This window comes from Eulemur rufifrons, chromosome 8 (assembly GCF_041146395.1).
Source record: "Eulemur rufifrons isolate Redbay chromosome 8, OSU_ERuf_1, whole genome shotgun sequence".
NCBI classification, from domain to species: Eukaryota; Metazoa; Chordata; class Mammalia; order Primates; family Lemuridae; genus Eulemur; species Eulemur rufifrons.
In genome coordinates, this window is record NC_090990.1 from 51,244,855 (window position 1) to 51,389,033 (window position 144,179).

General features: G+C 39.7%; 2 protein-coding genes, 3 non-coding genes and 1 pseudogene across 7 annotated transcripts in view; all 6 read left to right on the forward strand.

The window, feature by feature from the left end:
- The first annotated feature begins 11,629 nt into the window (after positions 1–11,629).
- IL23R (interleukin 23 receptor) lies at positions 11,630–72,575 on the forward strand. The gene is made up of 10 exons (XM_069478045.1): positions 11,630–11,699; positions 14,839–15,135; positions 22,234–22,357; positions 37,826–37,986; positions 43,000–43,145; positions 51,230–51,386; positions 63,417–63,512; positions 66,785–66,887; positions 69,490–69,580; positions 71,925–72,575. The coding sequence occupies exons 1-10, from the start codon at positions 11,630–11,632 to the stop codon at positions 72,573–72,575; spliced, it is 1,896 nt and encodes a 631-aa protein (XP_069334146.1).
- Positions 14,629–14,733, forward strand: LOC138391068 (U6 spliceosomal RNA). Its single transcript, XR_011234709.1, has one exon. It is a non-coding gene; the product is annotated as a U6 spliceosomal RNA (small nuclear RNA).
- On the forward strand, positions 20,365–20,468 carry LOC138391214 (small nucleolar RNA U13). Its single transcript, XR_011234823.1, has one exon. It is a non-coding gene; the product is annotated as a small nucleolar RNA U13 (small nucleolar RNA).
- Positions 34,091–34,195, forward strand: LOC138391115 (U6 spliceosomal RNA). The gene has a single exon (XR_011234736.1). It is a non-coding gene; the product is annotated as a U6 spliceosomal RNA (small nuclear RNA).
- On the forward strand, positions 36,978–37,098 carry LOC138391194 (small nucleolar RNA SNORA40; annotated as a pseudogene).
- Positions 72,576–105,693: 33,118 nt separating the features above from the next.
- Positions 105,694–144,179, forward strand: part of IL12RB2 (interleukin 12 receptor subunit beta 2) — a 79,794-nt gene continuing 41,308 nt past the window's right edge. For 2 of the 3 annotated variants that reach the window (XM_069478049.1, XM_069478050.1), the window contains exons 1-7: positions 117,072–117,147; positions 118,640–118,927; positions 125,185–125,299; positions 126,248–126,432; positions 127,678–127,820; positions 130,791–130,941; positions 138,582–138,661. In XM_069478049.1, coding sequence (XP_069334150.1) covers positions 117,072–117,147; positions 118,640–118,927; positions 125,185–125,299; positions 126,248–126,432; positions 127,678–127,820; positions 130,791–130,941; positions 138,582–138,661 — 1,038 coding nt within the window. Of the gene's footprint in view, positions 105,781–117,035; positions 117,148–118,639; positions 118,928–125,184; positions 125,300–126,247; positions 126,433–127,677; positions 127,821–130,790; positions 130,942–138,581; positions 138,662–144,179 lie in introns of those variants that run through there. The other variant, XM_069478048.1, reaches the window with a different exon arrangement.

Sequence of the window (144,179 nt, forward strand, 5' to 3'; positions counted from 1 at the left end):
CCAGAGTGACCTTCTCTGAGCATACCAAACTCAATGTCTGCTGTTCCCACTTAATTTTTCTCCAAACACTTATCATCATCTGATATTTTATATCATATGATTATTATCACATTACATTTTACTTATGTATTTTTCTTACTGTCTCTCTCCTCAAACTAGAGTGAAAGTTCCATGAGGACTAAACTTTTGTCTATTTTGTTTACCCCTTTATCCTCAGGGCTAGAATAATTACTGGAACATAGTACATGCTCAACAAATATTTCTTGAATGAATGAATGTTCTAAAAGTAGGTAAGTATATAAGGTCGGAACAAATATGGACATACCAAAATGATGAAGAATAATTCTCTTGCGGGGTATGGTGGCATGTACCTCTAGTCCCAGCTACTCAGGAGACTGAGGCAGGAGGACCTCTTGAAGCCAGGATGTTGAGACTGCGATGCACTATGATCGTGCCTATGAATAGCCCACTGTACTCCAGCCTGGACAACATAGCAAGACCCTGTCTCTAAAAATAAATAAATAAATAAACAATAAAATTAAAAAGAATAATTATCCTTTTACATGAATTATACCTCTAAGTACATGTTTATAAAAAAGGTAAAATATAGTTTACATAACTAAAAAAATACTCTTATTTAGTTATTAAATATATACATGAATAAGATGGCAGAGAAAATATGCCAAAGTAAAGCAAAAAAATATTTTTGGTGTCCACTGATGAACAGCATCATCCAAGTTACACATTCTTAGGAATGGTTACAAATGAAGACTCAGTCTCTGGAAGTTTATGACAATCATGCGGAGGCCTGAGTCCTCCGCCTGTGATTTAGAAAGCAGAACTAAAAGCTTAGTTTGCTACAAGGGATACTCTAAACCAGTTTCCTTAGTGCAGTGTGTGTAATTCTGGTGGTAAATGAGTAATTTTAGATGTATGTAGATAAACATTTTCAGTTAGTAGCCATGTGCTTATTTCAATGTGTATTAGGAAAAATAAAACTAGTATATCACAACTGTAATTTTTTGCATGTGATTTTTTAGGCTGAGGCTACAGCAGGCAGAGCTGCAAGAATCTTTTTTTTCCTTTTTCTTTTTTTCTTTTCCCCTGGAAAGCAGATTGAGAGCTACAAGGATCTGTCCACCACATGGATCCCAGGAGCAGGACTCAGGCCTGCCCACGATTGCTGTCAACCTCCAGGGACTGAACCTTCTCCCGTGACTGTTCCTAACAGTGTATTACTTGGATGATGCTGTTCACTAGTATGTTCTTACACACAGAATTTGCAAGCTTATTTCTGCATTCTTTGCAGCATTAAATTGAAATTTGACTTTGAGAAGCTGATGATTGTTAAGTACTGAAGTATTAAAATGGTTGCCCTGAAAGCATAATCTAGTCACTGTTGCATGCACCAGCCAAAAAAACCCCCCAAAACAAACACCCCCCGCAAAAACAAAAACATGTACTTGAAGGTTGAAGTGTTTAAGGAATGCCTTTTAAATTGTCAATTGCATCAACTGAAGCCCTTTAAATTCTCACTCAGATTTTTACTTAGCTTTGTGAGATGAGCAGAGGTGGTAAAAGCCACTGAAAATCATTGGCTTCCACGGAGATGGGTCCTCCCTCTTCTATCTGAGTAGATGAAACTGTAAATCTTTCTGGAGGAAATTTGTAATCTTCTGAATTGTTTGCATGAATGGATTTGCAAATCAGACTATCTTATTGTTATCTTTGTTAACTTGAACAACCTAAAATCTCTCTTACAAATGCAAGTTTGCATTATATGTGGGTGCCAAGTAAATGAGGGTTGTGCAAAACAAAGTGATGGATGTGTGCCTTGATCATGCTAAGTTCTATCCTTTATCTGAAAAATTCTCTAAAAATATTTTGAACACTATGAAAGACTCATAAGTATTTTCCCCCACTGATTGGCAGCAGTGGGTGAATGAATAAAACCTATTTCTTCCATTTACCTTCTATTGTTGATAACAATTGATACAAATTTTTCATCAAAGCCAATAATGATATAAACGATAATAATAAGTGTCATTATTAATAGCTATCATTATTGCATTTCTGATATGGCCTTCTTTTCTTTGAGTAACTGAAGGCTCTAGGTCTACTTTGAAGGGAATAGAGGAAGAGGGAAGGAGAGGTGAATGGGATAAAAACTTTCTCTCCTCTTCCACTTAGAGTTGAATCTGCATAAATGAAATGTGTACATCAGTATGCCTATCCATAGTTTCCTTCAGTTGTCTCATATTCTAGAATTGACTAGGAAGGAGCCTCCCATTTATTCCCTTTCCTTCAAGTTTTCCGTGTCTTTAATGTATTCAGTATTTTTAAAATATTTTAAAATTATCACATATAATATACTCATCCTAAAAATAGTTATAGAGAAGCAAAAGGAAGAAAAAAATAATAATTCCATAACCCAAAGAAAACCATTGTTGATATTTTGGTGTATTTTTTTCTACATAGTTTTTGTCTAGTTTGCATAGTTGAGCTTTAGTGCGGTGGTTTTCTGTCTGTCTGTCTTGAGTATTCTTTTTTTTTTTTGAGACAGAGTCTCACTCTGTTGCCCGGGCTAGAATGCCGTGGCGTCAGCCTCACTCACAGCAACCTCAAACTCCTGGGCTCAAGTGATCCTCCTGCCTCAGCCTCCCGAGTAGCTGGGACTACAGGCATGTGCCACCATGCTCAGCTAATTTTTTCTATATGTATTTTTTTAGCTGTTCATATAATTTCTTTCTATTTTTAGTAGAGATGGGGTCTCACTCTTGCTCAGCTGGTCTTGAACTCCTGAGCTCAAACAATCCGCCTGCCTCGGCCTCCCAGAGTGCTAGGATTACAGGCATGAACCACCATGCCTGGCCTTGAGTATTCTTAAAAAGAGCTTTTAAAACGACTTACTCCCTTGAATATTTTTAGCTTAACATCTAATATATTAAACATAACTCTAAATAAATTTACTGTCTTTCAAATACAATAGAGATGATTGAACATTTCAAAGATGAAAAATAAATGAGCCTAAGCTGTAAGAGGAACATATATGCCATAATATGATTTGATAAAATAGCCTTTTACACCTTATTTAATAAAGCAAAACTGAAAGAAATCATGTAAAATTTTACACGTGAATTTTATCCAGTGTGTCTAGAAAAAATGTGATAGCCCATCAAAAATCCCACCTACATTTAAAGGAGAGCCATAAGTCTCCCATATTGGTTCTGATGTCCTAGATTCAGACTATTCCAAAATGGGCCCAAATATCCCTGAATTGGCTAAAATTCAGAATATCCCAACATGGGCTGAAATACAATTATTTTGGTATTCTAAATATATATATATTCTAAATATATATGTTCTAAATATATATATTCTAAATATATACATATATACACTAAATATTTATACATATATACACACAGAGAGAGAGAGAGCTGGGAAAGACTTGAAGCCTTGTGTGTTTAAAGTGTTTTGATAAATTATCCAAGGAGGCCTCCCTGAAACCAGCATTTCCATTTATCCATTTATTTGGTACTCTGAGCTATTTATACCCAGGGTAACGCACTACATGAGATTTGAGATGGAAGGATACTTACTACTCTTTACAAATCTAGAGAATGACGACTGTGAACCCAGGTTCATTCTCAGAGAAATCAAATTTAGAAAATTTAGAAAAGAGCACTTATGGAAGTTGAGAATCTGGAAACTGACCTCTTTAAAGGTATGCACAATCTCTAAGGGCTAGAGCTGTACATTGAAGGTTTTGAATTGACCTTTACTTCTTAGCATTCTTAAGTCTCTAAGAAGCTCTTAGAAATAAAGTAAAGTTGACCTTTAGTGCACACCTCACAGGAAGTGGTGATGAGTCAGTCTGTAGCACCCTTTCCTCCAGCGGAGCTGAACGAGACATAAGGTGCTTGATGTGAGAAGAATTGAGCAGCTCCATGTAGGAGCCATCCTCTGGATGGGGGGAAAGATTTAGGGTATTTTACTTCTCTTCCAAGAGTCTACATAACTCTTTATGAATAACAAGGTTCTCAATGCAGTGGTTGAGATAACTGATAAAATGCAGTGACACTTCATGTATTTGGCATATTTGAAGAAGGAGTAAAAGTATCTTCAAGATAATTAAAGCTTGATAGCTTCAAGGCCATGAAGTTAGAAAAATAAATTCAATATTTTTGATAAAAAGTTTTCTGAAATGATTAATACTTTCTGTTACCTTCTTAAATAAAGACTACGGAACTTACATTGTATTATACTTTTCTTAATTACTCACGTTGTGAGTGTTGAAAGGCAAGGCAGCCCCAGTGAGCTGGGCACCATTGGTGAAGCAAAGTGGGTTTGGTGGGGGTGCCCGCACCTGGCAGAGGATGATGAAGTAGCAGGAGAGGCGGTTGAAAGAGGGAGGCCGGTACCATGAAATCTAGTTCAGAGTCATAAGTGTCAGATCAGACCAGAGGAACGGGCAAGAAACTGTGCCTTCATCATTGACCCAAATAGATGAGCTCTGCCCTACAGGAGTTGCCATTCAGGGATGAAGATTGCAAAAGTATGAACTTGAGGCTGCTGTATATTACTTTCTGCACCCTTAACTTTTCACATCTTTCCATGAGCATTTTATTCTTTTACCTTATAATTTGAAAATAGAATCTTCTTTGCCACTGCAGGATCCTTGGGAGCTGTTAACCCTCTAGTCACTGTCTGGAGCACAATGTGTGCTGGCCCTCAATGAATGTGCCGCCCCTTTTTTAGGCTGTAACAATGAAATGGCAGGAGGGTCCAGTCAATTATTAAAATAAGTCTTTGTTTCTATTGCACAAACAGTCTACAGTCTGTTGGAGAGAACAAAAAAAATTATGTACTTCAGGATCAAGCCCTTATCGCAGTATACATAGAAACTACCTTGAAAAGGCCGAGAAGAGTGGCTCATTGCCACATGCACCCACAGTCACAGAGCACTTTTCTTCTCTCACCCTCAGCTTGTGGGGCCCCAGCCATGTTGTTGCCTCTCTCTGTTCTTTAAAGAAGAAATTGAGAGGAGTCAATTTCCTGGTCAAACATCTTTCAAACAATTAGACTTTTATTCTGCCAAGAATTGGGAATTGTTCCAAAGCATAGCTCTTGTTATTTGGTTTAGGAAAATCAGAAAAGCAAAACAAAACAAAGCTTCCTGTCTTCTCTTAGAACTATCATTCTAGTGACAATTCTGTCATCTTGATTCAATTTGTGACTGCCCAAGAAGGAAAGTCCGTATGTGTTTTGCCCTAGGCAGGGATTTTAGCCAAAACTTTACCCATTGTAGTACAGTAAACCCTCTCACATGGGGGCACCTGTTTTCTACTCAGCTGGAGAGAGAGACTGGGCTGTATCATGGCATCCTACCTATTAAAATTGTGCAGATATATGGAAAATGTCTTTCCTGAGCATACCCATGTATTAGGAGACTTCCCTTTGACCTTTATAGATAGCTGTTGCTATCTTCTCTGCTTCAAAAGCCAACTCATCCTATCAGCCATCATCCTCTCCACCCTTTCATAATATTGATTTCCCCATTCCATACAGAATTGCTGGATCCCTAAGGCACAGAATTGTAAGTCTCCCAAGTCAGGTCTTCCTAATGGGATTTGCATATTCAGTGGCACCTTCAAGGGGATGGCTTAGGAGCTTTAGACACTATAATATTCGGACCCTCTTCTCCACTAATGTCACTTCAAGGAATCACAGTAATCTAAGTAAAAATAGTGTTCCTGCTATGCAAGTACAAATTCAAGACAAGTTCCCTAGTCCCTTTCTCTAACCAGATTACCAGCCCTAAAGCAGGCCTATTAAGAAATGCCAGAGTTGCCATATCACTTCCCCACATACAGGTGTAGGTTTCCCACCTCTATGCAGAGTCAGGGATTCACTAAGCTCTTATTTCAGGAATTCAGCAGTCTACTCTCTGTTCTGCTCATTTTCCATTCCTTACCCACTTATGCATCTGGATTCTGAGGCTAGACAAATGGTTCCAGGCCTGCTCCCTAGCGGTAGACTAATGTTGCTAGAAAACAGTTTAACATCCAAGGTCTTGGTCTCCAGTTGTTCTTAGACAATCCTAACCAATCCACTTCAAGGAGCCCTGTGATGGTCTGAATGTGTCCCTCCAAAATTCATGTTGAAGTCTAATCCCTAATGTGTTGATGTTAAGAGGTGGGACCTTGAGGAAGTGACCAGGTCATGAGGGCTGAGCCCTCCTGAATGGAACAGGCTGCAAGCCCCTCCAGATCAACCTGCCTAAAGACACATTCGTCCTCCTCCTTTTGTGTGCTCGGTTAATGTCGTTATCTGCCCTATCCAATCAGCAATAATAGTCACCAGAGTCATTCTTTGTGCTCCTAGATCCTGACCCTCTCACACAGGTTGTTCACAGCATGAATCCTGGAGTCACCTTTCCTGTATTGATCACAATGACCTGTCCCATCTGCTTCCACACAGCTCTCCATTCTGTTTCCTCTTCTCAGTTCTTAATGTATTTACTTTCTGCTTAGGCTCCAATCAGCTCTTGATTTTCAATAGCCTCCTAACTGAGCTCTTCGTCTTCAATCAATTCTCCACACAGTGCAGTCATGCCTTGCTTAGTAACGACTGGGATATATTCTGAGAAATGCACTGTTAGATTTCATTGCCATGTGAACTTCATAGAGTGCACTTACACAAACCTAGATGGTACACACCTAGGCTACATGGTATGGCCTATTGCTCCTAGACTCCAAACCTGTACTGCATGTTACTGTACTGAATACTGTAGGCAACTGTAACACAATGGTAAGCATTTATGTATCTAAACATATTTAAACATAGAAAAGGTACAGTAAAAATATAGCATAAAAAATAAAAAATGGCACATCTGTATAGGGTAGCTCTATTATACTCTTATGTGACAACAGTTGTATATAAAGTCCAACGTTGACTGAAACATTATTATGCAGTGCATGACTGTAATTATAATTGTCTTTCAAAAACTTATCTGATCATTATTTCTCTGTTTAACAACCTTCGTTATATTCTCATTGCCTTCATAAGAAAGGTTAAGCCACTTAGCGGGAATACAATGCTAATATGCCAACTCAAATTCTATTCCTCTCAACCTGGGGAAACAACTTTCCCACCCCAAATATCTACATTACTTATACATTCTGTTCTTGGTATATGAAATGTTTTCCCACACCCTCTCCTCCACAGCTTGAAAAATTATTGCTAGTCATTAAAACCCAATTGACAGTCATTTCTTCTATGTGCTCCTCAAAGACCTTTATTCATATATTCCAATGGTTCTCAAACCATAGCTGACCATTATAATCACCTAGGGTGCTTTTAAAAAATATCAATGCCTAGCCCCCACCTACAGAAATTATGATTTCATTGTTTTTAGAATGAATCTGAACATAAGACTGTTTTACATTTTCCCCCAGAATATTCTAATATGCTGATACTGAAGATGTAAAAATTGAAAAGACAGTATGTAGTTTCTAACTTCAAGAAGTTTGTTGTAAAGAAAACAAGTAAATGAATTGTTATTAACAACAGAAGGGAGTATATAGAGTGAAAAGATACACATGTAGAACAAATAGAGGAGGCAAGAAGAAAAGGTACGCCTGGAAAGCCTTTGGAGATACCTACTGTATTAGCCTGTTTTGTGCTGCTGTAAAGGAATACCTGAGGCTGGGCAATTTATAAAGAAAAGAGGATTATTTGGCTCATAGTTCTACAGACTGTACAAGAAGCATCACACCTGCTTCTGCTTTTGGTGAGCACCTGCTTCCCCTTTACCTTCCACCTTGATTGGAAGATCCCCGAAGCCCTCACCAAAAGCAGAAGCAGGTGTGATGTACTCCCTTCCGGCACCACCTCCTCCCTCTTTTGTTCCTTCCCTCATCATGATGAGGGAGGAGGTGGTGCCAGGCTCTTTTAAACAACCAACTCTCTCATGATCTAATAAAGTGAGAACTCTCGTTATTTTGGGGAAGGCACCCAGCCATTCATGAGGGATCTGCCCCCATGACCCACACACCTCCCACTTGGCCCCACATCCAACACTGGGGATCAAATTTCAACATGAGATTTGGAGGAGCCAAACATCCAAACCATATCACCTACCAAACCAGTATCTGATAATTCTTTAATTTGCTAGTGGTACCCTGCTAAGTGATGAACCATAGTTCAAAAGAGCTGATCTGTAGTTTAATCAGTATAAACAATACAAAGCACTATAAAGAGCTACTTTATAATTAATCACCATTGTGTCTTTAATGCCAGAACAATGCCAGGCACATATAAGGTACACAAAAATGCTTGTTGAAAAAAATTAATGGTCAACTGTAGCATTTAAACCTTTTTTCTTAAGAAACAGATTTATACTCCACTCACAAAGATAAACTCAAAAGAAAAAAAAACCAAAAACAAAAATAAACTCAAAATGGATCAGACTCAAATGTAAGACCAGGAACCATAAAACTCTTAAAAGAAAACATAGAGAAAAACTTCCTTGACATTGGTCTGGTCAAAGATTTTTTGGATATGACACCAAAGGCACAGGTAACAAAAGCAAAAATAAATAAGTGGGACTACATCAAACTAAAAAGCTCAGCATGCCACAAACATATGGATCATAAAAAATAAAAATAAAAAAATAAAAATCTCAGCAAAGGAAACAGTCAACAAAAATGAAAAGGCAATCTATGGAAAGGGAGAAAATATTTGCAGACCATTTATGTGATAAGGGGTTATTATCCAAAATATATAAGGAACTCAGATATTTCAATAGCAAAAACAAACAAACAAAACCCTAAATAACCTGATTAAAAAACAAAGGACCCGAATAGATATTTTCACAGAGAAGACACGCAAATGGCCAACAAGTATATGAAAAGGTGCTCAACATTACTAATCATCAGAGAAATACAAATCAAAACTATAATGGGATATCACCTCCCACCTTTTAGGATAACTATTATCAAAAAGACAAGATGTAATCGTTCACAAGGGTGCAGAGAAAGGGAACCTTTGTATGCTATTGGTGCGAATATAAATTAATACTGTTGTTATGGAAAACAGTATGGAGGTTATTTAAAATATTTAAGGTAGAACTACCATACGACCCAGCATTCCCTCTTCTGGATATATACCCCGCCAAAATAAGATCCACACCATGCAGATATATCTGTGCCCGCATGTTCTTTGCAGCATTAGTCACAATAGCCAAAACATGGAAACAACGAAAGTATCTGTCAGTAGGCAGACATTTATTATTAAGCCATTAAAAAAAAGGAAATTCTGCCATTTGTGACAACACAGATAAAACTTGGGGGCATTACGCTAAGTGAAATAAATCAGAAGAAGAAAGCCAAATACTGCATAATCTCACTTATATGTGAAATCCAAAATGGTTGTACCCATAGAAACGGAAAATAGAACAGTGGTTACCAGGTGTAGGAGAGAGAGGAAAAAAGGGAGATGTTGGTCAAAGGGTACAAACTTGCAGTTATAATACACTTGAAATTTGCTTAAATGTTCTTACCACAAAACAAAACAAAGAGTAACTAAGTGAGGTGAGAGATGTGTTAATTAACTTGATTGTGGTAATTATTTCACAAAATATACGAGTATCAAATCTCAGCACATTGTACACCATCAAATCATATAACTTTATTTGTCAATTATGCCTCAATAAAACTGGAAAAAAAATTAAAGATATATGCTGAATATCAATGTTGGTTGTAAATTAAACTAAGCATCATATTTTTGGTGTCAGAAATTTTGATGAAAAAAATGTATAGGTGTTCTACTTCTTGGATGAGACAAATAATTTTAAATTAAGCTGAGAAAACAAAGTACTGACAAAGCAGTTCACTTTCAGTAATCTGGGTTTTCCCAAATAGCGACATAAGAGCCAGTCATTTCGAATTGGACAGTCTGAGTTTCTCTTCAAGAATCTGAAATGTAGGTCAGGGCTCTGCTGACGTTTCCACTTGCCTCAGAGCTGAAAATGTGAAGTGATCCCTGCCATGCAGGCAGTGGGGAAAGAAGACATGACAAGGCCCACACGCGTGCCAGCCCGGCTCTAGGTGGAATTATGTGCTTCAACCAGGGAGAAAGGTAAAGAGACAAAGATAGTCCACGTACGTAAAGACGGCTACATTTCCTTTTGGAAATACATGGGCCAAGTTGTTTTCTCTTGCAAGTTCTCATGATGTTTCCTACAGTGGCTACTGATGCACTTTGAATCTATATTACTGTCTGGCATCACATTACTTTAAATAATTATTGCATATATTCTATTAGGCAAGTAATTAACTTCAAACTAGGAACATTTTAGGGCTTGTGTTGCCTCTGATAAAGAGAAGACCTACTATTGCTAACAAATTATGAAAGGGATCCCTATATTCCAGAGCCACGGGGACCCCAGTTTTTTAAAATGTTATCAGATATTTTATGCTATTTGATAAGCCATGAGTTGTGTTTTGTTGTTGTTGTTTTTTATGAAAAGCTCAGGTTTTATTAAACAGATAAAAATAACTGATTAATGTTGATTATTGAGTAACTGAATTACTTGATAATGTAATTAATTGATTCATTGAATGATGTAACGCTAGTTGTAAACTAATGACAGTATTGTTTGGAATTTCTATAACGTGTTTCTTTTGCGTTCTCTACAGATGAAAGAGCTTTCTGTAAGTTTAACTGGTAATAGCACACATGTGTTGGTCTCACTTCACTTTTCTTCATTTTGAATCTGTTTTCTCTGGGAGTTCTGAAATTTTTGGGTTTTCCCAAGTCTTGCTCATCAAAGACTGGTATTCCTAGAGAGTGATAGGTATATAACTCTGGTCAGGAGAAGAATTCGTCATCAGAAGTTAGTTCAGAAAGAGGAGGTTTCTGTTGAAAGTGCCTAGGAGGAATTGTGTTTTAATAGGGTCAAATGTCCTAATAATTTGTAGTGATTTTTGAAGCGTATAACATTCTATTCATTTGCTGTATTCCTCTTACTGTACCTTATTCCCCTTAGTACCTTATTCCTCTTATTGTACCACCTCTTATTGTACCTTCTCTTTTTTTTTTTTTTTTTTTTGAGACAGAGTCTCACTCTGTTGCCCGGGCTACAGTGCCATGGCATCAGCCTCACTCACAGCAACCTCAGACTCCTGGGCTCAAGCGATCCTCCTGCCTCAGCCTCCAGAGTAGCTGGGACTACACGCATGTGCCACCATGCCCGGCTAATTTTTCTATATATATTTTTAGCTGTCCATATAATTTCTTTCTATTTTCAGTAGAGACGGGGTCTCGCTCTTGCTCAGGCTGATCTTAAACTCCTGAGCTCAAACAATCCACCCGCCTTGGCCTCCCTGAGTGCTAGGATTACAGGCGTGAGCCACCGCACCTGGCCTTATTGTACCTTCTCGATACAACAGTGACATTTCTTTGCCCTGTTTCCTTTCTTCCTAATCAAAGGTTCCCATCAAAGATAGTAACTGTTAAGGAAAAAAAGGTAATGCTTTTTATTATTTTATCAAAAATACTGCAATTTAAATATTCTTCATATTTTTTTCCAGAGGAAAGCAAAGGCATTTTCCTGCTTCCAAGCATGAATCAGGTCATTATTCAATGGGATGCGGTAATAGCTCTTTACATACTCTTCAATTGGTGTCATGGAGGTATGGTATTTTGCAAATCTATCTCTATCTTTTATTCAACTAATAGAATATTGAGTGATTATTATTTTCAAGGCATTATGCTAGGACCTTTGAAGAATACAAGAATTATTATATTGGGAAAAATTATATATGCATAATAATTATATGGAATGAAATAAAAATGGTCCCACCTCTCTCCAAATACAGGTTTCCTTTCTTAAATATCCCCGATGGACAACTCTTTAACTAATATATAACTGTTTCCACAAAGGAGCTTATTACTTTGAGTTGCTGTGTTCTATCTTTAAACCATTATAACTGTTATATGAAAATCCATCTAACATTTGAATTTAATTTAATTTCACCAACCATTTATTGATGGTTGCTATGTGCCAGGCTCTGGGCTAGCCTTTTGTTCCTCACAACAACTTTGTGCAGTACTGTCATGTGCCTGTGATCATTTAGCTGATCAGTAACCTAAGAAAAAAGGAAAAGAAAAAAAATATCATGTGCCATTATTATTCCTATCTTATAATTCACACAAACATCTGGCCCTATGCAGTACAACAGAGTCCTGGAAGACAGGCATAGGCAGCTTGGAGGAATCCAGGAAGGGGATCATCAGAAGTTCAGGCAGGGTAGCAATTGGAATTTGGGAGTTTCTGGTGGAGACAATGGTGTCCTGGGCAGGTGGCAGGGCTTCCGTTACTGGGAGGCAAACAGCACCAAGGCAGGGTCTGGAATGAAGTGTTGCAGACCAGGTAACTCAGAATACTGAGAAAAGCAAAATCATCATCTATAGGTTGGGACACAATTATACTGGAGATACAGATGTGGTCCCATTGTTAGAACCAGGACTCCTTCAGCTAGATGATATTAGACACTTCCTGACTCAGGTCAACAGCTATCCAAGAAGGGTTAGGGGAAATACGACACCAGCTGTCTTTCCTAGCTTCTTGAAATATGCAAAATGACAAGCAGGACTTCTGTTTATACATTCAGGCGATAAGTATATGGAAATAAGACAAGCCCTTGTGACACGGTATTAGAGACCTTCCAGCTATCTATTAGAAATTATTTTACATATTATTGTTCAATCTGCAATAAATATTTTTAGTATCACCTAGACTACATTTTTCTAAGTTTTCTACTAGAATGTTTTTACTGCTTTTCAATAGCTTTGCAAAAATAAAAAATAGGCTATGTTTAGCATTGTACTAACCAACCTGTAGCCCTATTAAAAAGGGAAATTAACATTTTTGTATGACCTATTCTTATATAATCCATGTTGACTCCTATTGATCACTGATTTTTTTGTCCTATGTACTGAAAAACCATTGACCTACCAATTCACTCCTGAATGTTGTGAAGCTCAATAGTCCAGAATTTCTGTGGTTCTTCCTTCCATTTTTGAAAACCAGGAGAACATTTATCCAAACCTGAAGTCTCCTGGCATCGTTGACATTTATCTTTGTCAGTTTGTTTGTTTTTTGAGATAGAGTCTTGCTCTGTTGCCCGGGCTAGAGTGCAGTGGCATCATCATAGCTCACAGCAACCTCAAACTCCGGGGCTCAGGAGATCCTCCTGCCTCAGTCTCTCATGTAGCTGGGACCACAGGTGCAGCCACCATGTTCAACTCATTTTTTTTCTATTTTTAGTAGAGACAGGGTCTCACTCTTCTCAGGCTGGTCTCAAACTCCTGACCTCAAGCGATCCTCCTGCCTCAACCTCCCAGAGTGCTAGGATTACAGGCGTGAGCCACCTCACCCAGATGACATTTTCTATGTATTCTCAAAGACTAATCACAATGGTTTCATGATACTGCAGTATTCACATATTTCTTTAAGATGCTGGAGATGCAGTTTGTCTACACTTGAATTGTCGAATTTATTTAAAGTAGCCAGATACTTTCTTAAAACTTCCTTTTCCTATCTTTGACTTCAGTCTCCTATTGATGATGATGGAATTATTTTTATTGTTACTTCAACGTTTAATATTTATAATTTGTATGTAAATGTTCATTACATGAATGGTAATATTTGATTACATTTACATTATACAGCCAATTAGTTCTTTAAACTTTGTGTTCCAGAGATAAGGGCTTTTTAAAATCAAATACTGATCTTTAATTATCACTGTTTTGATAAGCTTTAAAGACATTTTAAGACAAGGTGTTCTCAGAAAAAACCTATAATAAATTTGACAGAACCTTTATTATGTTTTCCTTGATGTGAATTTCATTTCATTAGTATTACAGGGTATTGTCCTTTGAGTTTATAAAAATGATTTTAAATTATTGTTTTTTGATTGTAAAATACATTCATTATATAATTTTTAAAACACAGAAATATACAATTGAAAAATGAAAAATTACTTTAATGCAGAGATTATCATTGTTAATATCTTAGTGTATTTCTCTTTATTCATTCATCTATTTACTTCTTTCTAACACTGAGCCTGCATTAAATGTTTTGCAACTTGCTTTTTTTAAACAATATCTTCTAAAGATTTCCCATATTATTACATTAATGATGAATTTTATGTGGTTATCAAGCACTAGATTTTTGTCATTGACAAGAGTATGGTTTTATTCATTATATTCATAATTTGCTGATAAAAGTAGCCTTTATCTAAAAAAGAATAAACAATTGGTTGAGTAGCTAGAGAAGGGGGTTCAGATTTTGCAGTGCCCAGTGTTATTTTTAATCTTACCTTTGAAAAATGCTGTAGCTTCGTAATTCCTCAGTTCTCCACTTTGAAGTAGGATAGCTAATTATATTTGTTCTTTAGACAATTAGAGAAGCTTCAAAGCTGACTCTAGTCTTGTGTCATGCTGTTGAACATCACTAGAAGCATGATATAAACACTATAATAAACTAATCAATGGAAACATATACTTAGTCCTTAAACTTTTTTACAATGGACATCATTTGATTAATAGAAAAGAATAGTGCTCGCTTCAGCAGCACATACACTAAAATTGGAATGATATGGAGAAATTAGCATGGCCCCTGCGCAAGGATGGCATGCAATTTGTGAAGCATTCCATATTTTTAAAAATCAAAAAAAAAGAACATTTAAAATGCAATAGAATATTTTTCTGAATCTCTCATTTTAATGTTTTACATAGAATTTATTATTTTTATCTACTTATTTCCAGGAATTACAAATATAAACTGCTCTGGCCACATCTGGGTAGAACCAGCAACAATTTTTAAGATGGGTATGAATATCTCTATATATTGCCAAGCAACAATTAAGAACTGCCAACCAAGGAAAATTTATTTTTATAAAAATGGCATCAAGGAAACATTTCAAATCATCAAGATTAATAAAACAACAGCTCAACTTTGTTATAAAAACTTTCTGGAACCACAGGCCTCTATATACTGTACCGCTGACTGTCCTGGACGTTTTCAGGAGACACTGATATGTGGAAAAGACATTTCTTCTGGATGTAAGTGTTGGGGCACATTCAAAATGCAAACAAAAGCTAGTCTAGCAAGTAACTGGTAATTACCAGTCTTGTCTAAAAATAGAGGCAAATCGATATCGTTCACTTTTTAGTTTTGTTTGATAAGGGGGATGCAAACTCAAGCACCTCCAGGGCCAGGTTGGTAAACTTTATGAATTAAGGAGGCTGGTGGTGCGTGTGCAGAGAAGAAAGCTCAGAGATGATCTTCTAGTCCCAAATCCAACATCCCTGGGAGCCCAGTATTCCTAGATCTTTTGCCTCTTCAAAGGAAGACAGAAAAATGAATTGTTAATGTGAACTCTCCAAATTTTAAAATGTTGCCAATGCATTCAAAAAACAAATTTTCTCTACTGACTTGGCCAAACACTGAGTATGTGAGGGCCAGCATCCTCAGACTTTAAATCTTGCTCTTTTCATCATTTTTTCATTTACACCTTTTATTTGTTTGTTTTCCAAACTAGTATCATCAACCTTGATGATGATCCCATTGAGAAATTTTGAGGCCAAGATTTAGGGAGAGTTGCAAAACTAGCTTTGTGTTCCCTCTGTGCTTCTAGCTTTATGACCTTTGGGCAAGTTGTCTGACCAATCTAAGCCTCAATGCCTTGCCTGTGAGACGAGGCTAATTATACAGGCTGCATTAAGCCCTGAATTTCAATAACTTATTTGAAAGCATATGACAAAGTTTAAAGTACAACATCAATGCCTAAATCCTTAAAAATGGATGCTTTTGATAAAACATGGGGAGATTCTGATACATTCCCCTGTTCTTAATTCCACAATTCCAATTGTGAGTCACTATGTTTGTTACTATCATTAATAAGGAAAATAGTTACATTAATCTTAAAAATATATGCTAAATTCCATTTCTATTCAAAGTATTCTGAAGGTGTTTAACTTACTACAGTAATATGGGCTGACTTGTATAATGATATACTTAATTCTTGGTTCTACTGTTATGCAGAGGCGACCAATAAGTTCAGCACTGTTTTAACCTACAGACTCATTGCCTATGGCACCTACGCCCATTTTCAGTGAAAATTAAAGGGATTTGGGTCTTTGCCATGCTCCCCTTCCTCCATACTTTTGAGAATCAAATCTGAGTTCTGGCCTCTTCCTCACCTCCAGACCTTAGCTGGAGCCAGGCCAATGTCAGCACTACCACCTGACCCTATAGTGGCTGCCTGAAAAGCTAGAAGTTTCCTTGCTCTAACAATGAGGCCATTGCCCTACTTAACTCTGGGCAGCTGATCTTGAATATTTTGTAAAAGAGAGAAGAACTATAGGAAATGGTAGAGGTGAGCTGAGCAAGGAAATTAGGTAAGTTTTGGTGTCAAAGTATAAAGTTGCCTTAAACTAATGCCTTAAACATGCTAAACTTGCCCTAAATTGTGAAAGTTAAACCCCAGGCAGACATCTTATCTGATGTACTTAATCTCCATAGCTTGTCCACATCCTCAGGAAACATAACCAACACTGATGCTTAAGTACTTTACTATTTATCCTTTGGGGCTGGGAGTGGCGGTAGAGACAATACACAGTTCCTTCACAGGGCAAATAAGCAATTTCCACGGTTATGGGAAAATGTCAGTTGCTAACGTAAGCCAGAGGAGAAAAGGGAGTAAAATAAGTATTGCCTCTGTTGAATGATAAAATTTCAACAAAGTTAGTTTTTAGATCTAATTAGCTTTTATTTGTGATTCATGAATTGGATAGCATCTCTTTCTGTAATATAGACAGGTGCTCCACTGGACACGTCAGAAGAGTTGATTTTTGTAAGGTGGGAACAAAGAACTAAGATTGGTTAACCTCAGGTTTCTTCAGATTATTTTTCACGTAGGAATTAAAGCAGGGGAGATTTCCTTATCATGTCAGCTCAGGTTAACTGGGCCCTTTCTGATTAGTTGCTGTGAATCTTCTTGTTAGGGTGGAAAGCCTAGTAGATGCTCACAGTGCAGGTGGAGAAAGATACCTCATGCAGAAATTAAGATATATCAAAGTAAAAAAGTTTATTTTATCTTCTTAGAAGAATAGAGAGAATGAGAGGGTGAAGGTGGGGTGGGAAGAGCAGGGAGACGGCATCCCAAAGAAAGAGAAGGGGGTGCCGGCATTGAGGCCAAGCAGCTTGCTGATTTTAAGGGAAATGAAGAGAAAGAGAAAAATAGTGATTGTTGTCAGTTGATAACAAAAGCGGCAGCAGGATGTCAAAGTCCAAGACTTGGTTTCCTGCCTTTCCTTGGAGAAGGGATCATCACAGGAGATGCAACTCTGTCCTCAGGATATGGCTGAGGCTCAGGACTCTTCAGGCTGTAAAAATCAGAGTCTCAAAAAACAACTTTGACCGAGAGAGAGATTTACATCTCTTTTCCATTCATTCAGCTCTTTTCAGAAGTTGTGCAAAACGCAGCTCCTGCAGGGTGACTGTTAGTGAGAGAACGCATAGGATGGATCTTTAACTGTTACCGAGGAACCTGTAGGGTTAAGTATTTTCACGTTATTTTTGCAAGGCCGCCCCTTTCACTTCTCTTTTCAGAAAACACTTGTCTGTTTGGGGTTTTACCTGCTTCCTTAACATTTCAGTTCAATTATATCACTTAGCAGGAGTGACTTCATTTTGGCTTGGTCTGTTGGGGCCTATTACAGGAGCTCTGTCCAAAACTACAGCCTCCTACAAATTTAATTTAATACCTCCTTCCCTGTGTTGCAGTATGTGTAACTGATTACTGCCAAGCGTCCTCCCAGTGTTGGCTGAGGGGCCTCTGCCCCCAAACCCAACACCAGGCAAAGTTTAAGGTAAGAGAGTGGACTTGGCTCCCCTTCTAGGACAACCTAATAGAAACACTTACATTCTCTGCTCATGGCTGCTTAGCAAGAACATCAGTCTTTCCATTTATTTAACTTGTGACTTATAACTGCTTACATAGCCCTCTGGTTATGAGTATGAAAATGTAACTGCCAGGTAAGAGTTTACTCAAACCCCTGAATTCAAGCTGAATATCTTCTTGGCTCTGCATTCTTAGCAAACAAAACTTCCTACTTAAGTAGGTCAAAAAAAGGCTTTTGAGGTTATTGTGGCATTCTAGAAATCACATTGCTTTCACTGGACCACTTTGATCACAGGATATGTGTATGGTGAGCTTTACTATGTCAACTTATCATCACTGTTTCGAACAAAATGATTATATGTATTTTTTTAGATTGGAGACAAATCATAAAAGACAGAAGATAAATGAATCATTGCTTTCCCTGAAAAGATATCCAAATATACTTAAAAGGTTCTGTGCTTTAATGTGTAATTTCTGAAATATAAAGTGTATTATCACAATTTCCATTTTAGCCACAATCCTAGACATTTCTGAGATTCTAATCTGTGATTAAATGCACACATATGAAAAATTTGTTCTAACAGGGCCACAGCAATCATGGGATAAAACACTACAAGATATCTTTATTAAGATATTAAAATAAACTGTACACAATCATGTTTCAACTTAATCATTTGTTTAAAATTTTAAGCATCTTGGACTTAAACTTTAACCTGCTTTGACTTCTACTTATAGTGGTGAAAGCAGATTTGTTATTCAATAAAAGACCCTGAATATTGTCTTTAACATTGCTATTAAGTGTCATTACCACACTATTATGTTGGCCTGTGCCCTGCTTGGGTAAGAAATTGCAGAGATCTTTGCCGGAAGCTTTGTGCCTCTCTTCATTTTGCTCCTTCTCATAATCATCTTATCAATCAAGCCAATCAATTCCAATGCAATGGAATAACCTTCACTGGGTAGTTACTATGCACCAAAAACGTGTTAAATGCTAGAAATGCAAAGAAGAGGGAATCACAGACTCCCTGAGTAAGCTCTCACTAGAAAATGACCCCTGGCTAGACTCTGAATTAACAAGACTCCTGGCCTGTGATTAATGAGTGTCCCAATAATGGGGGTGGAAAGTGGGAATGGTAGGAAAGAACAAAAATTTAAGCCTCCTCCTTGTATATTTCAGGGTATTCTCTAGTATTTAGTTCTACTGCAGGATTTTGTTCCTAGATATTGAATAACCTGGCAATGAATTCTAACTCATTGAGATCTATCTCATTGTAACCAATGAGAACCCCCAACTCAATCTCCAAAGTGATTTAAATTTATGTTTCCACACCTACCTTCTTTAAGGGTCAATTAAAACAAAGATTTCTTTTACACTATTTGGAGCCAAGTTTCTCCCCATAGTAGCTTAATGTTGCAAGTACCAAAATGTTTTAAAGTACTTTAGTGTGTTCTCACTGTTCGAAAATAATTTTTTAATTATGAAATCAAATTGCATTCAATATAGAAAATTTTCAAAATTTAGACCAGCTAAAAAAGAAATACCCATCATCCCCATAATCCCATAATTTTACCACTAACATAATTCCTCTTTAATAATTTGGAATATGTTTTTCAAGTTTCATTCTCTGTCAGTCTCTCTCTCATGAAACCACTACACCAAACTATTTTGCTTTTTTCACTTTATTATATGATCATTACCTAATTAATTAAATTAATTAAATAGACCTTTAATACCTTCCAAAAGTCAGGTGCTTCAATTATCTTCTATAACATTGCTTTTGGGTGTATTTTAGAAGTGAATTATAGTTTATTTAATCTTATTTTGGGGTATTGAGGTTGCTTACAATTTTTTTCATTATTAGGAACAATATTTTAAGAGCATGTCCTTTTAGCCAAATATTTTTATATTTATCTATGAACATTTCATTAAGGGTACATTCATAGATGTGAAATTGCTGGGTTGCAAGATATTACTTCTTTTAAAGACTGTGCTATATAAAGTGCTCTCCATAAAAGTTGTACCAATTTGTACTTCCACCGGAAGTATGTTAGAAGATTTTCAGGAGTCCATTCCCAAATTGCATATTACCATTTTTCCAAATCCTTGCTAATTTGATAGGCTTAAATATCTTTTATCATTTTGATTTGCAATGATAAAATGATAAAAATTTTAAATTGTTATTTGTTTAATATATTGTTTATTATTTTACAAGCAATATTCTTGGTAGATGTTTTTGCAGGTCAAGTTAGAGAACATATTTGTATTTAAGATAAATCTTTGGGTGTAGCTTCAGGTGCATAATAAATGTCTGTATTTTTATTCTCTATAAGCCCATATTTTTCCGTTTGCCTTTTCATTCTCTGAGCAGTCCAGTATCCCAGACAGACCCTTTTGTAGTTCACAAGAGTGATGACTGTGTGTTCACACACATGTGTGATATGTTCCTCCCTCAAACCTTTCTATGACATCAGCACATTACCTGTCTGACATGCAAAAAATAAAAATTAAAAAAAAAATCTCAGGTGGTACTTCACATATAGGTATAAGCTGAGAGAGCAACATCTGAAAAGTGAATATATGATGAACACTCAATATTTCCGTACTTCTTTTCTAAAATCTTGATCTTGGTTATTCATTACTGGATGATACAAGTGAAAATTTCAAATGCCATGCTCTGGTTGATGGAGTTTCACAGGCTTCAGAGGCCCCAAGGACTCAGTGTCATCAGAACTCTTTCATCTTTTCCCGTCTCTTGGGTTTTGTTTTCCCCTGTGCTGGCTTCATTCTTAAAAAATAGTTTCATTATGACAGCAAGATGGTCACCAACAATTCACAGTTCACATGCTACTCAGAGATAGCAGTTTCAGGGGGAAGAATGCACCTCCTTTGCAATGGCTCCAGAAAGGGTCCCTTGGAGAATTCTGATTGGTTCGTCTTGAGTCATGTGCTCGTTGCCAAAGGGAAATTCTCTGATTAGTCAGCCTAGGTCAAGGGCACACTTCTGTGGAGAGCCCGGTAGCTCACAGCCCTTGTGGCAGGGGTAGGGTGCAGATCAGGTTGGGGTGAGGGACTGGGAGGATGTCAGTTCTCAAAGTGGAAAGATGCTGGCAGAAGAAAAGTAAGAATGTTCTCCATAATATGGCCACTCAGAGAAAGAGCTGGGGTGGGGTGGGGTGGGGCAGTGGGAGAGAGCCTTGAAATAGAATTCTGCGAATACCAAACTCCTAAAAAAGTCTTGTTGTTGTTGTTTTGGTAAAATATACATAACATAAAATGTACCGTTTTTACCAGGCTTAAGTGTGCAGTTCAGTGGCATTAAGTACTTTCACATCACCACCATGCAGCTCCAGAATCCTCCCATTGCCAACTGAAACTCTGTACCCGTTAAACAATAACGCCCCATCCGCCCTCCTCCCAGCCCCTGGAAACTCCCATTCTACTTTCTGTTTCTGAGTTCGACTATTCTAGATACACTGTTCAAGTGGAATCATACAGTATTTGTTCTTTTGTGTACGGCTTACTTCACTTAGTATGATGTCTTTAAGTTTCATGCATGTTGTAGTGTATGTCAAAATTTCCTTCCTTTTTAAGGCTGAAGAATATTCCATTGATGTACAAACACCAAACTTTTAAAATGAGCAGTGGAATCCATGCCAGAGGAGAAGATAGTCTGCCAGCGTAGTAGAAGAAGACTGTGAAGAACCCTTTCACATGAGCCAAAACCAGAGAGGTTTCAAGGAGGGAGTGAGCACAATATCAAATCCTGCAACAGTCAAGCTCAATGACAACTGACAAGAGATCACGGGCTTTGTTGAATGCAAAGGCCTTAATGACCTTAGCAACATGGTTTTGGTGGCGTTATGGAGGCCAAATCCTGATTGGGGTTCAAGAGGAAATAGAAGACAAAGAACAATGGCCTCTTTTAAAATGTTAGCTACTAAGAAAAAGGGAAAGATACAGTGGTAGCCGAGGAGAGACAGAATTTGTGTTGAGTTTTTTGTTTTTTTTTGGAATGGGAGGAACTTGACTATGTCAATATACCCAAAGAAGTGGAGAATACAGTGAAGTATATGAAGGAGCAGAGCAGAGATTGATAGCAAAGTGGCTTGCAGGGTGAGGTAATAAAGAGAGAATGAGGTGCTGAATGCTGATTGGCCCGATTTCCCAAATAAAATTGACAGCTTATCAAGTAACTACTTTATGAAAAACTTCATGTTTCTCATGGCAGCTCCTAAGTGATGTGTTTTGTTGCAGATCCACCAGACGTTCCTGATGAAGTGACCTGTGTCATCTATGAACATTCAGGCAACATGACTTGCACCTGGAATAGTGGGAAGCTCACCTACATAGACACAAAGTATGTGGTGCATGTGAAGAGGTAGGTTCCTTCCTCAGTGGTTTCACATAAGTGGTTCCACTCCAGTTCGGCCAGAGTTCTTCCTCCAGCACAGATCCAAGAAATCAGCCTTGAACATTAAACATCGACCCTGACCATCCCCAGCTTCCTAATTTTGATCAGTGAAATACCAATGGCCTTTTTGGGCCATTAATATTTTCACTCTATAGGACAATGTGTTCTATGATCTTTCTGTCCTTTTTATTCATTGGTGGGTAACTGGTAGCAGGAGGCTAATGTGGTATATAGCACAGCACAGTTTTAAACCATTGCTTAAATCCCAGCTCTATTCCAGGGTTTAGATAACTTCCTCAATCTCTCCACATTGCTGTTTCTGTAACTTTAAGATGGAAATAGACCCTAATGCACAGGCTTGTTCTAATTCATCAACTGGAATTTGACTTTTAAAGTGTATATCACTGCGTCAGGTCCATAGTTAGCACTAAATTCATGGAAGCTATTAATTGTTAATAATGACACTCAAATCTTAACTTTAGTGTCTATGTAGGGTAATCAATTTTCCTGGTTTGCCTAATACTAAGGGATTCCTGGGATATAGGACTTTTCAGTTTTAAAACCTGGAAAGTTATGGGCAAACTGGGACTAGTTGGTCACCCTATTCATGTTTCTTGTTGTGTTTAGTTTTTTAGAAAGTAATTACTTCTGTAGTGTATTTGAAATGCACTTTTATTCTGTTAGAAATTCTTAAAAATTTCACGAACTACTTTAGTTTTTTTAAAGCACTTACTGAACCCTTACTGTTTCCCAAGCACTGAGCTAAGAGCCTTAGAACTGCTACCTCCTTGAATCCTCTGTATGACCTCGTGAGAGCTGCCATCGTCTGAATGCTTGGGTCCCCCTGAAATTCGTATGTTGAAACCTAACCCCTGATGCAATAGTATTAAGAAGTGGGGCTTTGGGGTGATTAGGTCATGAGGAAGGGGTTCTCATGAGTTGAATTAGTGCCCTTATAAAAGAGGTTTGAGGGAGCTTGTTTGCCTGTCTGCCATGTGAGTACACAGGAAGATGCCATCTGTGAAGAAGAGCCTGAGCCCTCACCAGACACCAAATCCCCTAGTGCCTTGATCTTGGACTTCCCAGCCTCCAGAACTGTGACCAATAAATTTCTGTTGTTTGTAAATCACCCAGCCAAGGTATTTTGTTATAGCAGTTCGAACAAAGACAGATACGTATGATTATTTTTCCCATTTTTTTTTTTTTTTTTTGGAGACAGGGTCTGGTCTCACTCTGTTGCCCGGGCTGGAGTTCAGTGGCATGATCATAGCTCACTGCAACCTCAAACTCCTGGGCTCAAGCAATCTTCCTAGCTCAGCCTCCCAAGCAGCTAGGACCATAGGCGTGTGTCACCACACCCAGCTAATATTCTTATATTTTGTAGTTACAGGGTCTCACTGTGTTGCCCAGGCTGGTCTTACACTCTTGGCCTCAAGTGATCCTCCTGCCTCAGCCTTCCAAAGTGCTGGGATTACAGGCATGAGCCGCCCTGCCCAGCCCAGAAAATATATTTCTTAGACAAAATTTTAAACTTGCCAACTACCACTTAATTCCCTATTTAGTATCATAAAAACATTTTTCAAATATTTTATGACTATTACATATTTCTTTTAAAATCCTTTAATGCATTCAAAATTATATATGTTTAAATTATTTATATATGAGGCTTTTGAGGGACATAGCTTTTTATCAAGTAAGGAATACCTATAGTAGTTATAAGTTCTGAGATTGTTTTTACTACACAAAAAGTCACTCCTAACATATTAGGAATAGATTTACTAAAAAGAGTGCTTTCAGAAATATCCACTGGGAAGAGCATGGGCTTTAGAGGTTTACATTTAATTTCCAGTTCTGAAACGTATCAGTCAGGTATCTTTTATGATGCAAATATCAGAGCACCCAAGTTCGATGACTTAATGGACAGGGCCTTATTTATATCAGATCCCAGTGGTGTGTAGTACAGGGCTGGCATGATTCAGCAATACAGCATGAACCTAAGCTGTTTCCATTTTTCTACTCTGCAATCTGTAGTGTGTCGGCCTTAATATTCAGATGCAGTATCTCCAGGCTTCTCATCCAAAATTCCAGGCAGGAAAAGTGGTAAAGGGCAAGGGACATCCTCCCGTGGACTTCCATCTACATTGCATTGGCCAGAACATTGTCACAGGTCTACTCTCTCTGGATGGGAACCTAGAAGAAGGGCATTGTAAATGGAATTTAGTATCAGCATCCAACATCTGCCATAGCTGCTAGATGTGTGATCCTAGAAAAGTTATTGAGCCTTGCTGAGCCATAGCCTCCTGTGAAATGAGAATGATTAACACCATAAAACTGATAAAAAAAAAAAAAAGCACATTATAGGAAATGACTTGGGTATAGGAAATGCTTAGAAATAAGAACAGGCTGGGCACAGTGGCTCACACCTGTAATCCCAGCACTTTGAGAGGCCAAGGTGGGAGGATTGCTTGAGGTGAGGAGTTTGAGACCAGACTGGGCAACATAGTGAGACCCTGCCACTACAAAAAAAAATTTTTTTTTAATTATCTTTTATTGCCCACAGAGAAAGCAAAGAACAACAAAAAGGTATGTCTTACTTAGAGTTGCTATAACAAAATACCTTAGACTGGGTAATTTATAAAAAACGGAATTTAGGCTGGGCATAGTGGCTCACGCCTGTAATCCTAGCATTCTGGGAGGCCAAGGCGGGAGGATAGCTTGAAGTCAGGAGTTTGAGACCAGCCTGAGCAAGAGCAAGACCCCCGTCTCTACTAAAAATAGAAAAAAATTAGCCAGGTGTGGTGTTGCACATCTGTATTCCCAGCTACTCGGGAGGCTGAGGCAGGAGGATCACTTGAGCCCAGGAGTTTGAGGTCTCAATGAGCTATGCTGATGCCACTGCACTCTAGCCCGGGCGACAGAGTGAGACTCTATCTCAAAACAAAACAAACAAACAAAAAATCCCAGAATTTATTGCTGATAGTTCTGGAGACTGGGTAGTCCATGATCAAGGTGCCAGCAGTTTTGGTGTCTGCTGAGGTCCCGTTCCTCACAGATGGTGACTTGTATGTATCCTCACGTGGCAGAAGGGGCAAGACAGCTCCCTTCAACCTCTTTTATACAGGCATTAAACTTATTCATGAGGGTGGCGTCCTCATGACTGAATCACCTTCTAAGGTCTCCACCTCTTAGTACTATTGCATTGGGGTTTAGGTTTCAACATGTGAGTTTTGTGGGGGACATCAGCATTCAGACTATAGCAAAGGGTATTAGAATATCATGGCTCAAGGCTAACCCTCTAGGCTAGTTTGATTTGTTCTTACATCAAACCTGAGTGAGAAGAGGGAAAGATTAATGTAAAGCCATAAAAATGATCATTTATAGTATATTATAAATAATTTTATTTACATTATTTTTAAGTAATACGGTAATTTTGGACAAAGCTAGAAAGAGATATTGAATGTAGTGTGATAAGAAAGACAAATTTTCTAGCTGTTGTGTATATGCCAATAATAAAGTCACTCATTCATTCAAACTAGAAAGTAAGCTCAGTGTGGGCAAGATTTTTTGTTTTGTTCATTGTTGAATCAATTGTGCCTAGAATGGGGCCTGACACACAGTAAGTGCTCAATAAATATTTATTGAGTAATTATTTTAGTTGATATAGAAATAGACATTTCCTGTGCTCCCCTTTCACAATCTAGTTAAATAATAATACAAGGTAATATATATTTTAAAAATTATTTTCCCATTGCCTTTCCTAAAATCCAACAGTAAACTGTAGCCAAACTGTGACAAACCTAACCAAGTTCCAAATTGAAGGAGGCCAGATTAATGAGATTTCATCATATTTTAAAAAGGACATAAAGGATGCAAAAGATTAGCATAAAAATGAATGTTCTCCTCCAGCAAATTCAAAGCACTATCTCCTATAAGCACAGACAAACCAGAAAAGGAAACAAATGTCTATTCATCTTATAATTAATTAAAAACAAACTAATAAGTAGAAAAAATAGAGAAAAGAGAAAGTCAATTTCTCTAACTACCAAAAAGATTTTTTTCCCTTAAGGAAAAAGTTGACTTATACTGAATGTTGTGGTTGAAGTAGTATCAAGTTTAAAGAAGCTCTTCTAAGTCTTGGATTGTTAAGTATTTTTCACTTTGGCAGATAGGTCGAGATCAGCATTTGCAAAGTTTCACTTCCAACTCTGTTTTTCAGTAAAATCACACACAGAGAGAAGCCTTTTGCTCAGCCCACCTACTCATTTCCCCAGTGGCAGAAGGCGCTGTTCCCTCTAATGGTATAGTAGGGCCATTAGGGGCCTCCTGAAGTTGTAAAGTGAAGGAATTATATCTATGTTGCTTCAAGAGCTTTCCTCCTCCCTAGTTCCTTTGTGGTGGCCCCACCAGACAGAGCTGCATTATTCACATACTCTCTTCAAACTCCTGTATTTTGCGATGTATCAATAGGTGGTGATAGAAAAAAAAAGATTAATCTCTGCTAATAAGCATCTGCCTATTGTTGTCTTATTATGCTTAGCAGCTTCATGTAAATACCACTTTTTCTTTATCTTGAAAACTCAGGTACTAATAATTTCTGGCACAGTGCCTTCTAGTCCATAAATACTTGTTGAATAAAAATGATTGCATGATGGCCCTGCATTCTGTTCCATTCAAGTCAACTTAGCAAATATTTATTTAGCATTTCACATCTTCCTGGCACCATGTTAAACTTTGGAGATTTTTAAAATAGATTGGAGATTTTAAAAATAGACACCATCTCTGTGCGTGACAAACTCAAAAACTTTTTAGAATAACACCAATGTTGGAATTTTCCGGCATTATGGAAGACCAATAGGGCAAGTGTTTCTCGTTTAGATTTGATTTTAGACCCCTTAAAGTCAGTGGTCTACTCTGCCAATTTATAAGGCCTGCTTATTTTTGCCACATCTTCTTCTCCATGCATATTTCTAATGACCAGGAAGAGTTCTTGGATATGATTCCAAATGCTATTTTTAAGGCTGTGATGTTAGGTTTCAGTAATTCCTTTAGGACTCAATAAGCAGTTTATATTTTAAAATCCATTTCCTCACCAATCATGAGCTCAAGAGAGCTCACTGTGGCTGGGAACAAACATAACCTTGCTGAATGTTATTACGTTACATTCATGACCACTAACCTCAACGGGGTGCAGAGAGCCACCCAGTAGTCTTACACATTTCACTAGCCAAGTCACTTTCCCACTAAGCCGGGAAATTATTTCATTACTTTTTCTTTCATTTCTGGTCTCCAATATCTTCCCCTCGCCACTCTCAATTGATGAGCTACTTCCTACTCTACTGAGAAAACAGAAGCTCTGAGAAAGACCACAACCTCCCCCAGCTACTAACCCACTGACATCTGGACCCACACACTTGATCTTCCCTTCTATTGCTACAGATGAACTACCATTGCTCTAAGGTCAACTCTCCACGTGGGTACTAGATCTTATCCTCCTGCCTGCTGCAGAACATTGCTCCAACAATTTTTCCTCTCTTTCTTCTGCATCATCACCTCATCACCTTCTTTCTTTCTTATTTATTTATTTATTTTTAGAGGCAGGGTCTTGCTCTATTGCCCAGGCTTGCCAGGCTAGAGTGCAATGGTATGATCATAGCTCACTAAAACCTTGAACTCCTGGGCTCAAGCCATCCTCCTACCTCAGCCTCCCGAGTAGCTGGGACTATAGGCATGCACCACCACACACCATGCCTGGCTAATTTTTTCTATTTTTTATATAGAGAGGGTCTCACCATATTGTCCAGGCAGGTCTCAAACTCCTGGCCTCAAGCGATCCTGCTGCCTCGGCCTCCCAAAGTACTGGGACTACAGGCATGAGCCACTGCACCCAGGGCGCTCTCTATCTTTCCTGGATCATCTCCATCAGCTTTCAAACAAGCTGTAGCACCTGCCCTTTTGAAAAATACAACCCTCCCTGGTGCTTGTCCTGTATCACCTTTTTCCTCTGCTCCTATTCATGGAAAAAACTCCTCGAAAAAGTCATGTGTACTGTTCGTCTCTACTTTCCCTCTTCTCCTCTCTTTAATCTAGTTCAGTTACCCTCACTGCTCTACTGAAACAGCTTGTATCAAAGTCACTAATGGTTTCCCCATTGTCAAATTAAATGGTCTATTCTCAGTCCTTATCTTATCAGGAGCATTTAATTTAGCTGCTCACTTCCTTCTTTTGGCTTCCAGGACACACTCCCTTTTGCCTCTCCTCCCACTTTCCTGGATGCCTTTTCTCAGTCTCCACTAGCAAAAAGAGATTTACATGATAAGCTGCTTGGAAACAGGATTCATTGGTTCCAGAGGCTCAAAGCCAGCGTTGTCAGTTCATTAGTAAAGATGCCTTTACTGGGCAAGTGTTCATCTGAGAACATCTTACCTGTGTTACTGCTCCTAAAGAATGTCTAGTGGGTTCTCTTTTTACTTTTTTGATTGTTTCCTATGCTGTGCAGAAGCTTTTTAGCTGACTGTAATCCCAATTGCCTATTTTTGCTTTGGCTGCCTGTGCTTTTGAGGTCTTACACAAAAAATCTTTGCCCAGACCTATGTCCTGGACCATTTCCCCAATTTTTTTTTCTAGTAGTTTCAGGTCTTTAATCCATTTTGATTTGATCTTTGCTTATGTTGAGAGATAGGGGTCATTCTTTTGCGTGTAGTTATCCAGTTTTCTTTCTATTTATTAAAAAGATTGTCCTTTCCTCATTGTATGGTTTTGGTGCCTTTGCTGAAGATGAGTTTATTGTAAATATGGGAATTTATATCTGGGTTCTCTATTCTGTTCCATTGGTCTATGTGTCTATTTTTATGCCTGTACCATGCTGTTTTGGTTATTATAGCTTTGTAGTCAATTTTAATGTCAGGTAGTATGATGCCTCCAGCTTTGTTCTTTTTGCTCAGGATTGCTTTGGCTATTTGGGGTCTTTTGTGGCTCCATATAAATTTGAAGATTTTTTTTCTATTTCTGCAATGAATGCCATTGGTGTTTTGATAGGGATTACACTGAATCTGCAAATTACTTTGAATAGACATTTTAACAATATTAATTCTCCCAATCCATGAGCATGGAGTATCTTCCCATTTTTTTGTGTGTCCTCTTTTATTTCTTTCATCAGAGTTTTATAGCTCTCCTTGTATAGATCTTTCCCTTCTTTGGTTAGATTAATTCCTAGGTAGTTTATACTTTTTGTAGCTAGCATAAATGGGATTGCTTTCTTGATTTCTTTTTCAGATTGTTCTCTGTTGGCATTTATAAATGCTACTGATTTTTCTATGTTGATTTTGTATCCTGCAACTTTACTGAATTCATTTATCAGTTCTAACAGGTTTTTGGTGAGTCTTTAGGTTTTTCTAGGTATAAGATCACGTCTGTGGACAAGGCTAATTTGACTTATTGAGAACACTTATCAAAGCAAGAGATGTGAAAGTTTTTTACAAAGGCCTCAGAAACAGTTCTTATCTCAGACATGTAAACATGAGCCTCCTCTCCTTTGGGCCTTCTCTGCCCTATTTTATTCTGGGTCCATCCTGGTATCTGCAACTTGCACATCTAGGACAGCTTATTATATCTATCTATACCATTACCTAAAGGATCTCATCCAAATTTATGGCGTAAAACTCCCCAATTTATATGAATCCACAGTCCAAACATCTCCCCTGAGCTGTGGCTGCCATATGTCTAACACCTCATTCCACATTTCCTAACGCTATCTCAAAGTTAACATTTGCAAAACCAAACATTCAGTTTCTTCTCCCAGACTTACAATTGCCATTTCAGTAAATGGCAGCTCCATCCTTCACATTATTCAGGTCTGGAGTCCTATCATGCCCTTTATCCAATTGATAGCAAAACCTTTTAGATCTATCTTTAAAAATTTGACCTTACCTACACCTGTAATTCTGGTCTAAGTCACATCATCTCTCACCTGGGTTGGTACAAGAACTTCCTAACTGGTCCCCTAGCCTCCACCTTTGCCCCCCAGAGGCCCTATTCACATGCACCTCAGGTCATATCACCCCTCTGTCAGAACCTCCCACTTCACTCAGAGATCAAAGCCAGAGTTTTTCAATGACTCCACATGACCCAACAAGTCTTCTAAATCTCCTCCTCCTCCAACACTCTCTGATTTCATCTTGAATCCCTTTCTGTCTCCCTCCTACTGAAACCCCCCTGACCTCCTTGCTGTTCTTTCTTCCAGACAAGCAAGGTCCTGCCTCAGGGCCTTTGTCTATTACCTAGAACGAGCTTCCTCCAGAGAGCCACAGGGCTTGTTCCTTTACTGCTCTAATGTCACCTTCGCAGATAGGCCTTCCTCCATCTCCTTAAAGAAAAAAAAAAATCCCCTACCCCTATTCTCAGAACTTCCTAACTTGTTTGCTATGCTTTATTTTTCTTCTGAACATTTATTACCACAGGAATATGTCCTGTGGTATTTATATAGAGAGAAAATTTGTTTCTACCAGAATGTGGCTCCACAAGAGTTGGGACTTTATCTGTTTTGTTCATTGTAGCCGCAATGTCTAAAAATACGCTTGGAACATAGTTAATGTTAAATAAATATTTGTTGAATGAATGATTAAATAAATGAAAGACACTATTTACCATTATCATCATAAATCAGCGGTGTTTATTGAAAATCTATTAGTTACAACTAGGACTATGTGCTCAGGGAACATCAGAAAAGTATAAATTATGCTGACTCCCTTCAACAAATAATCTGTTATGTACTAGCCCATGAAAAAAAGAAATAGAAATAAGAAATTCAAAGACTTTGCACTGTGCAGTTCCGTAAGGGATAGAGGAAAAACTAAAGAGTTTTTCCTAACTCTCTACTCTAAATACAACACTTCTGATGTCGGATGTGGAGAGTTTCTCCCCTACCTCAACCAATTCTCCAGCAGACACCAGCTGGGCGTCCCCTAATTTCATTCATCTCTGACACTATCTCCCTGGAGTTAGCATCAGATCCCACAGGTTGAGAGCTCATTCCCGCAAGACTTCCCCCTACTTCAGATGCCAGTCACAAGCCCCAGGTCATGACCTGCACTCCTGACCAATTGGTTAAAAATCGGGGTTCCCACAATGGGTTCCTCAGTTTCAATTAATTTGCTAGAGGGGCTCACAGAACTCAAGGAGACACTTTACTTATGTTTACCCATTTATTATAAAAGATATTATGATATATTACAAAGGATACAGATGAACAGCCAGATGGAAGAGATGCTGGGGGAAGGCATGTGGTGTGCCACCCCACAGGCACCTCCATGTCTTCAGCTATCTGGGAGCTCCTGGTACCCAGTCCTTTTGGGTTCTTATGGAGGCTTCATTAATAAGCATGGTTGATTACATCATTGGCCATTGGTGATCTAGTCAACCTTCATCCCCTCTTCCTTCCTTGGAGAAGGCGGGGTAGGTGGGAGTCGAGGGGAGTTGTGGTAACCGAAAGTTCCAACCCTTCTCTTCACGTGGTTGGTTCCCCTGGCAATCAGTCCCCATTCTGAGGCTATCCAGGAGCCCCCAGCCATCAGTCATCTCATTAGCACTTTGGAAATTCCAAAAGTATTAGGAGCTGTGTGCCAGGAGTCAGGCAGATACCAAATATGTTTTTCTTATTATATTAAAATATCATAAGTTTTATGTAAAATAGTCCTAAAGTGTATCTGTCATTATTATTGGATTCTTCAACTTCAGTGCTTTATGGTCTAGGTGCTAATATGGGGTAGAATTCAAAATCAGAATTAAATTACCTGGTTAATGTCAGTTTGAGAAGACATTTTCATTTTTGACTTGTGGTCTCAACATGTGTGATAAAAGAATTAGCCACAAACCAATTACGAACATGTAATGTGGTTTTCTGTAACTGGAAAATATTCAAAGATGTCCTACTTACCATTTACACATGGTTGCCATTTTCTTGTTTTCACATTTGAATTTTTTTTTCTTTCTTTTTGAGACAGAGTCTCGCTCTGTTGCCCAGGCTAGAGTGCCATGGCGTCAGCCTAGCTCACAGCAACCTCAAACTCCTGGGCTCAAGCAATCCTACTGCCTCAGCCTCCCAAGTAGCTGGGACTACAGGCATGCGCCATCATGCCCGGCTAATTTTTTCCATATATATTTTTAGCTGTCCATATAATTTCTTTCTTTTTTTTTTTTTTTTTTTTTTTTTGAGACAGAGTCTCACTCTGTTGCCCAGGCTAGAGTGAGTGCCGTGGCGTCAGCCTAGCTCACAGCAACCTCAAACTCCTGAGCTCAAGCGATCCTCCTGTCTCAGCCTCCCGAGTAGCTGGGACTACAGGCATGCGCCACCATGCCCGGCTAATTTTTTTCTATATATATTTTTAGCTGTCCATATAATTTCTTTCTATTTTTAGTAGAGGTGGGGTCTCGCTCTTGCTCAGGCTGGTCTCGAACTCCTGAGCTCAAACGATCCGCCCACCTCGGCCTCCCAGAGTGCTAGGATTACAGGCGTGAGCCACCGCGCCCGGCCTATATAATTTCTTTCTATTTTTAGTAGAGATGGGGTTTCGCTCTTGCTCAGGCTGGTCTCCAACTCCTGAGCTCAAACAATCCGCCTGCCTTCACCTCCCAGAGTGCTAGGATTACAGGCATGAGCCACCGCGCCCGGCCCACATTTGAATTCTTAGTTAGCATGAGGTTAACATACCGTATAACAAGTTTTCTGTTAAGGTATTTATGTTCCATCTTATTTCAGAAAGAATATAAGGTACCTACATAAGCATCTAAATTTAATGACATAATTTGACTTTAGATATAAGCAATATAAAAGAAATTTCATTGGTTGAAATATAGCAATTTTAAAAGTTTCATTTGTATTCTTCAGAATATGTCAAAGGTACATATCATAAATACCTTTTAATTTATGACTATTGTTTGTCTAATGAGTCCTTTATTATATGTGAAGCCATCTGATCCTTGCTTTCTGATCTCATTTACTCATAATCACAAAACAATGTTATTACTATTTTACAGAGCAGTAAACTGAAATATATAGAGATTAAGTAACTTGCTCCAAGTCCTACAACTTATGAAGGGGTGGAGCTGGGATTTGAACGTGGGTGTGTCTCTAAAACCCACACTCTGTGCCTTTAGTTACCATGACATGTCCTTCTTGTCCTCTCATGGTGTTCGTAGTGATCTCACTGCTGGTGTGAGGGAAGAGGCAACACAGGAAAGTGCATTGGAACTTAAAAACCTGAACTGAATGAGAATAGTTGCTGCACCTACATGCTTTGTAGTCTGCCTCCCCACAGACCCCACCAGGGACTGTCAGCCCTAGGGAGATCCCTTGATCACTTCCTGAAGTTGCCTTGCTCTGCTAATAGCAATAAGTTATGTATATATAGTTTCTGTAGTATTTTGATTCACAAATGTGTTTATTGCTTGGTAGCATAAGGCTGATTCCTCTTTTCTGTGTCTCAGCCAGCATGCTACTTGGATTCCAAAAGATGTAATTGGTTGGTGAGTAATAATCCTGGTGGGATATTGTGAGGCTGGAGAAATTTGGAAGTTGCTAGAAGACATATGGCAGTAACAGGACCTGGTGGAGCCCCATACGCTCTATCTTCCCTATAAATCCTATCGAGGCAGTCCCCTGGACAGAAAACAGTTAATGATATTAGACAAAGAAATCAGGCTGGAGTTTGCCTCAGCAGCACAAATACTATAATTGGAACAGTACAATGAAGATGGATATGACCCCTGATTAAGGATAACATGTAAATTTGTGGACTATTTCCATTCATTAAAAATAAGAATGTAGGCTACTTGGCTTTCCACCATTGTTCCAATTTCAAGGTTATTTCTTTTTAAACTAGTATATCTATATATCAAGGTAGGTTTCAGAATGCAATGCAATGCAATTAACTTAGGAGTCTATAAATAGTACATCAAATAGATAATATAAGGCCTACACCATTGCCACAGCTATCAAAACAAGGAGGAAAGATAAAATAAGAACATGATATTTTAAAACATGTTTAACCTTCTTTGGTAATTGTTTGGCTCTTAAGGATAAGAAAGAGAAAGTTGTTAAAAATGACAAATTTAGAAAGAAGGATAGCAGGCCATTGACCACAATGGAGAAACCGACAAGAAGTGCTGATTCGTGTGAAAGGTAATTTAGTTGTTTACTTGCTATAGTTCTGGTCCCCATCAGACATCCAAATGAAGCTTCCAGGGAGAGCGCAGATATGCAGGCGATATACGTGTGGGATTGTGGTTGAAGGAAGGTGAGTGAGCCCAGGAAAAGAGCTTAGGGAAAAGGCAGGTGCCAGGACTGACCCTCGATGTGAGTGGAGTCAGAGGGCCAGGAGAGAAACCCAGCCGGGGGCTTGGAGGGGGACAGATGTCACTAGCCAGAGTGAGAAAGAGAGATAGGACCTCGGCCCAGAAGACAGCATCCAGGTAGCCAAGGGAAGTGAGAATTTTGAGTAATCAAGGACAAATGCTTAATTGAGGATTCAGAGGACTTGGCCTTGCAAAGGACACCATTTTAAAAGAGCAGCTTTATGGGAAGAGCAAAAGGCAAAAATCACAATAAAAGGAATGAAGACCAACTGGAAATGGTAACCCGGATGTAGTTACCAAGGAGGTAGAGGATCTGATTGAAGGGTTCAGAATAGGAAACACAGAGTTGGTAGCTGGAAGGGTTCAAGAAAGGTAAACCTAGGAGAGTCTAGTGGAAACCATCCCATGCTACAGATGGATAGATGACAGATAATAGGTACAGTGGTTTTTGGACTCTGAGGTCGGGCTGTATGTTCATCTCTGGAGACTTCTCTCACGAGTTCTAAACCAACTGAGAGAAACCAAAGAGTCAGCAGGTGAAATTCAAAATATCAAGATATTTATAATATTTTAATTATTTAAACCTTCAATTTAATATTTAAACATTAATTTTAAATACTCAAATAATTTTAAATATTGAACATATTTTAAATGATGAAGCTGATAATGGCGAGCATGGCTTCGATAGGTGGCAACCGTGAACTTGGCAATACCGACCCTCCCAGAACAGACAGATGTGCCCTCCTCCCCCACCACAGCCGTCATGGGACAGCTGCGGGCCCCCAAGTAGGGGACTTACTCCTCTGAAGCTTATAGCGTGTTGGAGGGGCAGACTAGCATAGGTCATCTCTGTGGTCTCCTGGAAGGGAGAGAAGAGGAGACGGGGCTGCATGTGCCCAGTTCTTCAGCCCTAATTCACGGAGGAGTGGAATTACCCTCAGCCTTAAGAGGGAAGAGTGAGCAAGCGTGTGGCGGGACCAGACACTGGGAGGTTTAAAGACAATCCTTCTTCACAGAAACCAGAGGAGAGAACAAGCAGTCTCTAGTGCTCCCCTCACCACTACCCCCCACCTTCACCCTCTAAAAATACTGTGTGGTTGTTTGGGGGTAGTGGTGTCATAAAGAAGGCTCAAACTTTCTGTCCAAAGCCAAGGTCAATTGATAAAATTTGAAATTTTGGCATTAACAGATAACATTTGGAATTTTACTGAGTTTAATGGGCTTGTTAGAGGTCTTTACTCATTCCATTATAAAAACTTAGAGAAATATAATTTGAAATAGTATTTAATAGCTCTCTCCATTCCCCCATCCCAAACTATGCCGTTCTCCCCTCTCTCCTCCACCCTTCTCAGCAGTAAGTGATGCCCCTTCCCTCATGAAATCAGTTATCAGGTCCAGTCAGTTCTACTTTCAAAATCCTTCATGTCCATCCTCACTGACCTCCACTTGCTTCAGAGTAATAACTCAACTCTGGATTATTTCGTAGCCTTTTAATTTTTCTCCTACCACTACTTTCATTTCCCATGAATCCACCCTCCATAAAGGTGCCAGACAGCCCCAGGGACCCTTAAAATAGTGTGAATCTGATTATATACACTCTCTTTCTGTCATTCACATGGTAAAATCCCAGTCCCGTGTGACCTGGCCTGCTGCACTGCAAGTTACTTCTCAAATTTTCATGCTCTGAAAGTATTGCACTTTCTTGAACTTTCTCAGAAATGTCATGTCATTTCATTTATTTGTTTTAGAACATGCTAGTAGTTTCTGCTCAGAAGGTTGGCCTTCCCCTACCCCTTGTCGATCTCTCATGCCATCCTGACTCCTCCCCGATCCTCACCCGTCACCCCACATCCTGATAGAAATGTCTGGTTTCGCAGCCCTTGTGCTGAACCCACACCACTGCTCCTTCCCAGAGGCAGCTCACTGATTTCAAGCTACGTCCTGGGCTGACTTAACCAATATGCACAATAGGCAGAGAGCTAAGACCCACAATACTTATAGGAGCCCATGAAAATGCTTAATTTCATTTAAAATCAGAAGAGAAAAATAAATTGTTAGGTTAAAGAAAATGTTTTAATATAAAATATTAATATATTTGTGTTTATATCAACATAGTTGTAAAACAATATACATAAACATACATGCATATAAATGTATACATATATAGGTATACATATATGTATATTTTATATGTAATACATATAAATACAAATATATATTTATATTATAAATATACACACACAATTTTTTTTTTAATGGAGAATCCATGGACTTACAGACGGGTGCAAAAAATAAATCCTCTTTTGCAACTCAGAACTCATTGTTCAGTATGAGTTTTGATACATATAAGAAAGAACATTATGAGATAGTTTAAAATGATGGGGGTTGGCTGGGCACGGTGGCTCATGCCTATACTCCCAGCACTCTTGAGAGGCCTAGGTGGGAGAATCACTTGAGGCCAGGAGTTAGAGACCAACCTGGGCAACATAGCCGTACACTCTGTCTCCACAAAAAATAAAAAAAACTAGTCAGGTGTGCCTGTCCTAGCTGCTCAGGAGACTGAGGCAGGAGAATTGTCTTGAGCCCAAGAATTTGAGGTTACAGTGAGCTATGATTGAGCCACTGCACTCCAGCCTGGGTGACAGAGCAAGACCCTGGCTCCAAATTTAAACAAAAAAAAAAAAAAATCTCAGGACATGAGAAATCTCAGCTGTATTCACTTAGTATTCTAATTTCATGTTGGTGTACTTCTAGAACTCTGGGAGGCCGAGGCAGGAGGATTGCTTGAGGTCAGGAGTTCAAGACCAGCCCGAGCAAGAGCGAGACCCCCCATCTCTACTGGAAAAAAAAAAAAAAAGGTGGAGAATCCAAAAAGGCAAAAGTGCTCAGGGCTCTCCAGAGTCATACTGTGGTCCTTGCAAGATTTGAATTTGTGTTTAAAAATTCTGAAAATAAAATCAAATTTGATTTATTTTTCAGTAAGAGGTTCCGTGTCGGAAAGCAGGCTAAAAGAGGTAGCATCAAAAAAAATCTGGAATAATTCATTCAAACTAAACATAACTAGAGATTATCTTTTTTTTTTTTAAGTTTAGAAACAGAAGAAGAGCGACAATATCTCACCTCAAGCTATGTTAACATCTCCACTGATTCATTACAAGGTGGCAAGAAGTATTTGGTTTGGGTCCAAGCTGCAAATGCACTAGGTATGGAGGAATCAAAACAACTGCAGATTCACCTGGATGATATAGGTAAAGAAAAGGAAATTCTATAATGTCTTTAATGATAAACAACTAATGTGTACTGACCTAGTCAAATGAAGTCTAGATATGAAAGAAGTTCCCCTAAAGTTCCTGCAGATCATGAGAAAGAAAACAGAAGTTATTCATAATTCTACCTGCCTGAGACAACTCAGAGAAGAGTAGTGCTGCCGCCATTTTGCCGTGTATCCTTCCAGTCTCATTTCTACATAGGTGCATGTGTCCTTACACATATTTATCGGGAACTTCTTATGTTTCAAGCATTGTTCTAAGGGCCAGGCAGAATAAGTTAGACAAGGTGTCTGCCTTAAAATAACTTGCAATCTACTAGGGAAGGCAGAAAGAAACAAGTATTATAATAAAGTGTGAAAACTCTTATGTTGTGAGAAGTACAGCATACTAAAGAATTATACTCTATACACTATTTGAGGACTTATGTAGGGTTTATTTTTGTTTTTATGTTGAAAAGTTTTATAAAATACATAGAAAATTGCGGAGAATTATGTAGACATCTCTGTATTAACCAGCCAGCTTTAACAAACGTTAACAGTTTTTGCTTCAGTGTTTTTAGACCCTGCCTTTTTAAACTTACAATATATAATGAACATTTCTATTTATTTAACCTATAGTATTATTTTAAATTTTGTCTGAATGTGTAGTAGTTTAGTCCTTAGTGTTGGAAATTTACACTCTTTTCAATTTTTTGCCATTATAAACTACATTCCCATGAACAACCTTGTAGCTAAATTTTTTCTTAGTTGTTGGTTATTTCCTTAAGATAAATTCCAAAATGTAAGCACCCTTGATCCTTTTACAACTACATCCAAGTCGTAAAATAAGACTTCAGGCAAAGAGCGCCAAGCGTAAATCATCCTCTCTCTGGAGATCCGGGTACCAGTGACTCCTGTTGTCACCGTTAAGGATGAGTGCCATAAGCTAACATGCGTTCAGCACTTTCTCATGTGCTAACTGCTGTTGCGTACACTATTTTATTTACCCCTCACAACAATTCTATTTTGTAGAAGAGATTATAATTTATATATGACAAAACTGAGGCACAATGGCACTAAAATATTTGAGATTGCAGAGGCAGGGAGCACATAATTCCAACATCCTTGACTCCTATCTTCAGGCTTTACGAGAAAAATAAAAGCACACTGCAATGTGTCTGACAACCTCTCTTCCGATTAATGATCTAGGGGATGTGAAGGCTTCTCATCTAGGAATATAATATGGGGAAACTTTTGGGATCCCTGAGGTCTTGTATCACAGCTAATATCTCAACTTCTCAACTAAATTCAACTATCACAACTAATGGGATTGGTCCAAAAGTCTGTCCTTATGCTCTGAATATTGGGTTTGGAAACACATTGTTGACTATGGTGATGAACAATAACTCCATTTTATTGCATATTCTTGGAGTTATAGTTCTCTTGACCATGGTATATACATTTTTTTAAATTTACGTTTTGAGATAGAACACGGTATTCTACACTTTTCTTAAAACAGGTTCCCTTTGATGGATTAATGATGTTTAAAGGCTATCATGTCCAGTATCATTTTGGCAGTGCCATTTTTGGGAACTAAATATAATTAGTATAATATTACAATATTATCATTTCTATTGCTATTATTACTGTCATTATGATCTTAATATCATTGATTCCATTTATTGAACACCTCCTGTGTTCCAGACACTGAACATTCACATTACATTTAATTCCGGAAACAACCATGTGTGGTACTATTGTCCCCATTTTACAGATGAGGAAAGTGATAAAATAATTTTCTCAAGGTTACTTAGCAAGGAGGAAAATCAGATTTTATCCTAGACTTGCTGACTTGCCATAGTTTGCTATCACCCCACTGCCCACAAAGGGAAAATCTCATCTGGTCTCTATCTCCAAATTTGATTTCTCATACTGAACTGGGAGTTTGGAGTTGTTTCTCCTTCCCCTTCTCCTCTTCTCCTCCTCCTCCTCTTCCTTCCCCCCTTCCTCTCCTCACCTTCTCATTATTCCAAAATGTACTCAGAAACTCAGGTTGAGGCCGGGGCACGGTGGCTCATGCCTGTAATCCTAGCACTCTGGGAGGCCAAGGCAGGAGGATTGCTTGAGCTCAGGAGTTCAAGACCAGCCTAAGCAAGAGTGAGATGCCATCTCTATTAAAAAAAAAAATAGAAATCTTAGCTGGTGTGGTGTACACCTGTAGTCCCAGCTACATGGGAGGCTGTGACAGGAGTATCACTTGGACCCAGAAGTTTGAGGTTGCAGTGAGCTAAGATGACACTACTGCACTCTAGCCCCAGGGACAGAGCAAGATTCTGTCTCAAAAAGAAAATGAATAAAAATAAAACTCAGCTTGAAAAATCAGTTTAACTATGTAGGAGGCCCCAGTAAACAACGCCACCAGATTATTAACAGATGAACTGTTTTCATGGATGACACTTTAAGAATGAGACATTGCAAATTAGATAAATGAACTGTTCTATGCAACTGAGAACAGAAGACTCTCCTGGGAGCAATTTCCACACAACAGCTACGAGGTTGGACTGTAATTGCTTTAAGGAGGCTATGCTGAAAGGCAGGGCAGAGTTAGTAGCACAGTAACACTGTGCCAACATGGCATGTGACAGGAATGCTTTTTAACTTCTCTTGTAAAGAAATAAATTTTAATACAGAAAGTGCAGTGACTTCTGCCTACCATTTTGAACATTAATTCTACCTGTTGTATAAATATGGATAAATATGTGCTATTAGGAAGATACCAAACAACTACAATCTGTTTTGTTTATTTCATGTAGAATTTTAAAATATGACATTTGTAATGAATTTGACAGTTTTTCTAAATGAAAGATATAATGGAAATGTTTGAAACCTAAGCAATGAAAGCAAAACTTCAACATTTAAATCTTGGCTAACAAAATACGTATTCAATTCACATGTATTATATGTGTTTATTTACAAAAATATGAACTTATTCAAACCTAGAGGCTTAGATCTTGCTTGCGTGGCCCTGCACTGTGCTAAGATCTCACTATGCTATCTCAGTTCTCATAGGACTAAACAGACTTTGCTTCGTCCTCAGAATATTTATTTCTTCAAAAGGGTCTCAGAATGCTTGTGCAGTGGCCAAGCCAAACTCAGGGGTGGAGACAGGAGGAGGTAGGTAATTTAAGCTTTGAGAGTGCGTGAATGGAGGGCGCATAAGTTAGTTGTCTCAGAGCCCTGGGGACCCACTTTCTTGACTCTAGAATTTCTGAATACTGATTCTTATTACAAGAAGCTTACACTATCAAGAGGAAATCAGCTATGGTATTCAGATGATAAAAGTACAATACAGTAAGCTCTTTGATTAATTCTACAACTACTACTTCTATTCTATGATAGGTTTAGCCCAAGAATTTTATGATAGTATTGTGCTATTAGAGAGCAAATCCTTAATTTTTATATTTCTCTATAAATTACCTACCTATGCACATAATTTTAGAAAATAGTCATTGGTTATAAAACAATAATTTTTTCGAAGAATGTCTTATATCCTTAGAATAAGTGAAAATAAACTAATTCATAGGGAATATTAAGCCGGAACAATGGTCTCTAAAAACATACATACAGGCCTTTGAGTTCCTTGTTAAATAACACATCTAGCGAAGTCATATGTTTTCTTTTCTTTTTTTTTTTTTTTTTTTGAGACAGGGTCTTACTCTGTTGCCCAGGCTAGTGTGCATGGCATCATCATAGTTCATTGCAACCTCAAACTCCTGGACTCAAGTGATCCTCCTGTCTCAGCCTCCCAAGTAGCTGGGACTGCACGCTCACACCACCATGCCAGGCTAATTTTTTAAAATTTTTCGTAGAGACAAAATCTCACTATGTCATAGGTTTTCATTCTTCCATCTTGCATATGGGAAAAATAGAAAGTGCCAATGATTGCATTCTGTTCAGACAAAACAAACTTACAAGTATTTATACAGTTCAGAAATATAGAGATTCCAGTTACGCCATTCTAGTACAACAAAACTAGTAAGATAACCAATCAGAATTTCAGTTTCCTTTTAAAAGTAGGTTATCATAGAATATGACAACAATTTATAAAGTTTTGGAGTCTTATGAGACCCTCTTTGTTCAAATCCTGATTTTAAGAACAGATTTATTTTTATTTTTTTATTTTTTTTGGAGATAGAGTCCAACTCTGTTGCCCAGGCTAGAGTGCCGTGGCATTAGCCTAGCTCACAGCAACCTCAAACTCCTGGGCTTAAGCAATCCTCCGGCCTCAGCCTCCAAGTAGCTAGGACTACAGGCATGTGCCACCATGCCCAGCTAATTTTTTCTCTTTTTAGTTGTTTGGCTAATTTCTTTATATTTTTAGTAGAGACAGGGTCTCACTCTTGCTCAGGCTGGTCTCGAACTCCTGACCTCAAGTGATCCTCCCGCCTTGGCCTTCCGGAGTGCTAAGATTACAGGTGTGAGCCACCGCACCTGGCCTGGACAGATTTAATGCAGAACAAAACAAGTTAACAAGAGATATAAATATTCATACAAGTTTCCCTGTTACACAAGAGAAGAATATTATTGTGAAAGATCTCAATTTAACATCTTATCAAATCAGATTCTCTGAACTAATTTGGATGCAAAACATCATCTCTCCCTAAACAGATGCAGGGAAGAGATATTTCCTTTATCTCTGTTTTTACACTCTTTTTTGCACTCTGAATTTCAATAGTTAGAATTATAAGGAAGTGGGAGGTGGAGGAAAGACAGAACCATGAGGGTTCAGTTTAAAAGAGATGGAGAATAGGCTGAATAGAATTTTCCTTAATAACAGCAGTTCTCTCCTGTATATAAATTAACAAATAAGAAACAACTCATTAATTGTTAATTAGATCATGAAATTGGTTTTTTTAGGTACTTGAGTTTTAACGTATCTATATATTGATGAAAAGACACCAATTTCTCCCTAAGCAAGTTTCCAACTGCTTGGTTTTTGTTTTTGTTTTTATAGTGATACCTTCCGCATCCATCATTTCCAGGGCTGAGAATGTAAATACTACAGTGCCTAAGACTATAATTCATTGGAACAGTCAAACAACAATTGCAAAGGTTTCCTGTGAAATGAGATACAAGGCTACAACCAATCAAACTTGGAATGTAAGCTACACCTTCATTATTCCTTAGTATGTGAGTGAATGATTTAAAAGAAAAGCCAACCATCAGTGACCACAGTGGACTTGTAATGATCCATTTTACATATTTTTATCTGACTATTTGTGTGATATTCAAGCTACCTTAGTTTTAATAATGATTACCATATGCTTCCAGAGAGTTCATTCATAAAAATATCCTCTTGCCTTTTGTAAATTGCTAAATAGACAAATCTCCAATTAAGAGGGATTTATCTATTTAGCTCTTTGTAATTTGGTGTCTCCAAGGGTGAAATTTATATCAGTGATTATAGATATAAAATTTAAGTATTCTATGCTGAAATTTGACAGGCATCCAAGGAAATAAAAATTCTTCAAAAATAAGAACTTAGATTTATAGATGTCTCTTTTTAAATGAAAATGTGCAATTTGAAGTGTAAGATTTACTACTAGCATAAGCCTGAGTCTTAAATGAATTTCAAGTAAAAAGTGAATGTCTAGACAAACAAACTGACCATCCTTAAATACCAAGGGTAAATTATCAAATGTCTTAGGAGAGGCATAGGTACAAGGTTCATTAATAAAATCTCATCACATAACAGCACTGGTGAACAATGTAATAAAAACTCTCTAATTTCAACTATGGAAGAACACTAGTCTGACTTAGGAAAAAGTTCCAATTTTGGTGTATTTGAAAAGAAGTGCCATTTTATTATTGTCAAATATAATAAACTGCCATGTAGTCAAATAATTAAAGAATATAGTTTCTGGCTTTTCTTACTCAAGATTTTATATATCAGGTATGGATTACCAGTTTTCAGTGAATTAAATAAAATCATATGTATTTACTACTAGGACATACATTAAACATAATTTAATATTTCCTTGGTGATTAGCATGACTCCAAAGCCTTCCGCTGCTTCAGCTTTATCATTCTGAATATGTAAGATATGTGCTAAAAATATTAATAGGTACTAAAATAGTAATATGTTTTAAAAGCATCAAGAAGATGGGGCTAAAACTGTATGGATTTCATGACACACCCTAAAGACTGCTCATCCAATCATAAATGTGAACTTTCTGGTTGTTCAGATTATCCTTTGATGGGAACCCATGTTCTGCATCATTTGATCACTAACCAAGTGAAGATCCTGCTGAATTCCTTTGGCATGTGTGGAATTTAGGTAAATTTCAAAACAACCCAAATGAAATTCTCAAGTCTGAGATTTTGACTTAACGGAGTTTTACTCTAGTAGGACACCTAGGGCCCTTGGGCAGTGGCACGGTCATAGGATTATGCTAAGAATACTAGCCCTCCTTGTTTGGTGTAAGTAGGAGGATGCAATAGACTATAAGAATGTTAGAAAATAGAAAGGAATTATACTATCCTGGAATTGTCTCTGAATAGGTTTTCAGAAAGCAGCTGTGTTCTGGTTGAAACTCCTGTTCTCTGCTCCCCCTGGTGGTGCTACACGTGCCACTGTGAGACTTGGTAACTGAGAGGTATATTTGAACTCACTTTCCAAAACTTTCTCTTTATCAGAAGTGGCAAATGAAGAAGCTGAAAGATTGTTATATAACCTTCATGACAATTCTTTGTGATAGGCAGTATTAGCTCCACCATCTAAATGAGGAAATAGAGCTCAAAAGAGGTCAAGCCAGGCTTTTCTGAATTTACAGTCAGTACCTATGTACCTCTCATAGACCCTACATCACTTTAGACACTCAATAAATATTTAGAAAATGAAAAAATAGGTTTTGATCCAAAACCCATATTCCGTCCCATCTAGCACACTTCTTCTAAATACAACCACTAACATAACGTTTCTATGCGGATTACCCAAGTCAGTAATAGCTACAATGAAGCTTTGTTTTATTTTTATGACTTTATTTTATTTCATTTCATTTTATTTTATTACTTTTTAGAGACAGGGTCTCATCCTATTGCCCAAGCTGGAGTGCAGTGGTGCAATCATAGCTCACTGCAGCCTGGAACTCCTGGGCTCAAGCAATGCTCCCACCTCAGCCTCCCAAGTAGCTGGTACTACAAGCTCACACCACCACACCAGGCTAATTTTTAAAATTTTTTTTGTAGAGACAAGGCTCATACTGTGTTGCCCAGGCTGGTCTCAAACTCCTGACCTCAAGCGATCCTCCTGCCTCAGCCTCCCAAAGTGCTGGGATTACAGGCATGAGCACCTGGCCTGTTTTACATTTGCTGCTATCAATTTCATCTGGGTCACACATGAAGTGTTGTCTTTGCCTCCTTGTAGGGAAATGGGAAAGTCAGAGTCAAGAGCAGGGGGAGGATACCAAGGACTACAGAGCCGTTCTTCTGCCTCCGCTCTGTGGTGGCATTGCCTCTGTCCTGGTCTTTACCTCAGGTCAGGTCTTTACCTCAAAGTGGCAGGACAGCCTTGTGGCTAAGAGCACAGGCTCTAGAGTTCAAAACCCAGCTCTGCTACTTTCTAGTTGTACAATCTTGAGCAAGGTTCTTACCTTCTCTGTGCCTCATTATTCCCATAGGTAATGTAGGGACAAGATATGCACCTACCTCATATAACTGGGGGGAGAGGTTTGGGGGCAAAATCAGATGATGTGAGGTGTTAGCCCAGAGCCTGGAACAGGGCTAATGTTCAGTGAGTGAGAGCTAGTATTGTCACTCTCTGACCTCCGGGGGAGCCACGCAGCAGGGGTGGTAATGCAAAGTAATCCGCCTGAAAATCAGGGTATTGAGGGTGCTTTTCAGCCCCTGTGGCTAAGGTGCATACATAGTTTGAGGTAACTAATGGAAACAGCCAGTCCTTCCGATGATTCTACAAGGCTGACATTGCGGGCAGAATACAGTCATGTGCTGCCTAATGGTGTTTCAGGAAATGACGGACCACATATAGGACAATGATCTCATAAGATTATAATGGAACTGAAAAATTCCTATCACCTAGTGATTTGTGTTAAAATCACCTACAGTATTCAATAGAGTAACATGCTGAACAGGTGTGTAGCCTAGAAGCTATGCCGTATAGCCTAGGTGTGTAGCAGGCTATACCACCTGGGTTTCAGTGAGTGCACTCTGTGATGTTTGCACAACAATGAAGTCACCTAACACTGCATTTCTCAGAACATATCCCTGTGGTTAAGCAACACGTGACTGTATTTATCTGTTGAGAAATGGTTCCAAGTCAAAGCTTCAGATTTTGTCCCTGGAGATGGAACTGCATTTGGAAGAACATTTACAAACCTCTGGTCCCCATCTCATTTGCCTCAGCCCCTTCTTGAACTCCCCAGTAGTGCCGCTGAGACTAGGTTGGAACCTGCAAAGATTTTATTCATAGTAAAGGCTCAGAGATAGCAAGAAGAAAATAAACATCTCAGAGAAAAAACAGCTACTACATAATCTGGATTACAAAATATAGCTGGCTTCCCAAAGTTGATAGGCTCTGTCGTGTGGTTTAAGCTTTCTTCCATGCAGTAGACATCATCTTAGCAATAACAACAAGGAAATCCCTCTCTATATAGTATCCTCCCTCCTAGACTCTAGGACCAAGAAAGCAGTTTCCATAGAGAGATAGGGCTCCTCTTTATTTAAATTCTATGTTCTGTCAGGTGTGCTCCTGTAGTCCCAGTCACTCTAGAGGCTGAGATGGGAGGACCCCTTGCGCCTAGGAGTTTGAAGTTACAGTTAGCTATAATCGTGCCACTGTACTCCAGCCTGGGCAACGGTGAGAGCCTGTCTCTAAAATTAAAAATATATACATATATATATTTAAATCTTGTCTTCTAAATTCTAATTATGTCTAATAACATAATTATCCGACATAGATGACTGACACCAGGAGTGTCCACCCTCTTTGAAGTGTCAACCTAAATAACAAAACAAAGAGAGGCTCTTTAAAAGAAACTGATGTTTATTCAGGAATAGCGCATTGTAATGGGAATTTGCATGTCAAAATAAACTATTTACATAATCATGAAAGTAAAGAAACACAAAGGTTTTTAAAGGAAAAATGAGGAGGATTATAATTGTTTTGAAATAATTATCCTTGGCTGCAAAGATCAATACTGATGGTGATACCAGCCTGAGGCTGTACAAGCAGTCGCTGGGCAAATGTCTTTGCAGAAGTTATTTCTTGTGTAAGATTGTGATGGCCTTTGTGCAAGGTTGTGGTTTTTGCAGTCTTTTGTGATAGTTTTGTTATCAAGCACACAAGCGTGAGAACCCTCTCTTCGTACCCTTCCCTGGCTCTACTTGTCAGGGTTTTTCTTTGTTTGTTTGTTTGCTTGGTTTTTAACACAAGTGACTCCATTTTGACAACTTTCACAAAGGGAAATCATACACGTGTGCACACACACACACACACACACTGGTAGTGGGTTTTACTTTGGGGCCTCAAAGGACTATCATATCAGGAAACAACAGAGTGAGCCTCCCTTATATTATAAGAAATACATTTACAGTAGCAGTGAGGTCACCCTATTGCATCCCCAAAAGGTGTTTTATAAATAATATAGCTAAACAAAGCCACCTCCAAATCCAATATTTAATCTAAGCAGCAAAATTTTAGAAGATCTGCTTTCTACTAATTAAATACAGAAGTTTTAGTACTTAAAATCCGCTGCTGGGTTTTCAGCATATCCTTGAAGTATGTATCAGCTATCTATTGCTACAATAATGTGTACCAAACTGTCACTAAAACTGGAGTGACATACGACAATAAACACTGATTTCTCACTGTCAGTGGAGTCGAGCGGGTCTACGTAGAGCGTAGCTGGGATTGGGCGTGGGGCTCTTTCCCAGGCCTGAGGACCGGCTTTCCTCTTCATGTCTCTTAGTCTTCTTCTTGGGACCCATGGGCTAGCCTGGGTGTGTCCTTCTTATGGCTATGGCAGAGGGCAAGAGCACCTAAGCCCAATCTCTCCCGTGCCTTTCAATCCTTTGCTTGCATCATTCTCACCAATAGTCCATTTGCCCAGAGCAGGCCACAGGGCCCAAGCCAGAGTTACAGTGGGAGGACACTCAGAGCTACATGGTAAAGGGCAAGGATACTGACCTGGCCGATATTGCAATCTACTGCAAAATGAAATCGAGGCTCTCTCCGCTCTGCTAGAACCAGTTCCTGCGAGGACACCACTATCTCTCCAAACAGCAAAGGCCAAGAACCTTGGCAGTTCTCATTCTACTCTAGCATTTGGCACTGTTGACCACCTCGTCCTCCAAAATATCTCTCCTCTTGGTTTTCACATTTTAGGAATGTTTTAGTTCTCTAACAGTATCTCTGGATCCCCTTTCTTTTGTAAACCTTCTTTTCTGCCAACTTCCTAAATGTGGGCATTCCCTTCATACTACAGTCTCTCGCTCCTCACTCTGTTGCTCCTCTCACTTGCTCTCCGGGCCTCTGCTGTAACTGTAGGCTAGAACTCGGAGCCCTCCTCGCTCCCGTGGAAGCCAGGCCTGCATTGCCAGCTCCTCAGTATCTTCACCGATGGTCTCGCTGGCACCTCAAGTTCGTGTCAAAAATTGAGTTCACAATCGCCAGCAGGAATCCATGCTCACTTCTGTGTACCCTATTTCAGGGGCATTTGCCACACTGTATACACTTACCTGTTTACTCTGCTGTGTCTCCATCCTTTAACTACCAGCTCCTGGAAGGCAGGTCTGTACGAAAATCATTTTTTGTATCTCCATTGAGTTTTATTTTTATAATGTGTAGATACATGTGTATCATGTAGATATTTTGAAACCTTAGCAGCTATTATTATTATTATTATTGTTATTTGACTTTACTGGTGTCCAATGTCAGTGACTGTAAGGCAGGGAAATCTTAGCTGTAAGTTCAAGTAAATGGATTAATGGTGACTCATTTCTCTAATTAAGCTAGACCAGAGTCTAGGCAAACGTTTAACTCAAGGGTTAAATGGTAAACATTTAGGTTTTACAGGATATAAGGTTTCTGTCTCGGCTACTCAGCTCTGTGTTTGCAGTGTGAAAGCAATCATGGACAATATGTAAATGAATGGTCATAGCTGTGCTCCAGTAAGATTTTATTTTTGGACACTGAAATTTGAATGTTACATAGTTTCCATGCATCGTGAAATAGTTTTCTTTTTATTTTCTTTCACCGTTAAAAATATAAAAACCATTCTTAGCTTAGGTAGCAAAAACCAAGTATTCATTCTTTTTCTGGAAGGGCTGATAGAACAGTACACAACAGCAAAGAATCAAATCCTTGGCTTTTGCATTTCAAAAGTCTAAATGCTGGTGTAACAGAAAACTTGGAGGATCGTGTGACTAGTCACAACTAAGTTTCCCAATCATGACCCCACTTCCCTTCTCCATCAAAACACTAGATAAAAATTACTTGGACAGACAGAGGGGGAAATTGAGGGGAGGGGTAAAGAGAGAAACCTAAAGAGTTTGGACACTGCTGGGTTACTGAGGAGGACCCTGTCACCCTGGGCCATGCCCCAGGTTGGTAGTCAGGGGAGATGGGGATTATGAACTCTCTGGAGAGGTTGGAGATTCTTCCCTCCACCCAAGGATGCTCCCAGAAATTTAGCTATAACCCCAAGAAAAGAGGTACCTCAAACTGGTGGAAATTAAGTTTCAGTGCCCTCCAATCTTCAGAATTGAGGCTCTAAACAGAAATTAATTGTTACAAAAAATAAACTTATATTTCTTGTACTCTTAAAATTATGGACTTTACGTAGGCACTCAGTTAGTTCTAGCACTCTCAAAACTCATTTTAGCCTCTGAAGATACCACCATGAGGTATCATCTTGTATCTGCAAGGCCCTAAGCAGTTACCTGGTTTGCCTCACGGTAGAAATAACTTTTAATAGTTTTATAAAATTCTTCTTTCCATTTTGAAATTCTGGCTGTTCTTTAGGGTATTTCTTTCCTTCAAAGGCTTATCTATAAACTTAATGGTAAGGCACACATTGGAGAATAACAACTTTCTTATAAGAGAAGCTAATATGAAGCATAGTGCATTTGAAAGTCTAATCTTTGGCACAGTAAGTAAAATCTCTCCTGGATCCCAGGGGGCCCTAGATGCCCACAAGTCAAATTTACATACCAGAAAATTCCAAGGGCCATGAGCATAGACATGGCTTATGGAAACCCTGAAAGCTATCTTTCAGGGAGTATGACTCCTCCCAAACAGATATTTCCATGAATTTTACATTTTCAATGCATTTCAAGTTTTCAAGATTGATGTTATGATTGGGTTTAAAAGAAGAATATCTGAATAAGGGTGATATCTTGTTCTTTTTTTCTTTTCTTAAGCTCGATTGTTCTAACTTTCTCTTTCGTGAGTATCTGGTAACCATTTTTTCCCAGTTGTTGCATAAATGTATTTCTAGACATATATTACATCTGCCTTTCAAGTAAATTACTTACTAGAACATACTGAAGATGCTGTACAAATACCTGGGTTTCTTTCTGCCCACTGAACCAGCTTGTTTGAAGGTCATTTTTCATTATGTTTTATAGCAGGTTGTAGTGCCCCAGAAAAAAGATTTGTAGGTTTTATTCCTCAGCTATTTTCTTTCTTATCTTCCATTGGATTTCCCAGTTCAGCATTCTTAAATGCTGTTTCTCTCACACATACAAACGTATATATTACTGGGCCTTATAGAATCTGCATAAACCTGCAATATGGACAGCTTGGCTTATGAGTAGTTTTTTCTGAAAGTCATCATTAGCAAGTGAAATTGTTCCATCATTCAGGAAGAATTATCAATCTATATATCCAACTGCAAAGAAAGGGGGGATTCAAACAATTGCTAACACATCCCCCATTTTCCCACTTCATTAAAATCATCTAATTTAAAATTAAGAATATATTACATTTTTTACTTTTTTGAGATTTGAGAAAGTTGTCAACATAAAGCAATGTGTATTTCACTTTTAATGTTAGAAACAAGTTTTGATTACGTATGGCCACATTTTATATAAAGTACTCTAGTCCTCTTTGTTTTCCCAGGATCTAGAAGAGTGCCTGGAGCATAACAGGTGTTCCATACATTTCTGCTAAATGGAATAATTGTTTTAAAGCACATTGTTTTATTGTTGTTATTTGACCATTTTAGGTTAAAAAATTTGACACCAATTTTACATATGTGCAACAGTCAGAATTCTACTTGGAGCCAAACATTAAGTATGTATTTCAAGTGAGATGTCAAGAAACAGGTAAAAGGTACTGGCAGCCCTGGAGTTCACCTTTTTTTCATAAAACACCTGAAACAGGTGAGTGCATTTATATAGTTTATTCTCTTATGCTTTTTTTTTGACCTGTGTCTCTTTACTAAGTATATATATAATTTTTCTCCTTGACTTCTACCAAAATTGGCAAAACTACCCTATGGGGCAGATGGTAACATTTAAATTGTCATTTAACTTTTATTTTATTAAGGCTGACTACAATTTATATAATTTTTCTCAAACATTCCTGAGCATAAAAACTACCTGGGGTGCCTGTTTAAGATGCATGTTCACCATCACTGCTCCCAGAGGGTCTGATTCCATGGGTAGTGGGGAATTCTTACAAATATCCTGGGCATATACTTTTTAAAAAGGTAACCATGAATAGACAGTCATTCATAAAATACTCATTTAGCGTCTACTACATGCCCGGCACTTGCTAGGTGCTTACAGACCTCAGTGAGCAAAGGAGACAAAGGTCTGCCTTTGAGAACTTTCATTCTAGACCAGACAGACAATAAAAATCAACCACGATAATTACATAAAGATATAGGTAACAGCAGTAAGAACCAAACGTGACAGCTGAGGTTTGAATTGCCTCACAATTGAAAAAGTAAAATGATAATAGTTTCTGTAACACTTTCGTTAATCGACTTGTTTGATGATGGGGTTTGTTGGCCAAACTTTCCCAATAATTAAAGGTTTATTTATGAAGAAACATAGGCCAGGTAATAATGCCTCCTCCATACAGGACTTTGCTGTGTTATTCTCTGAATTTCTTGTGTGTATATTTCTGAATTGATTCATCTCAATACAACGTGTTTTCAAAATTCTGCCCGGCAAGGAAGACGGCAAGACAAATCCTGAAGCAGTTGTGGCTTGTCCTGCAGCCTCAGCGTTCTTCCCTAATGCTTTCCAGCCCTGGAGCGTGCCTTTCTTTGGCCTATATAAACCTCGTCTCACAAAGGAACCAAACCAGCTCCTCTATAGTAAGATTTCAATGACTTAGACTTCTTCTCTTTTCCTTCCTTAGAGTATTTAGACTTTAAAAAAAAAAAAAAAAAGTGTTCCTCGGTGAGCAAGTCTTCGCAGATCTACCCCTAAAGTCCGAGGAAAGTGGCTGACATACCCAGTTTCTCAGAAGGAACGTTTGATAGGAACTTACACACAGAAGCTGTGTCCTGAGCTGCTGTGAGACAGGACGGCGGGTGGCACCAATTAGCCCTCAAACCCAGGGCTTCTCTGCCTAGGGAAGAAATGCGTGGGACAGTTAAAGTGGGCCCCTCGGAGAAGGGTAAGAATGCTAAGTGAAGGGCAGGATTTACTGTAATGGTAGATAAAGTAGAAATCTAGAGGCATTCCTGAAACAGGGGTTAATCAGCACATTAGCGTCCAAGATGGAGTTGTTTTAATTTCCACATAAAGCTCTATACTAAAAAAAAGAAAAAGAAAATCAATTCCCTGACTATCAGGCGTTAGCAAACACACAGGGCAAGTTTCTCCAGGTTATAGACCCATATTATTCTGTCCTGGTATAACAGCAAGAAGCCAATTAAGTGACTGAATCCCAGCAAGACTTCAGGCTAATAAATAATAATAGCTGACATTTATCGGATGCTTACTAGGTGTTCGGCACTGTGATAGCATTTTACTTATGAATTGTCCTTAATTTATCACTACAGCTCTCTCAAGGGAGTGTAATTGTTGTTCCAACTGTGCAGACGAAGGCAGTGAGGCCCAAGCAGTCTTGCCAAGCATGACAGGCTGGTGAACGGTTGAACCAGGGCCTAACTATGGGAGTCCACCACCCATGTTATTTATAGCTCTGCTAGTCTGAGAATGAAACCAGGAAACTCTAGGAGTCTTGGGATAGGCTACAGAAGGAAGGTGCGATCTGAGATGAGGATCTAGGTGGGAAGGTGGCCTTGCCCAAAGCAGGACCACCACAGGCAATTCATAATGTGTTTTCCCATCTGATCCTGGTGCTGGGCACTCACTCACAGTGCAGATTGCTGAGCCTCTTGTCAAGTGATAATTCTTCAGTGAAATACAAGAACCACTGCTCTAGTGACCAGACACACCCTTTAAGAGGTTATCAAGGATAACACAGGGTGTGGGCAGGAAATGTGAACAGAAAGGGTGTATCTGTTTGCCCAAGCCACTGCCTTAGTAGCAGTGGTTTAGGGGGCAGAAAAAGGGGGACATGTGAGAATCACAGGCCATTGTCTCTAGTACAGTCTGGTCACTTCTCTGCTTCCTTTTCCTCTTTCTCCTGAGTCACTGACCACACCAGCCCACCTGGGCAGCACGGGATCCCCAGAAGCACAGGGTGGGGCTGTTGCCCCAGTTAACTCTCGCATCGCACATGACCCTCTTCTGCCTGGACCCTGCCCTGGCTCTCGATGGGAAGTTTCAGCTGAGATTCTGAGAACCACTGAGAGCCGCTGAAGTTGGAGCCTCTAACCCAGCAACCTTGACAGCCACTGCAATACTGGGGTCTCTCAGCAGTGCAGAAAAAGCCCCAAAGGGGAAAAGATAATTTGTCAGTGTAGAAAACCAACAGTGAAACTGTATAAGTCAGTTCTCTAAATTTGCTGCTACTGACATAAAAAAACAACAACTAGGCAGGAGTGTTTTCCCATTCTGCACTGTAATCCAAGTCCCGTTGTAGTGAAGAAAAGCTACCACAGGTTCTATAATACCTTTAATGCCGAGTTAAAGGCCTGAGGGAAGGGCAGTAACATTAATTGATGACTAATTAACTTGCTTGAATTGCTACTTGCCCTAGAAAAGTTTCCCAGAGAAATCATATTAATTCTTTTTTTGACAATTTCCCAGAGGAAGGCAAGTATGAGCAAGATATTAAACAACATTTGACTTTGTTCTCACAAAACTGTACAATTACTGCATTACCAATGATTTCTGAAGGTTCTCATTAATTTTTCAGGACTTTTAATGACTAAAAGAGAAAAAAACAAGTATTATGTTGATGGAACTAAATGTAGGTGATATTAAATATAATGCAAATTAGATGGTGACACACAGAATGTATTTTCCAAAAATTCTGTTATTTGTAATTACATAATGTCACAAACTTGGTAGCTTAAAACAACAGAAATCCAAAATCAGTATCGCTGGGGTAAAATCAAGGTGTCAGTGGGGCTGTGTTCCTTCTGGAGGCTCCGGGACAGAATCAGTTTTGTTGCCTTTTGCAGGCTCTCAAAGCTGTCCGTGTGTCTTGGCTCAGGGCTCCATCCTCCATCTTCAGTCAGAAGCGTAGCAACTTCCAATGTCTCTGATTCTCACCCTCCTGCCTCTTTCTTACAAAGACCCTTGTGATTTTATTGGATCCACCCATAAAATCTAGGATAATCAACCCATCTTAAGTCCCTTTCGCCATGTAAGGTAACTGAGTAGGAAAAACAAACACAGTTTCTCCTACCACACAGTATTTTTACAACACAGATCCCTTCTGTGACCTTGGGTCACCAAAATGTGTGTGGGGATTTCTCTCCACCAAATTCTGTGGCGGATTTGTCAGTGGACACCAGCTGGGTGTCCTCTAATTCAATTCAATTCTGACACTATCTGCGTGGAAATAGTGTCACATCCCACAGGTTGAGGGCTCGGCCTCACAAGTCTGCTCCCCACTTCAGACGTTAATCTCAAGTAAGAGGTTGTCACTTACACATTGACCAATTGGCTATAAATTGTGGTTTCCACAACCTTTTCCTCAGGTTCAATTAATTTGCTCAGACAGCTCACAAAGCTTTACTTGTTAATTATACAGGATATCGCAAAGGACACAGATGAAGAGATGTACAGGGCAAGATGTGGGGAAAGAGGTATGGAAGTTCCATGCTGTGTCCAAGCATGCCACCCTCCAAAATCCTCCACATGTTCAGCTATCTGAACCCAGTCTTTTTGGGTTTTTAGGGAGACTTCATTATGTAGGCATGATTGATTACATCATTGGCCATTGGTGATTAACTTAACCTTCAGCCCCTCTTCTGAATGTTGGGGGGTGGGCAGGCTGAAAAGTCCTAACCCTCTAATCTCGCCCTGGTCTTTCCTGGGAACGCCCCCATCCTAAAGCCATCCAGGGATTGCCAGCCACCAGCCAACTCATTAGCATACCAAAAGACACTTGTCACTTTGGAGATTCCAAGGATTTTAGGAGTTAGTTGCCAGGAAACAGGATGAAGACCAAATATATATTTCACAATATCACGGTAACCTATTCACAGGGATTAGGACATCTTCTGGAGGCCATTATTTGTCCTACCACATCTCCCCACCTCCCAACCACCACCAACAATTGCAATTTTTACTAGTCAGGGTGATCAGGTGTAAGCAAAAGGCATCAAATCTGGTGATCTCAAGCAGAAAGGGAATTACTGGAGAGGTAGCTGAAGATCAGCAGAAAGGCTGGTGAAATGGGCGTGATGGGCATTAGCAGTGACAGCAGGAGCCAGAGCCACAGCCCAAATCATAGCCCAGGGAGAATCTGGTGAGGACCCTGCAGCCGGCACTGTGATCACTGCTGCTAACTGCCTGTGCCCAGACAGCCCACTGGTGCTGCTGTCACTAGATCCTAGATACAGCCACTACGCTCTCACTGGATTCTAAATGGTGTCCTAGAGCTGTGTGTCACCCCATCCACGTTCAAAGTCTAGGAGTCGGGGAGTGGGGGCGGTGGCATCTGCTTGGCTAGGCTTAGGCCATTTGCTTGTAGCCCGACCTGCCTCTTATTTTTTTAGTGTTAAAGGAAAAAAACCCAAACTCTATAAAATAATTTAAAGAGGTTTATTCTGAGCCAAATATATGTGACCACTGACTGGCCAAGGAATCCACAGATCCAAGAAGCCTTGAGTAAGTGGTTCCAAGGTGGCTTGGTTACAGTTTGGTTTTATGCATTTTAGGGAAATAGGGCAAATCATAAATCAATACATGGAAGTTATATTTTGTTTTGGCCTGAAAAGGCACGACATCTCAAAGGGGTGGGGCTTATAGGTGGATTCAGAGATTCTTTGATTTGTAATGAATGGGTTAAAGAAATAAGGCTTTGTCTAAAGACTTGGAGTCAGTAGAAAGGGATACTTGAGTTAAGATAGGGCGTCTGTTGATCAGAGACCAGGCCACAATATACTCAAAGTGATCTGCTAAGCAAATTGATGACTTGCAGGCATGATTTAGCCTTTTCCTTCAATGGCCTTAGGTCTTGTTTGCAATTAGTCTAAACTCCAAAAAGGAGGAAGTATAATGAAGCATGTCCAACCTCTCTTCTCTTCATGACCAGGAGCTCAGTTTTAAGTTTTTTCTGGGGTCGCCTTAGCCAAAGGGGGATCCATTCAGTTCGAAGGGGTAGAAAGAGGCTTAAGATTTTATTTTCAGTATACATTAGGATGCCCACAAAGAAGTATGTCCTAGTGCTGGACTACTAAAAAATGACAAATGTCCTCTAGATTATTCAGACTCAGGAACATGGGCATGCTATGTTTGAGAGCAGGGTTGTACCTTTGAAGAATCTTTGACCACTGGGTAAATTTGGAAGCTGCCGCCCATTCTTGCATTTGGAGTTTTGCTACATTTTGACATCAGACCCTCATCTCTATGTGGTCTGTGTCACTTAAGAAAATTTCCTGGATGGCTGCTGCTCTTTGCCTTTTCCTCCTCTTATTCTTTTTTTTTTTTTTTTTTTTGAGACTGAGTCTCACTCTGTTGCCTGGGCTACAGTGCTGTGGCATCAGCCTAGCTCACAACAACCTCAAACTCCTGGGCTCAAGCAATCGTCCTACCTTAGCCTCCCAAGTAGCTGGGACTACAGGCATGCGCCACCATGCCTGGCTAATTTTTCTATATATATGTAAAATTTTTTTTTAGCTGTCCATATAATTTCTTTCTATTTTTAGTAGAGATGGGGTCTTGCTCTTTCTCAGGCTGGTCTTGAACTCCTGAGTTCAAACAATCTGCCCGCCTCAGCCTCGCAGAGTACTAGGATTACAAGCATGAGCCACCGCACCAGGCCTTATTCTTTTCTTTTTTTTTTTTACCATATAATTGCCATTTGTACATTTCTTACTTTCTTCTCCCTGCATACCAAGTATCTACATCCTGGGAATATAAGAATGAAGATTGTTAAATGAAGACAATGACAGATTCATAAATTTGGAAAGGAGAGCTTGATTTCTTATAAAGGATTACAGCCTGTAGGTGGCCTTTCCAACAGGCCAGGAAACAGAGCGCCCAGCTAGAAGCCAGAAACTCGTGCTTTGAGGGAGGGACAATGGGAACAGGAATTTATGCTGAGCAGAGTAGCCAAATATATATATTTAACAAGCAAATATATATATTTAACAAGGAGGAGTCAACATTTATGAAAGGAGAAATATGCACATGGTCAATTAAGCTTTATGTCCCTTTATGGGCTCCGTGTTCAGAAAATGACAGTCCTCTGATGTCAAAAGGTAAAGCAGAGGGTATAAAAATCTTCTGTGCAGGTGCTTGTACACTAGTTAAAACCACTTCAGGCTTGGTGGTCTCTTATCAGGAAAGAACGCTAGTCTGGATCATGGAAACTGGCCTCTGTCTAGCCTGTAGGGAAAAAAGCCTGATGGCCATTAGTCATGGAGGAGTATAACAAGGCTTGTCTGACCCCCCATCCACTCACGGCTGAGAACTCGGTTTTAAGGTTTCTCTGGGGTCCCCTTGGCTGGAGAGGGGGGACATCAGTTTAGCTGGGGGACAGGGGGACTTAGGATTTTATTTTAGTTCACAGGATAATCCCTTGACTATGTCTGTGTACAACCTCCTTAACATGCACCAATGACACTGTAATCCACTAACTGGTTCATTGTTGAACTTGTTTTTCAAGGTGTGGTGATGAGTTTGTTCTGACACATCATCAACCCTGCCCTGGGCTTCTGGTGCCTATTTGATATGTGTGGCCCTTGTCTTTGCTTTGCTGATTGACATGGGTCAGGGTCAGATCCTTGCCCTTGGCCTGATAATGTTGAATTCCAACCACAGAGCTAAACTGACCTGGCCTGGGGAGACAGCACTTAAATGTGGTCAAACAGCTGAATTATTAAAAGAAGGAGATTAGAAAGAGAGAAAACAAAAGGGGATGTTTATGTTTTAAGAAAATAGAATGGGGGTGGGGAAGGAATTCTAATAATTTAAAAAACTCACCCTTTGTTTCCTTTAATACTGACTCCTCTTTCTTAAATATCTAGAACCTTCTGAAAGAAAGGTCCAGAAAAGTCCATGTGTCACCTCTGATCAAGCCTTTATGATTTAGGCCTTGGTTAGGATGGCCTTGACACCAAGACTGGCAAGGGCAAAAGTAGATAAAGAAAACTTAGAGATGTAATATCCTTTGCCCAGTAATTCACTTGTAGAAATCTAGCCTTAGGAAATAATCAGAGATATGGAAAGGAAATTTGTGTACAATGATATTTACCCAAAAGGTATTTATAATAGTAACAATTTGGAATCATCTAAAAGTCCAACAATAGCAAAAACTAACGCTTATTAAGGTTTTTTGTGTGTGTAAAACATGGTACTGAGTGCTTGATATGAACTACCTCATCAAACCCCATGAGCAAAGCACTGCTATTATCTAATTTATCTAAGCAACTTGTGTAGGGCTGAGCAACTACAACTGTGGAGCTAGGACTTAGACTGAGTTTCGTTTGAGTCCACAGCTGGTGTTTCAAACAACCAAGCTATACAGTTTCTCCAATGATTGAGTAGATACAGTAAAACATGATGAAATATTAAACAGTTATAGTATGATATTTTGAACAATTTTTCATAAAATAAGGAAATGTTCATTATATACTATTGAATGAAAAAGATAAGACACAATATTTATTAAAGAGTATGATCTCCACTAAGGTACAGATATACACAAAAGACTGTCAGCCCAGGGGAGGTGGCTCACACCTGTCATCTCAACACTTTGGGAGGCTTAGGCAGGAGGAGCGCTTGAGCCCAGGAGTTCGAGACCAGCCTGGACAACAAAGTAAGACCCGTCTCTACAAAAAATAAGAAAAATTAGCTGGCATGGTGGCATGTACCTGTAGTGCCAACTACTTGGGAGGGGAGGCTGAGGCAGGAGGATCCCTTGAGCCCAGGAGTTTGAGGCTGCAGTAAGCTAAGATGGTGCTACTGCACTCCAGCCTGTGTGACAAAGCAAGACCTTGTCTCAACAACAACAACAAAAGGACTATTAACATATATAAAAAATTATTGTTTCTAGTTTGTGAACAAATATAAAATTGTATTTTCATCTCCATGCTCTTCTATACTTTCCAAGCATCCTGTAATTAGTATGTATTGCTTGTATAATCAAGGAAAATAGTTGGTTTTAAGAAAAAAATAACTCTAGGCTGGAAAATTCAAAGAATCAGTGCTAAATGGGTTAGCCCAGTCATAGCCCATCATGGTGGAGTCTGGAGCCCTGCAAGGCCAGGCAGCTCTAACACCATGGCCAGCCCGGGGAGGAGCAATGTGAACTCTCATCGTGGGAGAGGCTGCTTGCAGGGCTGATTGTGCTACCCCTCCCTGAGCCATCCTGCTGTAGAAGTGAGGTTATTGATTAATAAGACCAGTTACCAGCACAAACTACATGTCAGAACTGGATGGGAATTTCCACTCTTCAGCCTCTATGTAGGCAACTTTGAGCAAGTTATTTACCCTTTCTATGCCTTTGTTTCCACATCCATATAATGAGGACAATAGTATTATCTACATGATTGTTTCATTGTGAGAATTCAATGAGAGAAAACATGTAAAGTCTAGTATGTTACCTGCAACATAATTAATGCTCATTAAATTATCACTTAAAAAGGATAACAAAATACACTTTGTCCCATGGGAGATGTATAGAGCAGAGCTGAGGTGATTTCGCATCATGCTTAGGAAACAGATGGAATACATTATAACTAAAACCATGCCTTTTAGAGCAGATTTGGTTAAATTAGCTTGGTATTCTGTGGGTCAAAGAATGTGGTTATGTTATGCTTTAAGTTTTGTCCAAGTATACAAAACCAGATTTCTTGTTTGAAATCATTCTAAATTCCCTACAAATACATTGTCTTCTGTAAGGCTAACTCTAAAGTACAATGTCAGTGTGTATAAGTTATATAAAAATGCTTCCCAAATTAGAGATGATTTGGGTTTTTTGAAAATATTCAACTATGTCCTGAGAGAGTAATAGGCATAATTTAACATTCTGTTGCAGAGACAGAATTGTCCCGTTATGGACATAACACCACAGATATTAAATAAATAATGAAAATATTATGCAGTTTTTCTAGCACATTAGGCAATGTATTGGTGATTAGAGCTCATATAAACAATATTTTTCAGTCAAAAAGGCTCTGGGTGTGTGTATCATTCTGTGTTTATGAATGCTTTTCTGTTAAATTACTTGAAAGTACTATAAAATACTAATAGCAGGTGGATTAAGGGGATAGGATTAGAGATGGTTTTTTTTTTCTTCTACTTCTTAAAATTTTTTCTGTATTATAATTACTGCTTGTATAATGACAAATGTTAAGTATGAATTTGGAAGAAATGACCTAGCCTCTTGGTGGCAGTATGCCACGAAGGATATAATCTCCATGGCTTCATTTCAGTCCTTTGCTTACAAATTTTGTGATTGGCTTGATTTCTTCTCTGACAATTTTGTTTATAAATTGTCTTCAGATATCTGATCCTTTGGAAAATTACCCTGTGATAATTAAGCACCTCTTTTAAATAACTTTAATTTAATTTAATTTAATGCGCCTGGTTGATTTGAAACTATGATAACAAATAGACTCTAAAGGAAGATTGTATTTATTCCCTATTAGGGCTAATAGTCAGATAGGAAATTATTTTTATATGATGTAAATTAATAACTGAACAAAGTTTCAGTGCCAAATAATCACCTGTCATTTATACAACAGAATTACATTAACCTGTACTAAAAGCCAAGAGCACCATATATTACTTTTAAATTAAAAATGCAAATTTTAAAATAAAAATAATAAAAGTAAAATAAAAACAACAGAAGTAAAACAAAAATAATATAGCAACAATTGCTATTACATAAACCCATGGTTTTGCCAAATTGAAAGTTGTGTTATATTTTAATGTAATATTTTTATTCTTAAAATTTTTAAATAATGTAGATGCAATCTCCTGCTTGAGCTCCCTGAGAATGAACATTGGCCTATAAAATACTAATTCAGGTGAACAAACCTGACGGTTGGCCATTAGGAGGCGTAACCTCGCTGTCTCAGAGTTTGATGGCACCACATACTCAGGGAGCAAAATGCTAGGTGCTCACAGCGGGCTGGAGAAAGAATTCTCACACCAGGAGTAGAATAATTTTAGGAAAGAAAGTTTGTTTTACTTTCTCGAGAAAGAGAGAAAAAGAGAGGGAGGCCGTGGCACTGAAGAAGAGGTAGAGGGTACTGCTGGGCAGCTGAGGACAGTTGCTTCGTGATTTTTCCCCCCCTCTCTTCAGCAGACTGATAACAGAAGCGGCAGCAAAGAAGTTGCAGGAGCTGTTTACTTATTTATTTTTTTCCTCTATGGGGCCGAGTTTATCTGAGTCCTTGGAATCCGGGGCTGACCAGAGCTGAAGTGGGGAGTTTGTCCCCCCACTGTCTGCTTAGGGCTCTTCAAGGCTGAGAAAGAACTCTGCGTGATAACAAGTTAGGCCACATATGTGTTAATTAAAACAAAACAAAGGGGGTAGTTGTGTTGTGAGTTTCCTTTTCAAGGGGGCAATTATGTGCTGTGAGTTTATTTCTCTTATTTTCTGTTAGACAGTTTATTTTTCTCTGTTAGATAGGTTGTTAGTAAGACCACCTTTCACAAAAGAAACTTAGTGAAGCACTGAGAAGCCAAAAGGAATTTTTGATTTGTCACAATTCCCAGTGAAACATTTTCTTCTGCTGTAGAGAAGCCAGAATAAAAATATAGGAAAGAACTTTTGGCTTTTCTGATGTTTTCATCTTCTAAAATCCCCTACCTATTGTTCTTAGAAAACTGTCCTTCAATCAAACCTGTGCCTGCACCCAATCAGCCTTTTTAAAAAATTTCCAAAGACCCATAGGAACCTTCTCATTGGAAATATATGGTATGTTTCTCAAAGAGAGTTGCATGGGCCACATTGCTCATTATACAAGCCTTTGATATCTTGGTGACAGTTAAGGATGCTTCAAGTTGTGATTTCTTTCTGGCCCCAAAAGCAATTTTAAAAAAAAGAATTTGAGCACTGAAATCAGAATGACTGAATAAATAGGGCTTGAGGCACTCTCAGGGATGCAGAGCTTAGAACCATCTTCAGAAATGTCCTCCATCAGCTGGGAGAATTGTGCTTTTAATGTCACCTCTGGCATCTTCTAATTATCAGGAGGGAGGAGATGGGCGAGGCTGCACCAGGACTCTTTTGAATTCAGACTAAAAGAAATTAGATGCCAAGGCTGCTCGCTCCACCCTGGGCAGAAGCTGTCATTAGCGGTGTCCTGACAGCCTTTATCACGAGACAGTGCTGGCCAGAACCCTTGAGAATATGAAAGGAGCAGAGAGAAGTCATTCACGACATTCACCCCTGTGTTATAACCTCAAAGCGTCTGCTAATCAAAGTCCCAAACATTGTGCAAAGGCAACAGTGACACATCTTGGAGACTCTTAAAGAAACCTAAACATTATTGAATCATCTATTGGAAGGAATCAAGTAGAGACCAGTTATTGTGTATTTTTCTGGCTCGGTGAAATAAAGCTCCTTGGTATTTGTTGCCTAGAAGCCTCATGAAATTAGTGGACACACCTTGAAGTTTTACAAACCCTAGGTAGTTTTTAATTGTCCTTGCAGTGTTTCCTCCTTTGAGATTTACCCAACTGAATAAAAAGAAGAAGACACACAATCGAAGGCCATTGTTTTTATTCCGTCTTTCAAGCCTATTAAAGTTACTGGTTTACTTTAATCATCTCTAAACAAGGGAAGAAACTCTCTTAGAAAATTGGGCAACCTGAGTTCAAAATGTGAGAAACTGACACTCTTTTCTTTTTAAGTTTCCCAGGTGGCACCAAAATCATTCCAACATGATAGTCAGAGTCAGAATTCTGGGCTTCTAATTGCTTCCATCTTTAAAGAACGCCTTACTCCTGGTAAGAAAATATCACTCAGGCTTTTGGAGTAGTCTTTAGTAATTGCCCATTTTAATGCTCCAGACTGAAAAATCACATCAGGCAAAAGTTTCTGGCTAATAAGATATGCCAGACTAGGCGAGGTGGCTCATGCCTTTAATCCTAGCACTCTCGGAGGCCGAAGTGGGAGGATCACTTGAGCTCAGGAGTTTGAGACCAGCCTGAGCAAGAGCGAGGCCCCATCTCTACTAAAAACAGAAAAATTCACCAGGCATGGTGGCACCTGCCTGTAGTCCCAATTACTTGGGAGGCTGAGGTAGGAGGATCACTTGAGCCCAGGAGTCTGAGGTTGCAGTGAGCTATGATGGCACCACTGCACTCTAGCTGAGGCGACAGAGCAAGACTTTGACTCAAAAAAAAAAAAATTAAAAAAAAAAAAAATAAAGATATGCCATATGCTTTCCCTAGGAAAATAATTGACATAGTACAAAGATCTGCTTAAAACTGAATTTAATAAGTGGTTAGGTAGACGTTGCCAGCTTTTGCAATGTGTTGTATACATGTTCATTTTAATAGTTTCTGGGGCTCAAGACCCAAAACCTTCTTTCTAAAAAAATATTATCTATTATCTAATACCATGTGCTAGGAGTTTTATATACATCATCTTCCTCAATCTTCAAAACAACCTGGTTAGATAAGTGCTATGTATCTATTTTATAACTGAGAAAACTGAAGCTCAGAGAGGTTGAGGAACTTGTTCGAGATCACACAGCTGCTAAGTGACAGCGTAAAATTCAAATCCTCTTGTTTCAAAATCCTGAAGGCTGTGTTCTTTCTCTTATACAAACCTATTTTATTTGTTAGTGTGACTGTTAGTCTATTGATGAGCATACCTAAATGTTCTAAGCTTAAAAAATATTAATTAAAAAAATTTTTTTGAGATAGAGACTCACTCTGTCACCTAGACTGGAATACAGTGGCACCATCATAGCTCACTATAACCTTGAACTCTTGGGCTCAAATAATCCTCCTGCCTCAGCCTCCTGAGTAGCTAAGACTACAGTTGTTCACCACTATGCCTGGCTCATTTTGTAATTTTTTTTAGAGATGGGGTCTTGCTGTATTGCCCAGGCTAATCTCAAAGTCCTGGCCTCAAGTGATCCTCCTGCCTTGGCCTCCCAAAGTGCTGGGATTACAGGTGTGAGCCACCATGCCTGACCTTCTAAAGATATTAGATCAGGTTGTACAATGGGCAATTATGACTCTAACTAGAAATTTCAAATTGAGAAACTTTAGACAACTGGTAAACCATTTATCTCCTTGCATAGAAATCTGGCAGGAATAGTATAAGAACTTTTGCAGGTTTTATTGATATTCTTTGCACTTTCATTCATTTATTCAACAAATATTCATTAAGCAACTGCTATGTGCTAGGCGCTGTTCTGTGTGCTGCAGCATCGGCAGTGAAACCAATGAGCAAAGACCCTGTCTTCGTGGAGATTCCATTTTAGATAGACAGGGGAGAAAAGCAATAAACAAAACAACAAGGAAAGTCAGGCAGTGGTTAAGTGTTATAAAAAACAAGAAGCAAGGTAAGGGCACTCTGAATTTGTAGCTGTACATCAATTATGAGCCAAGGGCTTAGGTTCAGTACAAATCCCAAATTACAGATGCCTGCACAGACCTGCACCTTGATACTCCTGTGAAAAGTGTGGAGGCTGGAACTCACCACAGCTCTCTTAGATAAGTAGTATTATCTCTATTTTACAGAAGAGAAAACCTGAGTCTCGCCAAGTTCATAATTATGCCCCAAGGTCACAGAGCTGATATGTGGCAGAGTACGAGTCAAACCCAAGTATCTCAAGCTGTGCTCTTGGTTGCATTGTTCTACTGCTTAGAACCCTTCGCCTAGCACCATGATAACTTGGGGGCTCCTTATCCTCTTCCAGGCACTAATGCCCAAGGCTGTGTGGCAGCCAGTGCCCCCTATTAGTTGCTTGACATTTTCAGCAATAGCTCTGTAGCCCTAGGAAAACATAATTCTATATCCCATTGGGACTTTGGAGTGACCTAGAGCTACACAGGGCCCTGTCTGCCAATTAGCCTGGACACCCTCAAGTGTAGGTTAGGCATAGCTGGGAAATAACTAAGGTGGGGCTAAGACAGTGTTGGCCACATGGTAAGTATCCAATAAACGTTCGCCAAAGGGAGGGAGGGACTGAAGAAGGAGGATTGAAGGAAATCAATACCCAGCATGGCTCTAGAACAAATTCCAGTATGATAAGTTATGTCTCAACTATCTTCTGTATTTGAAAATAGGGTTTCTCAAGTACCAGGGAGAAAACATGATAAGCCTAGTGGGTAATACATATTCAATAAATTATATAAATTATTTGAAGATTTCAGGAGATTAATTCAACTTCAAAATGCAAGAAAGGCATTGGTTTTTGTTTTGGTTTTTGTTTTTGAGACAGAGTCTCACTCTCTTGCCTGGGCTAGGGTGCCATGGCGTCAGCCTACCTCACAGCAACCTCAAACTCCTGGGCTCAAGCAATCCTTCTGCCTCAGCCTCCCAAGTAGCTGGGACTACAGGCATGCGCCACCATGCCTGGCTAATTTTTTCTATTTTTAGTTGTTTGGCTAATTTCTTTCTATTTTTAGTAGAGACAGGGTCTCGCTTTTGCTCAGGCTGGTCTTGAACTCCTGAGCTCAAGCAATCCTCTCTCCTTGGCCTCTCAGAGTGCTAGGATTACAGGCGTGAGCCACCACTCCCGGGTGGCATTGGTTTTATAATAAGTATGAATGCAAGATATATGGCAATTTTGATTTCTTTCTTATAACATATATTATTCTAAGTAGAGTGACTGTCCTTTTTTGGCAGAAAAAAAGATTCATGAATAATGAATTTTGAAGAATGATGACAAATTACACGTAAATTCTGTTTCACACAAAAGGTTAAAAAATATGCATGCACAAGCTGACCACATTTGCCAGAGATGCACTTCTAGGAACCCACTGACTACATGTATATACATGTAGTCATTGATATACATATATACATTGCTACATGTATATACATGTAGCACAATTTTCTCAAACAAAAAGTTGATTCCTGTGTTAATCAGGCAGTTTGGAAGAGCAGTCACTTTACAGCCCAAGGTAAAGGTTAATTTTGCTTCCCCCTTCCCATTTTCTTTGAGACCTTTGCTTTGAGCAGAATAGAGAGAATGATCATTGTAGCATCACATGAACACTAATGCTTAGTTAAAATTATTTTTCTTTCCTTTTATTAGACAACAGGCAAGACATTGGACTTTTGTCAGGAATGGTCATCTTTGCTGTTACATTGTCAATTCTTTCTTTGGTTGGGATATTTAATAGATCGCTCCGAACCGGGTAGGTTTTTGTAAAATTTCTGTTTTCTGATTAAGACCATATGTGTGTGTGTGTGTGTGTGTGTGTGTGTGTTTGCGAACCATCAAAACATAGTCATTTCAGTTATTTACTAGAAAAATCCATCAACCTTTTTATTTGGAAAAAGGAAAATAAAAGGAATAAATGTTTAATGAGTACCTACCCATGCCAAGCTTTTTACAAATGTCATTCATTTAATCCTGAAAGTGACAGTGCCAGAAAAGCTCCATGGCCTATTTTACACGTGACTTAAATGAGGCTCAGAGAGTAAGTCCTCCAGCCCACGGCCACTGAGCACTAAGCCAGGAGTCCCGACTCAGCTGGTGGGAAAGCCCACGTTCTCTCCGTTACTACAGAGCCTTTTCCATTGTGCCTCAATTTATCTGCAGTGCCTGGTTCTTTAGAGTGGTTACATCATAATCTGCCTTGAATTCTACACAAACAAACCAGCTGAATCAATGGAAAGAGAAATGTGGCAATGTTTGAATGTGTCACTTTGTTACCAACTGTGTTGGTGTTTTAGCATCCAGCCCTGAAGCCCTGCTGCCTGGCCTCTTTCAATTAGTTCTTTTTTTTCTTCCCCCATCAATATGATATTAGCAAAGATTTATGCCTATTTATTGAAAATGAGATTTTGAGGAAAGCGAAGCCTTTGATTGTAAATTTTACTAGATGCATTGAGTATTTCTAATCCGTTAACAGACTAGAGTTGTTTGATGTAGCAGTCTCCCAGTATATCCAATTATTCACAATTTGGACACTTTGGAATGTTCTTTGCCAAATTGGCACTGAGTTTCTCTTTCTTGCCATCACTTGCTTCATGAGATAATCTTTCTTTTAAATTTATAATCAAAATGCAGTAGAAGGATTTTAAATGAGCTATTCTAAATAAAGTATGCTAATGATTTCTTATCTATGTAGGCTTTTTCCTTAGAACTTAATATTTTAAAATTTAAATTACACCTTAGTAAACATATTCCTAATATCCTTGAGAGGTTGGCAAATTAATATGAAATTTTATTTTAAGTTGCTTTAAAATATTCTTGATTATAAAGTCCCTTGAAATATCTTAAGGTTCAAACTATTACCCATAAAAAATATTAATACTTGTGTTATGATCCAAAGATGTCCTAGTCACTGTGAAATTTTAAATAACATTAAGTTTGGAATTAAGAATAACTTAAAAACTAACTTTTAGTTGGTAATAACAAGTAAGGAAATAGTATACTTCTTGGCTAATTTAATTACTTAAATAATTACTCGTTTTAAAAAAATGAAACAAGAGGTAATTTCTATATATTTATTTTACATATGAACAGATACTGTTATTTAATATAACCATACACTAGTTATAAAAGCCTTACTTCAGAAACAGAACTGGACAAGAGAGGGCATTTCATTTTAAATATAATGAATCCAAGAGTAGGTAAATATCTATAAATATGTTTTTACTGTATCAGCATGCTATGTAAAAACTTTACTACAATAGCATGAATTTACTGATTTGGTCTAATTTTAAATACAGAAAAAGTGTGAATTAGAAAAAAACTGAATCATAAAATATTGTATAAATATATGTGAAGAAATTATTTTTACCTTCAAGTCCAAGGTCAAATTGAGCTAGCAAAATTCACTCAGTCATTTCAGTTGTTACTTAGTAAAAGTCCTTAGAGAACCTATTCAAACACGTAAACAAGTTTTATTTGTTGTTAACAGGCCCATTGTTAACCTGTAAAAATGTGTTTAGTCTCTGTTAAATTCTTGGTACAACCTGTTTGCTCAAATCAGTTTGTACTGTCAGTGCAGAAAGTGCTTTTAAACAACATGGCAGCACTAGGGGGTGGCTTGGGAGAGGCAGTGGGATGGTCACAGCTTCTCCCTCTTTCCATCATCCCACTCCAGTGATGCTTGGTAAGCACACAGTCTCAGTAAAAACCAGTTCTCACTGTGCCACACAGCGGCAAGACAAGTTCTCCAGCCTCCTGCTTCATCCATAGAAAGAAAGTTTGGAGCCACCACTATCATCACAACCTTATTTGGAATCATTAAAAATTCAGAATCAGAGGAGCTCAAGTTATAAGGTTTTATTATATAATATCCTGTTCTTTAATATTCTGTACTTTTGGTCACCTTGGAAAGTTCTACAAAATGTCTCTTAAATTTTTCAAACTTTCCCACACTGACGTCTTCTGCTTTTATAATGGTTTGCTCTACTTAACACGTATGCAGTTTCATTGCCGGGGTGGTTCTCCCACTTATCTTGAATCTAGTGTGAGTGTTTTGAAGTGTCCCTGCTCATTAGAAAGAAGCAGAGCAAGAGAGACCAGAGGAAAATCTGAGAAGATGTTGTTATCAATTTCCCATTTAACTTTAAGTAAGAGATGGGAACCTTAGCTCCTGCATCAGGAAATTTGATTTTTATTTTTTTATTTTTTATTTTTTTTCATGATTAGGAAGTGTTCCAAAAGGGAGATTTGATTTTTATGGCACATCCCATTCCAGTTGACTTCCTAATTCCTCTATGATTGCCTGCACCAATCCTAAAGTAATATGCTTCTTCTAATGTGTCATTTTTGTTTTTTAGAATTAAAAGAAGACTCTTATTGCTAATGCCAAAGTGGCTTCATGAAGATATTCCTAATATGGAAAACAGTAATGTTGTGAAAATGCTACAGGTAACCAAACACCATCAAACAAAAACTGAGTAGCAGTTGAGACCAAGAATGCAGTCTAACGATTAGAGTAGAATTTCCATTTAAATAAATAAATGTGTATATATATTAACATAATTGTATATATGTACGTAGAAACAAGATTGTACATTTCAAACTATTTAAAAAAGAGGAGAGAATGGAGTTAGTGGAAGAAAAGAGAGAAGAAAGAAACAGTGCTATTCAAAAGAGAAAAGTAAAGTAGAAAATTGTGAGCCAGGTGCAAGAGTCACTTGGTGACCAAGCAATTGGTAGCTGTCTTCAGGGACCGAAGGAGGAGGAAAGCAATGCTCAAGGGAATAAGCCTCAAAGACTCAAAGGTGCTTCAGTTTTACATGAAGCGGAGAAGCAGGGGGAGCCCAAGGAGGCCCTCACTTCAGTCTTTAGTCCCAGTGGGATGCAACAAAATTCATGTGAGAGGACTGTGAAAGATGGTGCCACCAGGGGTGGGCCAAGTTTCCATTTTAGCAAAGAGGAGAAGGGCGTGCACCATGAAGACCCTGAGGGCATAGGGGACTTTGCAGGTTGTGAAGGAGGGGAAGGATCTGCCATGTGCCGTCCTGCTACTTTCTGGTCCCTGGGGCTTGGCTGTCAAGGGGCTCAAAACCCAGTCAGTGGAACAAACACACCATCCAAGCATTGCAATGCAGTGATGTAAGTGCAGTGAGAGAAATGAGCCCAAACGTGATGGGAGTGGAGAGGAAACACACTGAAAGATGAGAAGGAGTTGTTCAGAAGAAAGACAACATTCCAAGTCGAGAGGGCAGCATGAGCAAAGGTTCAGGAGTGAGAACAGCATGTTGGGAAGGAAGATGAAGTATTTGAAAAACAAATAAAAGTGGCTCTGTTTGAAGCTCTGGTGAGCCTATGAATCAGCTCTTTCCCCACCCTGATATCATTTGAACAAAGGGTTCTTAGGCGAAAGTAAAAATGTTTTGAAGAGTTTGAAAACCATTGGTTGAAGTCTGAGTTCCTTAACACAAGACCTTCTGTGATCTGATCCTACTCACCATCCCAGCACTATTCCAGCCACTCCTCGTGTCCAGCTTTTTTCAATAAAGTAATTCCCAATATGCTGCTCTTGCTGGACCTGGCAAGTGTCCTGGGGAAGCTGTGTCTGAAGAAAATTCAAATGACACTTCACACTATTTTATTTAAGATCTTCCTCTTTGCCAAACTCCCTTGCTATTCTGGGCTCCTGGAACTAGAGGTGAACCATAGGGTTTCCTTCAAATAAGGTTTTGTTTTCTGCCCAGGAGTCTACGGAGTGGGAGCTTAGGCAGCTCGGGCTGCTCTGACAGAATATCATAGGCTGGGTAGTTGAAACAGCAAACATTTATTTCTCACAGTTCCGGAGGCTGGGAAATTCAAGATCAAGGAGACAGACAATTCGGTTCCTGGTGAGGGCTCTCTTAGGGACGACTACCTATCCACACGGCAGAGAGAAAGACCACTCTCTCCCTTCTCTTCTTCACTAATCCCATTCATGAAGGCTCCACCCTCATCACCTAATTACCTCCCAAAGGCCCCACCTCCAGATAACACTGTCTTGGCTTCAACATATGAGGAGGTGGATGCACACAAAGAGGGGGCTATGATTTTGTCATTGTGTGGGGTGGAAATTATTTGCCCTGAGCGGTAGCCATCAGCTGGAAGGCGTTGAGTCCATGTCTCTTTGAAAAGAGTCATCAGGCTAAAACTTTGATGCACCCTCCCGATCATCACTGACATGTCTGAATTGTGAGTAGCCACAGAGGACATCACTTCACTCTTTAGTCCCAGTGGGATGCAAGAAAACTGTGAATAGCGTACCCCTTTAGAACGTAGCACCAAGCATTTATCACAACCTCATTCTCATAATGTATGCAAAATAGGGTTCTCCCCTCCTTTCTTTTATTTATACCGCAAAATATTTTCTTGTACTTAGGTTCCATAATATTAAGAAATAGTCCAACATATTCCAAAATCCAATTTTTAAAATGCCCTAAAATAATATACAAGTTAATATACAAGATTTGTCTTTCTCCTTAAATCTTTGAAGCCAAGATGTATGCTTAACAAATGGATTATTTTTATTATTCCTTTCCTTCAGTTTCTCATGGGAGAATTTAATAAAGATTTGGAAGCAGAAAGGATAATAAAAGACAAAAGAAGGAAATCACAGGGCAAGATAAACAGTGTGAGAAAAGGGAGGGGGAAGGGAAGTTGAGAGAAAGCAAAATTCTAGTCCTTATTCAGTTACCCAGTTTGGCCCCTTTAAATGACTTTTTTAAAATAAAACAATGTTGTTTTTTTTTTTCCTCCTTAGGAAAAAAGTGAATTTATGAATAATAATTCCAGTGATCAGGTCCTATATGTTGATCCTGTGATTACAGAGATAGAAATCTTTCTCCCAGAACACAAACCCACAGAGTACAAGAAGGAAAAGAATACGGAATCCCTGGACACAAAAGACTACCTGGAAAAATCACTGTTTGCCAGTACTACAGTTGTGTATCTTCCTGATCTCAACACTGGATATAAACCCCAGATTTCAAATTTTCTCCCTGGGGAAAACAATCTCTGCAGTAATGATGAAATGGATTCCTCAACTCTTAAACCACCAGTTGATTCCTTAGACCTGGGGAGGTATCCAAGGTTAAGAAAATGTCCTAATTTTGCTTTTTCTGTCTCAAGTATGAATTCACTAGGCAACACGCTTTTTCTTGAAGGATTAAGCTTCATTTTAAATCCAGGTGAATGCAGTCCTCCTGACATACAGAACTCAATAGAGGGAGAAACCACCACGCTTTTGGAAAACGATTCACCCAATGAAACTGTAACAGAACAGACCCTGCTGCCCGATGAATTCGTCTCCTGTCTGGGGCTCATGAATGAGGAGTTGCCATCTATTAATTCTTATTTTCCACAAAATATTTTGGAAAGCCACTTCAGTAGGATTTCGATCTTGAAAAAGTAGAGCTGTGTGGTCAAAATTAATATGGGAAAGTTACCTTTCAATTGGAAGTTGGATCTTCCCCTCAGTAAAAATTAAATTCTTCCTCATTTTTTAAAATTAGAGAATTAAGATCCAAAGATGGAACATGCTTTGTAGTTATGCACACACACACACACACACACACACACACATGCACACAGCATTATTAGGGATATCACCTGTATCTTTTACAAAGTATCAACTATTTCCTCTTAATTTTCCCTCATTGAAAAACAGAACAATTCTCTCTGTTGTATAAAAAAGAAATAAGTCATACAAAATTTGCAGTAGTAAAATAAATGCTGAAAACAATTCCTTAAAGTCTAAACGTTAGTATTTGCTTGCAAAGGGAGAACCAAATTTAATTCTTCATTTTATCACTTAAAATTCTCTTGACTAGATAAAAATGTAACCCCCAAAAACAAATAAGTAAAGGACAGAATCAGAGGACAATTAATTAGCATGTTTGCTGTATTATTTTGTCCACTACTTTCCATGCAGGTTACGGGATTTGATCTTTCCTTAGTGGGATTCTGGGACAAGAGAGCTGTGAAACAGTGATGTGGGAAATCATGAGGCTGCCATCTTCACTGAAGTGACGAGTGATGACCTTGTCCCCCGGGGCATGGTTGGCATATCATTTATACCATAGTAGGATCCAAGAGAGGCAACAGATGCAGGATCAGTAAGATGTAACTTTTTTTTTGTTATCAACTATGTATTAGATATATGTCAGAAAATTGATAAAACAGGTCTTTGTGCAAATCTGGGATGGCAAATACTTGCTGCACCTGCCACTGTCCGGAATCTCATGTCTCCTGCACGTACCAGTAGCTGCTCCCCACATGCCGTTCTGCTGACTCTATGGTGGTCTCAGGATCCTCTCAGGCAGTGCTCTTGATGGCCACGATCAATAAGGACTGAGACAGGAGATGAACTCTATCTGCCAATAAGGTCAATATTTAAAAGTGGTTGATCTTAAAAATACAAAATGCATATCTTAAGCTGAGAAATGGTACCTAGCAGACTTCTCTATTCCGATGAATATTTATGGTCAAGGAAAAATTTTTCTAATGATTGGAATGGTTTAAAACGGGGTAGCTTACCCATTGAATTCCTCTTCCTCCTCTAACAATTGTCAGCAATAAGAATTTATACTTAGACTTAATTTTATTATAACAAATTAAGCAGTTAATCAAAACATGAGCAATTGTCTGCTATGTATTTAACACATGAGCAGGCTATTTTGTTTTAACCATTTTTTATTAAAAAAATTTTAAAGCAGTTTCATTGTCATTAAGTGTCCCCAAAATGAGGATGACCGTACATGCTAGTTTGCTCTGGTTTTTGTCCACTGTCCCAGTGTTAATTATGACCAGGAGTGCATCCCATTTGGATGATAAATCATAGGGTCACTCTATCTAGGAAGACTGTTTTTTTTTTCATTTTTATTTCAGGATATTATGAGGGTACAAACATTTTGGTTACATTTTATGACTTTGCCTCACCCAAGCGAGGATTAGAGACATGCCCTTCCCCTCTACAATGCTCACCGCATCCATTAGTTGTGAGTTTACCCACCCCAACCTCCTAATCCCTGGAGAATATTACTACCACGTGAGCACCATAGTGTTGATCAGTTAGTGCCAATTTGACGGCGAATACATGTGAAGCCTATTATTCCGTTCTTGTGATACCTCACTTCGGAGGATGGGCTCAAGTTCTATCCAGGAAAATATAAGATGTGCTAGATCACTGTCGTTTCTTATAATTGAGTAATATTCCATTGTATACATATACCAAATTTTAATAATCCACTCATGAATTGATGGGCACTTGGGTTGTTTCCACATCCTTGCAATAGTGAATTGTGCTGCCATAAACATTTGGGTGCAGATTTCTTTATTAGAGAATGTCTTTTGCTCTTTTGGATAGATGCCTAATAGTGCTATTACTGGATTGAATGGTATTTCTATTTTTAGCTCTTTGAGGTATCTCCAAATTCTTTTCCACAGAGATTGCATTAATTTGCAGTCCCACCAGCAGTGTAAGAGTGTTCCCGTCTCTCCACATCCTCGCCAGCATTTGTTGTTTGGGATTTTTTTGATGGAGGCCAATCTCACTGGGGTTACATGATATCTCATTGTGGTTTTGATCTGCATTTCTCTAATGATTAGAGATGCTGAGCATTTTTTTATATGTTTGCTGGCCATTATTCTGTCTTCTTTTGAAAAGTTTCTCTTCGTTTCCTTTGCTCATTTATTGATGGGGTTGTTTGATTTTTTCTTGTTGACTTTTTAAAGTTCTAGATAGATTATATGAAGACTATTTAATGTTCAGCATAAATTCATCAGTATTTATCTTTGTTGCACTGACAACCCCTTTTTACTGTATGTCATTTACTAAGGCCATTTTACTCCAAAATGGAACATTACTATTCACGGTGTAAAAAAACCTGTCCCACGTGTGAAATCCTATTCTGTTTATCCTAAAATATGTATATATGTTATACTTTGCATATTCTGAAAGGGATATATTTTAAATCACTAATGAAATGCTAATCTTAAATATCTTGATTTATAAATTATCATATGCCTTTGCTTAATTCTTCTCCAAAGAGAGAATTGTAATAGTGCAAGAAGGCAGGTGGTATTTGAGATAGAAATAGCAAAAGACTATGATAAATCTTTGTTTACAAACCTGATGAAGACATCTGGTAATATGTGAAGAATATTTTCACAGTGGATTTCACCCTAATTGTAATCTATCACACATCAAAGAAGCTTTTGTCAAGCTTAAAGGATTATATAACAGTATTATTTGATCTTCTGCAAATGCTTCCGCTACAGTGAATGCCTCCTTTAGAACTCCTCCTTCTTGCTCCCTGGAGTGGGCAGGGAGCTGCTTTCTCATTCTATGGTGTCTTCCCCACACCACATCCCCTATTCGGCACAGAGGAAACGCTTCTGCTTCCATCTTTGTGATTGGCCCTTGGTGGTCCCAATGGACTAGACAGTGAGGCTATACCTGCAGAGGGAGCAATGTACCTGTCATTGCTCCAACTCACAGGAAAAATTTCAACTGATTTATTGCAATGCAACCATGATAAAGAGGCAAACGTTTTCTTTCTAGTATTCTTTTGTTCAACAAGGATTCACTGGACTACTGAGTGCCTCTACTATGTGCAAGACACTTTGGGGGATGTGGATGTTAACAAAACCAGCCAATCCCTGCAACCCCAGGGCTTAGAATCTAGGGGCAAGATACAGACAGTGAATGAGAACAGGTCATGCCTTTAAGGAACTTACATTGTCCTGGGGAAGGGGCTAGAAGTAGGGGATGGAGAGAGGCAGGAAAAAATAAAGAAGGAAAATGCCAGATAATCATAAGTGCTGTGTAGAGAAGTAAAAAGGGATCCTGAGATGGAGAGCCACTGGTGGCCATTTTACATGGAGTGGTCAGGAAAGATCTCTTCCAAGGAAGTGACAGGGACATTGCCATCTGAATCTCAGGTAGGAGCCAGCATGTGAAAATTAGCTGGCCACTGGCAAGTCCCTTCTATAGAAAAATTCTTAGGCCGGGTGCGGTGGCTCACGCCTGTAATCCTAGCACTCTGGGAGGCCGAGGCGGGCAGATTGTTGAGCTCAGGGGTTCGAGACCAGCCTGAGCAAGAGCAAGACCCTGTCTCTACTGAAAATAGAAAGAAATTATATGGACAGCTAAAAATATATAGAGAAAAATTAGCCTGGCATGGTGGTGCATGCCTGTAGTGCCAGCTACTCGGGAGGCTGAGGCAGGAGGATCGCTTGAGCCCAATAGTTTGAGGTTGCTGTGAGTGAGGCTGATGCCACGGCACTCTAGCCTGGGCAACAGAGTGAGACTCTGTCTCAAAAAAAAAAAAAAAAAGCAAAACCAAAACAAAACAGAAAAATTCTTGAGTGGCTAATGCCTTTACTTCTTTCCCTCCCGTGCAAGTCGCCCTTAGCCACCACCAACCCCACCCCACCTCACCTCCCGCCTTCACCTTCGTGAGCCAGAGCTTTCTGTAGATTCTGGGGACACGTATCCTTTCATCTTTCCATCTAGTTCTTGGGCCTATTATTAACTTTCTTTCTCTGAGTCTCACAATCTTTGTAAGTTGCTGATTCCTAAATGGGCACATCCTGCTTATTGGTGTGGGTAAAGAGGAAGGAGGAAGAGAGAGAGAAAAGTCCTCCCAAGGTACCATTCACAGGGAGGCAGGGGAAAGAAATATAAAGGAAAAAAAGGCAGATTATTACTTAGCAATGCTGAAACAAAATGGAGTGCCATAGTTCTGGACCATACTAAAGTGAATTAAGGAATACCCAGTTTCCTCCTGTTCTAGTATCTTTCCGGTGCTTTGTCTACTTCTGTTTCTTACATAGAAGCAATAGAAGGAAGCACAAGTAAAGTAAAATCTGAGGGTGTTTTCTCGGTGCATGTTCGTGTGTGTGTGTGCATGTGTATTTTGTCTTTTTTAAAGTTAGTATTTCTTTTTTTAACCACATTTGGAAATAATATTGAAGAGAGGTTCATGAGAGGATGTGGTTCTCAGGTAATGTGGGTTGCTGTCTGGCCGTCCCGGTGTGTTTCCAGCTTCTGCTTCTCTTGTATTCTTAGTCATCCTCCCTTTGATCCCTACAGCACATGACTGTGGCATAGGGCAAAGGTTTTCAAAAACTAATTTTAGCAATTGATTCCCCTTTTTTCCAAATGCAATCCATTGCAGAATCCCAAACTGTAAAATGGATGAAAGGAAATCTCCTGTTCAAACAGATATTGGAGGTTATATCTGTGCCCTCTGCCTGTGCCTCTGTCTCTCCCTCCCTTCTCTGCACCTACCTCTGAAACAACGTGAAAATCTGAGGCTGGGGCATCCTCTCTTCTCTACCTAGGTGGCCTGGGTCCTGGACCAGGCTTGAGAAGCCTGGAGCTAAGAATTGAATTTCACTCTCCACCTAAGCCACAAGGCTGCCAACTCAGGCTACTGGGCCCGGATTCCTACAGCTTGGTGACTTTGTATAAAGGAGCTTTCTCTCTGAGGCTGTTAACAGAGGCAGTACTATATGTACCAATTAACTTGCTTCTGTCCAATTACTTTATCATAAATGTCTGGGCTTTGTTCAAGTTGATGCTCTTTTTAAGATCACTAAGAATAAAATATTGTGTTGTGAACATAATTAGATTTTAAAAACCCAGAGATGGTTGAATTGTGCTGTGGTTTATCTCTTTATGAAGTAATTATACCAATTAAAGGAGGTGATGTTTTAATGGGAAATGTTACCCACTTGGCAGGCACTATTAGTTTAAAATAAAAAGAAGTGATTACAAACAATTTATGGATCTCTCCTGGGTAAAAGAATGAAACCAGAATAAGATAATTGGATTCTGATTCATAGAATGAATTGTGCACAATTTTCTTGGATGCTACAGTTAAGGCAAAATTACAAGGAACTCTAACAAAGGTTTGACAGAATGTTATTATGTCTCTTTCCCACTGCTAAGATTATACCATTAAATTCCAATTTCTGTTTCATATTAGGGGTCTCTTAGCCATTTTGCTAATTTCATTTTAAAACTTAATTTAGGATAACCACTCTGCATCTTTTAAATCCCGAATTTCTATTAATTTTCTGAAGATGCATTCTCATTACGCTTATGTTCAGGAATACACGTTATTATCCAATTCTTATAATTAGCATTTAGCAACAAATTAAGAATTTATTCATTCTTAAATGGTCCATTTTTCTGTGGGGTAGTAAGCATTCTGGGCTAGTTTTATGAGAGGGAAAAAAAGAAAGTACTAAACTAAGCATTAGTGTTGCAGAAGCATAGTTTTTTTTCCCGAGACTATTGGTTCAAAAATTCAAGCAAAATAAAATGCTGTTTCTAACCATAAAGGTATGCCTAAAATTAGTCAGAGCACAGGAAGGAAATCATAAATAGTCAAGCACTAGAACTCAAGTGTGAGATGCGGAAGTCAATAAACGTTACTCTTTTCTTTATGTTCACATCCTGCCTGAGAATTGCATTAGAAGGGAACAGGAGGGCAAGAATACCACAGTAAAATAAAGAGAAAGCATTTTATTTTTAAACTACACGGTAATTCATGAAAGAACATTTTAAAAAAATCAAAGTAATACCAACGCAAATGGAGTGAAAAGTAATAGTTCCTGCTCACATCCCTACTTCCCACTGCCCACCCCCTCACCAAAGGTAGTGACTCTCAAGTTAGTGTTTTCTTTCCAGTATTTTTATTTAAATGGTTAAAAGATGATATTGTTCTGTGACTTGTTATTTTTCACCTAAAAATATATCTTGGAAATCTTCACATGTAGCTTTACCTTGTTTTTTAAACAATTGCATAATTGTCCATACGATAAATGTATTATAATATATTTACCTAATTATCCATGGCCATTTTGGTTGTTTCTTATTTTTCACTATTATACCTATTTCTGCAATAAATCCTCTTGTACATATATCATTACACATGTATGGGAATTTGGGGGTGGGGAGAAGACAGCTGCCTAAATGCAGACTTGTTGGATCAAGAGATAAATTCATTTACATTTTGGTAAATATTACCAATTATATCTCTAAAAAGACTTTGCCAATATTATCAGTATTTAAAATGTTTGCCAATCTGGTGAGTGTCTTGTCTGCATTTCTTTGGAAAATGAGGTTGAACATTTTCTTATATGTTTATTGCTCTTTTGTATTTCTTATTTTTTGGTTTGCATTTGTTATATTCTTTGGCCATTTTTCTATTGAATTGTTGGCTATAGTCTTAGACATTTGCAGGAGTGTTTTGTTATATATGTTTTGAATACTTTTTCCCAGCCTGTTTTTTGTTGGTTTTATTTTTAAAAAAAATTTTTGTTAGTTTTAGAGACAGGGTCTCATACGTCGCCCAGGCTGGAGTGCAGTGGCACAATCATAGCTCACTGTAAGCTTGAACTCTTGAACTCAAGTGATCCTCCTGCCTCAGCCTCCCAAGTAGCTAGAACTGGGAGCTCAAGTTACTGCATCCAGCCTGTTTTTTGTCATCTTTATGTTTTCTTTTGCTAAACAAAAGTTTTAAAGTTGTGTGTAGTCAATCTGTTGCTATTTTTCTTTATGACTTCTGGACTGGGTATCACATTTAGTGCCAAAAGACAAAATTACAACAAATTGAAAGATCTTAATTGGCTTTTATTTGCAATTCTAGAATCAGACAACACCTCGTTCTATAAAACGGAATGAGTGTTCCAATGAGCTGAGCAGAGGACTTTGGTTTTATAGACAGAAAAGAGCTGAGCAAAGTAGAAACAGAAAACAAAAGGCAGATTGGTTATTTCAAAGTTACTTTTCTTGTAAAGACTAAAGCGGAGGGTTAAACTTCCTTGTCATGCCAGCTAAACCTGGCCTGTTTGGGGATTTGGCTATTATCTCTCTCTCTCTCCTGATTTGTTGGAAGGTCAGCTAAAGAACTTAGTTTCAGCTTGGTGTCAGTGGAACTTCAGCATGAGAGACTCCATTTTGGTTTGGTCTGTTGGGCTTAGGGCAGGAGCTCTGCCCAACCCAATGGCCTCCTGTAAATTTTATTTAACATTAGCAAAATATATTTTTGAGCTAGAATACTTGGTGGTGGTATCAAGCAATGGGACAACAGTGGGCATTAGAAGACCACAGATCTGGCCCAGCGCAGCAGCTCATGCCTGTAATCCTAGCACTCTGGGAGGCTGAGGTGGGAGGGTCGCTTGAGCTCAAGAGTTCGAGACCAGCCTGAGCAAGAGTGAGACCCCGTCTCTTGTAAAAAGGCTTTGTGGTGTGCGCCTATAGTCCCAGGTACTTGGGAGGCTGACGCAGGATTACTTGGGCCGAGGAGTTTGAGGTTGCTGTGAGCTATGATGCCACTGCACTCTAGCCTGGGCCACAAAGTGAGACTCTGTCTCAAAAAAAAAAAAAAAAAAAAAAAAAAAAGAAGACCACAGATCTAATTAGAATCCCTCTTTCTCAGATCTTGACTATGTGGCTTCCAGCAAACCCTTAACCTCTTGAGGATTCGATTTCTTCTTCCTTTATTTAAAAAACATTTTTTCGGCCGGGCGTGGTGGCTCACGCCTGTAATCCTAGCACTCTGGGAGGCCGAGGTGGGCGGATCATTTGAGCTCAGGAGTTCGAGACCAGCCTGAGCAAGAGCGAGACCCCATCTCTACTAAAAATAGAAAGAAATTATATGGACAGCTAAAAATATATATAGAAAAAAAATTAGCTGGGCATGGTGGCTCATGCCTGTAGTCCCAGCTACTCGGGAGGCTGAGACAGGAGGATCGCTTGAGCTCAGGAGTTTGAGGTTGCTGTGAGCTAGGCTGACGCCACGGCACTCACTCTAGCCTGGGCAACAGAGTGAGACTCTGTCTCAAAAAAAAAAAAAAAAAACATTTTTTCCATTTACTTCCTATTTGTACATGTTCACGGGGTACAAGTGCAAACTTACTGCATTGTGGTGAAATCAGGGCCTTTGGTGCATACGTCACTGAAGCAACACACATTGTACCCACCAGGCAACCTCCCCTCATTCTCTTCTTTCTTAAAGAAGGTCACACAAATACCTTCCTCTGGCTAAATGTTGAGAGGACTAAATAAAATGACATATGAAAGCACTGGCAGAGTGCTTGGCACGTAGTAGGCACCGGGGGAATTTTGATACAGCAGGAAGAGGAATGCTAAGTACCTGAGAGCAAAGGCAGAAATTGTCAGCGGACTAGTGGAGTGAAGAGGAGTTGAGGAAACAGGACTAGAAAATCCTAACAGCATGCACTTTTAGATAGGACAGAGCTGCTCTTGTCCATATATGAAATAGCGCCAACCTTAAATTCCTATCATACTCCCCGTTTTACGTCTTAGTGTTCAGGATTTCATAGTAAATATGCAAAATGTGATATTCATTTAATATTGGTTGCTGTGATACTTATTCCAAACCTCTTCTTATCTAGATTTATACAAAGTTCAACATTCATTTTACTTTGAGATTCAATGTACAAAATTTATTTTATCTTAGTTGCTGAAATTGGAAATCGCTGGTATTTCATTCAATGAAGAGATTAGGATTTTAAGAAATTGCCAGCTGCCAAGTATTTGAAGCTTCATTTTCTTTTTTTAGTATTCATCGCACATCCCATTCAATTTGTTACTTTGGAGACTCTAGACAGAGGCAGCCTGTGCAGAACCCCGTGAGGGACGGGAGGGGGCTTGCTGAAGCCCAGAGCAGTGCAGAAAAGCAATTCTAACACAAAATAAATACAAATAACGAAAACCAGAAACACTCTGCAAACACAATAAATGATAGAGTCAACCCATCCACGTCACTTTAATGAAATGATAATTATTAAAAGCACTCTTACCTTGTCTTTTGTATTTTGTTTCTTTTGTTCTACCAAAACGTGGAAATGCTCAGGGAAAAAAGAAACCCAGAAAAGCATATAGAACTACGAGCATAACCAACACTGTAAACAGGTGGACTAAACTTCATTTTTTTCCTTTTAAGAGCTTAGATTAAGGTCAATCAGGGCTTTTGAATTTCCACTTTACCACATGCCCCATGTGTGATGATGTTGGGTCATCACCAAAGTTTTTTAAGTCCTCTCCTTATCCTACTTTCTGGGACAGGGATACCCTTGACTAAGTTGATGGCTCTCTCCTCCTTGAAACACTTTATTCACTTCACTCCAAGGACACCACATGCCCATGACCTCCTTCTCTGACCACTCATTCTGTCTACTGTTTTTCCTTCTCCTAGTCTCCTTGTCACCTAAACGTTGGAGGGACCACAGTGCAGGTCTTAATTTCTCCCTTGGTGATCTGGTCCCTTCCTGTGGCTTTAAACACTATCTACGTGTTATGCAAACAGGTTAACCCAACCTCTACCCTCCAGACTCATGTATTCATCTGTGTACTTGACATCTCCATCTGTACATCATTGAGACATGTAAGATCCTATCCTTCTCTTCTCACAAATGTCCCCATCTCAGTGTTGCCATTTTTCCAGTTGCTCAAAAATCTTGTAACCAGCCTTGACTTTTTCTTGTTCTCTCACTCCTCACATTTACTCTATCAGAAAATCCTAGCAATCCTACCTTCAAAATAGATCCAGAAGTTAAATAACTTTGTATCCCTTCAACTCAACCACCCTAGCTCAAACCACCATCCTCTTTTGCAAAAGCCTCTCAAGGTCTATTTTCACTACAGTAACTAGATGATCCTGCTAAAACAATACTTGTTTGTTCCGAACCTGCCAATGGCTTCCCATCCCACACACAACAGGAATCTGAGTCACTACAATGACCTATGAGGCTGATAACCCAAAATAAGTGAGTGAGGCAAAGATCTCGGTCAATGGAGGTTTATTAATCCAAGGTTTGGGGATGCACCTGGGAAAAAACACAAGCTACAGACGCATCTGTAACTGTTTTTTCCCAACAGAGATTTGGAAACTCAGTATTTAAAGGAGAGAGGGCATACAGGAAGAAGAAGGAGGAGGGATATGAGTAGTGAGGCAAATGGTTACATTCTTGTGAGGCCACAGAAATCTATATTCTACATAAGTTAAGGTAAATGTTTGAAGAGAAAAAAGGAGTAAAGGAATAATCAAATTATGCAGTTGTCTCTGGGTGGGTAGAAGAATGATTGATCTTGTCTCATCTCTGTTCTGCACCCGGGAAGATAAGCTTGGAATCAACATTATCAGTGTAGAATTGAACATTAGTTTTAGAAGCTAGACTTAAGACTAAAGACCTAAAGCTACATTGGCATGTATTTCTTTATGGGAGGCCAGCAAAGAATTTCCTTATGAATGATCCGTGGGCACTCCTCCAGAGATGCCTGAGAACTTTTACATTTCCATGGGGATCTTGCTAATATAAAATGTTAGTAACAGCTATTCATTTGGGAGTGTTGCATGACTCAGCCTCCAGGTTTGACCTTCCCTTTTGCATAAGGAGTTAGAGGCGCAGGGTGGTCCTGAGATTTTTATTTTTCTTTATAAGGCTCTGCCTGGTTTACCTCTTTCTCTCCCAGTATCCTCCCCTATAATCACTCACCTCCAGCTAGACTGGTTACCTCATAAGCAAGAGTCTTTGCTTTGCTGTTCCCTCTGGATTTCTCTTCCCCCAGATATTTGCATTGCTTTCTGACACACTACCTCTAGGAATTACTGTTGCTATCCATTCAGGCCTTGCCCAGCCTCTCTATCTAAAACTGCAAACCTCCTCCACCCCCATGTGTCCTGTCCTCCTCTGCTTTATCTTCTTTGCAGCACTCACCACCATCTAAAATTGAAAATACTGCATATTTTACTCATTAATCTTCGTTGTCTGTCACCCACTACAACATAAGATCCAGGAGGGCAAGAATTGTGTCTGCTTTGTTCCCTGCAAATCTTCAATGCTTAAAACAGCACCTGGCACATAATAGGTGTTCGGTTAATGTTTGTTGAAAGAACGAATGAATACTAGACAATGACCAAATCTATTCATTTCTTCTGCTTCCCATGAGAAGGAAAACTATTACAGAAAGGCAAAGAGCTTGCAGACTTCAATGTGTTTTCTGAGGCTCTTCCATAATACTCTATTATTTTATCATCATCATTGTTGTTTTCCCCTAAACTATCACTGTATAATTAATGAGACAGCAATGATGTAACATAAAATTATGCAGTTTTCTTTTCATCTATGTAGCTTTCTTTTATTTTCTTGGATCATCTTTTATGCTTTTGACTGAAATCCTTTCTTCAAATAGATTCATATGGCAGAGTTAATAACACCTCAGTGAGCAAACAGTATCCTTTATTTCTCCAGGAGGAAATCTTCCTAGCTGCCACACTAATTAGACAGCTCTCTGGCTGATAATCAGGAGCAGACAAATGGTGCAACATGTTAAAGAAAATGAGCAAACAAACAGGTGTAATCACTTTACAGACCATTAATTATCTTGCTAATAGAAACAACTGCTGAATTCTAAAAGGCCAGGCATTCTTGTAGCTGATAGGAAGGAAATTTGGTATAAAGAAATGTGTCCCTTCAATTATTAATTACAGATGATTTTACTTGAAATAGTCAAGTGGAGATAATCCACAGAAGGTAGTTTTATTTATTATGTATTACTGTTTTAAATGCCAGCTAATTTTGTTTTGATCCAGCCTGTTAATTTTCTGAATGAAGCTGTAGTTGGCATTTACCACAGTGTCTGGCTCATAGTAACGGTGGCAGAGACTCTTAATTGTCCTCTTCAACAACCATTCTCACATTCTTACTAACAGAACCCTATATTATTCACAGCAGCAATTTTCCAACCTCCCTTGCAGCTAGCTGTGGTCATGTGACTGAGTTCCATCCAGTGAAATGTACATAGAAGGTGTTAGGGGGATTTCCAGGAAATCTTTTTAAAATGGAGGACAGACAAATGGAGAAATCCTTTCCTCCTCCTTCCTCCTTCCTGCTGACTGGAAAGTGGACATGCTATCCAGAGCTCCAGCAGCCATCTGAGCCATCTGAGCCCTGGAAGATAGAAGCTGTGCACTGAGAGTGGAACAGAAGGCAGGAGCCCATGTCCCTGATGATTTTGACGAGCTGTGTTGGATCATTTATCTCAACTTTATTCACATGAGACTAATGGTTTTAAATTACTGTTATTGAAGGTCTTGATGGTTGTATCTGAATTAATCCTCATGGACACAATAGGTAATCAGACATTATGTTTTCAGAGAATGGATGGAGTAGACCCCCATGGTGGTTATGGTAGTCTGCTCAGGCTGCGTGACAAAATACCGCACACTCTGGGGCTTAAACAACAGAAGCTTACTTTCTCACAATTCTGGAGACTGCAAGTCTAAAATTAAGGTGCCATCAGGGTCGTGGTCTGGTGAGGCCCCTATTCCTGGCTTGTAAATGACCACCTTCTTGCTGTGTCCTCATATGGCCTTCCCTAGTGCTCACTGAGAGTGAATGAGAGAGAGAGAGATTTGGTATCTCATTCTCTTCTTTTCCTTTTTTTTTTTTTTTTTTTGAGACAGAGTCTCGCTCTGTTGCCCAGGCTAGAGTGAGTGCCGTGGCGTCAGCCTAGCTCACAGCAACATCAAACTCCTGGGCTTAAGCAATCCTACTGCTTCAGCCTCCCGGGTAGCTGGGACTACAGGCATGTGCCACCATGCCTGGCTAATTTTTTCTATGTATGTATTTTAGTTGGCCAGATAATTTCTTTCTATTTTTAGTAGAGACGGGGGTCTCGCTTTTGCTCAGGCTGGTCTCGAACTCCTGAGCTCGAGTGATCCACCCGCCTCGGCCTCCCAGAGTGCTAGGATTACAGGCGTGAGCCACCGCGCCCGGCCCTCATTCTCTTCTTAAAAGGAAATCAATCCAATCAGTTAGGATCCCACCCTTATATCCTCGTTTAACCTTAATTATCTCCCTAAAGGCCCTATCTCCAAGGCACACACTGGGGATTAGGGCTTCAACATGTGGATTTTGGGGAACACAATGCCATCCATAACAGTGGTCATCTATGGTCTCCCCAGTAGACATGTTCCCCTCTTCTAGGACCTGCTCCTTTCCTCCCACGTGTTCCTTCATTGTCGCCCTGATTAGCTAGTAGCAGTTCATTGGCATGAGGTATACGCCTGATCCTAGCTGGACCAATCAAATGCTTTCCCCAGGAATTTTGGAATTAGACCTGAAAAAGAGAAAGACTCTCTCCAGTGACAGAATGTTAGATGTAAAGCTCAGAAGCTATTGTCAGTCTTGTTTTTCTTCATGTGGCCAGAACAAAAGGAAGATGGTCTGCGGACAGAAAGCAAGAAGAATAAACACACAGAAAAGGGCGGAGGAGAGACGGAATGAGAGTCCTAAATGCTTCTGATCCCTGGCTTTAATTGTTAATGAGGTTCAATCACATTCGTGACTTATGGTTCAGAGAAACCTCTATCATACTGTCTTCTTTTTTCTTTAGCTACTTAGAGTTGGCCTTCTGTTCGTTTTAACTGAGAACCCTAACACACACAACTCCCTAGAACTAAGAAAAAAGAAAAAAAGCTTTGTATTTTTAGGTTCCCAGAGCCTACATGATTTTCTTTTAATAATGATTAGCAGTAACTGATGATGTGTGTTTGTTTGTTTTATCTTGTATGCTAATTTATCTGAAACTGAACAGAGATCACTACACAAAGAAAGATTTGATGTTGCATTCAGCAAATTGTTACTGGAATTAAACCTCAAGTCATCCTGATGACTCCTCCCTATATCAACCTGTTTGCAATCGCAGATGAAAGAATTGGCAATAAATGCAGTTCAGCTTGAAGAAAATACCATCAATTTTATAAGCCTGTGAGGACCTACTGGGTTGCACACATTGTGCATCCTATCTGGAAGTCTAAAATAGAACTAAAGTTCTAACGTTTCTACTTTCATGTTTATAATCGTCATCTTTCCAGCTCAAAAATTATTTCTGGATAAACATACCATGTATCATCTGAGAAGAGGAAAACCCCTTTAAATTACATGACTGAGTTTCAGAATGTGAGTAAAGTATGGTTAACCAAAACGTTCAAGCAAGCTGATGCAAATTTCCTTTTCTATGACTACATAAGCAAAAATCTTTTGCTCCGTACTGAGTTTGATGTGGTGTAACATGTAAAAAAGAAAGCCCCTTTATCTGTGTTTGCACAGAAACCGAGTAACCTTGTCATAAACTGGGGAAGAAATGACTTAAGTGTCGGCTCCCACATCTTCTGCTGTGAGTAGATTTAAGAGGTATTGGGTGTCACAGTCATTAATATACCAAACAACAGAAACTAAATCTCAGTGCACAAACAGAGGAAAACATATCTGCAACAAATGAGCCCATAGAACTGGGCTCTTCCCATACATTATTTAATTTAATCTTCCCAACAATCTGTGAGGTAGATATTATCATCACCATTTTACAGCTGCGAAAACTGAGTCAGAGAGCGGCTACATCTTGCCCAGTGTCACTTAGCTAGTAAGTGGCAGAGCTGGCTTTGGAACATAGGTCACCTCACTCCCACCCCATGTGCCTAATTTAGCACCATGCCCTAGGGATGCCTCAAGGGATAGGAACTACTGTTTAAATTGTTTTTTTATTTCTTTTTTTTTTTTTTACATTTTTTTATTTCAATAGATTTAGCAAGCACAAGTGGTTTTTGGATATACAGATAAATTGTACAGTGGTGAAGTCAGGGCTTTTAGTATACCTGTCACCCTGAATATATTGTACCCAATATATAGTTTTTAATTCCTCATCCCTCTTCTGAGTCTCCAAAGTCCATTATACCACTCTGTATGGCCATGTATACCCATCATTTAGCTCCCACTTACAAGTAAGTGTTTGTGGTATTTGTTTTTCCATTCCTAAGATACTTCACTTAAAAGTATGTCTTCCAGTTCCTTCCAAGTTGCTACAAAAGACATTATTTCATTCTTTTTTATAGCAGAGTAGTATTGCATGGTGTATGTATATACACACATACACCACGTTTTCTTTACCCTCTCCTCAGTTGATGGGTGCTTAGGTTGATTCCACATCTATGCAATTATGAACTGTGCTGTGATAAACATATGAGTGCATATGTCCTTTTGATAAAATGACTTCTTTTCCTTTGGATAAATACCCAATAGTGGGATTGCTGGATGGAATGGTTAAATTTTTCTTTAAATTGCCATGCAAGACTGGAGGCTTCTTCTTGGTAGAGAAAATGTGTACAGCACCAAGAATATAGCAGTTATATTGAGAATATATTAAGTCAGCAGGTGTCTATAATAGAGGAATTACAAAAGGCACACCTGTAAAATATTCAGATTCAGCAATAATAAATTATTTAAAAACTAGGCTTGACCACTGAATGCAACACAAGATCCTGGACTGAATCCTATGCCAAAGGCAAGTGTGATGGGAGATTTTCTCTCAAGAACACTATTGAGGCATTCAACAAAATTTTAATATGGACTATAGATTATAAAAGGAAATGCTGTATCAATGTCAAATTTCCTGAATTTGATACCTGTACTGTGAATATTTAAAAGCATGTCTTTATTAATATGAAAACACACTGAAGTATTACAGCTAAAAGCCAGTAATGTATTCAAGCAACCTCTCTTGGATGGTTTATGAAAACAATTATATCTTTAAAGAGAGAAAGAGAATGAGAGAGAGAGAATAAAACAAACATGATAAAATGTCAAAAATAGGTAATCTGGTAAAAGGTATATGGGAATTCTTTGCATGTATGTTTCCCAGTTTCTCTGGAAGTTTGAATTATTTCAAAATATAAGGATAATTTAAAAAAGAGCACTAGGCTTAGACCCAGGAGTACTGATTTAGTTTAAGATTTCCCATTATCCATCTGAGTGACATTTGTCAGTTCACATAACCTCTCTGGACCATGCCCCTCTTCTGTAAAATGCAAAAGTTATTTGTTTTACTGTGGATTAGCATTCCATTATACAAATAAACCTCAGCTCATTCATTCCCCTATGTTGAGTGGCTTCTACTTTTTCCCTGTTATGAACAGTGCTGCAGTGAACAGCCGTATTCATAGTCCCTTGTGCTCCTGTGCAGGCATGTCCTAGGGTAGAGCCACATGTATCAATGTGGATAAACTGAAAAAATATAACATTGAGTGAAAAAGGCACAATGCAAAAATAAATGGAATCATACATTTAATATGACTCCATTTATGTAAATTTTCAGACACTAAAATACATCATTGAAGTACAAAAACATACATAGAATTTATATATGCCAACTTCACCACAGAACTTACCTCTGAGCAGGAAGGGACGAAGAAGAAAGGAGCAGTATGGGCTACAGCTATAGATAGTTGCACCTATAATGTTTAATCTCCTTAAGAGAGAGAGCAACACATTGATCTACAGCAAAAAGGGTCTCAGCTAAAAAATCTCTTGGTCTCTTCCAACTCTAATGATCTCTATTAGAGCCTGCTTATGAGTGTGTGTATTAATAGATTTAATTTTAACAAAATTCAACAAGCACGTATGGAGAAAATTCTTTATGCAGGGCATTGAGCTACCTACAGAGTAGTCAGAAATAAATAAAACATGTTTTGGAATGCTTTGAAGGAAAAAAGACTCAGATGTGATATTAAAGAAAAAGCTTGGTTAATCATTTCCTTCAGGTAATGGTACAAAGCTACAATTAAAGGAAACAACAAACATGGGAGGCAGGGGTGGGCTTTGGTTAGAGATACACTATTAGCCATATATTCCTGATGTGAAAATTCATCCTTAGAATTGTTGGCTCAGTGAACTGCCTAAGGAAGTTACACCCCAGAAGAAAGCATGTTATTACACATCTGAATTGACTGGTCCTCTTTTAATAGCTACAGCTGAATTGCGTCTATTAAAACAGCAAAAAAAAAAAAAAAACAAAAAACACACACACACACACACACACAAAATATTTTAAATCAAGGACTAGTATCATTTAAATCAAAACAAAGTGGAAATTTGGTAATTATTCTGTGAATTTCTGCAACTTGATAATCAAACTGGGTAATTCAAGCAAAGAGTTCATCTATTGGTGAGCACACACTATTACAACAAAATGCATCTCACTACCTCTGAGAGTCATCTTACATAAATGTGAACAGAAGAGAGATCTAACCATCAGGGCTCTTTTGGTGCCAAAGAACAGAAAATCTAACTCAAATGAACTTAAATGAAACTAAAAAGTCCCAAGGCAGATTTAACTTCAAGTATGCCTTGACCCAGAAGTTCAGGCGATGACATCGTAGGGGAGCCTAAAGATCCGATCCCCTCTACCCATTTTAGTTCTTAAGTGGAATCTTCAACTGGGACTAGGAACCAAATTGACACAAAACAGATTAACAGGAGAAAAGCGTACAAGTTTTATTAATTTTATACATACAGGGGGATCATCACAAAAGATCAAAGACCCAAAGTAATGGCCAAAGCAGATAGCTTTTATATTTTTAGACAAAGAATGATAAATTTTATGAAGAAATGACAAGACAGAGGGGTCTGGGCTAGAGAAGTAAGTTCCAGGGCTGTCACTAGAGATATATAGAGAGATGTAAAGCTAGTGGAAGATAGGGTTATTTTAGTAAATTTATTCATACAAATCCATTGCAGCATCAATTCTCAGCCACTGATAATAAGGGTTATTTTCTCGTGCTGGTACAGGGAAGGCAGCTTTCTCACAGGAGTTTTTATGGCTTGCAATAGGTAAGAAAGGGCAGGCAGTTGAGACAGCTCTTTCTGCAACTGCTGCTTCTCAAGGGCTTTAAGCGCCAAAGAATCAATACACCAGGCGAGGCACTTTAGAGTATTTATCCCTCCCTCCTTCATTTACCCTGTTTGAAATGTCCAAACAGTAAAAGCTGAGTTGCTGACTGTGGAGAGGAAAGTTGGGTTAGTAGCTGAGTGGCAGGAAATCTGCAAAGGGAAGGAAAAACAGATGAGAATGAGAATGAATACACAGAAAAGAACAAAGCTAAGCACATTTCCCCACATCCCATTAAATCAGTCTCCTATTACTGGGAATAATAGGTCAGTCCAATGGATTGATTTAGCTTCATTTATCTGATGAAGAGTGTTTATCTTGTCTTTTAAAAGGTGCAGATTATTCTCAGTTTGTCTCAAGCAATTTACATAGAAGCAGCGTTCCTCACCAACGGTCATGCAACTCTTCCTCGTTGGGCTGTCAGTGTATCTGGGACACACGATTTTGTACAGAGGCTAAACGGCTAACTTCTGACTGGAGTGTTCTCAATGTTTGCATAGTAATATTGAATTCTTGTTCAATTACTACAGAAAGATTCTGAATTGTCCTTTGCATCTCATAAGTTCCAAAGCCTGGAAAAAGTGATCTCATTACTGAAAACAATTTAGAGCTCTGATAATCAACTGGGTTTTCTATAACGTCTTGTCGAGTACGTTTGCGTGGCACTACTTTATGAACAAAGGAGCCCAAGTTTGTAATTTGGCTGGAATTTAAGATGGAGTACCTGGGGACAGATGGCGTTAGGTATCTGAGTCCACATTGATCTGACCATCTAGGTGGGAATCCCTTACATACCTTATCACCACACAAGATAAAAAACACCAGTGTTGTTCATGAATAAGGTCAAAGTGGAATATGTAACCTGCCAAAGTGGAGTTTGTCGTGCCATGCTGTCTGTCATATTGGCATCTGTGCAGCTCTAGCCTCTAGGAATCCCTGTTAGTCCACAGGAGAAGAACAGATCACAATATATCTGATACAGAAGGCCTTTAGTTTTGGCAGATATAAGGCTTAATTTTGTCACCTGGCCAACTTAGTCCATAATTTTTTTCTATCCATATATAATCTTTGGTGTCTGGAAGTCTAATGAGGAGAGCATGAGAGTCAGTGTCAGGACCTTCGTGACAGGCTTAAGGATGCCACCTGTGGAATCAAACCACAGCGTTTGATTGCAATATTGCTTTGGTATGTTACCTAAGAAAAGTCCAGCATCAACCCTACTTTCAACACAAAGGGAAAAATTCCCTTCTGATGACCTTACTTGAACAAAGGTCAGTCCTTGAGCTTTTATAGAGGTGTCTCTGTGTCCAATTGACTCACCAAAAGGAGACATAGCGTGACATCTTCTCAGTCATGGATGCCAAACCCTGCCGTACACCCATCCTGGTGGACTTGACCCATCAGGCATTGGCATCAGCAGGAACACAAATAAGTTCAGGTTCTTTTGCATAATTTAGATGTTGACATAACCAGCAGTCAGACTGGTTAGTTAACGTGGCCAGGGTTTGGAAGACTGATGCAAAGGGGTGTCACGTCTGTGCCCGACTTGTTGGAAAAATAGTAAAGATTAATAAGAGCAAGACACAGTTTGAAAGAAAGCCCACAGTAGAGGATCAGAGAAAGAACAGGATAGATTTAGGCAACCTCCATCAGCTTTTTAATAGGCGGTCAAAAAAAATGGGAGGACTTTATTTAAAAAAAAAAAAGAGGGTTTTGGGGGGAGGGGGCAGTAGGTGAGTAGAGAGATCTAAAAGGAGAAGAAAACAGGTGGAAGTGAAGTTTCTTAATTCATGATCTTGGAAAAAGCCATCCACCTTGAAGAAATGTGATCTGCTTGTGGGCCCTGGGAATTGCCCTGGAAATCCTTACTTTATAGTCACCTGTAAGGGTGGTTTTCTAACTGCCCTGGGAGTGCTGGTCACACGCCAGCTGGGTGTGACTTATGTGAACCCAGGAGGATTTCCCTTCTTTTATTTTGATGGCGGTGTAGGTGGTCAGCAGTACTTCATAAGGGCCTTCCCAGAGAGGGGTGCCCTGAGAAATAATTTGGCCAGAAATTTTGTAGATTTCAGATCCTAACAAATTATCTTTTAGTGCCTTAACTATCCCCCTTCTGCACATATGTCCCACTGAATGGGAAATAAGTGCAAGCCAAAAGGTCAAAAGAAAAGGAGCCAATAGAAGTCCATTGGGCCCAATACATAATCTGTCTGGTGATCGCTGGGCAAGCTTTGTCTCCATTTATCTTTTTCAGATTTTGGAGCATTAACTAATGATCAACAGCACCAGTCAGGGATAAAGTTGGGTTTATAAATTACGTGGAGAAAGGATAAGGGTGACCATTTTTGGCTCTGTACTTAGCAGCCGCATCTGCCCTCTCATTCCCTAGAGATACAGTATCAGTCTCCTTAGTATGGGCTGGACAATGAACAGTAGCAATGTTAGTAGGATAGTGAACGCCTGTAATATCACCCCTACCAGGCCCTGAATATCAGCTCTAGCCGAGCCGTTTCCTCATCATTTGCAGGAGAGCCCAGGAGAAGCTCTGCCATCTGTTCCCTCTGTGGGGGGGCTTCCCCCAAGGCCTCTGGCCTGTTTGATAACTGCAGTAAAATCAGGGATGGGAAATACACCCTCTAGCAGCCAAGAGCAAGGTTCCTATAACTGAGGTTATAAACTGCTACTAATCATTTTCTCTTATTTAAATTTGGTTAGGATCTTTTGAAAGTAGGGGCAAAAGGGCTTTGTAATTTAAAAGATCTGCTGCTGTCCGGGGGCACGAATCCTCTATGGGAGGGTCTGGGATACATTCGCTGGGGGCATTGCATGGAGAGGTCTGGAGCTATCAAAGTTTGTTTACAGACCCCTGGAAAATGGAGGTGTCCCACGGCACAGTCAAGCGTGGGGACGCTTGACTGTGGCCACGTGCTCCCAGAGCCTGTGCCACATTGATTTCCAGCTGTCAGCATTGACATAAGACCTGTGTGCCCCAGGCCTGAAGACCGGGCCAGAGCACTCTCTGTAAATCTTGCAGAAAAGGGAAGTTAAAGCAGGCAGCTGGGTGTTTAAGGGATTTTTCTGGGGAAGCTGGAAGAGTTTCAGAAATTAAGGGATTTTGCTGAGGATACGGGGCTGGATTTTGAAGAGGGGGTTTAAGCCAGGTGCTCAGAGACCTAATAGGTCTTCTGGAGGGTGACGGCTGGGGAGGTGGGGACAAAGAGGGGCATCAGTGGATGGAGAAGGAGGATATGTAGTGGAGAGGGTATGGACAGATTAACAAGAGAAAAGCTTACAAGTTTTATTAATTTTACACATACATGGGGATCCTCACAACAGAGTGAAGACCCGAAAAAATGCCAGAGCAGAGAGCTTTTAAACTTTTTAGACAAAGAGTGATAAAGTTTGTGAAGAAATGGCAAGACGGAGGGGTCTTGGCTAGGGCAGTAAGTTCCAGGGGAGTCACTAGGAGATACAAAAAGAGGTATGGAGCTAGAGGAAGATAAGGGTTATTTTAGTAAATTTATTTGCACAGATTCAGTGCAGCATCAATTCCCAGTCACCGGTAATAAGGGTTATCTTCTCAGGCTGGTACGGGCAAGGCAGCTTTCTCACAAGAATTTTCTTGGCTTGCGGTAGGTAAGAAAGGGCCCTTCAGATAGTTCTTTCTGCAACTGCTGCTTCTCAAGTGCTTTCAGCTTGAAATACTCAATACACCAGGGCATTTTGGGTGTTACGTCCTTAACCCCTTCAGCATCAAGACTTTTCTCCCCATGTCTTGGCTTGTTCTTCTGCAACGCTGGCATCATTCTCGGGCTTATACATACAGTGGCCACAACAATTACGGACTCAGGTCATCTTTACTGCAATAATCCTAGGGGAAAAGAGGTGGTCTCAGCTTGGTAGTTGCCACACAAATTCCAGTATTTAGGCGGCTAGGCATAACCTGAGTCACGTGCTTATGCCCGAACTAAATAATCATTGCTGCCAGGGGATACAATGCCCTCACTGGCCAGGTCAAGCCACATGCCCAGCAAAGGAGTCAAGGGTGAGGTTGTAACGTCCACTCTCAGAGCTATGCGAGAGGAGGTGTTCTCAATCCACACTTCTCAAACTTGAATGTGCATTCAAATTGCCAGGGGAACTTTTAAAATGCAGATTCTGATTCGGTAGGTTTGGAATCCTTGCCAGGTCAGACTCCCAAGGAGCATGCTAAACTGCTAAGAGTCAAGAGTATAGGCAGTTGCAGGCAGACCTAATATGCGGGGTCCAGTGCCAAATGAGAAAGTGATGCCCCTCATTCAAAAATTATTAAGAATTTTTAGAAAGTGAGAGCAGAGCATTTAACCAAGCACAGGGCTCTTCTATGCTTGGGGCCTGTGCAGCTTCATAGCTCACACGCCCATGAAGCCAGCCTCGATTGCAGCCTTCTGCTCTGATGAGTTGGAGATGGAACCAGAGCTGGATTGCCGTAAACAGCGCGGGAGAGACAGAGTCAGAACGTGTGGTCCTTCTCTGCTTTTCTCCCAAACAGATTCAGCCTCATCTTTGAACAAATGTTGAACAGTTATTTGAAAACCATCTTTCCGTGGGAGTACCAATTGTTAGCCTGTTTGTGGAGCCCGTATTCCTCAGTCCAACTCTCATCAGAAGAGCTCTGAAATGCTTACCCCTTGTCCTTAATTGCCACTGAGTTTACCCCCATATTAAGCTAGATATTCTTGCTATGTATCCCCCAAACCCCTTACACTTTCAGAATCATAGCCCTTAGCGCTCATTTCTGTTAACTAGTCTGGTTGTCTGTCTTTCCACCTGGACTGTAAGTTCAAGGAGGGAGGGACAGTGTCTTGTTTATCTTTGTAAACTCTTTCTTTAGTGCAGCGCCAGCAACAATGTTTTCTAAATATCCATCGACTGAGTCGACAATTATAGTAATAGTTAACACTTTTGGCATTGTTGGATATTGCAATTTTAGCCATTTTTGTGGGTGAGTAGTAGTAATTCACTGTGGTTTTAATTTGCATTTCCTTGATAACTAATGAGGTATAACACCTTTTCATGTATTTAGTGGCCTTTTGATACCCTCTGTATTAGGGTGCTAGGGTTGTCGTAATAAGGTACCACAGATTGGGTGGCTTAAACAACAGAAATTTATTTTCTCACAATTTTGGAGGCTAGAAGTCTTGAGATCAAGTGTTGGCAGGGTTAGTTTCTTCTGAGGCCTGTCTCCCAACATGTAGATGGCTGTGGTCTCCCTGTCTTCACATTGCCAACTGAAGAATTGCCAGGTTCATAACTCTGGAAAGGAGAGATTTATTTCTAAAAGGGGGTATCACAACCTGCAGGCAAGTAGTGGAGCCCCCCAGCTGAAACCTAAAAGGAAGGGCTTCAAGGGAGGGAAGGATGAAACAAGAATTTATGAACAGGCCAGCTAAGTATACATACTTAATACGTTATAGGAGGAGCTATTAATATTCATGAAGGAGGACACATGCATGCATAATGAGCAAACATGAATGTTATATACAGCCCATGTTCACTTTGGGGTGCAGACTTAACATTTAAATGCATTAAAATTAGGCTCTGTCTATCAATGGGTGAAATGGAAGACAAAAAGACAACAGGTGCGCAGCCTGTATAAACCAACCAGAACCAGTCCATGGTCAGTGGTCTCTTATCAAGAAGGAATGCTGGTCAGTTGTGTCAAAACTCAAAAAAGGGAAGAGCAGCATCAGGCGGTTGGTTGAAATCAGTGGGACAAGTCTCTTGAAAGGATTGGTCTCTGTTCAACCCCTAGGAAAGAAAGTCTAATAGTAGTCAGCAAGGGAGGGGGTATAACGATGTGTGTCCAACCTCCTGTTCTGTAATGGCCAGGAACTTGGTTTTTAAGCTTTCTCTTGGCCAAGAGGGATTCTGTTCAGTAAGTTGGGGGGATGGGACTTTATTTTTATTTCTCAACATAGTCTTCTTCTGTGTGTGTCTGCACCCTAATCTCCTTTTATAAGGACATCAGTCATATTGGATTAGGGCCCACCCTAATGACCTCATGTTAACTTAATTACTTCTTAAAAGACCCTATCGCCAAATACAGACATATTCTGAGGTACTGGGGGTTAGAATTCACCCAATATGAATTGAGTGTGGGGCACAATTCAGTCCATAATCCCCTTTTTTGTAGAAGTAACTATTCAAGTTTCTTGCCCATTTTTCTTTTGAGTTATCTGCTAATAAGAGCTCTTTATATAACATGCATTCAAGCCCTTTGTTGTTATTTACATGGGTTACAAATATCTCTGTCCATTTTCCTAATGGTATCTTCTAATAAATGGAAGTCTCTCTTTTCTGTAGTCCAATTTGTCAATCTTTCCCTTTACAACTAGTGCTTTTGTTTCCTGTTTAGAAAATCTTTGCTTCCTCTGAAGTCATGAGACAGTCTCTTATGTTATTATGCACAATTATATCCAGCTAATTTAAAAAAAATTTTTTTCATTAGAGACAAGGTCTTGCAGTATTGTTCAGGCTGGTCTCAAATTCCTAACCTCAAGGGATCCTCCTACTTTGGCCTCCCAAAGTGCTGGGATTACAGGCATGAGCCACCTCACATGGCCTTGATTACTTATTTCCTATTCATTTTCTTTTCCTTGCCAATTTACAGGAGTTCTTTCTACATTTCAGCTACACTGAGATGCTTTACAGACTGGCAAAAATTATGAAGTTGATGTGGTAGGCAGGAAAATGGTCCCTCAAATATATTTACATCCTAATCGCCAGAACCTGTGAATATGTATGTTATGTTACATGGCAAAAGAAAATTAAGGATGCAGGTGAAATTAAGTTGCCTATCAGTTGACTTTGAGACAGAGAGATTATCTTATCCAACGGACCAATGTAATCACAGGATCCTTGTAATGTGGAAAATGGAGGCAGAAGAGAGAGTGTTACAGTGATATGAGGTGAGAAAGATTTGATCAGCCATTGCTGTCTTTGCAGATGGAAGGGAGCCATGATGAGCCAAGGACTGCAAGTAGCTCTAGAAGCCAGTAAAGGCGCAAAAATCCACTCTCCCCCTAGAGTCTCCAGAAAACAATGCAGCCTTACCAACACACTGATTTTAGCTCAATACAACCCCTTTTGGAAGTAAAACTCAGTGGAGATCAAGTGGGAGAAGGGGAGGAAGGAAGAGGGGAGGAGCAAAAACCTACCTAATGGATACAATGAACACTATTTGGGTGATGGGCACACTTATAGCTGTGACTCAAGCATTATAAAAGTGATCCATGTTTACCAAAAACATTGATACCCCCTTAATATTTTGAAATTAAAATAAAAAAGACCTCTTTTGGACTTCTAACCTCCAGAACTATAAGCACTTGTGTTGTTTTAAGCCACTAAGTTTCTAGTAATTTGTTGTAGGGCAATAGGAAACTAATACAATCAGATAATATAAAATTCTGGAAAGAATGAGGAGCAACAGATATTTTTGTGTGGCACTGATGTGAGTTCCAACTGGTACAGCCAATTCTGGAGAAGAACATGGTAGTACTTAGTGCAACTGAGCGTGTACATCACTTCTAGGTACACACCTCAGAGAAACGCCCACGTATGTGCACAAGAGACATACACAAGGATGTTTACTCAGCAAGGTCTTATTTGTGGTAGCAGGCAGTTGGAGGCCACATAGAAACCCATCAATATGAGTGTGGTTATGTAAATGTGGGCAATGCTTATGTTGGAACGCTATGCAAGAGGCTGAAAGAATGAAGCTACTTGTAGCAACATGGATTGAGCATAAATACGTGGTGTTGAAGGAGAACTTAAAAACACAACATAAACCACTTATTTAAATTTTTAAAACATATAACAATGTTACAAATTTATCACAGATTCATATGTTTGTAAACAAACGTGGAATGTGAATTGGAAAGACATACGTTATATAAATGAGAGTGGCAATGGAATGGGAAGGAGAGTAGGACTGGATATGGAGGATAAGTGAGGAAGAAAGAAAATAAGATAAAGCAAAAATTAAAGGGGTCATGGACTTTAAAGACAATTGCGTGCTGTGCACTTTATATACTGACTATTATACTCAACATGATTCTGTACATCTAAGGCAGGGCTCAGCAACTTTTTCTGTAATAGGCCAGATAGCAAATATTTCAGGCTTTGCAGATCACATAACATTTACAATCTCTAAGGTTCTGGAAAAAATTGCTAGATGGGCAAAGAAGCACAAATAGTATGACTCATAACTAGGAGAAAAATCAGGCAATAGAAATAGACCCAGAAATAACTGACTACATTTTATAACGGTTATAAATATGCTCAAGGATTTAAAGGGAAAAACTAATAATAAGGGAAATCGAAACTATAAAAAATAACTAAATGGAACTTCTAGAGCTGGAAAATATTTTAATATCTTATATAAAACCTAACTGGATAGATTTAACAGATGTGACACTGCAGAAGACACAGCAATGGACTTAAAGATATAGCAACAGAAATTTTCCAAACTGAAACAAGGAGAGGAAAAAAGACTGAAGAAAAAAAATGAACAGAGCCTTAGCAACTTGTGGGACAATATCAAGCACTCTAAAATAATGTAATTGAAACCTAGAAGTGAGAGTTGGGGCAGAAGAAACAGTTGAAAAAAATGTCTGAAAATTTTCCAAATTTGTCAAAAACTTGGCCGAGAGCAGTGGATCGTGCCTGTAATCCTAGCACTCTGAGAGGCCAAAGCGGAGGATCGCTTGAGCTCAGGAATTTGAGACCAGCCTGAGCAAGAGTGAGACTCCTGTCTCTACTAAAAAACAGAAAACAAATTAGCCGGGCAACTAAAAATAGAAAAAATAAAGTTAGCTGGGCATGGTGGCACACACCTGAAGTCCTTGAGCCCAGGAGTTTGAGGTTGCTATGAACTAGGCTGACACCATGGCATTCTAGCTGGGGTGACAGAGAGAGACACTGTCTTAAAAACAAACAAACAAACAAAAAAAAATTCTTGTTTTTAAATTTCTTTAAAAGATAAATGACTGGTGAAAGCAAAAGTAATAACAAGGTATTGTGGGGCTTATATATGGAAGTAAAATGTACAATGAAATAGTATAAAACATATACAGATACTTTACTGTTATAAAGTTCTTGTATTATACATGAACTGGTATAAGACCATTCGAAGGTAGACTGAAATAAGTGAATATAATAATACATATTTGTAAACTGTCAGACATATGAAAAGATGATCAAAGAAATACAGTGTAAAGAATTGAGATATAATTTTTCATCTGTTTGATAAAAATTACAGAAGATGGACAACATTCACTATCAGCAATAATGTGCATTCTAGTGGGAGTATGAATTACTACGATTGGGACAACAATGTGGCCTAATCCAGTAAAGTCAAGAAGTTCATTATCCTTTGATTCCACAAGCCGCATGTGAGCTTCTTTTATACACAAATAAAAACATGATATATTTGTACAGGTATATATGTGAGAATATTTTTATTTTGGGATGTATGTTATGTTGCTTGTTTAGGTGGGAGGAAATGGTGAAAACACCTGAAGACCTATAAATCTGAGAATGGTTGACTAAACCTTGGTACATACATAGCATGGCATACTTGCAGCTGTCAAAAACAAAGAGCTGCATCTATTATGTGTGTTAGGGAATGAAGATCATGCCATGTGATAAGGCAAAACAAAAGATACCTGGATAGAGATACTAGTTCAATTTGTTTAAATACAGAATATTTATATTTTCGTCTGGGCGCGATGGTTCATGCCTGTAATCCTAGCACTCTGGGAGTCCGGGGCGGGCGGATCGTTTGAGCTCAGGAGTTCAAAACCAGCCTGAGCAAGAGCGAGACCTCGTCTCTACTAAAAAAATAAAAAGAAATTAGCTGGACAACTAAAAATATATAGAAAACGTTAGTCAGGCATGGTGGTGCATGCCTGTAGTCCCAGCTACTTGGGAGGCTGAGGCAGGAGGATAGCTTGAGCCCAGGAGGTTGCTGTGAGCTAGGCTGACACCACATCACTGTAGCCAGGGTGACAGAGCGGGACTCTGCCTCAAAAAAAAAAAAAAAAAAGAATATTTATATTTTCTATACTGTTTAAATATAGAAAAAAAACTAAAATGCTTTTATACATCTATAAAAGCATGAAAAAAATGTGAAAAGATTCTCCTAAAACTAGTACTTTGGGAGGAGAGATTGGAGAGGAAAGAAATTATTAAAACTTGACAGTACTCTGTAGAAAAGTATACTTACTTGAGATTCTTCCTGTCTCAGTTTTAGCAGAGGTCCTATAGGCCAAAATCAAAAACTCCTAATATTAAATACATCCCCCAACCGGCAGTAGTGCTTTGGACAGCGACTTCTGGGTGTCACATGTTGCTCCTTTCCCAAGCAGAGCATTCACTGTCCCTGTCCCATTTTTGCATCCTAGGTGGGGGATGGGGTGCAGGGAATCTGTGCTTTTAGCTTACAGACCATGGATCCAGAGGAGCCACAGCTAACAGAAAATTGGCTCTGAGCTGGACGCAGTGACTGGGCAGAACTTCGGGTTGTCTCACTGAGGAAATCAGACAGTATGAGAAACATGGAGCAAAGGGACATTTGCAGCCCAGAAGAGTGGAGTGCAAAAAGAATGTTAATGATCACCAAACATCTACATTCCAGAGTGCTATTCCTTAGGCTTTTGTTGAGGTACTTGAGAACAAACAAACAAAAAAAAACTCAAACAACAAAAAATGAGGAACATGTGGTTTTATGTAGAAATGTTGGTGAGAAATTTGCATTTTACATGTGAATCGCTCTCCTCTTTATAAGAGCTTAACAGAGTTTTGTACCAGGTCACGAGCCATTATATTACAGAATCTGTGAATCCTGTGACTCATAGGTTTAGATTTAGCTGCTGAGAGTAACAGAAACAGTCTGTGAATCAAGTTTATATTGTGGAGGAGCCTGCAGCCATCGGTGTTTTAAATTTGCCTCATGTCTCACTTTGCTCTTTAACCTTTGTTTTCATTTAACAAGGCCTCTGGCAAGCTAAAAACCTCTTGAAAATGCATTGCTACTCTCCAAGACATGGCATTTTTCATGTGGTTTGTTCATAAACAATGTCTGTGCTTGCTGAATGTCAGTTGTGGAGAAGTTACAGCTCTGCATTTTAAGAATTATGGGCATCACTCATAATTTAAGAATCTGGCATTGCACCATTTAATATAAACCTTTTCAACATATGACACTAAAAGTATACTTAGGAGTTATGTTGGTGTCCTACACATTTAACACTTTGGAGAGATGAGTACAACTAATAATTGAGTGAAAACTTTTAGAAATGGAACTTTTACCAAGTGAGGCAGCAAGGGTGAACTGAGTCTCCTCATTATAAGTAAAAGGTTAAAATGATGTTAAAACCTTCTTACCAAGCTTAACTGGTGCCAGCATTCATCTGATGCCATAAGTCACTATTTTAGCAACCACCTCTCCATGTTTGTCCTGATAAGTGACACTTTAGGCAGAGCACATCTCAGTTATTCACAGAATAGTATGATTAAGAATTTTCAGGATGTTTTGTATCAACAATGAACCAAAATAGACAATTAAAGGAATAGAAATGTACCAGAAATGGAAACTGAACTAGTATTTCCTAGAAAAGACTTTGTCACTGTCACTGTGGTTATTCATTTAATTGAACTTTTGATTTGCAAGTACATTCTTCTAACAGCTACACAGAAGGCCATATCACACTCATGGACTTAAAAATGATCATCCTAACTATCATAGGTTGACATTTTAGTTAAGCTCTTGATTCATTGGGTATTCTCCACTGGCTAGGTCTTATTTTTCAGAAAGCATAGAAGCAAGATTTTTTTTTCTTCTAACTAGACAGGCCTTGATGACAACCATGCCTCTATTAGTGAAACTCCCCAGATATTAAAAGAAGGAGGAGAAGGAAGAGAAAAGAATGAGGGAAACAGAAAAGTCTCTACAGATGGTTAGCTCCCATAGGGAAGGGTCACTGACTTGCTAAGAAAAACTATATGTAATTTTCCAACTATTTTTTAACTCTGTTGAAAACTGTGAAGATTCAACAACACCTACGGCCTTGGTTGGCCAAAGAGAATGACATCTCTCCAGAACAAGTCAATTCAACTCAATAAATATTTATTGAGTACCTGCCCTGCGCACTCACTGCTCCAGGTACTGGAGACAAGGGACCCTTGTGCGCATGGAGCTTACGATCCAGGGAGCGTGTGGGATGAGAGAACCACTGTTAACAACTATTAGCACAAATCTTCACTTCATAGTAACCCTAAATTGAATGACACATTGATGTATTTAGAGCATGATGATTTCTCTAGTAATATTTATGTAAGAGTGTTTATCTTCTGATTTTTTTGCATCTGGAGAAGAGAATAAAGAAGGCTATCATTGTTATCTGCATCTTACTATAATCTCATAATTTGTTCTGCTTGCTTAACCAGATTCAAGTTCTTTCCTCAATTCCTCTCATCTGTTTTCCCAAAGAAAATGCCTCAGATGCATTTGGAACACCATCTTATGTCTGACTTAGAAATGTTGTAAGATGCTGCAATTAGAAGTTAATATAGCAGTGGACTGTCAACATCTTAGATAGTGTACACTCCTTCAGAAAAAAAAAAAAAGCGATTTTTGAGAATACATCCCCAATATATGTTTGGTTTTTTTCACTTACTTATAAATTATATATGTATTTATATATATACACACACATACAAAAATATAAAATAAATCTTAAAATGATATAAAGAGTAAAATACATTTCTGGAATTATTTAACAAAATAGAAGCCATTCTTCTCACTAAAAATTATTGAAAAATAACGTAATCCATGAATTATGCAAACTTTTACTCATATTTGACTATATAATCTTATTATCTCTGACGTCAATCAGTTTTCCTTTCAAACTAATCAGAAGCTGCTGAATTTTCATATTTTTTTAAACAAATGGGTTCAAAATCCACTGATCTGCTCAAATAAAAGATTGAAAAAGATAGCAAAGTGTTTCCAAGTTTTTTTAAAGCATTTTTTTACTTGATAGCCTTACATAATTCTCAGCAATAAAAAACACACATTTGGCAACATTTTGAAATATTTGTTTTCAAATGTTCTCTTCATAGCACTTTCTCACTTGGTGTTAAAATCACCTTGAAGGGGGAAAAAAACAACCCTGTGGGTTTTTCTTCTTTCCTTCAGAAAAATCTACTGGGAAACATACTACTGGGAGCCATATATCATTACAGAAAACATGAGCACATTTAAAATATTTGGTTTTTTGTAGAAAAAAGAAAAGGACACATTTAACTAAGACAATTCTTTTAAGTTTATTACAAATGATTTTCACAATTATGTACCATCTCATTACAAAGTCATGTTAAGATTCTATAATTTAAAAGACTTAGACTATTCACTTAAATTACTAAAGCATGTAAACTACAATATGTCACAATCTCATAAAAGCAATCTACTGTGTATTGTCAATTCTCAGATGTACATTTTTCACATTTAATATCTCCAAAAGTGGGAGAGGTCTTAACGTATTTCCAGGCAGTATGGTATGCAGTTGTCTGCTTGCATAAGCTCAGCAAACCTGGATAGGGCTCAGTGGGCTGGAAGAATACTCCAGAGACAGTAGAGGAGTACTCTTTACTCTTTTAAGAAATGCTGCTTTGTTAATACTCTTATGTCACTGGGAATGATATTGGGTGAAACAAAAAAGTAATCAGGAGTGTTGAACTCTGAATGTAAAGAATATTTTAACCAATCCATTTTGCTTATATTTTCCTTTTTCTTTTCTATATGCACAGAGTGATAGACAATAAAATATGTCTAAATACATCTAAAAGGGATATTTAGATAAAATATAATCAAAAAGATTCTAAGTGCCATTGTTTATGTGGCAGTTCTTTTCATTTCTCACTAGCACTTAAGTAACGGTATGTCTTGAAATTGATGAATTCCCGGATCCAGTGAAATACCGTCTTGAGCAAAGGACAGTGCCCACCCCTCTGCGTTGCGGGCAGGTTCCTAGGGCCAGTGTCAAGCCATCTATTAAAAGTTCATTTCTTTCGTATTTTTTAGATAGCAAATACAAAAGAAAGTTCTGATTCTTCTTCCCGCACTCCAGGGGTTGTCGTGCGCACAGCCCACCTTGGAGACCGCGGCGCTGCGGTGTGGTAAGAGCTGGGCGGTCCGGGGCGCGCCGAGGAAGAACATTTCCGAGGGAAGTTCTCTGATGAGTGGCAACAAAGTGCCACTTTTCCGTGGCTGTGAACGCCGAGAACATGACTGTGTCGTGCTTATTGTACCTCGGGGCATAATTCGCTTCTCCATCTCAGCCGATCCTTGCTCAGTCTTATGAGAGCCCTTATTATCCACATTTTATAAGAGGGGAAACTGGGCTGTGGAGAGGTAATTACCTTGGTCAAGGCGACAGGGCACAGCCCACAAGTGGCAGAATCCGACCGGGGCCCCCTTTGACCGCTGCGTGGAAACCGCAGGCGCTGGCCCGGCTGAGCGTCCGGCAGCTGAACCCTGAAGCCGGTTTCCCTCCGCCCGGCGCTCACGGCCACCACCACGGCTCCGGTCCCCGCCGGACCCCAGCTCGCCGCCACCTCGGCGCGCGCTTTGGCTCTGGAGCGCCCACCCCGGGCTTGGCGCGGGCACGGCGGGCGCGGCGGTAGGAAGGCGGGCGCTGGCCCCGGGGACGCCTGGAGCGCCCGCGGAGGGTGCGACACGTGCGGCTCAGGGCCCCGGGGCTGCTCGGTCTGCACAGGCCCGGGACGGACCCCGGCAGAGCGACGCGCGGTGAGTGATCAGTGGGTCGGGTGGGGCGGGGGTGCGGGCGCAGGCGGCCCCGGGATACCGGCCCAGCTGGATGTGTAAATACGTGGGCTTCCGTGCCCCGCTTCTCCTGCAGGTGGGGTGGGGTGGGGATTTCGGTGTGGGCCAGTCTTCATCGCGGTCCTAGCCCTCTGGGCACCGATGTTCATTCACTAGGGGGTGCTGGCTGGGGGTTTGGCTAGGTGGAGGCGTGGGGGCGCTCACATTGAGCCTCCAGGGTGCTCCTTGGGGTGGGGCGTAGAGTGGGGGGTCTCAAGGAAGCGTGGGGATGGCGTCTGGAAAAGGGCAGAGGCACTCCTCAAGGTCTACCCTCGGTCCAGACCCATGAGCGTGACTTACTGCTTGAAAATGGATCTCTTGTAAGTTACTGGGGGCTCTCGCATAGTCTTGGATGAGGGTGAACCATCCCTCTCTTGGCAGCGCTTGCCCGTGGCCTCTGTGAACAGACCCTGAGTCCCTGCCTGGTCAATTACTAGCAGGACGCTCTGGTGCAAGCCAATTGGCCAGCCTCAGTGTTTTGTCTGTGAAATGTGAGGCCCCTCTCACCTCCTTGGGGACCACTAAATATAAACATTGTAAGGGATTATATATTTGTACGGTTAGATCCAGGTCTACAGAAAGCACACAAAAAGACTTTCCCTGGTATGTCTGAAGACCAGGGCAAAATTAGTCTTTTTTTTTTTTTTTCCTTGCCATTTTTAAAACTCCAGGTAATTATAATCTGCTATGTGTGTGCCCTGTGTAGATGAGCATCTCTGTTGAGCACTGACTACCTGGTCCCTGGGTATATATTGTTATCTACTTCTTTAAAAGTCCAGTTGGGGTGGGTATATTCCCATGTTACAGATGTGGAAACTTGCACGTTTCGCACAGTGAATTACAGGTTTCTGACTCCAAACTCTGTATCCCTGTCATAAGCACCTCTGGCTTGTAACATTATATCCACCTCCACTTGAGCAAATAAACATTAGATTCTCATTCCCCATTAGCAAGGAATGGTGCGATGCCCTATGTCTCCATGCAACACGTAACTGAAAGGCCCTCATTGGCTAACAGCTAACACTTTCCTCCCCTGTTCAAATGTGAAATCCTAAACACATCCCTGTCCCTATATTAGGCACACCAGGCTCTAGAAGAGTTTTCAGCAGCTCTTTATCACGTTCCATGTTTCTGGAATGTCATGATGGTTATATAGAGTGGTAAATTTCTATACTTTGGCAAACTGAATCTTTCCTGTATTAGAATGAGTTTTAGTGTGAAAAAAAAATTTCTAAAGCATATGCATAGTTTTTAAGGGAGAAGAATCCTCTAAATAAGGTAGATGCTGAGTATCATTTATTTGTGGACTTATTTTTGTGTTACTACACCTGCTTTGTTCTCTACCAAATTATTTGTCATCTCTGTAATTACACTCACAGCACTGCTCTCAACTTCTACATATAAATTTTTGCAAACTAACCTGAAAAGAAAGCCAGATCCCAAAAGAAGTCTTATATAATTTCCTTTGTTCTTAGAAGTTTCTAGTGCTCTTTGCTAGTGGTAACAATTTTTTTTCAAAGACAAATAAGTATTGAACATATATTGTGTTCAATGCATTTGCTGGACACAGTAGCAAATAAAAGAAATGTAAGATCCAGTTCATGTCCTCAAGGTTGGGGAGATAAGAAATATAAGAACATTGAGTATGTCATAAACGATAGGTGGCATGAAGTCAGGAGATATGAAGTCTAGTTTTAATCAAATTAATCTTTCACTGATGAGCCAGATGAATGGGCAAAGAGAGAGGTCCAAAGTAAGGCTGTCTAACTTAATGCTAACAATGTCCTTGAAAAGAAATGATACTTTCTTTTTTATTATCATCGTAAATAGCAGATGATATTGACTGAGCTCTTGCTGTGTATCAGGCACTGTGATAATAGCTTCTCATTTAACCCTTACAATAATCCTGTGAAGTGGGTGCTGTTTTGTTCTCAGTTTACAGATGAGAAAACTCAGGCTGAGTGGTTAATTGATTTGTCACAGGCCACACAGCTAGAATTGTCAGAGCAGAGACTTAGGTGTTCTGACCCAGGTCCACTGCTCATTTTGTTACTACTCTAGTTGCTCAAGAGGCTGTTCTAGAAGCTTGGACTGAGGTGATGAAAATATGGCTCAATTCATCTTTGAGTAGTCACTTTGTGGTGTCAACATTGGAGGACTGAGGCTTACTGAGAATAAATGAGGAGGATAATATTTTTCCTGCAGAATTTAAATAGATGTGGGGCCAGGGCAGCCAGTTGGACTAGCAGAGCACCAAGAGTGGATTTTCATTTTCATTTTTATTTTTTTAATGCTGGTCAAGTGAAGCAGTGGGAGTGGAGAAGGAACAAAGGAATCTGTAACTGGTTGTGATCAATTAGTTGTAAACACCACTGCACTCAGACCAGCCAAGAGTGGATTTTTATTTCTCAGGTGATCATGGACTGAGAAGAGAAGCACAGAATGTAGTTCTAATCCCACTCTGGCTTTATTTCTGGTTTTTCTGTGTTATCATGGTCAACAGACAGATTTTTCCACCTGTAGAATAGAGATACTAGCAGTTACTTTATACAGTTGACCAAATAGTAACTAAATTATATGCTTTGCATTGTGATAAATTGCTAAGTAAATGCATATATGGGATGATTAAGATTAGAATCTTAATGTTTATTTTGCAATGCAGGAAAAGGAACACATTAGGCAAAATATCAGGCAGAGATATTGAGATGTGGGTTTGTTAGTTAGTATAGAGACTTCAGCGGAATTCTCAATTTATGAGAGAAACATTGCAGGATGGTGATAATTAGCCTTAGTATTTCACTCCCCTCCCAAGTGTGCCTCCAATTATCTTAAGATACTTGTGCAATTCCTAGAAAACTCAAAACAATGTAAGTGTAATATGTTTTACTATTTTTAATGCCTTCTAGCACTTTGTGAAAAGACTCAGGGGTTGATTTTATAAGGTGAAGCAAAACTTGCCGGGATTTGACAATACCCAATATAAAAATGTAAACCCTCTACCCCCATGCCGTTGTCTCCAAAGGGAGAATTCAAGTTTGAGGATGTCAAAGGAGAGAGCTTTCCAGTAAACTAAGGAAAAAAAGTTAGTAAAAGAGATTTAATTTTCCCAATAAATGTTGACTGCCATTTTTAAAACAAGGAAAGAAAGCTTTGAAATGTGAAGTCACTTGCCATGGTGACAGAGGTAAAACTGGAGGAGCCAAGGATGATGCCCAGGTCCTCTCACCCTGGATGCCATACTCTCTCCAGCACATCATCCTTCCCAGTAGAAGGTAGCTTATTCTATAGATAGTTCTAAGATGAGGCCCAGAGTGAAGACAGAAAAGGTTGGATTTGGATTTTTTAAACTTTATTGAACAAGAGCCATGAAAGTTGTAGACTTGTGGGAGCTAATCAAACAAAGAAAAGAGGTCATGAAACACATAGCTGATTTGAAAATGCCTTCTTTCTTCGAGACTCCGTCCATGTCTTGTTTGTTTTTTGTCTTTTTTCTCCTTTCTTGTTATGTTGAAGGGATACTTGTTCGATTTATAAGATAGCTCACAGTGCAGATGTCGGGGTGGGATACATTATTTTCACATGTGATATGTTTACACACAACATTGCAGGAGCCAATTATGCATGTCAAGTGGGATCCATCTGAAATGGAAATAAAGACAAGTAGAACTGACAAAGAAAACATTCCAGAAAAACAGGAAAGAAGGGAGAAAGGGAACTTTTTTTTTAAGGGAACTTTTTTTTTAAGAAACATGATAAAGATGAAAAGGAGAAAACATGCTGAAATGTTCTTTAAAAAGGAACAAAAGTTCAGAAGTCTCCTGCATTTGAGCAAGAGAAGAAGGTTCCTATACCTGAGTAAAATTCAAGAGGCACCTTAGGCCTACAAACGCTTACCAGTGAGATAAGAGAAAATTCAAGGGAGCGTCAGCAGCTGCACAAAAAAGAAAACAGGTACGTGCCACATTTGGCTCACGTAAACAGTGTTTGGACTGTTTGGTAAAAAGAAGAAAAAGCAGAGCAGATTGATACGGTGTTACTGTCCCTCCTTTTCGAGCCATTTAACGTGACATTGTTAAAGGGCTGATTTGGCATTATTAAGGGCCTAACGGGGCCTGATGGGCCAGCTTTTGTCCATGTTATGGTTTGTCCTATTTTTCATCAAATGGTAGACTGGAAGGAAAAAGGAGGTAATGCTTCAGCCAGGAGATTGACAGTTTTTTCTTGACATAGCTCATGGAAAGCCATGAAGAAGAGAAGATTGGCTCCAGTGACTAAGCTGCAAGTTAGCTACTTGGTAACTTGATTTGATTTTCCTTTTCTGTCACCATAATGGAATAGATCATTAGACAGGATTGCATATTGTATGTGTACTGGGTTTTGTTGTTTCATCCTCTTTTGAGGGAGGTAGGGAACAGAAATAATGATTCAGTCTTCTAAAGATTAAAGCATTAGGCATTCTAAGTGCCTTACTGGATGGGTAGCACAGCGATTGTATGTAAGATGCCTGGCATCATGCCTGGAACATACTAAGAGAGAAAAATTGTACCATTAGTATTAGGGGTAGTGTTAAGATTAGCATTATTTTTAGTATGGTGCTGCTACTGTTGACACTGGTCAGAAGCAATCTCACGTACTAGAAGCAATGCTGGATTAGAAATCAGGAGACCTAGGTTCTGATCTGGACTTTGCTATTAATATGACCTTGGGCAAGTCCCCTCTTTTCTCTAGGTCGCAGTTATTTATCTGTAAAATGGGGAAGGTGGAATAGATGGCCTCCAAAGTGCTGTCGTTATACTGATCTGCTACCAGGAAAACATGTCTGTAAGTAGCTTTGCCAGCAGAAGGGAAGAATTTTGTGCCCTGCCTTGTTGAGTCAACTGGTAATTAACAGCACACTGGTCATTTGTATGAAAACCAGCCTTCGGGCACATTCAGAACACTCGTTTGGTTGTTCTGTGGTAGCCAGGGTGAAATGTGAGCTGTTGGGAGGGGAAGGGAGCAGCAGGGACACTGTACTTACTAGGTAATCTTTGAGGTTCCTTCCTCCCCTGACTTTTTAAATTTTTTTGATAGCCACGCTTAGGAATTAAGATTGTCTAACATACGATAATTTTTTTAACCTAGTTTAACAAAACACACAATTCTAGTATATTGAAAATCCTGTGACTTAGAAAAGAAATGCAAATGTAGGACTCGGAAGGGTAAAAAGGAACTAGCCTCAGTGGAGTCCCTACTTTGTGCTAGGTATTCTCACGAGCCCGTGATACCATCAGATTGATCTTCACAATGGCTTTGTCTATATAGATATCACCGTCCCATTGTAGGGACGAGGAAATGGTGCTCTCATGGTGCATAGCACACAGTGGAACTGAGACTCACTAGCCTTTTTCTTTTCCACAATACTACACTTTCCCTTGACCTTAACGTGGTGCTACAAAAGACAAAATAATGTGGAAGTAGAAATTATTCCTGCCTGCATGAGATTATCACCTGTGAAAGAAAACTTGAGGGTTGGTTTTTTTTTTCCTTAGCCTAGTACAATACAATTTTCAGGTAGGTGCATATTTTGTGCTTCTCTCTGGAGTGATGGGGAAAGAGCCTGGATGAGGAATAATTTTTGTCTCTGCCTTCCTGCTGGTTGGTGTATTTCTGGCTGGTTCCTGCTCACCCTTTCCCCCCCTCCCTCACCTGTGACATTGTTTTCAATGTCTGGAAACTGTCACAACTTCAGTGATGAGTCAATGACATAGCACACTCTTTGATTTTCTGATTCAAGATAGAATTGTAGTGTTAATATTGATCTTCCAGGCAGGGTGTATGAAGGATGTTTACAGTTGATAGGAGGTTTCATTTTATTGGAAGATATCTCATTTACTTGAAGGTCTTTGGGGATTCTGAGCTTCTCATAAATAGACAAACTGTTTTTACCTGGTATTCAGAGAAAATGAGCAAGTTTGTGTTTGTATCAGTATGCTATATGAACTCAAATTGATCCTCTATTTTACCTATTTCATATATATATTTATATAATATACCTATACTTTAATCTACTTAATATATAAGATATCAATATATAAAAACACATACTTTATATATATCCATTTTTTAAATCCTTAGAATTACCATTTGAATAGTTTCACTATTGGAGGAATGTTACAACTTCACAAATTGCAAAACATATTGACAATCCCTAAAAGAAGTGCTGTAGGTATATTTTGCAGCTAGGAAGCAGAAACCTATTTAATTCCTATCTATGTTCATTCAGTTATCTTCTAGTTCAATCCATAATTTCCTCTCTTTCAGAATATTCTAAATTTTCACATAGCAACTAAGGTCGCCACTGTAAGAATGGATAAACTCCCCTCCACTCTCTTAGGTCTGAGAATCAGATTGACATAAGATAGATTAACAGGAGGAAAGCATACAGATTTAGTTAATAAGTTTTACATGGCATGGGAGCCCTCAAAAAGAAATGAAGACCCCAAGAAGTAGTGCGATCACTACTTATATACTGGCTTAAACAAAGAGTAGTAAACTGCGAAAATGTGACTAAATTATGTTGGGAGGCTTAGAAGATAAGAGCTATTTTAACAAGGTCTGTACAGAATTTTCTTGGTCTCAACTTCTCATCCTTGAAAATAAGGATGTTGCCTTTCCTTCTAGTACAGGACGAATGTCGAATGTCGTTCACACAGGAATTTCATCTTTTGCTTTTAAGGATCAGCATAAAAGTCAAAGTGATCTTCTTGCACCTGCCGTTTTTCAAGTGCCTTTAACTCAAATAGTCAATATGCCAGAGTAGCATATTTGAAGCCATCCCTACAATAACAAAATCTCATCAACGATGCCAACCACGATGTAGCAGTATAAGATTATTTTATGTAATTTTAGTGTAATTAGGTTAATACTAAACTAAACTAAAAGTAAAATAGACACAGAAAAACCATTTAAATTTCATTCAGGTTAGCACATGCCAACTACGTGCCACAAATGGTGGCCGCTGCTACCCCTGAGGAGCTTGCAGGGGAATAGAAGAGACAGACAAATACGGAAATAAATTAGTTCTACGTAACATGACATGTGCCAAGGGAGGAAGATGCCAGGATGCTATGCAGATACTGGGGAGAGTTTCCAGTCTGACCTGAAGACGTAAGTAAGGCTTCCTGCGCTTTGACCACTTCTTTGCATCTCCACTGCTGTAACTGAGGTCCGTGGCACCATTATTTTAGCTGTGTCTCTGCAATTGTTTCCTAACTGCTCTGCCTGCTCCCACTCTGGTCCCCAGAGTATTGCACATGTGCATGTGTGTCTCTGTGTGTGTGTGTTTAATGTAATTCATATCTTGTAACACCCCCAATTAAAACCCAATTAAATAAATAAGTACAACTGCTAACTAAACACCAGCAGTTTCCCATAGACTGAGTAAAATCCAGCTCCCTTTTATAGCAAACAAGCCTGTGGTAGGTCTGGCTCCTGCCTTCTTCTCCAATTTTATTTCCTACCATTCTCCCTGCAGTCACTCTCTCTAGCCACCCTGACCTATTCCTGCACCCCATTCTTGGCAGGCTCGTTCCTCTGCCTCCAGGATTTGCATTCACCGTTTTCTCCATCAGGAAAACTGTTCTCAAACCTTCACGTGGCCAGCACCAATCGCAGCTCGAGCTTTGCCTCCTACAAATGCCTTTGTTGACCAGCTTCTCTCCTCCCCAGGCTCTCTCTCCTCTTTTGTGTTCTTCTTTGGTCATTATCTGAACTTATTTGTTTGTTACTTATTGCTTTGTCTTCCATCTCCCCACTCTGGAATGTTTTCTCCGTGAGAGCCAAAACCCTGTCTGTCTCGTTCTCCACTGCATCCCAAGCCCCTGGCGCACAGCAGCTACTTAATACATGTTTGTTGAATGAATAACTGCATGAAAGGTGTCTGGGCTGAGTTTGAGTGGATGAATAAGACTCAGCCAGCTTAAGAATAATAGAAAACTATAGAGAATAACTAGCATGAACGAAAGACATAGGCGCACGAGTCGGCATGGGACATACTGGGATCTATAAGTAGCTCAGTGTCACTAGATGGTAGAGAGTCAGCAGAGAGTTGTGGTGGATGTGGCCGGTGATAAATACAGGACTGAGCTCCCAGAGGCCATTATTTTGGTTTAGATTTGTTCTTCTCAAACATTTTAACCAAAACCCACAAGAAATACAGTTTATGTTATGTGTAAACTGAGCTCCATCTCTATCCTTTAGAAGCAACTGCACTCACTGGCTCCTGGCCCCTTCCTCTACTTCAAAGCCAGCAGCGAAAGGGTGACATGTCTCTCTAACCACCTCTTCTGCCTTTCTTTGACAGTTTTAAGGACTCATGTGATTAAATTTGGCTCATTTGGGTAATCCAGGATAATCTTTCCATCTCAAGGTTCTTAACTTTAATCACAGCTCCAAATTTCCTTTGCCATGAAAGGTAACATACTCCGAGGAGATGAAGGGATGGGCAGCTTTGATGGGCTGTCATACCGCCTGCCTCAGGGATGTTTATAGGAGTTTTCTATAGAAACGTTGCATGTACCTTCCCTCCCTCCCTCTTTCTTTCAATAGATGTCCACTGAGTGCTAACTCTTCCCCAGTGTTAGGTGCTGGTACACAGCAGTGAGTGAGACAGACAATGTTCCTGCCTTCATGGGGACTTATATTCTAGTACAGAAGACAGATGACAAACGAGTCATCAAGTAAAGAAATAAGGTCGTTACAGATGGTGCCATGAAGATAGTAAGTAAGCTGAAGAGTAGGTAGAAATCAACTCGGGAAGACCTCTTTGGTCTGGGAGGGACAGGTGGGCAGGGAGGGGCTCTCCAAGGAAGTGAACTGTGATCCAAAATCTGAAAGATGTAAGTACATCAGCCACACTACTAGGCAAGGGAAGAGGATTCTAGTAAAGGACATGGAGAGTACAAAGTCCCCAGGCAGCAAAGGGCATGTGTTGTTCAAGGAACAGTCTGAAGGCCAGTGTGAATGGAGCAGGGTGAGCCAGGCAAAAACGTGGAGTAAGTGACAGTGATAAGACGGGAAGAGGCAAGGCCCTGCAGTGGCCGAGAGGCAGTGTGTGGTAAGGGCTGTGGATTTTACTCTCACAACAGCAATGGGCCCTGTTGAAGGGTTTTAGATCTGATTTCTGTTTTTAAAAGGTAGTTAGCTATGAGAAAATGACTCAGAAAGTGCAAGGATAGATTGGAGAGACACGTTGGGGGCTGCTGTAATCCAGTGTAGAGATGACAGTGGTTTGGACTAGGGTGAGGACAGTAGACATGGAGAGAAGTGGCTTGACCTGTGACATATTTTGGAGGTAAAATTGACAGGACAAGTGATGGTTTAGTTGTAGGGGGTGAGAAAGAGGGTAGAATCAAGGATGACTCTAGGTTCTTTAGCAACGTAGGGGTAAGAATGCCATTCACTGAGACCAAAAAGCCTGGAGGAAGAACCAATTTGAAGAAGTGGTGCCAAGAATTCAAATTGAACATGTTAATATTGAGGAGTGTGTTAGACGTCCAGGAGATGATGCCAAAGAAACAGACTATGAGATGGGAGCTTGGGGAGATGTCTGAGTTGAAAATCTACCTCTGAGAATCTTTAGCTTACGGATGATATCTAGAACCATGGGACCAGATGAGATCCCCTAGGGAGAAAGTAGGAATAGAGAAAAGATAACATCTCCAGTGCAGTAAGGTCCTTCCTCCAAGGGTTAAAAGTCAAGAGGAGGAGAAAGGGCAGCTGGCAATGACTATGGGAAAGATGCTACTGTTATTTGAGGCCTCCCTGAGTGATGAGTAAGTAGGCCAGAGGTAGAAGAGTCAAAGGGGCACTTTCCTAGAATCGTACTGGGGCAGGATGGTTGTGTCACTGGCACTTAATGTTGTACCTAGCACGCGAGAGGTAGCCATCAGCATCAAATGAGTAAGTGTAGTTTTCTCAAGCTCTCCATTATGCTCTGGCACGTTTCTAGGTATGGGGATAAGAGGCGAACATTTGTTTTTCATTGGCTTCTTTCCAGTGGCCTGACATCACAGAACTTCCCAGCCTACTTTATGAACTTTTGTCCCACCTTTAATAGAATTTAGACAATTTGCCAATGACTAGTAGAGCCATTCCATGGATTTGAATTTGGAACAGATAAGAAATCACCAGCTTATATTTTCTGAATTATTTCTGAACTATCCATGATAAAAATCACTTGGTAAATAAGTAAGTAATTATAAACAAACAAGTAAGATTGAGTTTCTATAGAAAACCCAAACAACCCTTGGAATTCCTTTCTTACTGCCAAAGAGATCACTATTTTACTAAGTTCCAGAAGGGTTATGACCCATTTTTCAGTCTACTGTTTCCCTGAATCACATGACTAGATCAGAAATTCCCATTAGTCAAAACTACTCTGTATGACTATGCCTTGTTTGGAAGAAAAAAATGTTTTGTATGGGACTTAGGCTCAGACAGGTTAAGTGACATATACATGGTCTCCAACTATTTAATCCCAGTTCTAAAGGACTCCAAAGCTCATTGCTATGGTCTGAATGTCTATGGCCCCTCAATTTAAAAAACTTTTTAAATGTTAAAAATGTTAACATTTTTCATATGTTAAAACTCTAACTCTCAAGGTGATGATATTAGGAAGTGAGGCTTTGGGAGGTGAGTAAATCATGAGGGTGGAGCTCTCATGAATGGAATTAGTGCCCTTATAAAAGAGACCCCAGGAGGCTGCCTTGCCCCTTCCACTATGTGAGGACGCAGTGAGAAGTTGGCAGTTTATAACCCAAAATAGGGCTCTCACCAGAATCTGACCATGCTGACACCTTCTTCTTGGACTTTGCAGCTTCCAGAACTGTGAGAAATAAATTTCTGTTGTTTATAAGCTACCCAGTCTAGGGCATTTTGTTACAGCAGCCCCAGTGGACTAAGACACCCAACCTCCTTCTCCAACCATTTGCTACACCCAAGAAGCTTCACTGAGATGGGGGTTGGAAGGTGGCTAAGATTTTACTAGTTTTAAAGGTATACTTCATTTTTAAAAACAACAAACAAAATCTTAACAATGTGAAGAAAAATAAAATGGCACTTTAAACTCTCCTGAATGATTTTGGTTCTGGTATTTTCTGAATGTGTTTAACATGAATTAATTAGTCTTCTTTTACCAGGAAGAATACGGGGTCATATTCCAGAGCTAATTGTTCATGGCACATGCTGTTAGAGGATACTCATTGGCACTTATTTTTATAATCATGTGGCTGTTGATTAAAGCAAAAATAGGTAAGATATTTCTGTAAGCTACTCTGTGGAGGGATTTGTGGTTTAAATTCTGTGGTATAGATTAACTGTGTATTTGTGGTAAATGTTCCGGTAGTTGGTTTTTTGTAGTCAATGTTATGTCATTTAAGTCGATAAGTCTGTTTCTATGTCTGTAACTAATTGTATTCTATTTAATTTATACTAACGATTAATGTAAGGGTCCAATAATTTCATTATCCTCTTAAGCAAGTGGCTAGGCATCATGAATGCATGTTTTACATTTTAGTGCATTTTAACAGAGGAACATTCATGAGTGAATTCAGCAGTGCTAAAAAAAATGATGGCTGGCGTTATCTCTGTTTGGTTTTTTTTTTTAATTAAAAGCTTATTTTTGGCTTTCTGGCCCATTGGGATCAAAGAAGCAGAGAACAAACATAAGTAAGATAGGAGAGAGAATGAGAGAAACTGTTTTAGCTCTGAAGATAAAAATAACTTTTTATTTTGAATGAATTTTCAGTATTTCCTTAGATAACTTTTTCACCAATTCCTGTTTATAGTAGTTGGTCTAAGCAATCTTACAATTATCCAAAAAAGACTTTCAATGGAGGCTTTATGTCACATCTGAAAATTCAGGGTGAACCTATAATTCTGAGCTTCTTTCACCAACAGTTGCTGAAAACCACCAACTGTTAATTTCTGAATAGTTGTCATATTTATTAATACAAAAGCTTCTAGAGAGTAGAAAATGACCTCTTTTAATAAAGGTTTAAGGTGTCATCAGGTATATAGTAAATAACAGAGAACTTATAAAAAGAGGAATACATTCATATAATTTCATATTAGCTATATCAGGTAATGGTTCATCCATCCCAAGATCTTATATCTAGAAGAAATATCAAAATATGGCATGGTAAGACTGAACTTCCATCATTGATGCCAATTACAGACATACCAAAGCCTTTCAGTATTTTCTCTTTGTTATAAAATAATGTTGCAGATTATACATACTTTATACCAGTAATACAGCAAGAGAAGGAATTACTCCTAAATATACCTCTAAAGTTTGCAATACTTTTTTAAAACTGTCTTCTTTTTCTTGGTATGAGTATTGAAGTAAGCATTATAAATCATAAATGGTGATGGAAACAAATGTGATTTATTCTGGGAAGCCCTCTTTAGTAGTCTGGTGAACAATTTGCATATGAGAAAGGCTGGTTTTTCCTGGAACCGTGTTCCTGAATGTTCTTCCAAATCTTCTGTCTCACCATTTTCCTATTTATAGTTCTGGTCATAGTATTACTGTTATGAGAAGGATGTACATTTTAATTCAAATATAGTTAAACTTCAATATGTTTGCCTTCTATTCTCACTGTGCATCACCCATATAACCAGAGCAATTGTGTGTTATTTATATTTCCATGATCTGATTGGGTTAATTTTACTCTGCTTTTGGGAATTGCACAAACTTTCCATTTGGAAATGGGTTTATTATTGCCTTTGTATCTTATTGCAGATGTGTGCAAGAGAGGAGATGTGACTGTGAAGCCTTCCCATGTAATTTTACTTGGATCAGCTGTCAATATTTCATGCTCTTTGAAGCCCAAACAAGGCTGCTTGCACTACTCCAGTTCGAACAGGTTAATCCTCTACAAGTTTGACAGAAGCATCAGTTTTCACAATGGTCACTCCCTCAATTCTCAAGTCACAAATCTTCCCCTTGGTACCACCTTGTTTGTCTGCAAACTGTCCTGTATCAATAGTGATGAGATTCGAATATGTGGAGCAGAAATCTCAGTTGGTGGTGAGCAGTCCATTCTGAATTTCTAAAAATTGGTGATCTTTTGGTATTTGTCATGTGTTAAGCAGAAATCCAAATACAGAACAGTGTTCTTTCTTTTCTGACCACATAGAAGTATTTTTATCTTGATAACAACATGAGTACCTCAGTGTGAGAAGTCCATAATTAATAGAATTGGGGTCTTCTTTAGAATATCTCTCTCACACACACACATACACACAACACACACACACACACACACACACACACGCACGATTAAAACCATTCATCTGTTGTCCTTGGTCTCCAATGGCAGGAAAATGTATCTCTGCAGTTGGGTCTTCATGCCTTTTTGACTTCAGAGAATTTGTTCAAAGCCACACCCTCCTAAAAAGAAGAAAGAGATGTATTTTTTTTGAATTATGCAGCCCAGGATGACTACACAAGGCTAAGCAGCACCTCTCCTCCTCCCTAACTCAATGCACAAAAAATAGTTCTTCCGGCCAGGCACGGTGGCTCATGCCTGTAATCCTAGCACTCTGGAAGGCCAAGATAGGAGGATCACTTGAGGTCAGTAGTTCGAGACCAGCCTGAGCAAGAGTGAGACCCCATCTCTACTAAAAATAGGAAAAAAACCAGCCAGGTGTGGTGGCACACACCTGCAGTTCCAGCTAGTTGGGAGGCTGAGGCAGGAGGATCACTTGAGCCCAGGAGTTTGAGGTTGCTGTGAGCTAGGCTGACGCCACGGCACTCTAGCCTGGGCAACAGAGTGAGACTCTGTCTCAATAATAATAATAATAATAATTCTTCCATCCATACTCGCCCCAGACCGCTAATTATCACACTTAGCAGAGGTTGAAAGAAAACATTGATCGTACTTATCTTTTCTTGGGTTCTCTAGAAAATTGCCTGAAATGAAACAGTCATGCTAACTCTTCATGGGGGGCAAGGGAGTTGTACAGTCCCAGGAGGGCAAGAGTGACGGAGTGAGCCAGGAAAGGGGCAAAAGCAAACACAAGATGGTGACATTACTGAGCTGGCCACAGCTTCAACAGCAAATACAGCTGGTTGTTTCTTCACATACAGACATTCCCAGAAAGGGCATATGGAAATCCCATGACAGGGAAAAAGAAGAAGAATTTAGCTGTCTCAGGGAGGTGTGCAGCATGAACGAGCAGCACACCTGCCTGCAGTTTGCAACCTGCAGCCCACAGCCTTGCAGGTCCAGCCAGGCAAGCCAATGAGATGCATGGGCCCTGAGTGATTCCGTGGCACCCTGTGCCTCAGTGGTTCCAGGGAAGCTCTGGGGTGACAGGCAAGAGGCATAAGGAGACTAGGACAAATTGCTGTAACAGGCTGGCTGACCAAGCTGTAGGGAGATGCTCTCTGTCATAAAGACAGTGATATAGAGCTCAATGAGACTCTTTCCAGGAAAGATGGACACTTCTTCTCTGTGACCTGTGAGGCTGGTGCCAGGCAGTTTTCCTAGAGGGCCACCAGGAGCATGGAGCAGAAGACCAAGCAAATGATGGGATGGGGAGGAGGCATACCTAGGCCCAGTGCTCCTCTTCCAGCTCAGGGCCTCCTGTTCACACCACTTAAGGGTCATGTACTCTCAGCTTTGATAGCCTGTGGCCCAGCAGAAGGAGCCTAGACTTTAAATCCTAATCCTGCCACTAGCAATGTACCCATAGACAACTTCAATTCTCTGAGCATCAGTTTCTCCATCTGTGTTATGAAGAGAGTAACATCTACCTCATAAGATAGTTGTAGTGACTCAGTGACCCCTCGTGTGCAAAGTGCTTAATCCAGTGCAAGGCACAGAGGAGGCATGGAAGTGATTAGCGCTAGAGTTGCAGTTCCACCCAGCTGTGCTTTTTTCTTCGTGCACGTGTCATGCTGGGTAACTGTGTGCCATTCCCTTAGAAGTACAAATATTGGTTATAAACAGAATTAATTTTTTGCTCAAAAACACCGTTGGCCTTTACCTTTCTTGCCTTCAGAGCACCTGAATATTTCACCCAGGTAATTCACCATTTTAGCAGACCAATATTACATATTTGTATGAGACATTCTCCACCTTGTGATATCAGTTCCAGGTATCCATAGTACTTCTGGCATTTTTTTCCTTTTCACAGACCAAGAACAGTCTTGGCAGACAGCACCCTTATAGATGTACCCAGCCATTCCATTCCATTTCATATCTGAGCAGTCATATATTACAGTGCTGCAGCCCCTTTTCATTTTTTAACTTTTCCATCAAGTGTATGTGGATGCATTTGTGGCACTTTGCAGCATCCAAAGCTTTAGAGAGGTGATGAGGAGTATCTGTCATGGTTCAGCTCAGTTCAGTTGGGTGGTGCTGCCAGAACGTTGCTTGCGCAATGTGCTCAAGTGGTAACCACACAATCAAATGGCTGTTCTTTGAGCAGGGTTAGCACATTTGAGATGAAGGACTAACTGGAAGGAACACCTTTTTCTGAGTATGGCTAGTCATTCCAAGAAAAGACAGTGAATTTTTTGTTTCACACAGTATAGTAAGCTCAATCCTATCTAGGGAGGGAAGAAGTAGCCCATTTTCTTTTTTGCAGTAAGTGGTAGTCCATAGTACCATTGCCTGTTTTGGGAGGGTCTGTCATAAACGTGGCTAGTTTTTCAGAGCTGGGAATAGGCGAGTGGCCTTTAAGTCTTTTCTTCCTGACCCCTTCTCTTGCTTGGGCTGCTCTGCTGCCCAGAGTTTATCCAAATTGTGGAGAAACTAAACAGCCAATGCGCTAGCTTAATCTAACAGGACTGATGCACAAACAGTTTAGAAAATCAAGGCAATAGGGAGGAGGGGATGAGTAAATTCACACTTCATGGGTGCGGTGCACTCTGTCTGGGGGATGGGCACGCTTGTAGCTTTGACTTGGACGGTGCAAAGGCAGTTTATGTGACCAAAGCACTTGTACCCCTGTAATATTCTGAAACAAAGAAATAAAAAAATAAAACAACAATTGATCAAAAAATAAAATAAAATAAAATCTATAGTGCTTCAAAAAAAAAAAAAAAAGAAAATCAAGGCAATAAATGAAAGACAATGGAATCTTGCTTAAATATATGCTTAGGCTGTTGATATTTCTGAAAATGATTTATCTAAGACTTTTTACTTCCCATAACAAGTAGGGCTTTTAAAACAATAACAACCATAATGCTCATAACAATATCTTATATTGTAAGTTATTTTAATTTTCAGAGGGTTTAATATCTGTTCTTTCTTGGGCATCAGCTATTGTACATTTGTATTAAGGAGAATTTTGCCTGGTTGTCCCTGGAACAGACAGTTTCTGCCAAAACTTAGCCCTGAGCTGAAGGACATCTGGATGTCATGGTCCAGTGAGAAATCAGTTTTTATATCAAGAAACTTGCTTTGTGGGTGAAAGCTGTGGTCTTTACAATGAGAGTTTCTGTAAGCCTTTAGGAATAAAGGTGGGGGTTAAACTTTTTCATTAAGTAAAAGTTCCAGTTACTTTATGTTAATATCTCATTTGCTCATCAAAAGACCCTACAATGGCTTTTGAGTAAAGATGGTGGATTGAACACATATATTAATTAATACTTTCATTCCCCCTGAAATAAAGTCAAGATGAAATTTTTTAAAAAGTGTTCAAGTGGCACAAACCCTCCAGGACAAAAAGAGTAGGAGGGAAACAAATCAACAAAATTTGGGAAGCTGGTAAGAAAAGTCAAGTTGCAACCGTACTTAACGCAAAAGCCCTCTCCCCAGAAAGACTCAGAAGTTGGTGCCACCATTACCCCTGGGAGTGAGGGTAAAAGTGGGACTGACATGGGAGATGTGATTGAAAGGCTGTTTAAAAAGCAGTAAGAGACTTAGATCCCTTCCTAGTTCCATAAAGCCAGCGCTCTGACACAAGACTTGGTATCACAGGGCTACAGGGCGAGGAGAAGCCAGCTCAGCTGAGCCTAGCGGTACCGCACTGAAAAACAGAGCAATTAAAGGAACATTTACATACAGTGCTCTTCAATCCACACTTTCCTCCAGGCAGATTGAAAAATCCTTTTGTAGGAAATCTGACCAGGCCAAAAGAAAATATCTAAAAATGTTGACAACAGGGCTCCTTCCTCCACTGGCAAAACCTAGCCAGGTAGCTCTGGAGTGAAACAGAGTCAGCAAGCGCCTCCCAACTGACACACACACAGATCCCCGATCTATAACTTAGTGCCCCACTCCTATATATGAGTAAATACAAGGATCTGAGGAAAATGTCTAACATGAAGGACAGACACCAAAACAAACATATAGAACAAAATATATAAGAAAAGTGGAGGAATAGGGTATTCAGGGAGAAGAATTAAAAAAACAAAAACTATGTTTGATGCCATTAGAGAATTAAGAGAAAATATTGTGTACAAGACAAAAACAGGATACTATAAAAAGAAAATACTTAGAGAATAGAAAATATGCCCCAAAAATTTTTTTAAAAATGATAATCAGAAATGAAAAACTCAAGACGAAGGTAGAAATATAAACTAAAACTGGTTTTCCCTAATAGGAGAACAAAAAGACGAAGAGTTTAAAATACAAAATATAAAATTAGAGAAAGGTCTAGCCTATGAAAAATAGGGACTTTTGGAAAGAAAAAAATAGAGAAATCATTAGAAAAATAATTCAAGAAAGTGTCCCAACTGAAGGACAAGAGTTCCTCAAATGTATGAGCCCTTTGAGAATCCAGAAGGATGAGTGAAAACAGACCCTCAGTAAGTACATCTCTGTGAAAATTCAGAATAGTGGAGACAAGGAGACAATTCTACAATCTCCTGAAGAGAAAAATCAGACCATATACAGTGACCTAAGATTCAGAATGGCTTCAAGCTTCTCGATAACCACCTGGAATATAGGAAACAACAAGCATCGCCTTCAGAATTCTGAGTGGAAATTCTTTTCAACTTAGAATTCTATACTCAGCCAAAGTGTCAGTCAAATGTGAGGGTAGAATAAAGATATTTTTAACCATACTCAAAATTTTCCCTCCCACACACCCTTTCCCAGGGAACTCCTGGAGGTTATGCTCCACCAACACAAGTCATTAAATCAAGAAGAAGAAGAACACACTGGATGTAAGAAAAGGAGATTCAACACAGGATAAAGGAGAAAGAATTTATGGGGTGTGAGGATGAGCAGCCCCAGAATGACAGCTGAGTACCAGGTGTGGAGGCAGCCTGTCTTGTCGCAAAGTTCACAAGCCTCCAAGAGAGGGCCTCAAGCAGATGAAACCGACAGAAGTTCCAATGGGTCTGAATATGTGGAACAATGATTCAGATAATTGGCTTGGAGTTTGGAATTATATTAAAAAGAAAACAAAACAAATGGAAAAATAAGGCAATCAATTACTTACTCCGAGATAAAAAGTTCTTTAGAAGATGAAAAGTTAACATATATGGCTCAGTTATGAGTAATGTGTGTATATACATATGTATACAGTGTGTATATATATAAACATGTAATATATAAACACATACATATATGTGTTTATATATGCACTGTACACATACATATGTATATGTACATAAGGAATTAATTTTCAAATGTTCACACAGTGCTCCAAGTGATGCACTGCAGAAATTAGACTTAGGTAGCACAGCCCAGGAGGACATGACTAGGGCAAGTGGGTAGAAGTGCATTGGCAGCAAATTTCAGGTGAATGGAACAAAGAGTCCCTAGATTTTAAAGGTTTCTAATATTTGAAGGGCATCACTCGTAAAAAGTTACCTTACCATCAATCACTAAGAGAGCTAGTACTGGATGGTCATCTGTCAGGGAAAATGGTAGACTATGGAGTGGAAAGGCTTGGACTTGAGTCAGCCACACTTGGGCTGTAGCCTTGATTCTGCCAGTTCGTAACTGTGTCCTCTTGGGCAAAATATTCCACCTCTCTAAGTCTTAGTTTCTTCTTCCATAAAATAAGGATAATAATGTTATCTACCTCATGGGGTGCTTTGATGTTTAACTGAGAAAAATTGCACATGAAACACTTATCAAAGAGCTTGGCATATAGCAAGTGTTTGATCAAACATATTCACTATTATTACTACTGTTATTAGAAGAAATTCTTGCCTTGGAGGCAACCTTGAACTTGATGGAATCTAAAATAGTTTCCAGCTTATCTGGGTTTGGGTGACATGGGGAGGTATTGTCATGTTGTTGGCAGATAGTAACAATGCGATTGAAATGTCACCTGTGTGATATTTCAAATATAAGTTTTTGCTCTTTCTTTTTAAAGTTGCTCCAGAACAGCCTCGAAATGTATCTTGTATACAGAAGGGAGAGCAAGGCACCGTGGCCTGCACCTGGGACAGAGGACGAGACACCCACCTGTACACTGAGTATGCTTTACAGTGAGTGAGAGGCTGTGTTTTTGCAGCTGTCTTTGTAGCTCTTCCCTTAGATAATATTTAGAAATATCTAAGTTTTATTTTTACCAGAGAGAAGAAGCAATAGACACCTCCAGACAATTAGATAGTTTTTTAAAAAATTCTAGTGTTCATCAGTTAAAATTGGTTCATTCATCTACAGCATAAGAACTGATGTCTTGGGTCAGAGTTCTAACTGAGAGCTCTCTGCAGAGCATCGAAGGCCCAAGTTATGGGTTCTTTCCTGCTCTAGTAGGGTTAAACTGGCTGCATAACATCTCTTTCCTCTTTTGCAGCTACAGAGCCCTGGGGTCACAATACATAAATAGACTCTTCCTTGTGGTAGTTTTCCGTTAGCTTGGAGGAGTTTCTTTTTAAAGCACCATTGGCTGACCTGAAAGGACACAAGAAGAGAGTGTCTGGGAGATTCTGTTCCTTGGAGTTGATTCCATAATTGCATTAAAGATCCAGCCCATTTGCCCTGTGCCTGAGTGAGCAGGAGACAGGGGAAAGGAGGTGGCCCCAGGATTCTGGTCTGGCCAGTGCTGTACTGGGAACTGACACTTTCATGCTGTGGATGCCAAGGTGGCCATGGATCCTTTGGATGATGTTAGGAATTGCCCCAAGGAGCCAAGATGACAGCCAGAGTTTGGGGAATTCTGGCAATATAGGCATTATTGTCTATCTATCTATATGGACACTACAAAAAAAAAAAAAAAATCTCACTTCTACCAAAAAAGGGAGAGGGGGGAAAGTATAGTTCTATTTATGACCACAGAATACAAATATTCCCGTGGTGTATACTTTAGTAATAAGACTGACCTTTAAAAACTGTCTAGAATTTTAAATATTTGAACATTTTGTTCTTTTATCCTAAAATGAAAAAGTAGCACATAAAATATCTTGCTAAACACAATGGTGTTTTGTTTATAGGTTAAGTGGACCAAAAAATCTAAGTTGGCAGAAGCAATGTAAAGATTATTATTGTGACCATTTGGACCTTGGAATCAACCTCACCCCTGAGTCACCTGAATCCATCTTCACAGCCAAGGTTACTGCCATCAATAGTCTTGGAAGTTCTTCTTCATTTCCATCCACCTTCACAGTCTTGGACATAGGTACATTTTATTTCATTTTTTGTAGGTGTCATTCATTTGCACTTGGTAATTATTTTGAAAATCACCCAAATCTTTTTTGTATGATTGTTTCAAGGGGGACAAAGGTTGATGGAGAGTGGCCAACAGGCATAGGCAAAAGATAGAAGTTACTTTGGAGCAAGTAAAAGAAAGAGTGCATGATCGTAGAACTTTATAAAAATAGCTGTACAAAATGGGATATTCAACATTACTCTGTACTGGAGAAAAGAATCCTTGGCTTCAAATCTCATGAAAAAAACAGCTGCCAATGGTACCATCTGACTGAGGAGAGGGTCCAGTGAGGTCATTTCAGAAGCTCAGTGTAGGTTCTTCTTGGAGGAGGTGACCTTTTACCCCATGGCTATTCCCACTGTTCTGAGATAGGCTACCTGTGGGCCTGCTAGGCTAAAGCAGCCAGGTGCAAATTATAAATAAATGTATCAAGTCACAAATGCATCTAGCACCGAGAATACTTAACCTCCACCCCTCTCATCAGCTTGGGAGCTGGAGTGAGCCAGTCCCAGCACATTTCTGAGTAAATATAACTGGCCCAGTTGAATCAGAGGCCAATGTCAGGCATCCCGAGTTCTGACCATGCCAGGTAGGCTTCTGGCCTGCCTGCTGTTCCAACCTCCCACTACGTGTCTCTCTTTTCACTTCCCGCAGCACCTTTTTGCATGCACACTGCTAACTATGGTCTGATCATAGTCATTACACACTTTCCTATCACACTTCCCTTCATCCCAATTCCCATCTCTTTACACAGACCTCTCATCTCTAAGCCACCATCTTTCCCCCTGTTCTTTTCTTCCTCTGTGTCTCTGCTCCTTTGCTATGAATTTTCCCACCAACGTTTCTCCTCCTCCTAAGGAGATCATCACTGCCACCTCTGGCTTCTCAGTCATTGGAACTCCCGGGTTTGGCATGTTGGTTTTTTAAAAACCATTGAATTAAGTGGAGTCGACACATCACTGATGCCAGCAGTAGTTATTTGGTAAAAATGAGGTTGGACTTAAGGGAAATTATTTTAACAATTTAGAAGTGAATCCAACTTTTTTTTTCTTTCTTAAAGCCAGGAACTTCCGTCTCATATGTTTTACCAACTTTGGTGGTTATGCATCTTAGAAATGAGTTTTGTTCAATTCTTTATAGCTCGTGTGTCAGCACCTAAGGCAATTTCTGATTGTGAATCCTGAACTACACTTTTTTCTTTGTCCTGGTTACTAGTGAGGCCTCTTCCTCCGTGGGACGTTCGAATCGAATTTCAAAATGCTTCTGCCAGCAGATGCAGCCTTCAGTGGCGAGACGAGGGACGGGTGCTGCTGAATCGACTCAGATATCGGCCCAGGAACAGCAGGGCCTGGAATATGGTAACGGTCTTTAGAGTGAAGGGAAAAAAAATTTAAGGGGCTCTTAATATCGCTGCACAGACCTCTGTCTTTCATACTAGCAAAATATGAAGTTTAAGAATATTTAGCCCAAAAGTACACACTTAAAAACTATCAGAGATGTTAGCGTGCCGAGCCCTAGCTCCGTGGTGCCCCACGCCACTCAGGACTCTGCAGAGTCTGCAACGGCAGGAAGGTTCTCACTGGAACCGGCCCATCAACCCTGAACTTCTCAGTCTCCTTGACTGTAAGAAATAAATTCTTTCTCTTTCTAAATTACCCAGTTTCAGGTATTCTGTTAGAAGCAACGGAAAACAGACTAATACGGAAAATCGGTACTGAGAAGGGGAGTGTTGCCGATAGCGAATACCTAACAATGTGGAGGCAGCTTTGGACCCGGTGGTGGGCAGAGGCTGCAAGAATTGCAGGAGCAGGTTAGAAAAAGCCCAGCTTCCGGTGAGGGCCTAGGAGACAAGGCTAGGGAATGTCTGTGACTCCGTAGAGTTTGATTCAGTGGTTGTGACCGGACTGCTGATAGAAATATGGAAAGTGAAGGCCATTCTGATGAGGTTTCAGATGGAACTGAGGAAGAAGGTACTGGGAAATTGAGGTAAAGGCTGTCCTGGTTTTTATGGCGAAGAACTTGGCTGAGCTGTGTCCAGGCCCCAGGGGCTTTGTGGAAGGCTGAATTTAAGAGTGATAGAATGGTAGAAAAAAAACATGGGGCAAAAAAAACTTCTAAGCAGCAAAGTGCTCGGGCTGCTGCATGATGACTTCTGACTGCTTATGGTGAACTGCTAGAGAAAAGAGAAACAGAGCAGAAAAATTTGAAAAATTCTCAGCTTGGCCATGTGGTAGAGAATGAAAACGCCTGATCCAGAGAAGAAATCAAGGCTGTAGCCCAGCGACCTTTTGCTAAAGAGATTGGCCTGGGCAGAAGGGAGCCAGTGCTACTCCTCGAGACACTGGAAGAAAGACCCCGAAGGCATTTCAGACATCTTCAAGGCTGGCCCTCAGGGTTGTCCACAGCCTCACTGCCCAGGGCCACCCCAGGGCTCTGCTCCCTGCACTCCTGCCCAGCCCCCTTGGTCTGCCCCCAGCTCAGGCAGCCCCAGCTGTGGCTCATGCTGCAGCTCCGGAAGATACAAGTCCATGCGGTGCTAACTTTGCAGGCTTGCAGAAAGCAAGAGCTGTGGAGGCTTGGTAACTTCTACTCAGATTTCAAAGGATATTGTGGAAAGCCTGGGGGCCCAAAAGAGACTTGTTGTAGGGGCGGAGCCACCGCAGAGTCCCCACTAGAGCAATGCTTAGTTGAGCTGTGGGGCCACCATTGAGACCCCAGAACTGTAGAACTACCGGCGTGCAAGACCAGGCTGGAAGAGCTGGGTGGACTGAACCCAGCCAAGCCATAGGGGTGGGGCTGCTTGAAGTCTTGGGGGTCCAACCCTGCACCAGTGTACACAGGATGCCAGACTTGGAGTCAAAGATTATTTTGGAGTCTTAAGACCCAATGTCTGCTCTGTTGGGTTTCAGACTTGCATGGGGCCTGATACCTCTTTCTTCTTGCCTACTTCTCCCTTTTGGAATGGAAATATGTACCCTATGCTTGTAAGTAGACGACTTGTTTTGATTTCACAGGCTCACAGATGAGACTTTGAACTTCTGAGTTGCTGCTGGAAGGATTTAAGACGTTTGGGCTGTGGGGATGCAATGAATGTATTTGTATGTGAGAAGGACATGAGTTTTGAGGGCCAGGGGCAGAATGCTATGGTTTGAATATTTGTCCCTTCCAAAATGCATGTTGAAATTTAATCCCCAATGTGGCAGTCTTGAGAGGTGGGGCCTTTAAGAGGTGATTAAACCATGAGGTCTCTGTCCTCATGAATGGATTCATGGACTAATAGGTTAATGGATTAATGGATTATCAGGGGACGGGAATTGGTGGCTTTATAAGAAAAGGAAGAGAGACCTGAGTTAGCAAGTTAGCACACTCATCCCCTCACCATGGGATGCCCTGCACCACCTCAGGACTCCGCAGAGTCCCCACCAGCAAAAAAAAAAAAAAAAGACCTTAACCCCTTGACCCTGGACTTCCCAGCCTCCAGAACTATAAGACATAAACTTAAACTCTTTTGGTATATACATATATATATATATACACACACACATATATATATATCAGAAATTCATGTATACCTCTATTTATTAAGAAATAGCTTGAATATTGATCATTGATTCTGAAATGTTTTGAGTCAAAGATGTTTGTAAACCAATATTAATTTTCTACAATTTATTTCTATTCATTTCTCCTTATTCCACCTCCTACCCCCTTAGTATTAATACTTTTTAGCAGCTTTTAACATACTGAAAAGAGAAATATTAGGGAATGCCCACAGAGGCTTATTTGGAATTGAATATTCTAAAGAAAAGGCCTATAATTTGATATAATATTAGGTATTACATGTTTTTTATAATAAAAGGTATACGATTATGATTCCTTCCAGGATTTTGGTAAAATATAATGGTTTATAATAACAAAGGATCAGTTCTACATATGCTGATACTCAAGAGAGGTATAACTAGTTTTCTTTTTAAAGCCAGTTCCATATCTGTGTTTAAACATTCATCACATTCTAATTGTAACTAAATAAAAAATAATCTCTAGTGTAGAAACTTTTCCAAGGCTTTTTGAAAATTGGTAGTTTTCAAACTTTACTTGTTTTCCATCTGGTCTCAGGATCCCCCTGGGAACCTATATGGAAAGGTTCTTAGTCCCAGGAGACTTTTTTTTTTTAATGAGAAGCTATTATTCATTGATATTTTTTCTCATTGAATGGTAGATCTGAAAAATTAAAAGGGTCACATAGTCTGGTTTTTTCCCTTTATGTTAAAATTCTTTAAATTTGTAATTTAGCATTAATAGGCACTTTTTAAAATCCTGTCTGATTCAAGGTTACTGTTACAAATGCCAAAGGAAGACATGATTTGCTGGATCTGAAACCATTTACAGAATATGAATTTCAGATTTCCTCTAAGCTACATCTTTATAAAGGAAGTTGGAGTGATTGGAGTGAATCATTGAGAACACAAACACCAGAAGAAGGTATGTGGCCAAAAAAAAAAAAAAAAAGAGGAAGATGTAATGATTTTCTTGGAGTAGAAGCTCTAAAGTACTGGCACTGAATCAAAAGGTATGATTGCATTAATTAACAAATTAAGTTTGACATTAACTTATGTACTAAACCTGTTCAGGGTGATATGTTTATACTGCTAGGAAATTTTTAACATTAGGTAAGTCCTCCTCCTGTTTGCGTACTCAGTCATGTTGATTACAGGTTTGTGCCTCACTAATGTTTGGTTATAACTCATGCCTCTTTCTTTTTATCTAAGTAACTCTCTCTTATTCTACAAAGCTATCAGTAATTAATCTCATTTTTATAGTTGAATCTTGATAGATTTTATCTTTTGGATTCTATGAAAATTAATATGGTTCTGTAAGTCATACTAAAAGCTTGAAAGAAAGTAGACTCTGGAGACATATATTTAAAAATAAAATTTAACATCCAGTAATCCTCTCTCCTCCAAATATTACAGCTCTACACTTCTTAAAGCCTTTGATAGTCACTGCTCAGATGAGAACCACCTGAGCACCCATAGCTATGAAAAGGATATTAAATATATTTTTCAATATAATAAACTTTTATTTTTTGATAATTATTGGGAAAACAATTTTATTGAAGTATAAACAAATATTTCTCTGAAGCAAAAATGCTTATATAAACCTAACACCAATATTAACAAATCTTTGGAGACATAAGAAATAGCCATCTGAATATTAGTTTTTAAAATCACTCAATATAGTATAGAACTTTTCATAATTTATATAAATTTGGCTCAGAGGAAAAATTATTGGCATATAATCCATTGCTCATTATCTGGAGCTTTTGTAATATTAATGTGCAAAAATCTAAATGTTTATTTGTGAAACTTATGTGTACATGTAAACTAGCCTCACGATTAAGTTGCATTCATTTTCTCTGAGCTACTAACAGTTTTCGGTAACTTATGACACTTAGCAATGATACACCAATGACATTCAAGGACCTAAAGGGCCTATTTGCAGAATATAATGCCTAATACATTATTTGTAGAATAATCTTTTAGTCTTCTTTTCTTCTTGTATTAATTGCATTTCTCCATATTTAAAAAATTGTTTAAGGCTGGGCACGGTGGCTCACGACTGTAATCCCAACACTTTGGGAGGCTGAGGCAGGAGGATCACTTGAGGCCAGGAGTTTGAGACCAGCCTGGGCAATATAGTGAGATACTATCTCTACAAAAAACAAAAACAAACAAAAAAAAACACCAGCTGGGCATGGTGATGCACACCTGTAGTCCCAGCTACTCAGGAGGCTAAGGCAGGAGGATCACTTGAAGCCCAGGAGTTCAAAGCTGCAGTGAGCTATGATTGTCCCACTGCACTCCAGCCTGGGCAACAGAGCAAGATCCTGTATCAAAAAAAAAAAGAAAAAGAAAAAGAAAAACGAAAAGAACTCCCTCCAAAAAATGATAATTTAGTACATCTCATTTTATAATAAAATCTTGTAATGTTGAGCCACTTGCTCTCTGCTTATCATTTTTGTAATCCAGAGCTTACTCTTAATATCCTTTCATTACACAAAGTAATGTATCTTTTTAAAATAACCTCATAAATCAGATTTTGTTTAGATATGGTACAGATAAAATTTTGAAAATGGGCCATATTTTATGTCCAAGTTCAAGGTAGTAAATAGGCTGTGAAATACTCAAGTTATATCACATTAGGCTAAACTATAAACTAGGGAAACTCGGGGCTGGTGAATTCTTGTCATTCTTACATTTGATAATGACCTATTTAGAGCTGTGCGAAAATGTTTTTCTTTTTTTTAAGCATTTGTCTGCTGAATTAAAACTCCTGCAAGGCAGCACAGTAACTCTCATATCCTAAAAAATAAACCACCATCGTAACAATGAGTGCAGCACCTCGTTACGGTTATGAACCTGTGGTTGGTTATGAATAGAACCTAGGAGGCTGGATTCTTCAGAGTTGTCGCAGTTGTTCATACAGAGAGAAACCCATACCCTGAGATACACCATGCTCACCAGCCTCTGTTGGCTTCCTTTCAATGTCTGAATCTCCCTTTTCTACGATTGATCTTTCTTTGGACTGTTGTAGGTTCTTTTTTTCTCTTACTCTAAGCTCTATGGTTTTCACCCCTTACCGCTGTTTCTGTCATCAGTTCCTTTATGAAACACCAACTGATGTAAACCTAAAAGGTGTGAATTTTTTTAACACTTCTTCCTTTTAACCCTTTTTTACTCATATGTAACTTGGCATTTAAAAAATCACCAGTAAGCTTCTTTTTTTTTTTTTTAAGTACTCTCTAAAACTGTGAATGATTTTGTGACAGAGCTTCTTCTTTGCAACCTTTGCCTCTCAAAACTGAGAGGAACCTAACGTCTCCTGGTGGATTGGGTGCAGCTATTTGTATCATGGCAGCAGTGGGTAAGGGCATTCTTTATATGGCCCTTTCCTGTGTCATTAAATTCAGCACCTGTCATGGTCCTCCAGGAGAGGCACTTCTCCACTAATGACCACTGAGAAAGGGATAAGAGGAAAGAAACCACTTTGACATTGACAAAAAACAATGCCAGTGTTTAGGAGGACAGTCCTGAAATCAGTGTCCGTCAAAGGCAGGCCTGATACTGATATTGGGAAGAGAGCAGCCACGTTTTCCTTCTAGTGGAAAACCATTCTTGAATTTGAGCTCTAGGTCCCCAGACATGTCTGAGAATATGCCCAGGTGTTGGAGGAAGGGAGGAGATTTAGAACCACTTAGAGCACCCTGGAAGAGACTCCAAACTATAGATGATTTACGCTGTTTCTTAGAGCTACCATATCAATATGTGTTTCTCTTTGTTCATTCACCATTTTTTTTAAAGGCTTATTTACATACTTTGGTCTTGCTGAACTCTATTATGGATAGTTAATAAAGGAAGCGTTGCATGTTCATACTTGGGCCAGAGCAGTAAAGAAGGCCCCCCCGCCCCCCGCCCTGCAACATCATGGGGATTGCAGGGGTGAGGGGGAGAGATGCCCAAAGAGGAAGAAAGTAGGAAGTACAGAGTCACCAGCTGCAGCTGCCCCTCCCCACATTGAGAAGCTAGGAAATGCATGCACTCATTTATAATTTTAAAATATTGCAATGATAGGGTGGGTATGAACAAGCAAATGCTGGAGATCATTTTGGATAGTGAGCATTTCATAACAGTCTAGCTTGGAGGTTGGCAAACATTTTCTCTAAAGGTCCAGATAGTAAAATTTTTTGGCTTTGCAGACCATACTTCAGCACCATAGTTAAGGGCTGGACAGTGAGGGCAGTAAGGATTGCTTCACTGTTGGCACGTCAGTGGTGGCACTGTGTTAGGGAAAGTTTCCATGGTGGAAAAAGGAGGGAATTCCTATCCAATTGCTCCCTTTTGCTCAGTGAAGTCTAAGGCAAAGTCATCCTTTGAAAGAACCAGATCATTGGAAGTGGAGGGGCTGATGGTGCCAGCTGTCACAAACAACACACATGTGAATCATGAGCCACCAAGAATAGTGACAGTAAAGAGGTGGAAAGAGAGAGTGAATCCAGTGGAAGTCATCAATCAGAGAGGGGGAGCAACAGGGGGGTTCTGTGCAGGACTCCACAAGGAGACATAGCAGCTGACAATGTCTGAAGGCAGGAACCTACCTCTAAAAACTTGTTTACTCAAGTAGCTATTGGTAAGATGTGTTTAAATTAAATTAGTTGAAACTAGATTTTAGATAAATGTATCACAGCCCAGGACATCCAGGAACCAAGTGAGTGAAGGACTTATCTTCATCTTGCTCTGCTCCAAGCATGATTTGGATCAGGATGAGACCAGGATGTGTTTCATTTAGTCTCCTACCTGAAACCTCTCAAGATACGCCTTTTCCATATTTACACTCTGTTAAATTCTCCATTCTCACTGCTCACGGAGATCTCTACACTTCTCCTCTCTGCCAGCTAAAATCCCTGTGGAGCAATTGCTTTCCACCCTGCAATCTAGCTGCTCTCATCTGAGCCCCTGCACTTGCCTTGGCTTCAGACACGGACGTAAACTCAGAAGCAGCCCATGGCTTGGCTCTGGTTTGTTTACCACGTGTACTGTTTCATAGAATCCAAGAATCTCAATAGCTTAGAGTTGAAAGAATCCTTGAGGTCATTTAGGCCAATCTCCTGCTTAACTTAGGATCTCCTCTTTTTTTCATATTTGTGGCTTCCTCTACTTTGACCCTGCAGTTTTTCCCTTTACATAGGAAGTAGTTTCATCTCAGGAAAGCTGATTTCTATTTCTCATATTTGTATTTTTAGTCATTTGTACTCATTTGTTTTGAAATCACTTAAACACATTGGCCTTCGACTTTCTTTTTCTCACCTGCCCATGATAGTTTTATGAGTCTTTTTTAGATAACACTGAGGTTAGAACTTTCAGTGATTTTGAGACAGTTCAATGTCAAAGATTCTCTTTATTATTAGCCTTTATGTTGCTTTAAGCAGCAGTGATTTGACACCTCTGATCATGAAATGTTACACTTTGGAACTCCTAGGGATTCAACTAATGATTGCTCTCCCACAGAGATATACATTGCAGGTGGGCACCATTAAAATTTCAGTTTCCCTTGCAATTTATCCTGTGAGGAGAGTATGATTCTAGAATTTGATTCTTAGCTCTGTAGTAATCTGTTAGGTTGTGGATCTTTAATGAGGCAATGAGTGTTCCCTTTAGATTTCTCACCAATATGTAATTAACTGAAGACATTTACTGCTATGGAACAAGGCAATTGGCTTTGACATTGAGCACACCCAAATTTCCAAATCCTGATTATGTAGTCAATGTCTGGATTATCTATGATAGTTTGTGTATTTTTGCTCAAATATAGTGAGCTTTGATAGGAAGAGCAGGGTCTTCAGAGACATCAAGACCTGGGCTTAGTTCTCAGCTTGTCATTTACCAGCTGCATGTCTTTTGTAAATCATTTAACCTTTGCCAGCCTCCTTGTCCTCAGCTAGAATGCCGGATTAATCAAGTGCACCCCTGCATCGTGTGAGGTTTAAATGAGATAATGCATACGTAGTGTCCAGACATTACCTGGCACTTAGTAGGTGGTTAGCGAATGTCACGTCCCCTTTCTTTGTTGCCTGTGCTTTTTTCCTTTTTGCATCTGGGCTAGCAAATAGAAGTCCCAGGCTTGATTCCTGGGTCACTCTTCATACTCCTGAAGAACTGAGAACATTTTCAGGATGTTTTATTTAAGCCTTTCTTACCTCTAAGTCCCTACTGCAAGGATCAATACTACCACTGCTTGAAAGACATGGGTGAAGAAAAGGCTTTAGGAAAGAAAAGAAGGGTGTGTTTAGAAAAAATAGAAAAAGAAGGGCGAGAAAGACAGGAAGAGGAAGTGACAGAGGAAGAGGATAGAACACGGAGGCCCAGCACATGGGGGATGGAAGGACATGGACAAATCACCAGGCTTCTCAGAGCCAGGCCACCGTGGGGGACAGAGCCCACGCCATGGGCTCTGGGATAAAGCAGACCTGTGTTCGAGGCCTGGCTTCTCTAAATATTAGTTCTGGGACCTCGAACAAGTTCCTTAACCTCTCAGCGCTTCAGGTTTCAGTGGAAGAAAACAGCAAGAGCTACGTTTGCTGAACACTTACCTGTGTCAGCACCCTCCAAGTGAATTCCCACTACGGCTCCAGGTGATGGATGGCGTCTTTACCCTCATTTGACAGGTGGGGAAGCTGGCTGCAGGACAGGGTGTTTGTTTGTTGAAGACCACGGAGCCAGTGTGGCCCATAGGTGGCCTGGCTCTGGGGCTGGCACTTTGCTCTCTAAAGCTGTGTCACGGGACGACGTGAATGGACCCACACGGGTCCCACCCTGTATGTGCTGGCATATGTGCTCCCTTCCTCGCCGTTTTGCTCTCCCCCTATTATCCAGGTGGTGGGGCTTAATTTTCTAGATATTTCTAGCTAGTTAAATGGAGCTTTCTGCTTCAGGAGAGACCTTGGTTGCAGCCTTACCTCAAATGCCCCCTGAGTTTCACTGTTAAGGAAGCTAGGCTGGTGCTACTGACGCCTGTTTTCAGAAGCTGCTTCTGTTGATTCCACTCCTGGCTGTAGGTCAACACGGATCTAAGTGACTTGACAGGGGAAGTGACACTACTTCAGCCACTCACGCACACGTGCACACACTCACTCTCACTCACACAGACTCACAGGCGTTGATTATTCAGTCCCTTTTCAAGGATGTTTGGTTGACTTTCTCAAGTCAAATTAGGCCATATTTGTTTTTGGGTTTTTTTTTTTTGAGACAAAGTCTCGCTCTGTTTCCCAAGCTAGAGTGCCCTAGCGTCAGCCTAGCTCACAGCAACCTCAAACTCCTGGACTCAAGCAATCCTCCTGCCTCAGCCTCCCGAGTAGCTGGGACCACAGGCATGCGCCACCATGCCCGGCTAATTTTTCTATATATATTTTTTTAGCTGTCCATATAATTTCTTTCTATTTTTTTAGTAGAGACGGGGGTCTCACTCTTGCTCAGGCTGGTCTCGAACTCCTGACCTCGAGCGATCCTCCCGCTTCGGTATCTCAGAGTGCTAGGATTACAGGCGTGAGCCACCGCGCCCGGCCCAAATTAGTCCTTATTTGACCATTGGCTTATAGACTAGCGGTTATTGCTTCTATCAGTTCAGCCTGTGTTTTGGCATTAAATAGATATCGCCTGATTTGTTCATTTGTTCCTTCATCGTTTAACAATTATGAGAAGCCTATTACATTTTATGTGCTGTACTAGATATGCGGAATATTAAGCTAAATGAAATAAGCCTCCCTTTCAAGTAGATCATTGTCTAATGATGAAAAACCAAATAATTATACTATAACAGGATAAGTTTAGGAATGGAGATGAACACAAGGTTTGACATTTGTATTTGTGTATTTTTCCATGACCAAATAATGTTTTTCCTTATGATTTATGTCTTTACTTCTCCACTGAGAATTCTTTCTGCATTCCCATTAAAAAAAGAAATAACTCCACATACTTTCTTTGAATTATTTTATTATTATAGTGTTTTAAGAGTAAGTTATGAAATAAGTTTCCCTATCATTTTTGTTTATTTGTTTGGTTTGGGGTTTTTTTTATTTTGTTTTTGTTTTCTTAAGACAGAGTCTTGTTTTGTCGCCCTGGCTAGAGTGCATTGGCGTCATGATAGCTCACTGCAACTTCAGACTCCTGGGCTCAAGAGATCCTGCCTCAGCCTCCCAAGTAGCTGGGACTACAAATGTGTGCCACAACGCCTGACTGATTTTTCTATTTTTTGTAAAGACAGGGGTCTCACTATGTTGCTCAGGCTGGTCTTGAACTCCTGGCCTCAAGAAATCCTCCCACCTCAGCCTCCCAAATCCTCATCATTTTTTTAAAAGCTGGTTTTTCAGTTAGCCCTATTTTTTCTGATTTTTTGGCAAAAGATATACATTGTTACATTGTTCATTGTTAAAGAGAAAAATACTGGAGTACAAAAAATTTGAAATCATCCTCTAAACCTACTCTTATTTACTGAATGACCAATTTACTTAAAGACTTTCCATTGTGTAAATATATGTGAAAATATGGTTTTTCCCCCCTTCAACACAGAGCCTACTGGGATGTTAGATGTCTGGTACGTGAAACAGCACATTGACTACAACAGACAACAGATTTCTCTTTTCTGGAAGGTAAGTTTTAAGTGTCAACTTAAAACTCAAGGGAATTAAATATTTGAATAATTAGTCTTAAGGCAGAAAAAGACCTGTCTGCTTAGTGGCTTGGAGATGAGGCTTCAGTGACTTTGTCGGAGCTCATTTTCTCAGACATATTCATGACCCGGGATGCAGTGTCGTTTACCTTTGTCAGGTGAGGACGAGAGCTCCAGCGGACTTCCTTCCTTTACACCATCACATCCTTTCTTCATCCCACTTCCTGTCGGGTCAGGGTCCCTTCCCACCCCTGCACTTCCACACTCTGACCCACTACACTGTCTCTTCCAACTCTTGTCCCCACACTAGCCAGCCCCCCTCTCTCCTGCATAAATGTGCCCAGCAGTGACCAAGCCACCTGACATGCTCACTCTCTGGGAAGTAAAAGATGGGAAAGCTTTGGATGTGGATATGTAAGAATATACATGTTTAAGTCACTGAAAAGGGAGAAGGTGGAAAGCAAGCTGCCCTACCTTAAGAATACTAATAGTAGTAGAAAAAATGATACAAATAGAAACAGAAAGCAGCCCTTCCTCAGAAATGGTAGTAAAACAATAGTAAATTGAACAACCTTCCAAAAAACCGTGAGTCCTAACATTATTATAGAATGTGAAAGTCTCACAGCGTATTGCAAACTGGCACTGCCTGTTCATTTAATGCTCACAAAACCCCCCGTGAGTTTCTCAGAGAGAGAAAGTTCTTGCCCAAAGTCACCCAGCTACCCCTGGGACAGGAACCTCATCCAGAAGCTTCCTGCTACATCATGACACATCTTTGATGAAGGAAAATTCTGCACCATTTGAGTTGAGCTACTGATTGGTGTGCTCATAAGTTTATAGAAATGGGCTCTTTCACTCTCTTCTCCCTTACAAAACGTCTGGTATAAGAGAAGTTGACTATAAATAGCTTGGTGAGTCATGATCAAGCTCACTTTGAAACTAACGCTGCAGCTCCAATTTTATTTTAAAATAAAACCACTTTTAATAGCAAGATGATTCTCAAAGCAGGACATGCAGAGCAGCCATAATTTGTGAACGTTATAGAAGGATCCAGCTCAATTACTTCATTTTCACAGTTAAAACCAAAATTCCTCCTCCCATAGTAAGATTTCTCCAAAAAATGTCCTCAGCAATGATCTGGAAGGATATGCTGTGTTAACCTACTTCATTCCTTTCCACTCAAGGGTCTCTCTCGGTATAATGAAAGTAAATATACTCCACTGTGGGGTCAGTAAATCAGGACACAAACGTAAAAAGATCACAAGGACCTCTAAGGTAAAATTAAATGGTACTACATCATGAATTTTTATCCAGACGGTGAAAGCAACATGCCCAGTGCCAGGCCTGTGTGCTTCTCACTGTAACAAAGAGAGCTTATTATACCAGGCGGCATCATGGTCCCTTGAAACCAGTGTCACAGTGAAGTCAAAAAAGATATTTGTTAGCCAGAGCAAATGTACATGCGCACATTCTTCTCTGCTGCCCATTTTGACTGTATTCCTGTCTTCACAAAGCTTAGATTCTAAGATGAGGTCTTGGGATTTGGGGGGACTTCAATGCTCTTCCAGTCCACCTTGCCTCTCCTTGTGGACATGGCTCCTACTCCTGCCTGGACAGACAGATGTCTCTGCGAATACCTTCTAGAACAGGGAGAAGCCCACTTTGTAGTCCATCCATGCCATGGTTGAACATCTCTTATCGTTAGAAAATCTTTCCTTTTGTGTAGCCAGAATTGTGGGCCCAAGAAGGATGCTTTGGACTGGAACTGGATTATATAAGAAACCAAAAAGATAAATACTAGAAGCTTCTACAACTTGATGTCGGTTGGTGGTCATCACAGGGCTACCTCAAAACCTTCAGGGATTCTCTGGCCCTAAGGGGCTCTCCAGGGAAAGTTGGATGCAGCCCTAAATTTCACAGGGCCATTGTAGCATTCAGTCCTTTTCTGTCAAATCCTGGGCTTCTTCAGTGGCCCCAAACAGGCCACTTGCCAGCGGGTAGGGATTAAAACTACTGCCCAGAGCTGCTGAGATGAGCAGTCCTGCTTTGGACCCAGAGCCGCAAAATCCCAGACCTCTAGAGCCAAATGAATCTAACTAACATGCAGTCCTCCTCCTCACCCCCCTTGTTTTACAAACGTGGAAACTGAGGTTTCAAGAGGTGATTTGCAGTGAAGGGATTTCAGGTGACAGGGCCCCTCTCCTGTCCCAGCCTCTGATGGGGATTCCTCGTGCCACTCTCAGGCAGGCTCGGGAACTGAAGGGGGTGACGGGGCACCAGGGACCCATCTCAGTGTCAGGCTAGAAAGAAAACCCTGCAGCCAGATCAAGTGCCTTGCGAGGGGCCCAAGTCATGCCTCACTGGGGGAAGGAAGCAAAGGCTTGTATGTGGTGGGGCTTTTACCTTTGAGCCACTCTGGGAAACCCAAATGCAAGACACACCCCACCCCGCACTGCAAAGAGGGGAATTTCAGGTCTCGACACCAAAGGAAGCCCCAAGTAAAACCCCATCAGCCCCTGAACAAAGTGACAGCATGTTTCTCCTGAATGTGGGGAAATGCGAAACGACCTTTCACTTTTGTAGGATGTTTACGTTAGAGGAGAATGACTCGTGCTGACTGGGTGCAGCCCCTGCGTGTGCGCGCGTGGCTGTGAACGGACGTGCGTGTCAGTGTGTGTGAGCGCGCCTGTATGTGAGTGATGTGTGTGCGTGTGTTGCGTGTGAGTGTGAAGGCTACGTGTGGATACGTGTGTGAATGCAGGTGAGTTTTGCATGTGTGTTAGGGGTGTGAGTGTGGGTGTATATGTGAGCATGTGTGTGAAGTGAGGGGGTGATTGTGAGTGTGTGTGTATGTATGTGGATGAGTGTGAGCGTGTACGTGAGTGTGTATGTGTGGAAGGTGTGAGTGTGGGCGTATGTGAGTAGAGTGTGGGTGTGAAGGTGAGCATGTGTCAGTGTGTAAATGTGTTGAAAGTGAAGGCGACCTTTACTTTGTTGCTATGGTTTCCACATCGTTACTCATTTTCCCAGGCCTTTGTTTCTCCTGAAAGCTTCATTTCCTCAAAAATATCCTGTACTTTTTTTTTTTAATCATAGCTATTTTTAAAAGGAAAAATACTTTCAACATTGAAGCCAAAAAGTACAACTTACTCTATGAAATGAAGCAAAAACGCCTGAGTATTGTTAAAACAACAAACGCAGTAACAAGTAGAAAATGTTGTCCGTCACAAACAGCCCCAGTGTCGTGTTAGACCCCTTTACAGGGGGCTTTTAGCAATGCCGCAAATTCCCTCTCTTATCTTCTATGCAAAGTTTTGCATTATTTGCTTTGATTAAGTATTTCAGTCCATGATTCCAATACACTTCTCTTCCAGTTAATACAGCACGTATCTTTTAAGAAGAAAATCACCTTGAATCTATATATGGGTAATGTATGGAAATGACATGACAACCAGGTCAAAGCCACATTAACCTTTCTAGTGTTCTCTGTTAATTCCTTTAGAGTCCTCTGACTATCTTGATCATAGCAAATCAAAACTTTCTGAAATTTGTTTGAGGCCCTGTGTCTGGAAGAGAAATACCTGCATGCAAATGAAGCTGAATTCACTCACTCACTCATTCATTCATTGGTTCAAACAAAAAAAAAATACATTAAAGTTCCTCTTTAGTATTAGACACTGTGCCGCATGGCCAGGATGTGGAAGTGAATGAGACAAATCCAGTCCTCGTGTCCTGGAGCTCACAGTCCAATGCGGGGGCAGGAACAGGAGCCAGATGATGAGGACACTCCGGGTGTAGAGGAGTTCAAGGTTCAGCTGGAGGGATGATGGTCGGACTCGCCCAGTCGAGCAGGGAAGCGGTGAGCAGAGAGGCAGAGCTGACCCCAGAAGAGCGGGTTAGCCATGGCAAGGGGGGAGAACGTTTGGCAGGAGACCCTCTGGGGACCATGGATTTGGTGGGGAAAGAATCTCTTGAGTGAAGCACTGTCTCATAGCAACATAAAGCAAGCCACAAATGCAAGCCACATTTTAAAACATAAAAAGAAACAGGTGGAATTAATTTTAATAATGTATTTTAACTCAGTACATCCTGAATATTATCATTTCAATATGTAATCAATATTTAAAATTATGGAGATCTTTTACATCCTTTTTTTGCTTACTAAGTCTTCAAAAACTGGTGTGCCTGCTAAGTGCCAGTACAGTGCAGTGGGAAAGAGTTCACCCTCCAGGCAGCCGGACCTCTCAGGGCGGCCCGGCCCGTTTCAAGGGCTCCGTGGCTTCCTGCGGCTCAGGGCTCTCTCCCCTATCGGACAGCACAGCTCCAGTGTTTTGAAAGCAATACAGAGAGAGTTCAGAAGACTCTTGGTTCCAAAAGTGGGGAAAAGATTTGGTGCTTTTTATTCACTTGTTACGCGGGGTGATTCATTTTGATAAGCAGCTACTGTCTCTACCAAAGGAAGAGAAGATAGCAAGCACCGTACGCCCATTGACGGCACAGCCTCAGAGAGACTGTTGCGATGGGGACAGCTTTGCTCTTTCTCCTTGTATTTCTCTGTCATATGAGGAACATTCCAATCTGTATCACACTGCACTGAAGTGATGAATTCTTTGGCCTCCTCATCTGAAAAAGGCTTGGTAAGAGTGGAAAGTATTATTTGGAATCTGATTTATATCGATGTAGGACAAACGTCTATTATAAATCTCTAGGGAGAGTTGGCTGCCAGGAAGTGTTCAGGCCCTTATAGAATTGCAGGAGGTAGACAATCTCAGAATCAATATTTAAATACAAACATGACAGATGGTACAATTCTGATTGTTTTGTTGCAATGTTCAACTCTATCTCCTTCCCCTCTCAATCCTTGTCTGATCACAGGCTGGCATAGCATTTCTGAAGATATTTTTGGAAAGAAGACTTTCCCTTGCTTACTAGTTACACATGTTATGCCAGCTGAAATGTAGGGAATTTGCGTTAAATAGCAGAATGTGGCCAGTGCAAAAAACCACAAGAGAGGAGGTAGCAGAGAATTAACAGAAGGTAGAAATCAGAGATGAGACAGGAGTTCAAGTTTTGCTCTCACAAAAGTTTTCCTTATTTTTCTGTTTTTCTAGCTGCAAAACAAGACAGAAATCGTTATGCCAGAGTAACTACCATGAGGTTTGACTATCAATTAAATCAGTTCAGTGTAGCAGAACACCTGGGGAGTATCTCCTAAGTACAAGCATGGTGCAGCAGCCAAGAATTCAGCCTTTAGATAGAGCTTTGCTACCTGGGTTCAAGTTCCAGCTGCACTACTTATTGGCTGTGTGTTCTTGAGCAAGGTGCTTAACCTCTCTGTGCATTACTTTCCTCATGAGTAAAGTGCAGATAATAATGGTATATACCACATGAGGTTGTTGTGAAGATTAATGAGATCATTGTGAAAAGTGTTTGATAAGTTGTCGTTAGGAGGCAAACATTGCACATGACACCGAGGGTACAAAGTTGATGAGCTAATG

What these genes read in the sequence shown, in the direction of transcription:
- IL23R (XM_069478045.1), top strand. Translation starts at nt 11,630, where the DNA reads ATGAATCAGGTCATTATTCAATGGGATGCGGTAATAGCTCTTTACATA. An exon ending in AAAAGACATTTCTTCTGGAT is followed by an intron (nt 15,136 to 22,233) that starts GTAAGTGTTGGG and finishes GTTTTGTTGCAG; the next exon opens with ATCCACCAGACGTTCCTGAT. An exon ending in CAACCAATCAAACTTGGAAT is followed by an intron (nt 43,146 to 51,229) that starts GTAAGCTACACC and finishes TGACCATTTTAG; the next exon opens with GTTAAAAAATTTGACACCAA.